This window comes from Leuciscus leuciscus (assembly GCF_965113295.1).
Source record: "Leuciscus leuciscus genome assembly, chromosome: 20".
NCBI lineage: Eukaryota > Metazoa > Chordata > Actinopteri > Cypriniformes > Leuciscidae > Leuciscus > Leuciscus leuciscus.
This window is the reverse complement of record NC_138744.1, coordinates 36,415,869-36,560,047: the sequence shown is the minus strand read 5'-3', so window position 1 is coordinate 36,560,047 and position 144,179 is coordinate 36,415,869. Positions and strand designations below refer to the sequence as shown.

General features: G+C 37.6%; 7 protein-coding genes and 1 long non-coding RNA gene across 14 annotated transcripts in view; 4 read left to right on the top strand and 4 right to left on the bottom strand.

The window, feature by feature from the left end:
- The window catches only part of nek10 (NIMA-related kinase 10), a 30,910-nt gene extending 16,424 nt beyond the window's left edge, over positions 1-14,486 (bottom strand). For 2 of the 3 annotated variants that reach the window (XM_082150063.1, XM_082150064.1), the window contains exons 1-13: positions 13,888-14,486; positions 10,894-10,983; positions 10,753-10,810; positions 10,500-10,609; positions 10,321-10,419; positions 10,141-10,225; positions 8,688-8,729; positions 8,534-8,612; positions 8,369-8,436; positions 7,927-8,006; positions 7,769-7,855; positions 1,901-2,125; positions 374-513 (exon numbers count right to left, since the gene is read on the bottom strand). In XM_082150063.1, the coding sequence (XP_082006189.1) occupies positions 374-513; positions 1,901-2,125; positions 7,769-7,855; positions 7,927-8,006; positions 8,369-8,436; positions 8,534-8,612; positions 8,688-8,729; positions 10,141-10,225; positions 10,321-10,419; positions 10,500-10,609; positions 10,753-10,810; positions 10,894-10,955 (1,135 nt within the window). In that variant the 5' untranslated portion in view covers positions 10,956-10,983; positions 13,888-14,486. Of the gene's footprint in view, positions 1-373; positions 514-1,900; positions 2,126-7,768; positions 7,856-7,926; positions 8,007-8,368; positions 8,437-8,514; positions 8,613-8,687; positions 8,730-10,140; positions 10,226-10,320; positions 10,420-10,499; positions 10,610-10,752; positions 10,811-10,893; positions 10,984-13,887 lie in introns of those variants that run through there. The other variant, XM_082150065.1, reaches the window with a different exon arrangement.
- An 11,001-nt stretch (positions 14,487-25,487) lies between these two features.
- On the top strand, positions 25,488-28,016 carry LOC309483994 (free fatty acid receptor 2). The gene is made up of 2 exons (XM_082150124.1): positions 25,488-25,614; positions 26,358-28,016. Exon 2 carries the CDS (start codon positions 26,376-26,378, stop codon positions 27,288-27,290), a length of 915 nt encoding a protein of 304 aa, XP_082006250.1. The 5' UTR covers positions 25,488-25,614; positions 26,358-26,375; the 3' UTR covers positions 27,291-28,016.
- A 130-nt stretch (positions 28,017-28,146) lies between these two features.
- lim2.5 (lens intrinsic membrane protein 2.5) lies at positions 28,147-35,616 on the bottom strand. The gene is made up of 6 exons (XM_082150152.1): positions 35,579-35,616; positions 35,160-35,508; positions 31,299-31,495; positions 29,115-29,264; positions 28,379-28,513; positions 28,147-28,299 (listed from the first exon to the last, which is right to left on the bottom strand). Exons 3-6 carry the CDS (start codon positions 31,471-31,473, stop codon positions 28,238-28,240), a joined length of 522 nt encoding a protein of 173 aa, XP_082006278.1. The 5' UTR covers positions 31,474-31,495; positions 35,160-35,508; positions 35,579-35,616; the 3' UTR covers positions 28,147-28,237.
- Positions 35,617-36,328: 712 nt separating this feature from the next.
- vsig10l (V-set and immunoglobulin domain containing 10 like) lies at positions 36,329-56,658 on the bottom strand. 4 transcript variants are annotated; one of them, XM_082150093.1, is made up of 13 exons: positions 56,431-56,658; positions 53,688-54,008; positions 50,453-50,728; positions 50,049-50,315; positions 47,166-47,408; positions 46,091-46,369; positions 45,197-45,289; positions 44,873-45,088; positions 43,250-43,354; positions 42,869-42,912; positions 40,622-40,705; positions 40,465-40,533; positions 36,329-36,965 (listed from the first exon to the last, which is right to left on the bottom strand). In XM_082150093.1, the coding sequence occupies exons 1-12, from the start codon at positions 56,477-56,479 to the stop codon at positions 40,471-40,473; spliced, it is 2,040 nt and encodes a 679-aa protein (XP_082006219.1). In that variant the 5' UTR covers positions 56,480-56,658; the 3' UTR covers positions 36,329-36,965; positions 40,465-40,470. The 4 variants fall into 4 exon arrangements, 2 of the variants coding, with proteins under 2 accessions (XP_082006219.1, XP_082006220.1); XM_082150094.1 differs by having other exon boundaries at positions 42,869-42,909; positions 56,431-56,657; XR_014200694.1 differs by lacking the exons at positions 36,329-36,965; positions 40,465-40,533 and having other exon boundaries at positions 43,166-43,354.
- Positions 56,659-58,227: 1,569 nt separating this feature from the next.
- Positions 58,228-70,487, bottom strand: etfb (electron transfer flavoprotein subunit beta). The gene is made up of 7 exons (XM_082150138.1): positions 70,332-70,487; positions 66,729-66,887; positions 63,981-64,139; positions 63,828-63,890; positions 61,443-61,601; positions 60,130-60,333; positions 58,228-58,741 (listed from the first exon to the last, which is right to left on the bottom strand). Exons 1-6 carry the CDS (start codon positions 70,383-70,385, stop codon positions 60,163-60,165), a joined length of 765 nt encoding a protein of 254 aa, XP_082006264.1. The 5' UTR covers positions 70,386-70,487; the 3' UTR covers positions 58,228-58,741; positions 60,130-60,162.
- A 179-nt stretch (positions 70,488-70,666) lies between these two features.
- On the top strand, positions 70,667-90,357 carry usf2l (upstream transcription factor 2, c-fos interacting-like). Of its 2 annotated transcripts, XM_082150125.1 has the most exons (12): positions 70,667-70,910; positions 71,815-71,962; positions 72,229-72,287; positions 72,604-72,692; positions 77,241-77,330; positions 77,491-77,611; positions 78,869-78,956; positions 81,937-81,975; positions 87,732-87,790; positions 88,012-88,106; positions 88,180-88,308; positions 89,312-90,357. In XM_082150125.1, the coding sequence occupies exons 2-12, from the start codon at positions 71,925-71,927 to the stop codon at positions 89,387-89,389; spliced, it is 885 nt and encodes a 294-aa protein (XP_082006251.1). In that variant the 5' UTR covers positions 70,667-70,910; positions 71,815-71,924; the 3' UTR covers positions 89,390-90,357. The 2 variants fall into 2 exon arrangements, with proteins under 2 accessions (XP_082006251.1, XP_082006252.1); XM_082150126.1 differs by lacking the exon at positions 81,937-81,975.
- A 13,456-nt stretch (positions 90,358-103,813) lies between these two features.
- Positions 103,814-105,274, top strand: LOC309483689. The gene is made up of 3 exons (XR_014200626.1): positions 103,814-104,157; positions 104,652-104,726; positions 104,817-105,274. It is a non-coding gene; the product is annotated as an uncharacterized lncRNA (long non-coding RNA).
- Positions 105,275-106,489: 1,215 nt separating this feature from the next.
- Positions 106,490-107,972, top strand: hamp (hepcidin antimicrobial peptide). The gene is made up of 3 exons (XM_082149946.1): positions 106,490-106,704; positions 106,955-107,041; positions 107,509-107,972. The coding sequence occupies exons 1-3, from the start codon at positions 106,516-106,518 to the stop codon at positions 107,611-107,613; spliced, it is 381 nt and encodes a 126-aa protein (XP_082006072.1). The 5' UTR covers positions 106,490-106,515; the 3' UTR covers positions 107,614-107,972.
- Positions 107,973-144,179: the final 36,207 nt, after the last annotated feature.

Below are 144,179 nucleotides of genomic sequence, written 5' to 3'. Positions count from 1 at the left end.
ATGAATGGAAGGTTGTTTCAGCCATGGAATAAACATTTTTAAAAAGGGTAATTGTGACTTTTTAATCTCACAATTCTGACCTTTTTTTCTGAGTTTACATTAAATTCTGGCATTTTCTGGCAAGAATTGTGAGATATAAACTCGCAATTGTGAGTTATAGAGTAATAGAGTTTAGAGTTTTTTTCTCACAATTCTGCCTTATGAAAAAATAATCAGAATTGTGAATTAAAGTGTCACAATCACCTTTTTCATTTTTTTATTCCGTGGCAGAAACAAGCTTCCATAAAGGCATGTATATTATTTAATTGTATCACATGACCAAAAGTAAGCACTACGAAACAATTGACTTGTGTGTTCTCCTGTGCATCCTCACCTGCCTGCAGATTGATGGTGTTCTCCGCGGTCTCTCGAGGGCTCACCTGCGCTGAAACATGATGCCTGTGAATCCGGCCTGACGCATTGGCGCTGGACAGCGTGTCAATGGTGGAGCGATCAGACACATACACTCGCTCTCTGGAAAAAAAAGTTTTGCATGACTTAAAGGATTAGTTCACTTCAGAATAAAAATCTCCTGATAATTTACTCTCCCCACGTCATCCAAGATGCTCATGTCTTTCTTTCTTCAGTCGAAAAGCAATTAAGGTTTTTGAGGAAAACATTCCAGGATTTTTCTCCATATAGTGGACTTCAATGGGGTCCAACTTGCAGTTTCAGTGCAGCTTCAAAGTCTCGACACGATTCCAGTCGAGGAATAAGGGTCTTATCTAGCCAAACCATCGGTCAAAAAAAAAAAAAAAAACGTTTATATACTTTTTAACCACAAATGCTCGTCTTGCACTGGCTGTGATGCACCACGCATGCGTGAAGTAGGTGGAAGTACCGACCCAGTGTTTACAAATCGAACGTGCAAAGACTACTGTAAGTCAAACGCCATTTTGGAATAAATAAATAAATAAATAAAAGGTAAAACAGCGATGTAGAACTATTTTGAAGTTGGAGGAGAAAATGCGATGGATTTTTTCGCCCTACTCTACATTTACCGCCTGACCTTTCCAACGTGATTACGTAATGCGTGAAGTCGTGGTCGTGCAAGACAAGCACTCGTGGTTAAAAGGTATATAAATGGCCGATGGTTTGTCTGGATAAGACCCTTATTCCTCGGCTGGGATCGCGTAGAGCCTTTGAAGCTGCACTGAAACTGCAATTTGGACCTTCAAACTGTTGGACCCCATTGAAGTCACTAAATGGAGAAAAATCCTGGAATGTTTTAATTTATTTTTGACTAAAGAAAGGAAGACATGAACATCTGTGTGAACTACTCCTTTAAAGTGCATTTAAAGCTCAACCATAGACTATAAAAAAAAATATTACATCATCCGTAGTGTTTCTGAAGAGCATTTTTGAAGCCCAAAGTGGGCGGAGCGGGCCGTCGCCATCTTGGCAGCGTCACTCCCGGATAAACGAAACTGGGCTGCAAGGCGGATTAGCTGAGGTGACGTGACGCTAACAGACAGCAGACAAGCGGCTAGTAGTGACATCAGCGGCAATCCACCCGTCACTCAAGTGGCCACGCCCTTAATTATGCAGAACTTTAAGGCTTATGATAATTTAAACGGATGAGTTATAAAAAAATTCACCCCCCTCACAGTCGTCATGAAGGGCTAAATTAGCTATATAGACCAAAACCACTTTTTGCACCAGGCTGTAAAAAAAAAATTCTGCTGTAAAGTTGGGCATATTAACATGCGGGTCTATGGGATTGACTCTCTTTTGCAGCCGGTCTCTAGTGGCCAGTCTATTAAACTGCAGTTTAAGTCACTTACGTGTGGGTTTCAAGAGAGAGACAGGGAGGTTGCCGCTTGAGCTCAACCAAACGTGACCCAACTGCATTGAGACCCACCCGTGTAAGATGCGCAGGAGCTGTTGCACGCCGCCCCACGCCCGGATCTCAGCTCTGGTGTCGGGATCCTGGCACAGCTGCACGAGCACCCAGACCGAGCTCCTCAACAGCTTCACGTGCTCCGAGTGCAGGAGACTGAGCAGCACTGGCACCCCGTCACACTGACGGACCTGCTCCCTGATGCACTGCACAGAGCAAAGCAACCTCAGAAGCTCCGCGCTCAACCTGAGAGGATCATACACACATGGAGAAATACAACTTAGGGGCCTGCTTACACGACACCTTTCTAACAGAAAACCCTTAATGCGCTCCGGCCCGCTCATTCGCACAACAACAGTGCCTGGTGGCTTGAGAACACAAAGTGCCTTGGAACGCGCATCTTTGGGTGCTTCTCAATTCTTATTTGTGCATCCTCGCTACCTTTCCTGAAGGAAAGCTTATTTGTATTGGAATATTCTTGATCACTCGAGCGCCACTTCACTGCGTCATCAGCTGTGCTCAGAGGATCTGCCCTTATGTTGTTAAAGTTTGGTTATTTAAAAAAATTCATAAATAATCAAATTAAAGCAAGATGCCCTGTTGATATATACAGTGGGGAGAAAAAGTATTTGATACACTGCCGATTTTGCAGGTTTTCCCACTTACAAAGCATGTAGAAGTCTGTAATTTTTATCATAGGTACACTTCAAATGTGAGTGACGGAATCTAAAACAAAACCCCAGAAAATCACATTGTATTTTTTTAAAGTAATTTTTAAGTAATTAATTTACATTTTATTGCATGACATAAGTATTTGATCACCTTCCAACCAGTAAGAATTCCGGCTCTCACAGACCTGTTAGTTTTTCTTTAAGAAGCCCTCCTGTTCTCCACTCATTACCTGTATTAACTGCGCCTTGTTGAACTCGTTAACTGTATAAAAGACACCTGTCCACACACTCAATCAAACAGACTCCAACCTCTCCACAATGGCCAAGACCAGAGAGCTGTGTAAGGACATCAGGGATAAAATTGTAGACCTGCACAAGGCTGGGATGGGCTACAGGACAATAGGCAAGCAGCTTGGTGAGAAGGCAACAACTGTTGGCACAATTATTAGAAAATGGAAGAAGTTCAAGATGACGGTCAATCTCCCTCGGTCTGGGGCACCATGCAAGATCTCACCTCGTGGGGCATCAATGATCATGAGGAAGGTGAGGGATCAGCCCAGAACTACATGGCAGGACCTGGTCAATGACCTGAAGAGAGCTGGGACCACAGTCTCATAGAAAACCATTAGTAACACACTATGCCGTCATGGATTAAAATCCTGCAGTGCACGCAAGGTCCCCCTGCTCAAGCCAGCGCATGTCCAGGCCCATCTGAAGTTTGACAATGACCATCTGGATGATCCAGAGGAGGAATGGGAGAAGGTCATGTGGTCTGATGAGACAAAAATAGAGTATTTTGGTCTAAACTCCACTCGCCGTGTTTGGAGGAAGAAGAAGGATGAGTACAACCCCAAGAACACCATCCCAACCGTGAAGCATGGAGGTGGAAACATCATTCTTTGGAGATGCTTTTCTGCAAAGGGGACAGGACGACTGCAGCGTATTGAGGGGAGGATGGATGGGGCCATGTGTCGTGAGATCTTGGCCAACAACCTCCTTCCCTCAGTAAGAGCATTGAAGATGGGTCGTGGCTGGGTCTTCCAGCATGACAACGACCCAAAACACACAGCCAGGGCAACTAAGGAGTGGCTCCATAAGAAGCATCTCAAGGCCCTGGAGTGGCCTAGCCAGTCTCCAGACCTGAACCCAATAGAAAATCTTTGGAGGGAGCTAAAAGTCTGTATTGCCCAGCGACAGCCCCGTAACCTGAAGGATCTGGAGAAGGTCTTTAAGGGTCTTATCCATCACTCACAGTTGAAGAGTACCTGTGATAAAAATGACAGACTTCTACATGCTTTGTAAGTGGGGAAAACCTGCAAAATCGGCAGTGTATCAAATACTTATTCTCCCCACTGTATGTGATATATGATTTATTTAAACTGTAAAGGTAAAGCATAAATTTTAATTATTGTGACAGATGTGAAGAATTTATACGTGCAGCAGGTTTCTCGACAATAAATACTTCCGCATATGATACACCTGTGCATCCACGCTCATGGCTCCACTGGAAGCTTCCTCACTCCTCATTCCTCAGTCCTCGCCTCCTCGCGTTGCAATTAGAGAATTGAGATGTCTGTCATAATTCCTGTCTTGTGTTCCCCTTGTCTTGTGTGGACTTTTTGTCATTTCCTGTCCTGTGCCATGTTTTGTAGTCCTTTGTAGTTATTCTTGTTTATTAGTCTCCCCAGGTGTTTCTAATTAGCCATGCCCCCTTGTTATCTTGTTTAGCTTGTTTGCCTTTGTATTTAAGCCCTGTGTCTAGTATCAGTCTTTGTGAGTTCTTAACGTTGTATGTTCCTGAGTCCTGTTCCTGAGTCCTGTTCCTGAGTCCTGTTCCTGAGTCCTGTTCCTGAGTCCTGTTCCTGAGTCCTGTTCCTGAGTCCTGTTCCTGAGTCCTGTTCCTGAGTCCTGTTCCTGAGTCCTGTTCCTGAGTCCTGTTCCTGAGTCCTGTTCCTGAGTCCTGTTCCTGAGTCCTGTTCCTGAGTCCTGTTCCTGAGTCCTGTTCCTGAGTTTGTTAAGTTTTGAGTTTATCTAATAAAGACTGCTGCACATGGATCCTGTTTCTGCATCTGCTTCAGCCGCATCATGCTTCAAGATGGCTGAGCTCGATCGGTTTCCGGTTCATAGGATGGAGGAGCGAGGAAACGAGGAGGGATATTGAGAAGCACCCTTTGTATGATGCCTTGACGCAATTTCCACTGAAACAGGAAGCTAAGGCGGGACATATTGAATGGCTTCTCCCACTTTTCAAATAGCCAATAGCGTTTAGTTTACCTCACAGACTGCAGTCGTACTTGACAGCACCATGGAAGCGAATCCGAGTGCTGATGATATTTGGATTCAATAGTAGAGGTGTGAATTAATTAATTCTAGACATTTCATTCTTAACCAACGTACAGTTGGAAAACGGAATAAAACTTGAGCGTTTGAGCAACCAAACTCACATCTCCAACCCATATTTCTCTGTGACGTGTCAACGGTCGCTGCGGCCAGGTGGTGTTTAAAGCATAGGGGGCGGAGCTTTAGATTCTAGAGATCATTTGATTGGACAGAAGATGTGATGAGAAGCTGAAGTTCGCGGTGATGTCGTAAAAATCCCTGATCCATTTTAGCGGAAGTGAGAGACTGTTAGTTTTGAATGCTTATATCTCCTAAATGTGAATTTTGTTTTCAGCTTATTCATAACCTTAAAGGTATAGCAGAGGATCTTTCCAAATTTTAGATAAGACCCGCCCTCTCCACTTTTTGAAAAGTTTGATTGATTCACCAGAATGATTGACAATTAGGAGGACCAATAGTTTAGACTACCCACCAGGAAGTAAAACATCCTCCGCTATACCTTTAAGGCTAACATATTCATACTAAAAGCTAAAAAACTTACATTTTGATTTCAGGGGGCTTTTAAGATTTAAAGGGGAAGTGTGTCGCACAGCTTCAAGTGTCGCACAGCTAAAGTAGTTCCAGGCAGGTTTTTACTGCATTATAGTTCCATATCACTTCGCAATAGGATTTCAGTTATTTTAAAGGTCCTTACATCCGACAACAGCAAAAGAACCAAAACCCACAATGACACTGAACAAGCAAATAAATATAGTAAACAGTAGGATAAAAAAGACAAATTATTTAAAGGATAATTCCGGTATTTAACACCTTGAGTCTATTTTGTAGTTTGTTTTGGATGAACTAGAGTGGTGGACACAGAAATTTTGATGATGGGTCCTGTCTCGACTTTTTGACTCTTTTAGAATCGCCTTTGACCGCTTCAGAGTGGCTGTCTATGGGCATGCACGAACATGTCCTTAAAACAACCTTTGTTTTCTTTTGAACAAGTCTCTTTTGAACCGTTTTCAAAACTGTGCAACTCACCGAGTGGTTAGTGGTGTTCGTTGATGATTAAAAACAAATATATCGGCGCAATGTATGATTTCAATCTGTGTTATTTGCTATAGTGGAACTATTTTATCAGATACCTCACAACCGCGTATAAACTTCCGTTCGATATTTGAGTCTGAAGCGTTAGCACACTCCCGACCACTTGATGGCGACAACTACTTTGCCGTACAAGGATGCTGTACGGAACTCTGTGTCTAGCGCATAGAGCACAGTTGCTCTGCTCACGCTAGCCTTCTGAGAGATGGAAAACTGAGCAAAAAGACTACAACCAAATGTAAACAGCCCCCTTTTCCGTTTCCGGTAGCGCAGTAATATCAATGAGTCCTCCAACAGAAATCAATGGGATTTTACAAAATGACAAATAAAACACGACAGAAACTGTATTTCGCTACGCTACTTGTTTTTAATCATCAACGAACACCACTAACCACTCTGTGAGTTGCACAGTTTTGAAAATGAACGTTAAGGGTTGTTTTAAGGACATGTTTGTGCATGCCCATAGACAGCCACTCTGAAGCGGTCAAAGGCGATTCTAAAAGAGTCAAAAAGTCGAGACAGGACCCATCATCAAAATTTCTGTGTCCACCACTCTAGTTCATCCAAAACAAACTACAAAATAGACTCAAGGTGTTAAATACCGGAATTATCCTTTAACTGTTTTTTGCCACAAAATTAAGTTTTTCAGTTTGCCACAAAATGTATTATGCAAGGAAAGCACATACTTTCTTTCTCCCACTCAAACACACAGACACAGAGCACAGACACTCACTCGCACAGAAACATGTTGTCAGTGCTGCTCTGATGATTTTATCATAGTTTAGCCACTTAAAAGCTACATGATATTTCTCTATAGCAAGGAAATAACAGCGCTGATCTTGAAGCAGATAAACGTACAGTTTCACTATTAGTGGCTGCCGCAGCCGGACACTGTTGAGGGACGCACAGAATCAAGTAATTCACATATGCTTAATCTCTCTCACTCCCTCTCTCTCTAATAACTGCATTAGTCTGCATATCAATATCTCAAGCCTCCTTTACTAGCTCTAAAATTACGTTTTGGAATTAGAGAATTGGAAAAAGCTGACAAATGTCTTGAAATAAAACATCTGAACAATGACTTAAGGTGTGGTAACCATAGTATAAGTGGATTAATTGACTCTGGTCCATTGAATTATTAGAAAATACTGCAGACAACGCACGCAGTACACAACAAAAATACTGACGCAAATCATCAATTATTATCAAATATTTTTGTGGAAACTGTTTTTTTATGTCTTATTCTTTGATGAATAGAAATTTAAAAAGCATTTATTTGAAATGTAAATCTTTTGTAAAATTCTAAATGTCTTTACAGTCACTTTTGATCAATATAATGCATTTTTTTTACTTACTGTAAACTTACTGACTTTTGAACAGTAGTACACGCAATTCTATTTGGATGGATTATGATTATACAAGGAACTAATATAAGATTTTATGGCATCTTGTGAATGCAACTTCTGAATTTAATCTACATTTTTATTCCTCATAAGTACGCCTGAAAAACAGCAGTTACTGCTTCATGTATTTCCAAAAACACTTTTTACAAATGTAACCAATCCAAAGGCTAGACTGTGGTTCAAAATCAAATCAATCAACTGCGAAAATTAATGTGCAAATAGCAATAATTACAAAAAGGTAAATAAAAGTATCAACAGTCACAAATTAAATGCAGGAATGCTCATGCAATCAAAACAGCGAACGACTTTCATCAGCACACAGAAAAACTGCAAAAGATAAATGAAGTTATAGAAAAACACAAGTTGTCAAACGAGCCTCAACTTACCTTTTCGATAACATGTCATATTCTTGTAATACAACTAGAATATGCTCCACAACAGACAGCTCTCCGATCTTCTCTTTGCATTCTTGACTAAATGAGAAGTGGGATTATTGATTAAACTCATTGTGCTAATGTAATTTTTACTCCTGATATACAAGTACCTTTCAGCGAGTGAGGTGAGAGCCAGGAGAGCTCCTAATACTACACTACTGTCCCGCGTAGAGAGCAGCTTCACGAGGGTCTGTGAAACAAAAATGGGAAAAAAAGGGACAATAACCTCAGTTTTACCATTATTACATTTCAGAAAGTTGTTATGCAGATTATGAACCATATTTTGATTTCAGCAATACAGGCATTTAATGAGTCAAGGGGAAGAGCAGAAGCGAAGGAAACAGGTTCAAACATGGATAATATGACTAATGGTTAACACATAAATATTGAAAAGAAGAGGTCCTAGAACAGAGCCTTGAGGGACACCTTGAGAGAGAGAACAAGTGGAAGATTTGAAGTTATGGAAAGCAATGAAGTATTGTCTATCAGTGAGTTAGGATGTAAACCGAGAAAGAGCACTACCCGTGATGCCTATATCTGAGAGACACATACCTTATGTGCACCACAATGAATAATCCACTGTCTTTGTTCCTCAACAGAAGACAACTTCTGAAACATATCTGCAGAGCAAATGATGTGGGAAACAAGCTTAGCAAACCGATCATTATTCTTGCGGCTCGTTTCCAAGCTTTACATACTGTAGCATGTCTGTCTCACATGTCATTGCAACCAGCTGCTCAATTTCCAACGTCTGTTCTCTGCACTCTAGATACACAGTGGCAACAGACTCCATGTGCTGAAAAACATCCAGTGAGAGACAATCAATTTCCACATTCTGCTGTGCATTTTTGCATTTGAACATAGCATTTACCTTAGCGAGCTGCCCAGCACCTTGCAGTTCAAAGAAGACTTTCTAGAAGAGGAAACAGAAATATATACAGCAAATTAAAGAACAACATGTTTTTATTTTGAAATCATTATTCGCACCCAGGTGTAAATAGCACGGGTTATATTATAAGTCTATATAATATAAATGTATAAAATAAAATAATAATAGGGTAATTCCGTGTCAAATCAACAAAATTTTAGAAACTTCCCCGACTCAAATTTTAGATTTTGTTAAAAAATCAAAGAAAGACAAACATAACTAGTGATGTAATCCAAAATATTAATTTTCATGGATGAATATTTACTAAGGAATACACTATTTTGTAGAGGTTTGAAGCCAAATTACCGGTGGGTGAAAATGACTTAAAGGGGTCCTATTATGCCCTTTTACAATGTCTTGATTTAGTTTTTTGGATGTACTAGAATCTGCTTTCATGCTTGATTGTCCAAAAAATACATTATTCTTTACATATTTTACATTATTATAGCACCTCTTTCCCCAGTCTGGCCCGAACGCGTCATTAGTTTTAATGAAGCCCCTCCTTCTGAAATATGAATTATGATTGGTTAGCTGGCCCAGTGTGTTGTGACTGGCAGCGCTTGGCGCATTCGGAAAATGTCACGCCCCCTTATAACCACAAGCTCTCTTACTCAGATGTAAATATTAAGGATGCCATCAATTTTAAACCAATTAAAACCTGATTCAGACTTAAGAATGTTAACAAACAAGAGGATCGTCCAGAACGGACTTCATGCACGGAACTTGCGAGCACGGATTTCACAGGACGTTTCAGAGAGGTATGTTTTTTATTTGTAATTTCCTTATACATTTTAGAAATTAATATATATAACATTTAATCATGATACTTGATACATGATACTAATTCTAGATCTCAATATTGCCCTAAGAGTAAATTGTTAAATTGCACACATTTTGAATGGTCAAAAACAAAAACATAGAACATACCTGTCTGGTATGCCATAGAGTATGTCATAGAGTGCCATAGATATTGTTTTTCCAATGTTTGCAATATAATATAATATAATATATAGTATTAGTATAATATTTTCCAATCAATTTTTTGATTCTGGTCATTAACCAAAATTTATTTTAATATATTTATTTTCAAGTCCCTATATGGTTCAATCCCATAGATATGGGTATCTCAAAGTGGGTCCATTTTGAAATTGTTGAATTTCAACATTTTCAATGCTCGAAAACCAAATGTGAGTCACTCTTATACAGCTGATGCTTATTGCATTTAAAGGGGAATGTCAAAAGAATATATAATGTTGAAACTAGAAATATATCTTGTTTCCCACCATCAAAACAATTGCATAGAAAAAATCAAAAAATGTAGCCAGGGACCTCTGGTTGAGTTGACACGTAATGACTTTAATACATTTTTATATTAAACAGAGATTTTAGATCTCACCTGGTGAAGAGGATCCCTGATCAACAATCTCAAGCAGTTCAGAACTCTTAAAACACAGTCTGAGGAGGACTCTTCCAGCCAGTCGCTGAAAACAAATAAGACTAGTCTACAGTAATCCATAACCACACATCAGCAGCATCATACACACTACTATACAGCATCATACTCATGAATACAGACCTACAACCGAGTCTGTTATTGATCAAGGCAGTGAAGATGTCCAGGAATAGTGTGTGATGTGGATGGTCACTAAAACATCTCTGGTTTCTGTAAATCACACTATCAACAACATGCAAATTGGTTACAAAATGCAACTGAATAAGAGCAAAATGACCAAATAACATGGGAAAACTGTGCACCTAAAGTTATCCAGCTCAGACGCGTCATTGTTTGTGCCGTTTTTCCGGTGGTCAGGAACATTTGAGGAGTTCTGAGACTTCCGTCCCTTGGATTGACTCAAAGATGAAACCTGAGATGGGGAGCAGAGATGATACTGAGAAACCAAACTCACATCAATTCAGAATTTAACTGAGAATCAAATTGCTGATTTTGAATTGAATTGGCAAAGAGTTTAACATTTTGTGATTCTTTATGTAAAAATTTAAATGTTACCTGTTTGGATATTGGAGCTCTGATCAGTGATAAAAGTCTCTTGAGATCAAGAAGCTCCCTAAAAATGATTTTAAAAAGACATTTATAAATATCAGCAGAAAAACTAAATTCTCATCAGTAAAAGTTTCGGTGATGGCTTACTTGTCTTTAGGTTTTGACTGTGATCTGTTTGGTCCTCTAGACTTTCTGTCTTGGAGAGGCATGTTGGCACAATCTTGATTACTGTCATGTCTGCAACCCAGTCAGACGAGAAAAGCATGATGAATACTTAGATTATGTTTAAAAGGCCATTTTAAAGGGATGGTTGATTATGATTTGACTTTTCTAACTTTAGTTAGTGTGTAATGTTGCTGTTTGATCATAAACAACATCTCCAAAGTTACGACGCTCAAAGTTCAAAGCAAAGGGAGATATTTGCTTTTAAAGAAATCACTTTTTAAGGACTACAACAAACGGCTGGACTACAGACATTCCTCCCGGGTTAGTGACATCACCAACCCTAAAATTTACATAAACCCCGCCCCCTGAACACGATCTATAGATTATCATGACAGAATATGCTAATCACTGACTAGAAGATAACTACACATCAGCTACATAAATTCATTAACTAACCATTCAGTTGCTTCTACATGTTGTCACTTCTTCTTGAGTCTCTCCATCATTGTCTGACTCCGGTTTGAACATAAAAGGCTAAAAGGTTTCGAAATGTTCAGTGCATGTGTGTGTGAGTGCAAGCTGTTGAAGCTCCGCCCACTGTGCCGGGAGCAGCAGCTCATTTGCATTTAAAGGAACAGACACAAAACGGTGCGTTTTTGCTCACCCTCAAAAAGTGACAATTTTAACATACTATATAAAAATATCTATGGGGTATTTTGAGCTAAAACTTCACACACACACTCTGGGGTCATCAGACACTTATTTTACATCTTGTGAAAGGGGCATTATACCACCCCTTTAAGTGTCCTCCTACAAACTTCAAATCAATAAAAAAAATAAAAAATACAACATCCAAGTTTGGAATGACATGAGGGTGAGTAAATATTTTTTGGGTGAGCTATTGTTTAAAATGTTTAATAACACAAACAAGTAAAAATATAGCAGCAATGATTGGGTCCTTTAGGGAAACATGCATTTAAACCGGGTAAATATAAAAAGGACTATGTCAAAGTTATTTGAAGATGCCACATTTACTGCAGCAGCTGGTGCCATTATGAAAGCGAACCACAATAGCCACATGCATGAGATCATTTAAATTTAGACAATTTTGATGTCATGTTGACTCAGTTTGGTGGCAATTGCATGAATTCCCAAGGAGGAGTATTAAAAAGTTCAGCGCATGCGCTTTTCACAAACCTCCGAATAGCTGACTTCCTGTTGGGTGTAACGTATGACTTGCAGTTTGAAAGTTGTTCAACTCAATAAGATCTATATGTGTACCGAGTTTCATATATACGTGCAAGTGTGTATGATATATGGACCAAGTTTTTAAACTATATTAAAGGGGGCTCTGTAGAGCCCCTCCACCACACCCGGGTCCCAGCTTTGGCCCCAGCCCTAATGACAGACGATTCTGATGTGAGTACAAAGTTTTGAGTGTTTCTGAGCATGTTAAGGGCCCCAAAACCTTAGGAAAACAATAATAACTGACACATACAGTGGCTTCAAAAAGAACATTTAAAAAAATTATTTCTCAATGTCTTTGAATCACCCATCAAACAAAAATATGTTCTCAGAACGTTTTACTAACGTTCCCATTAAGTTATCAAAACCTTATTTCTAAAGGTTTTAAAACTTGCTTATGCACGAAAAGTCCATTTGATCGTTTTGCAAACATTATGGGAATGTTACTTTTGAATTATCTATAAACATTCTGAAACTAGTAACTTTCAAAAATGTCAGATGAACGTCCAACTAAAACGTTTCAGGAAAAAATAAAATAAACTTTCCATGAACGATGTATAGGCTAATGTTTTGAGAACATTAATAAAGACCAGATAACTTTGATAAAATTCTGGAAGTCGTTTGTTCGTAAATTCTGAGAACGTTCCCAATGTTATGGTGCGTTCGGTCCTCGATCGTGGGAAGTTCGTATTTACGACGTTATGTCACTTCCGTCGAGGCATGGAAGAATGATTTGAAGCTAATTGTAAAATCTCTTCAGTGGATGTCGGACAGAAATGCCCTGAAACTTCTTTCCACTTTGGACTTATGTTATTAGACTAAGACCCTCACCCCCTACGATTTTTCTTTCTTCTATTTGGTTCTGTTTTGTTCGTTCTTCTAAGTACTGTATCAACACAAACAAACATTTGTATTATTGTTGAATTATGCCATAATTGTTAGTACTTGAATTCTGTATAATAATAAAAAAATCTTTCGTCGGAGCAATATGGTACCTTCTCTTAATTAACTACACACAAAAGCAATGTGCATCAGGTGTGTTTTGGTTTGTAATATTTTTAATTTATGAAGCCACTGTAAACGTGTTAATTATTACAACGCTTTCATATTTTGAAGAGGAAATTAGCTTATTTTGTTGTAAAAACAAAAACAAAAACTGACACTGTCACTACTACATACGAGTTTCTCAGAAGTCATAGTTGGGTAAACAGCTAGCGGTAATGAGAGACTACATTAAATATATATTTTTGAGTTCCCATTTGCTCAAATTGGCTAAAGTTATAAAGGCCGTCAGAAGAGAGAAAGATGTCACTTTTACCGTCACTCCCACAGCAGCGTTAACTATTTTTTTTTGTAATTTGATGCAAATGTAATATAATATTAACTATAGTGTAATTAATTTACTTTTTTTTTTTTTGCGATGCTGATGACCTTTAAAACGCGTCATCAGTCTGACACAGGTGTCCGACGTTTTCAAACACCATTTCTGTCGCTTTTATCATTTCAAAGACTTCTTAGCTATATATATATTTTAAAAAAAATATATTCTACTTGAAAAGTGTCCATATGCTATCTTTATTTAAAATAAATGCCAGCTGTGTTTGAATTTTATCAAAAGCATAAACATTCATACATTTCTTTAAAGTGTGACTCAGGTGTCCAAATACTTTATTAAGCCACTGACTGAACGAAATGTAACGGTTTTATATCATGCTGGATGTATTTCCTCACCTGTGTGGATCAGGAATATGAAGGGTAGTTTAATCGCATAGCTGAAGGTCGTCATATATTTCTCTAGGTATGTATTTCGAGAAGACAACACACTAGAAGCTCGAATCAGGAATGTGAAGACACACACAGCAACCAATGAGACGACGTGATGTTGAGGCGTTCTCGGTTACCAAGGTTACTACTCAAACACACGCGCAAGGATGATGAGCTCGAGTTTCGCTTTTTCCACTGATCTTTCTTGGGACATTATCACACACAAACAAAAGTCACAACAAGCGTTGCAATAAAATGACATTATTACATTAAAAAAACTAGAATAAAATGTAAAAATTGATTGAAAAAACAAAACAAATCTAATATAAAACCAAAGACGCTGTCTATGAAAATGACACACAGTAGTGGAGAGCGGGGCACAAAGTAACGCTTTTTGACTTTCTCAGTTTGTGTAAATCTACTCATGGTTCAGAGTATTTATTTTTCCCCACATTAATTTCCCACATGTCTAGTACAATTATGTGGTTTTGTTTTATTAATACAGTATATTCTTTTTTCTTGACATACCCCGAAAGAATGGAAGTGAATTGTGACAACATGCCCCATAGGTGGGGTACATTGTAACATGTGAGGGTTACATTGTAACACTGGTTTGTATGATCACAGTTGTAAGTTTTCTAGCGATGCTGGAATCTGTGGAAATTAGGAGAGTAGCTTTTTTAGTACCTAAAATGCCCTTTCACAATCTCTTTTCACTTAAAGCAATGTTCGCTGCTAGGTAACGTAGGGGAACTCCCACTGCCAACGGCCCAAGTTCAGTCAGGCAAATTAAGAAAGATCACGGCTTTAGTCAGCATGTAGGCCTATTTTATAGATATTTTATAGAAACAAACTACTATAGATTGTGTAGAATTTTTAAATGTTATGTTTTTATTATTTCCTTGTAGCCTACATGTTAGTTAAAATAAAACAAAATAATCTGTAATATGTACTGTAGCCACTAGATGTCTGTATAGCCCCTTAAATAAATATATATTCAGGGCTGTGTGTTCCCAAGTTGTGGAAATGAGATGATTGCTTAGTTTTAATGGGTTTTAAAACTAAACAACATGCTAAACATTAAAATTAAAGCAGAACACACATGAACATAAATGTTTGATCTGAGCTTGTTCAGTTTGGTTATGATCTGATGTCACTTTTATATTTTTATGCTGTAAGGATAACTACAACAACAATATTAATATTGCAATAGAGAATTTATCTGATTTTTTAAAACATTTTTATTGTTGAGAGCCATTCAAAATATTAAAACATTTAAAAAATAAAAATATTTATTAATTACTAAAATTTACTAAAAATATTTACTAAAATTGAAAAATGTAATTTATTTACATTTACCCCCCTCCCTTTTCTTTCTTTCTTTCTTTCTTTCTTTCTTTCTTTCTTTCTTTCTTTCTTTCCTTAAGCACAATTTTTGATTTTTTGTTGTTCATTTTTGACATTTTGTTTTTCAGAGGAAGCATCCACATCATTTGGCCAAAGAAGCTAGCTGGCCTGAGATGACTACACACCCTAGCACATCTGATCCTGGGCAAGGGTCCTTGAATCCTCCATGCAAACAGGCAAAGCTGGAATTTGGACACAGGACAGCTCAGAGTACAATTAACAAACTAATACTTGACTTTGTAATTGATGATGTTCAGCCATTTTCATTGGTTGAGCAGCCTTCGTTTAAACAACTTGTGGAGGGACTCTGTGGAGGAAAAACTGTGATGTGCAGAAAGACGCTTGTCCAGAACATTGAGAAGGAGTTTGCAGTAATGAAAAATAGCTTGACAGAAACACTTGTGAATGTATCTAATGTCTGCACAACAGCAGACTTGTGGACTGCACATAACAGGAGTTTCTTAGGCATGACATGCCACTGGATTGAAGAAAACACTCTGGAGAGAAGGTCTGCTGCATTGGCCTGTGCACGAATTAAAGGGCGACACACTTTTGATGTCCTTGCCGCAAAAATGAGTGAAATACATGCAGAGTACAAACTACAACACAAAGTGAGGGCTACTGTCACCGATAATGGCAGTAACTTTGTAAAAGCTTTTCGAGAATTTCAAACACCTGAGGACGTAGCTGCAGATGACCTGGATGATGGAATACGATTTCTAGATATGGATGCAGTTCTTGAAATGCAGGGAGATGAAGAGCATTTTTTTCTTCCTCCTCATCAAAGGTGTGCTGCACATACCTTAAATCTGATTGCCACTAATGAGGTGGATAAAGCAGCATCAAATGGCCCTTTTCGGAAAGTTTACAGAAGTGCAATGGGAAAATGTGCTTCTATATGGAACAAGGCACACCGGTCAACAGTAAGTGCAGAAGCTGTGCAAGAAATTGCAAACATGAGAGTTACTGTTCCATGCGTTACTAGATGGAATTCAGAGTATGATGCCATTTCCAAACTGACTGGTCTCAGAGAGGATCAGCTGACTGACATCTGTGGAAAGCTTGGAGTTACCAAACTGCACCCACATGAGGTGACTTTTCTGAAAGAGTATGTGGATGTGTTACAACCACTTTCCCATTCCATTGATCTACTACAGGGCGAGAAAAGATGTTACCTTGGATTTCTCATTCCAACAATCCTAAGCCTCAAATCAAAACTTTCTGACAAACTGCCACATGTGTCTTACACGGCTAATATCATCACTGCAGTCCTCGAAGCACTTGACAATCGCTTTGACGCCATGCTTTGTAGCCATGAAGCAAAAATGGCAACAACCACAATGCCGAAATTTCGCTTGTGTTGGCTTTCTCCAGAGAAGAGAGAAGATATGAAAAAAACACTGGTTGAGGAGGCAACATCTTTGGAATCCACTGCTCCTTCTGCAGCTGAGATGAGCATTAGCCCTGAGACTGATGAATCAGACGAGGAGTTTTTTGCGTTCGAAAAGACAAAAAGTGTGGGTAAAGGCAGAGAGGAAGAGATTCGGAGGTTCCTTGATGATCCTGAAAAAAACATGAAATCTCTAAATTCTTATCCCTTGGTCAAGCAGCTCTTCATGAAGTTCAATACCACATTGCCTTCTAGTGCTCCCGTTGAACGTTTATTTAGTTATGGGGGAAATGTCCTTACACCATCTCGAAGCAGAATGTCCGATGACCACATGGAGCAAGTCCTCCTCCTTCGTTACAACAGAAGATTTTGCCCAAACTGAATGAACAGTTTGAATGCACATTCTGTCTTCCATTACGTATGCCAAATGCTGCCAAAAGACTAACTGCAATATGTAACAGGATTAAACTTGCAGTAATTTTGAATCCTATACTTGTTTGATGTTGTGTAAAAAATTCTAGTTTTATATTTGCAAAGACAATTTTAAACATAAATGTAACTTACTGTTGTTTTCTTAGATTATATCTTGTGTATTATATTTGCTTGAGAAAAAAATGAATTTGTATTCTCTATTTTCCTGTTGAAGAAACATTTCCATTGTCTAAAAATTGTTTCTTATTATATTTGCTTGAAGAAAATTAATGTGTATTCTCTATTTTCTTGTTGAAGAAACATTTCCATTGTCTAAATATTCTGTTCTTATTATATTTGCTTGAAGAAAATGAATTTGTATTTTCTAGTATTTTCCTGTTGAAAAAACATTTCCATTGTCTAAAAATTGTTTCTTAATATACTTGCTTGAAGAAAAAAAGAATTTGTATTCTCTATTTTCCTGTTGAAGAAACATTTCCTTGAACATGTCAAGTTAAAAATAAAACAAAATAATCTGTAATACAATACTGTAGCCATAGATGTCTGTATAGTCCTTTACATAAATATTGATTCAGGGCTGTGAAATTCTTAATAAATAAAAGTTGTTGTTTTTTAAAATAATATCTGACCTTGAAGTAATCCAAAAGTAATCAGTTACATTACTTTCATATTGTGGTACTTGGATTACGTTACTGAGTACTTTTTTTATGAAGTAATTTGTAACTGTAACGGAATACATTTTTAAAGTAACCCTCCCAAGCCTGAACATGACCATATGACAGCTTAAAATATTATCTGATCTAATAAAAAAATATACAAGACAAACTAAAATATTTTCTAAATAAAATACAATTATTAACTTTTTCATATAAAATAATGGCATTTTTTAATAATTAAATATAAACTCATTTTTGAGTTTTGACTATATATGAACACAGGAAAACACAGCAATATAACATAGTTCAAAACAAATAAATAATTAGTAATTTCTGAACATTGACTGAAATAAAAGGTCTTTATTCACCTTTTTCTCATGTTTTCTCAATTGAATTAATAAAAGTATAGAATAGTGTCTTCTGCTAGTTAGCGAAGCATTAAAGAACTATCTCAACTGTTAAATAACATATTGGAGATTAAAATAATATCAGATTTGTCTAATTTAAAATAAACACAAAAAATAGAGATGAAAAATGAACTTAAGAAATTTTCTTTTGCTACTGCTCATCTACACACTGCTCATCTACACACTGCTCATCTACACACTGCTCATCTACACACTGCTCATCTAACACACTGCTCATCTAACACACTGCTCATCTAACACTGCTCATCTACACACTGCTCATCTACACACTGCTCATCTACACACTGCTCATCTAACACACTGCTCATCTAACACACTGCTCATCTACACACTGCTCATCTAACACACTGCTCATCTACACACTGCTCATCTACACACTGCTCATCTAACACACTGCTCATCTAACACACTGCTCATCTACACACTGCTCATCTACACACTGCTCATCTAACACACTGCTCATCTAACACACTGCTCATCTAACACACTGCTCATCTAACACACTGCTCATCTAACACTGCTCATCTAACACTGCTCATCTACACACTGCTCATCTACACACTGCTCATCTACACACTGCTCATCTAACACACTGCTCATCTAACACACTGCTCATCTACACACTGCTCATCTAACACACTGCTCATCTACACACTGCTCATCTACACACTGCTCATCTAACACACTGCTCATCTAACACACTGCTCATCTAACACACTGCTCATCTACATACTGCTCATCTAACACACTGCTCATCTACACACTGCTCATCTACACACTGCTCATCTAACACACTGCTCATCTACACACTGCTCATCTACACACTGCTCATCTACACACTGCTCATCTAACACACTGCTCATCTAACACACTGCTCATCTACACACTGCTCATCTACACACTGCTCATCTACACACTGCTAATCTACACACTGCTCATCTACACACTGCTCATCTACACACTGCTCATCTAACACACTGCTCATCTACACACTGCTCATCTACACACTGCTCATCTACACACTGCTCATCTACACACTGCTCATCTAACACACTGCTCATCTACACACTGCTCATCTAACACACTGCTCATCTACACACTGCTCATCTAACACACTGCTCATCTAACACACTGCTCATCTAACACACTGCTCATCTACACACTGCTCATCTAACACACTGCTCATCTACACACTGCTCATCTACACACTGCTCATCTAACACACTGCTCATCTAACACACTGCTCATCTACACACTGCTCATCTACACACTGCTCATCTAACACACTGCTCATCTAACACACTGCTCATCTACACACTGCTCATCTAACACACTGCTCATCTAACACACTGCTCATCTACACACTGCTCATCTACACACTGCTCATCTACACACTGCTCATCTAACACACTGCTCATCTACACACTGCTCATCTACACACTGCTCATCTACACACTGCTCATCTAACACACTGCTCATCTAACACACTGCTCATCTACACACTGCTCATCTACACACTGCTCATCTACACACTGCTCATCTACACACTGCTCATCTACACACTGCTCATCTAACACACTGCTCATCTAACACACTGCTCATCTACACACTGCTCATCTACACACTGCTCATCTACACACTGCTCATCTAACACACTGCTCATCTAACACACTGCTCATCTACACACTGCTCATCTACACACTGCTCATCTACACACTGCTCATCTACACACTGCTCATCTAACACACTGCTCATCTACACACTGCTCATCTAACACACTGCTCATCTAACACACTGCTCATCTACACACTGCTCATCTACACACTGCTCATCTACACACTGCTCATCTACACACTGCTCATCTAACACACTGCTCATCTACACACTGCTCATCTACACACTGCTCATCTACACACTGCTCATCTACACACTGCTCATCTACACACTGCTCATCTACACACTGCTCATCTAACACACTGCTCATCTAACACACTGCTCATCTACACACTGCTCATCTACACACTGCTCATCTAACACACTGCTCATCTAACACACTGCTCATCTACACACTGCTCATCTAACACACTGCTCATCTAACACACTGCTCATCTACACACTGCTCATCTACACACTGCTCATCTACACACTGCTCATCTACACACTCATCTACACACTGCTCATCTACACACTGCTCATCTACACACTGCTCATCTAACACACTGCTCATCTACACACTGCTCATCTACACACTGCTCATCTACACACTGCTCATCTAACACACTGCTCATCTAACACACTGCTCATCTACACACTGCTCATCTACACACTGCTCATCTACACACTGCTCATCTACACACTGCTCATCTACACACTGCTCATCTAACACACTGCTCATCTAACACACTGCTCATCTACACACTGCTCATCTACACACTGCTCATCTAACACACTGCTCATCTAACACACTGCTCATCTACACACTGCTCATCTAACACACTGCTCATCTAACACACTGCTCATCTACACACTGCTCATCTACACACTGCTCATCTAACACACTGCTCATCTAACACACTGCTCATCTAACACACTGCTCATCTACACACTGCTCATCTACACACTGCTCATCTACACACTGCTCATTTAACACACTGCTCATCTAACACACTGCTCATCTAACACACTGCTCATCTAACACACTGCTCATCTACACACTGCTCATTTAACACACTGCTCATCTACACACTGCTCATCTAACACACTGCTCATCTACACACTGCTCATCTACACACTGCTCATCTACACACTGCTCATCTAACACACTGCTCATCTACACACTGCTCATTTAACACACTGCTCATCTACACACTGCTCATCTACACACTGCTCATCTAACACACTGCTCATCTACACACTGCTCATCTAACACACTGCTCATCTACACACTGCTCATCTAACACACTGCTCATCTACACACTGCTCATCTAACACACTGCTCATCTACACACTGCTCATCTACACACTCATCTACACACTGCTCATCTACACACTGCTCATCTACACACTGCTCATCTAACACACTGCTCATCTACACACTGCTCATCTACACACTGCTCATCTAACACACTGCTCATCTACACACTGCTCATCTACACACTGCTCATCTAACACACTGCTCATCTACACACTGCTCATCTACACACTGCTCATCTAACACACTGCTCATCTACACACTGCTCATCTAACACACTGCTCATCTACACACTGCTCATCTACACACTGCTCATCTACACACTGCTCATCTACACACTGCTCATCTAACACACTGCTCATCTAACACACTGCTCATCTACACACTGCTCATCTACACACTGCTCATCTACACACTGCTCATCTAACACACTGCTCATCTACACACTGCTCATCTACACACTGCTCATCTAACACACTGCTCATCTACACACTGCTCATCTACACACTGCTCATCTACACACTGCTCATCTAACACACTGCTCATCTAACACACTGCTCATCTAACACACTGCTCATCTACACACTGCTCATCTAACACACTGCTCATCTAACACACTGCTCATCTACACACTGCTCATCTACACACTGCTCATCTAACACACTGCTCATCTACACACTGCTCATCTACACACTGCTCATCTACACACTGCTCATCTACACACTGCTCATCTACACACTGCTCATCTACACACTGCTCATCTACACACTGCTCATCTACACACTGCTCATCTAACACACTGCTCATCTAACACACTGCTCATCTAACACTGCTCATCTACACACTGCTCATCTACACACTGCTCATCTACACACTGCTCATCTAACACACTGCTCATCTAACACACTGCTCATCTACACACTGCTCATCTACACACTGCTCATCTACACACTGCTCATTTAACACACTGCTCATCTAACACACTGCTCATCTAACACACTGCTCATCTACACACTGCTCATCTACACACTGCTCATCTAACACACTGCTCATCTACACACTGCTCATCTACACACTGCTCATCTACACACTGCTCATCTAACACACTGCTCATCTACACACTGCTCATCTAACACACTGCTCATCTACACACTGCTCATCTACACACTGCTCATCTACACACTGCTCATCTACACACTGCTCATCTACACACTGCTCATCTACACACTGCTCATCTACACACTGCTCATCTACACACTGCTCATCTAACACACTGCTCATCTAACACACTGCTCATCTACACACTGCTCATCTAACACACTGCTCATCTAACACACTGCTCATCTACACACTGCTCATCTAACACACTGCTCATATACACACTGCTCATCTAACACACTGCTCATATACACACTGCTCATCTAACACACTGCTCATCTAACACACTGCTCATCTACACACTGCTCATCTAACACACTGCTCATCTACACACTGCTCATCTACACACTGCTCATCTAACACACTGCTCATCTAACACACTGCTCATCTACACACTGTTCATCTACACACTGCTCATCTACACACTGCTCATCTACACACTGCTCATCTACACACTGCTCATCTACACACTGCTCATCTAACACACTGCTCATCTAACACACTGCTCATCTACACACTGCTCATCTAACACACTGCTCATCTAACACACTGCTCATCTACACACTGCTCATCTACACACTGCTCATCTAACACACTGCTCATCTACACACTGCCCTCTAACACACTGCTCATCTACACACTGCTCATCTACACACTGCTCATCTACACACTGCTCATCTACACACTGCTCATCTAACACACTGCTCATCTACACACTGCCCTCTAACACACTGCTCATCTACACACTGCTCATCTAACACACTGCTCATCTAACACACTGCTCATCTAACACACTGTTCATCTACACACTGCTCATCTACACACTGCTCATCTACACACTGCTCATCTACACACTGCTCATCTACACACTGCTCATCTAACACACTGCTCATCTAACACACTGCTCATCTACACACTGCTCATCTAACACACTGCTCATCTAACACACTGCTCATCTACACACTGCTCATCTACACACTGCTCATCTACACACTGCTCATCTAACACACTGCTCATCTACACACTGCCCTCTAACACACTGCTCATCTACACACTGCTCATCTACACACTGCTCATCTACACACTGCTCATCTAACACACTGCTCATCTACACACAGCTCATCTAACACACTGCTCATCTACACACTGCTCATCTACACACTGCTCATCTACACACTGCTCATCTAACACACTGCTCATCTACACACTGCTCATCTACACACTGCTCATCTACACACTGCTCATCTACACACTGCTCATCTACACACTGCTCATCTACACACTGCTCATCTGCGCCTCTTTCACGATTACGAAACGGTTCATAAAAACAGTTTTGCATAAAGTGGTGCCACAATTTACAGATGTTCTTATATGAGCAACTTACAGTACACTGACATTCATTGCTTGCCTTTCATCAGTTTGAGCGGAAGTTTAGTGCCACATTTGAATAATATAGCAGAAAACAGTGAGAAAATAGACCTCAGATGTGAAAACTGTGCAGTTGAATAAGAATCTCATCTTGAGATTTTTGGACAAGCTTTGAAAATCATTCTAATATTCTGATTTATTATGAGTGTTGGACACAGTTCTGCTGCTTAATATATTTGAAGAATAAAAGGTTAAAAAGAACTGCATTTATTAAAAAAAAAAAAAAATTCTAATAATATTAATCTTTACTATCACTTTTTATCAATTTAACACATCCTTGCTGAATAAAAGTATTGATTTATTTCAAAAAAAAGAAATAAAAAAATTACTGACCCCAAATTACTGACCAGTAGTGTATATTGATGTTACAAAAGATTTCTTTTTTCAAAACATTTGCTTCTTTTTGTTATTTAATTTTAATTTTAATTTTAATTTTTTATTCATCAAAGTATCCTAAAAAAGTATCACAGGTTATGAAAAAATATTAAGCAGCAGAACTGTTTCCAACTTTGATAATGAATCATCATATTAGAATGATTTCTAAAGGATCATGTGATAGACTGGAGTAATGATCCTGAAAATTCAGCTTTGCATCACAGAAATAAATGATAATTTAAAGTATAATAAATTGAAAAGCAATTATTTTAAATTGTAATAATATATCACAATATTACATTTTTTTCTGTATTTTTGATCAAATAAATGCAGGCTTGATGAGCAGAAGAAACTTCTTTCAAAAACATTAAAAATAGTAATGTGTCCAAACTTTTGGCCTGTACTGTATATATAGTCAGATGTTCATATATATATATATTGCTTGATTGTCATATAGAAATGTCACGATTCCAAAAACTGAGGTTTAATATAAAGATGCATATCACACAAATACTGGATGAATAGCAGTTTAATGAAATATAGAGGGGGTTTTGTTAAAAGATACAAACTAAAGTGTCTGAAGAGGCACTACATTTATAGGCCTAGAAAAGAATATTATGTCAATACATATTTATGGTCTAAATGGGGGCTTTAGGTAAAAACATAATGTTAAAATAAAGCAAATTAATGTCCACGTATGTTCCCCACTGCCGTAGTAATATATGTGTGTCTGTACTAGTTGATTTTGTCCACCACTGTTCACTATATGGATCTTTTTGAATATGAAACATCCAGGGCCAAGCCCTGAAAAATGTCTGACCCTTAGAGTCTTTTTGACATCATTCAGCTAAAATGATTAAAAGGTTGCATGGAAATTCCTTTCTTCCTGATAGCAATCATTTAGATTCAGTAAGTCAAAAGTTCAGACTGAGTTCAGCCTATTTGTATCTCATTTCATAAACGGCTGCATGGTGATCCTGTCATGCATGATGTTGAGTCAATGGGGAGAATGTGAATTGTTTTAGTAAGACCAACCAATTCACAGTTTTACAAGCGTTGACAAAAAAGCGATGTTTCATGTCAAAATACTTCCGATGCAAAAACAAAATATCAACCAATACTGTAACTTTTTTTCATGTGTTTTTTGTAATCTTACCATGATGCGTGTTTGTGAGGTTTGCATGTTTGCACTCCTACGAGTTTAGATAGTGGACACTTCCTGAATTCAGATGCAATACATGTTTTGCATTTTAGTTAAACTTTAGCTGTGTCTGCTGTAATACACAGTCTACGTGACTGTAGGTGTATTACAGCAGATCTTACCATCTTAAAGACACAGATCTGTTCTTAAATCATCCTGCAGTGAACTGAGCTCAGTCTGATACTCTCACGGGACGGCTATTTGATCATATACTGAATCTGAGAAGACCAGGGAAGCAAACGTTTGTGGTAAGTACAGACAACTATAACTCAGTTTTCATATTAGTGACTTTTCCTTTGTGTTGAAACAACAATGTATTTCAAATAAACATACCTCTCAAAAATGTATTTGGACGAGTCTGAATGTGTGAATCTGAAAAATGTGTGATCCAGCATAGGAAGTTGAGTAAATATTAAAATGAAATAAAAATAAACCATGCCATTTGGTTTTGTTATCTAGTACAATGACTTTCTGACATTTTTTTAAGCGTGGCTTTCATGTCTGAATATATATTTTAGGGCATTATGGCTGTTCTTTAGTGTTACTTTTTAGAAAAATGTGCACTGAAGTTACGCAGGAAATTGAAAAAAGCTAAATAAATAAATAATAAATCCAAGTTATTTTATTAGATAACAAAACCAAGGGGCATTTTTTTTTTTTTTTTTTTTTTTGTAATGCAACTTCTGTGCATGATCATGCACAGGAAATGCATGATCATGCACAGAAGTTGCATTACAAAAAAAAAAAAAAAAAAAAAAAAAAAATGCCCCTTGGTTTTGTTATCTAATGGTAAAGTGTCCTAAAAATGTAGACATGATGGTCACATTTAAAAATGCCTCAAAGTCACTTTTTTTTTTTTTTTTTTTTTTTAAGCCACTGTATCAATAGTGTTGGCTAAATCATAATCTAAGTAAAACTACCTATAAATGTTGCATTTGAACTCTCATATAAGTTGTATGATCAATGTCAATCTCTTGCTGCTACTTTTCAGAGTCCTTTCACATGCAAAATGACAAACCACTGGGTAATTTTAGCCGTCTACATCGTGACGTTTCTCATCGGCTTGCCGGCCAATCTCCTGGCCATGTGCACGTTCATAAAGAAACTCGGTGACAAACCCAGTCCGAATGACATCCTTCTCTTCAACCTGACGGCGTCCGACTTGATCTTCCTTTTCTTTCTGCCCTTCAAGATGTATGAAGCTGCCTCAGGAATGCACTGGCACTTATCCCAGAGCCTGTGCTCGATCGCGTCCTTCTTCTTCTTCACCACGATTTACACCAGCTCCCTGTTGCTCATGGCTATAGCCGTGGATCGCTACTTAGGACTGGCCTTTCCGTTCAAATACAGACTCATGCGAAAGCCTCTCTACGCCTCGGTTGGCAGCGTCTTCATCTGGCTGTTCAGTGCCGGTCACTGCACCATCGTATTCATCATCGTCCACATGCCAGAGCCGAACCGCACTGAACCCAAAACCGTCTGCTATGAGAACTTCACCGAGAAGCAAAAGGAGATCTTGTTACCAGTTCGTTTCGAGTTTTTTGTGGTCATGTACATTCTACCGCTCTTAGTGTGCATCTTCTGCTATATTAGCTGCATCTATATCTTGTATAGCAGGCCTCACATAGCCAAAGTGAAAAAGCAAAGGGCCATTGGGATGGCGTTGTGCACGCTGACCATCTTTTTGCTCTGTTTTCTGCCCTATAACACGTCGCATCTGGTGGGTTTCAGCACCAACAACAGCCCGTCGTGGAGGTACTACACACTCCTGCCCAGCACGCTCAACACATGCCTCGACCCATTCGTCTTCTACTTCTCATCCTCCACTTTCCGTCAAAGCGCGACGATCGCTTTACTCAAGAAATGGTGTTTTAGGAATGAGAAAACTAAGTGCGAAACTGACCTGAAGATTATATCAAAATGAACAGCTTTTGCATTTTGAATGTCACTATTATGTCATGGCTTCTTGTAAATCGCAAGGTTTATTTTCCTTTTTCATCTTCCTAGTACTAGTAGACCAGTGATGAAGATTTGTAAGTCTCTTCTGCTCACTAATGCAACATTTATTTAATAAATATTTTTCTAAACCGTAATATTTTGTAAAATTTGGTATAACTGTTTTCCAAGTTCGTATATTGTAAAGTGTAATTTATTCCTGTGATCCAAGCTGAATTTTCAGCATCATTACTCCAGTCTTCAGTGTCACATGATCCTTCAGAAATCACTCTTAATATGATGAGTTGATGCTCAAGAAACATTTCTTATAGTTGTGCTGCTTCATATTTTTGTGGAAACTGTGATACGTTGTTTCTTCAGGATTCTTTAATGAATAGAAAGTACCAAATTCCAACAGAATTTATTTAAAAAAAAAATTTTTTTTGTAACATTATATACGTTTTTACAGACACTTTTGATAAATGTAACGCATAAAACAGTGTATGTTTATCCTCAAATCAACTAAGGTACAGTACTGTGCAAAAGTCTTAGGCATGTTAATATCATAAACTGTTCTCATTGGTTGCTATGTTGGGCTGTATAAACTTTATTTAAACATTCAAAGTCTGTCTTGATGAACTCTCCTTTTCAAGTTTAATTTGTCAAACAGTGAATAAACAGAATGAGTTCAAATGATGAAAGATTTTATTTGAAATTTTGTCTCTGCATGAACAATGATTCGGTTTTATTCTGGTTTGCATTAATTATTTTTAACCTCAAAATGTGCATGATTGGGATAAAGACTAAAGAAATCCTGCGGGAAAACCAGAAGGATCGTTCAGGCAACTTTTGTCGGTACCTTTTTTTTAAGTGGGATCAGATAACCAAACACCTGTATATACATGTTTAGACACAGTGTTTTGCTTCTCTTCTGTTTTAGCGAGAGCCGGCCACTCTCCGGCATTCGTGCATTCTGTAGGCACACATGTAAAATATTCCTGCAAAACAAAACACACGCGTTCCATGAGATCAACAGCACATGTTGGATATCAGATGTCAGAAAAAATCATTACTGACCTGCAAAAAAGGTCATGAGCAGAGCGACCCAGCCCAGAATGTAGGACCATGAGAAACGCCAGTCACCGAAGCGCTTCCCGAGGAAGTTCACCGTCACGCCGGTGTAGATTGCCATAGCGAGCAGAACAAAGAGCGCTGGAGGAGAAATAAAGGAGACCGAGCGGTTTAGATGACCAACAATTATTCAGAAACAAGATATCATTTGTGATACTAGTGTGTGCAGGACACTATCGTTCATTTATGTAAGTGAGGAGAGCAAAATAAAGTAAGCTGTGACATATTATACCCCAAAACTCTTCATACAGTGACTACCAGTAAAATTTATAAAAATTTGGGACCAAAATATTATTCAGACTCTTTGAGCTGATCATGTTTTGCTGAAGTGATTTTTCTTTAATTGCTAATGCTCTTTTTACACACAGACTGAACACAATGAAGCATTGCTTGGTGATTGGTTGAGCTAAACTGGTATTATCAAATTTGATTAGTTACATTTAACAGCTGACAGATATTCAACATAATTCATGTGTGAGACAGTCTAACAGAAGGACGGACAAAACCAGTCAAATATCAACTGATTTCACGAGTTCTTGTCATATTTTATTACCATTTTCAAAACTATAGCGAATAAACTGTGATAATGTGAGAAATGTAGAAGGTTTCTGAGTACATTTTGGTTCGACTGTATGTCAGCTCACACGAGTCGGCCAATAGACACTGGAAGGGAAAGACTTACTGGAAATAAAAAACATGATCCCTGCAGCGAAGGAACGGTTGAATCGCTCAAAGGCGGAGAAGTGAGCGAAGGAGAGGATGCCTGCGATGATTCCCGCGAAACACGACATCGCCGAGAGGATCATGAAGGCCCGGGTTGCGTTCCAGTAAGCTGAGAAGAGAGAGAGATGGACACACAAGCTTAGACTGATGGAGGAACATGGACTTTTCCCACAATGTTTTGCACCGAACTTCCTAAAGTTGGGGAAACTGCAAATGGAAGATGGAATAATAATCCTTTAGTTTGTTTAGTCCAACTTACTTTAATTTTTCTTTTAAAGTCCCCCTGCTATTAATAATTTCTTTGATCACCAAAATTGTATATTTAAAAGTTTTTTCCTTGGAAAAAAAATTCTTCATGCCTTAAAATATCTTGAATGTAACTCGACACCCTTGCCTCATTTAGTATACACTCTTCTATGAATATGCAAATGAGCCCCGCCTCCACTCACTCACAGCAGCTCAGAGATCCACTCGTTGACGATCACACATTGATCTGGAAAGCGTTTCCTGTATAACAACGTAACTCGCTTCTTCACTACTATAGGACGATGCATCGTTGAAGAAATCAACTAGCTAGTCACGACTGTTTCCCGAAACCGTATTGTTGCAAATTGGTCGTTCAACCACATTGGTTAATGATGTCACGCACGTGGTGTAGAAATAACTTTTTTTAATGAATCTGTTTGAGATCGAATTAATGCTGTATGTTTTGCTATAATTACGGACATGCACCTGAGGACTATTTCTCATTTTACTCAGTTATTTTGCTTTATTTCCAGATTCAATCATAGGCTCGATCTTACACACTAGAGCTCGTTTGCACATGTGCACTCTTCAAACACGACGCTTTAAATCTATTGACAAACTAAAAGGCGTAAATGACATTTGAATTTATTCTAAATAAAGACACAGATTGCACTGAATGTCCGCTTGCTTATTTAGCTCAAGATAAGGATTTATTGAGTCCACATGTCATGCAAACTAACTCTTCTTCTAACCACAGACCGAGATGTCGTTCCTACCACACAACTTTGCGATTCTGTTTGCGAATGTTCGTTAGAACGATGGTTTCGGGAAACACCGACTCATTGAACTGCTGATAACGGTTGAGAACATAGTTGGCTAATGATGCTTTTGGGAAACACACCTCTGATTGGATTAGTATTCTATGAATATGCAAATGAGCCCCACACACTGTTCAGCTCACAGCTGAGCTGTGGATCAGAGGATCAGACATCAGAGATCCACTGGGCTGCGTTCCAGTCCAAAATTGTAATGCCCTTCACTTGCTAACTTCCCTCCGTCTCGTTCACTCGGATGTACGTCATTGCGAGTGCTCACTACTGGCGGAAACTGCAATGGGCTGAATTGGAACGTCCTCAGCCCTTGATCTCTTGGAATCAGCTGTGGAGTTGATTTATTATTTACATTTTGTTTCCCTTTAAGAATTTGTTTAATGCAGCATCCAAATGTTTATAGGTGTGTTTGGGTTGTTTTAAATAAAAAAAAAATATTATTAATATATCATAGAGTTGTCTGTTGTGGCGGTGATTAGATGAGATATGTGGTGACGTCACAATCGTACTGCATTGAGGGACATATAGGTGCCTGAAGTGTACATTTGAAGCAGACTCGCTCCCTCGGTCAAAATCGAGGGAACGAGGGTCTGTCCATATAAACTTCCCTCGTCCACTTCACGAAGTGGAACGCACTTCAAAATGGCGGCAGGGATTCCCCCAAGGGGAAGTACTTAGGGAAGTTCGCAAGTGCGTGTCTAAAAGTGGACTGGAACGCAGCACTGGTTGACGATCACACGTTGATCTGATTGGTTACAAGGTAGTTTGTGACGTCAGAAACACCAGCGATTTCAAAGCGTGTTTTTGAGACTGTCTTTGGTTCACAGCAGTTTTAAGGAGAAAATACTCAACAATGGTGTCGACTTCTGAATTTACGCATGGTTTGTCTTAAAGCGTATTAAAAACACCATATAGACAACATTAAAAGCTGGATTTTCACCACAGGGGGATTTTAAGACTTTAAAAGGGCTACATGTAGAATTCAGAAACTCTTGTTATAATGGGAAACGTGTTTGAAAACAGTCAGTGACACTATGATCCTTAAATCAATACAGTCACACACTCACCGATACTGTCGGTCTGTGTGTAGCATTTGCCAGACATGCAGTATCTCCACAGGCCCTGGTGAGCGAAGCTGCCGGACAGTCTGTACTGCATCCAGTAGTCCGTCGCCGTCGAGATCACCAGCAAGATGTTGGCCATGACGGCACAGAACAAACCCCCTCCCATGAAGCTGTACATCCTGAGGAACACTGGAGCTGCGCTGAGACAATCACACACACACATGCAACATTTATACAGGACAAAACCATCAAGAACGTACACTTGCCATGTTTCATGCTTACACTTGACTCGGTTGCACAACTACGTCAACTAACTCTCATTAGAGTTTTAGTAGACTGTAGGTTACACTCTTAAAAAAATGCAGGGTTGTTTTAACCCAAATTTGGGTCAAATATGGACAAACCCGACATTGGATTAAAACTTTTAACCGAATGTTTGAGTTTGTCCATATTTGATTTTAACCCAAAATTGGGTTAAAACAACCCAGCATTTTTAGAGTGATAAAGTGCAGGTTAGTAGAATAAGTTATATGTAGTTGTAAAGTTACTGATAGTCAGAAGAATGTCTGTTGAGGAGCATCAAGATAAAGTGTTACACCTCAAAATCCAAAATAGATAATAAATTCTACTTTTAATAAAGAAAAAAACGGCAATTTTTTTATCATTAAGGTTGTTTTGTTTTTTATATGCTTAATTTTCATGAAAATAATGTCACAATACCAAAATAACATAAAAATAAATCATTCATAAAATAGTCTGCATAAACTTTATGCAGTTTACTGTATTCATAAACTTTTTTTATGCTTTTTTTTTTTTTAGAACAAAATTTGAAAATGTTCCTTTGACTTGCATTGATAGAATGTTCAGCAATCAAAATGTAACAGTGTTCTGACATCATCGCAATATTTGCACACTGAATTGTGACTGGTCTTGTCTTCCTTATATTTAAAGGTCCCATATTGTACACCTTTCTGAAGTTTTATTTTAGGTATTGATGTCCTTAAGAATATATATTTGCGGTATAAGTACCAAAAAAAATATCTCAATATATATTTTTACAGCTCCTTTCTCAGAAGCTCTGCCAAGAACAGGTCGATTTTGGCCTGTCTACTTGAGTTCACGACTTCACGTAGTATAATAGCGCAGCGCTTCTGTATTGTACGTCACACGCATGCCACACATGACCACCGTCGGCCAATAGTGAGCCTACGTGTGACGTACAACACAGACGCGCTGCGTTAGGGTTAGGGTTAGGTTAGGGTTAACTCACTCGAGGCCCAGAGAGAAGGAAATGAATAGTGGAATAAAGTCGTTTTTTTAATTTTTTTTACAAAAAGTATTCTCGTCGCTTTATAAACTTAAGATTGAGCCACTGTAGTCACTTGGACTATATTAACGATGTCTTTAATGCATTTTCTGGGCCAGCAAGTTATAGTGTCTTAGAAGCCTATGGAGGAGTGAGACAGCTCTCAGATTTCATAAAAAATATCTTAATTTGTGTTCCGAAGATGAACGAAGGTCTTACGGGGTTGGAACAACATGAGGGAGAGTAATTACTGACAGAATTTTCATTTTTGGGTGAACTAACCCTTTAAAGGTCCCATATTGTTCACCTTTCTGAAGTTTTAATTTAGGTTTTGATGTCCTTAAGAATATATATTTGCGGTATAAGTACCAAAAAACATCTCAATATATATTTTTACAGCTCCTCTCTCAGAAGCTCTGCCAAGAACAGGTTGAATTTGGCCTGTCTACTTAATATTCATGAGCCTCTCTTCTGATTGGCCTGAAGTCACAATGGCTCGTGAAAAGGCACAGCTACTTTATGCAGGCTGTGTGCATTTGTCTGTGGATCGACTGTTTTGAAACTTATATGGTAGTTTCATCGCCCCTAGACCTCTGTTATCATGAAAAAAGCCAGGAAATTTCAGTTTTGACAATATGGGACCTTTTAAGTATGACTTGTGCACATCCGACTGAAACCAGCCCTGCGTCCCAATGTGCATACTATCCGCCCTATCTGCCCTAAATAGTATTGACAATTACTAAAAGGGCCAAGACTCTCATGACAACAGCTCTGATTCATTTACACAGAACCTTAAAACCTGACAAATATTTTGCGGCTATTTCCAGTGCATTGGTCATTCTACGTTCAACTCCTCACACACCCAGATTTATCTCACAGGCTGTACGTGCGTTTCCACATCAGAGTTTGCACAAGCAAAACAGCATCAGCCATTCACGCGTCAGAGCTGATGATATGAATCACTTCTCAGAAAGACACCATTTGGCAAGTCGTTGGAAACACAGGGTCAAACTGCAAAGCCACAAAACAACATGTACAGGGACAACAAACAGTGTCAACTAAAGCTATATATCATTATGATCATCAGGGTTAGACCCAAAACATGCTCGACATAAGTAATAGAGTCAACATTAGTGCTTTGCAGAATATGTGCAGATCATCCCTCTGCATTTCCACAGAGGGCGCTAGATGCAACAGTGAAGAGTCTTATAAACATGTTAAAACCCTGTATTTAACCCTCTAGCTGCTCGTGGAGGGCAAAAATTAACTTTTTTCATTTCAATTAAATGTACTATTAGTTCGATAATGTTGTCAATATAATATTTTGTCATTTTAAGGGGTTTTATGGCACTAAATTACATTTATGCAGTAGATATAATCCATTTATTACCTGTTAACTGCACTTTTTGAGCACAGACCTGCAAATGAAACTTCCAACTTAAACTAAATCTTCAATGCTTTAGAGCACAGACTAAAGTTTGGTCTCTTTTTAAAGACGACACTTGGCAGATTATTGCTGAAGTGAAAAAAAAGAAAAAAAAAAGAAGAAAAGAAACAGTGAAACAAAGTTGTAGTTTATTATTATTAATAATAGAAGTTTAAGTTTATTGTTATGAAAAAAATTATATTCACAAAAATAATATTTTCAATTTGTATATTACATTTAAATGTTCCAAAACATGTTAAAAAACAAAAAAAAAAACAAAACATAAATCTAAACAAGTTGTGTTCCAAATTTGAGGTTGATTTCTCCAAAAATGAGCTTTCAGCAAGATTTTATTTGGATGCAGTATTACAGTTTTCACTAGATAAATTTGCAATGCACTCATTTCGACCGCGAGGAGCACAAGTGTTTTCAGGACCATTTAACCTTTCCGAATCATGTCCATGATCGTGTGTGTGTGTGTGTGTGTGTGTGTGTGTGTGTGTGTGTGTGTGTATAGCACATAGCAAGTGCCAAATGAAGTCCGATGAAGTAAAAAATTATAATAAAAAAAAACCCTAAATGTTAAATTTGTCAGAAGGTTGAAATGTTGAATAATAATACATCTCTAGATTAATATGGTGAATATATAATTTACAGTTTCTAGAAGTTTGGGATGCAAAACGGAAACATCACCTGTTAAAAAAAAAAAATATATATATATATTTTGCATTAAAGCGTAAGTTCTGCACACGCATGTGAAGCGACTGATGCCTATGATTATAAAACCACCTGGAGATTAAATCTGTGCAAACGTTCACACCCAGCATCAGCAGGCCTTGTCCAATGTGCAAAAGCCTTTACAGTAACATGGTATACAACTGTCACACATGCATTTCAACATGAAACTCGCATGCATTGTAAAACTCTGCCCTTGACATTGTCTTCAAACAGAGGTAAAAACATATTTCACAGCTGAAAATAAATAAATAAATAAATAATGTAAAAGGCCACATTAATTTGACCTGCAAAAAATGATATTTGTGCAAATATTTGATGGTCAGAAGACGTTCGCATTAATCCTGCAAACCATCACAAACGTGACTCTCGTCTCAGGAGTCGGAGGGATTCTTACCTGAGATCTTCAGGATAAATGAACCTTCCCAGAGGGAAAGAGAGAGAGAGAGTGGGATCCCGCAGCGAGCGTAACGCCAGAAAGGAGCCGCCCGGCCAAATTCCAAAAAGTTATCCTCTCTGCTTTTCTGTTGATGGTGGCAAAATCCTTTAACACAAGCCACACAGAACAAATGCACTTGAGCTTGATGGAGTGGAGGCACGTGAGCGCTGGGTTTGGAGGGGGAAGGCTCTTTTTGACGCTCTTTTTGTTGTTGTATTGGCCGTTCTGGAACTGTGATGTGCAGAGGCTTGCAGTACTGATGTGGTCAATGCAACATGCTGAAGCGCACACTTTCATTCAGCTGCTGCTGGTCACACACACACACACACACACACACACACACACACACACACACACACACACACACACACACACACACACACACACACACACACACACACACACACACACGAGCGGACGCAGGAGCATTTTCATTCGCATCACAAATTAAGTTTGGTGTACTTAAGAAAGATTGTTCAGGTTAATAACCTTTCTGAACTTGCTAAATACTTCATTCATAAATGCAGATTTTTGAAAACCCCTTTCCTCATTTTACTAAAGCTTTTGCTGCTTCTCTTTGAACCCTTTCAGATGATAAAGCTACTACAGTATAGGCTATGTGCCCTATTGCTACCCCTTGCAATAACTCACTTTGCTATAAATGTTGTTCTTTCAATTATTTAAGTTTTATTAAGATTATTGAGTTTTTATTTTATTTTTTTACCCCATTAGCAGATATTTGTTCTTATTTTAAGCACAAACTCCCTTCATTTTGATCAATTGTTCAGAAAACGAAACTTAATATCTTCAGTCATTTTCCTTCTAGTAAATGTATCTTGATTTAAGAGTTTTTAGATATTCGTACAGGAAAACGTTTTTTTTTTTTTTTGAGTGCAGCATATTATTTTTGTCTCATCGTTCAGAAGAAAATAAGTTTGTACGGAGGAAAGTTTGGAAATAGGAAAGAAATTTGAATAGAAGGAAAGAGAAGTCTTTCCTAAAAAATACCCAAGGAGAAATAAAAATAGATACAATTAAGTCCATATGCAAACAGCAACTCCAGTCATTTGATGAGAAATGTTTGAGTTTATATTGAGATCTCAGAGTTTTCATCGCAGACTTTGGCATCTTGACAAATTTGAGCAAAGTTTGAGACAATTTTGAGATTCTGAGTCTTTTTCAGGAGAAACAGGAGACTTTCGCAAAAGTCTCAAAATAAAATAAAAATGTTCTTATTGGCTGTGATTGTGTCACATCACGTATTACAATTTTTTTCTGTTATTTGAAAAAAGTCATTTATTCGATGAAAAATACAGAAAAAACTGTAATATTGTGAAATATTATTACAATTTCAAATAGCTGTTTTCTATGTGAATATTAGTGTTAAATGTAATTTATTCCTGTGTTCAAAGCTGAATTTTCAGCATCATTACTCCAGTCTTCAGTGTCACATGATCCTTCACAAATCATTCTAATATGAGGATTTGATGCTCGAGAAACAAAGTTCAAAAGAACAGTATTTATTTAAAATTAACATTATAAATGTCTTTACAGTGATTTTTGGTCAATTTAATGCATCCTTGCTAAATACAAGTTTTTTTTAATACTTCTTATTTCAGAATAAATTACTGAAACATTGTAATTTTGATATATTGCTCACATACTAATGAGGTGCAATTAAAATACAGTTAGAATTAAAGAGCAAATCCATTTTTGCAGCAGCAGCTGAGATGCTCATGTGGGGGATGCTTGTTCAAATCTGGCCTGCAACACATTAATAAATGTATTACATAAGATGACACTTTACGTATAATACATTATAAAGATATTCATAACGACATTATAATGCATTATGTCTTTTCATAAATAATTGTAACCAAATTTAAAATGCATCACAATGTTCGCAGATTCCTTGTTACATCTGAAATTGGTTGTTTGTCATGCATTGTTGTAATAAATTATACTTTCTAAAGGAGTAACAGTGAAGAGATAATATAATGTATTATAACGGTGTGGTTACAATTATTAATATAGATCATACAATGCATTATACGGTGCATTACAAGGCATAATTAATGAATTAAAAATACATTCATAATGCATCATATATATATAGGCTTTAAAAGGGTCATGACATGAAAAATCCAATTTGCTTTGATCTTTTGACATATAATAGGTCTTTGTACCAATAAAACATCCTGCAAGTTTCATAGTTTAAAATGTCCTCCTAATTATAAACAAAGCATTTATTCAATCAAGCTCCAAAAACAACTCATTTGGATATTGTGGGATTTGTGACGTCACATGGGCGAAAACATTTGCATACGCCCGCCTCCAGAGCAAGAAATTGACCAATAGTTATACATCATCACATCATAGGCCCCGCCCACTGGCATTCAGTCGCTTAACGGAAAGTGGAAGGTTTATTTTAATGCCATGATGGATGGCATCAGAGGATTATATGTTTGTTCTGAGCATTTTATTTTGTCAGAGAGGCACAGTGTAATGGAGAGTTCGCAAAGAAACTTTTATGTTTCAGATGACAGATGGTGAAGCAACTGTATTGGATAATGTTTTCAAAACACGTGCAATAGCGAGTGGGCGTTGATACTATTTCCTATGCGATGACGTTAGCCAATCGCAACAGTGTGCGTTTACTGACGAACCTTAAAGGAGCGGATCATTTCAGAGAGAGGGTTGAAAATAAGCGTTTTTCACATATAATTATTTTTTTGTGCAAAAAAACTTTAACATTATAAGTGAACCTCAAGGAACATGTTAAAATAATAAAAGAGAATCCATGTCATGACTCCTTTAAGTAAAGTGTTACCGATAAGACTTCAGAAACTGATTTCACCAAATGCAACATGTTCCTGGATCAACATTCCAATCAACCAATCAGATTTGAGGGAAAAGTTTACAGTTTAAAGTTTAGGCTTACACTGTGTCCTAACTACATGTGACGCGGCGCCGCAACACGCGATAAAAACATATTCTCCATGTTTATCAGAGTGTTTGTCCTAACCAGCCGCGACGGCGACACGCGACAATTCTATTTTAGAAACGGTTTCTATTTTTCTGCGACGTCGCGCTGGAACAACAAACACAAAGTGTGGCAGTGATAATCTCAGGTACTGTTTATGTGCTTTATTTAATGTTTAAAGCGTGTAATGTGACTTTGAATATGATTTAGTGCTCCAGCTTTGTAGCTGTAAAAGCAACAATGGATAATTCACCTCAGATCTTGAAATTAAACAAATGGAAACACGAACGTTCAAACTGTGAACAAACAAGTGTATTCTTTAACAAAGATTGTTTTACTCAGTAGCCTATGTATTTTTAATAATGTTTAAATGGTGTAATATTTGTGAATTTGATTATGTTGCTACTTATCCATTTTCTTGCGAGTGCCGTCGCGATTACTCTCTGGTGCCGCGAGACTCCGCCCACATGCTGTTCTGATTGGCTGACTCCGCCCACACGCTGTTCTGATTGGCTGGGGGTTTTGATTGATTTTGACGCATCTCGAAGTCGCGTCTAGTGTGGACAGTCAAATTATTTATCGCTGGAATCTTATCGCGTCTGGTTAGGACACAGTGTTACAATCAGGGTTAGGTGCTTCTACATCAGTGTTATTAACCTATCATTTCCCTCTGATTTGAATCAGCGGTAGCGGTTACACTATTTTAAAGTGTCATTGTTACAGTATAATTATACACTCACCTAAAGGATTATTAGGAACACCTGTTCAATTTCTCAATGCAATTATCTAATCAACCAATCACATGGCAGTCGCTTTAATGCATTTAGGGGTGTGGTCCTGGTCAAGACAATCTCCTGAACTCCAAACTGAATGTCAGAATGGGAAAGAAAGGTGATTTAAGCAATTTTGAGCGTGGCATGGTTGTTGGTGCCAGACGGGCCGGTCTGAGTATTTCACAATCTGCTCAGTTACTGGGATTTTCACGCACAACCATTTCTAGGGTTTACAGAGAATGGAGTGAAAAGGGAAAAACATCCAGTATGTGGCAGTCCTGTGGGCGAAAATGCCTTGTTGATGCTAGAGGTCAGAGGAGAATGGGCCGACTGATTCAAGCTGATAGAAGAGCAACTTTGACTGAAATAACCACTCGTTACAACCGAGGTATGCAGCAAAGCATTTGTGAAGCCACAACACGCACAACCTTGAGGCGGATGGGCTACAACAGCAGAAGACCCCACCGGGTACCACTCATCTCCACTACAAATAGGAAAAAGAGGCTACAATTTGCACGAGCTCACCAAAATTGGACAGTTGAAGACTGGAAAAATGTTGCCTGGTCTGATGAGTCTCGATTTCTGTTGAGACATTCAGATGGTAGAGTCAGAATTTGGCGTAAACAGAATGAGAACATGGATCCATCATGCCTTGTTACCACTGTGCAGGCTGGTGGTGGTGGTGTAATGGTGTGGGGGATGTTTTCTTGGCACACTTTAGGCCCCTTAGTGCCAATTGGGCATCGTTTAAATGCCACGGCCTACCTGAGCATTGTTTCTGACCATGTCCATCCCTTTATGACCACCATTTACCCATCCTCTGATGGCTACTTCCAGCAGGATAATGCACCATGTCACAAAGCTCGAATCATTTCAAATTGGTTTCTTGAACATGACAATGAGTTCACTGTACTAAAATGGCCCCCACATTCACCAGATCTCAACCCAATAGAGCATCTTTGGGATTTGGTGGAACGGGAGCTTCGTGCCCTGGATGTGCATCCCACAAATCTCCATCAACTGCAAGATGCTATCCTATCAATATGGGCCAACATTTCTAAAGAATGCTTTCAGCACCTTGTTGAATCAATGCCACGTAGAATTAAGGCAGTTCTGAAGGCGAAAGGGGGTCAAACACAGTATTAGTATGGTGTTCCTAATAATCCTTTAGGTGAGTGTATTATGTATCAGTAATATTAAGCAACGACGTATACTTACAATAGGGTTAGGGCAGGATAAGGATTTGGTTGAGGGTTAGTTGCATCTAATTATGCATAATTTACTGTTATTGTAACAGTATGTAACATATGTAACAAGGACACTGTAAAAAAAAGTGTTACCGGGATAGCTCACGGGTAGGGTTAGGTTTAGGGGTAGGGATATGGTCAGGATACAATTTTCAGACCGGAATGTTGTTCCAGTACCAACAGAATATGTTGACCCAGGAACATGTTTACTCGGCAAAATCCGGATGTGCGATAAGACTATAGGTTATGGGTGAACTCACTCAGATTCACACTGTGGTGGCCATTCTCATGCATGGGTTCACCGAAGGCAAAGGACCCGATCGCTCAGGCTGAACCATGTGGAAAAACACAGGACAAACAGTCAGTGAACACTAAAGAGGCGTCAGGTTCAGTGATTGTGATGGACAGGTACTGTACCTGCTGGAGTGTGTACTCAGGAGGAGGCTTCAGTCGTCCTCGCAGCAGATTCTCAGGCTTCAGAGTAGATCGACAGACCACAACCTGAAGAGAGGAGGAAGACACTCAAAGGGGTCATCGGATGCAAAATTCACTTTTCCATGGTTTTTGCATATAAATGTGTCTTTGCAGTGTGTGGACACAACCACCGTACAATGAAAAAATCCATTCACACTTTAATCCTCAAAAAGTGTAAACACTGTCAATAATCCAGCCATTTGGATTTTCTGAGCAATGTGATGTTAAATTGCTCATGCTGCGCCCACGACCGCTGATGGACTGTCCTGTGTTAGCATATTTCCAGTATTAGCATATTTCCCGTATTAGCATATTTCCATATATCCAAAGTAATGCCGATATATTTCAAATACTTTCAACTATCTCTCTGTTAAAGGGATGGTTGATTATGATTTCACTTTTCTAACTTTAGTTAGTGTGTGATGTTGCTGTTTGAGCATAAACAACATCTGCAAAGTTACAACGCTCAAAGTTCAAAGCAAAGGGAGATATTTTCTTTTAAAGAAATTGTTTTTTAAGGACTACAACAAACGGCTGGTAGAAACTACACCACATTCCTCCCGTGTTAGTGACATCACTAACCCTAAAATGTACACAACCCCCACCCCTAAAATTGACATAAACCCCGCCCCCTGAACACGATTTATAGATTATCATGACAGAATATGCTAATCAATGACTAGAAGATAACTACACATAAGCTACATAAATTCATCAAATAACCATTCAGAAATGTCCTGTTGTTTCTACATGTTGTCACTTCTTCTTGAGTCTCTCCATCATTGTCTGACTCCAGTTTGAACATAAAAGGCAAAAAATTTTAGAAATTTTCAGTGCATTTCTGTGTGAGTGCAAGCCTGTGCCGGGAGCAGCAGCTCATTTGCATTTAAAGGCACAGACAGACACAAAAACGGTTTTGCTTACCCTCAAAAAGTGACAACTTTAACAAGCTATACAAAAACATCTGTGGGGTATTTTTAGCTAAAACTTCACAAACACACTCTGGGGACATCAGAGATTTATTTTACATCTTATGAAAAGGGCATTATACAACCCCTTTAATGGTAATGCAACAGTAGAAGCATGGATCTGTGTTTTGGGGGAGCTAAAAACCAGGGGCCGTATTCACAAAGCATTTTATCTTACCACTAGGAGTACTCCTAAATCGCACTAAAAGATTTTAGCTAGGAGTTTTCTCTTAAAAGTTATTTCACAACGCCTTTCAGACCTACTCTTAGTAAAGAAAAATTACAACTCCTAAACTAAGAGTGAGTCTTCGTTGCTATGGATGACGTCATTACTCATGCACGAGCTTGACTGAAGTGACCACCTTGATTGGCTGATGATTGTAACGCGGGAATGATTCCAAACACCTCCCCTACGATGATGAGTGACAGGTGACAGGTCTGAGAATGCGTGCGCTACACAAGTAGTGCGAAGGACGGAAGATGATGAATAACTGAATAAATAGCCTAAATGAATAAAGAGTAAGGCAAAACAAATAGCCTAGTAGCCTAATGAAACATATGGATTGATGCAATATCTTTGCAACATTATTGAATTAATCTGTCACTATATGCCTCTGCCTACGTTTGCAAAGAGAAGAACATTTTAATTTGATTCACAATGAAACGTTACAATTAGTTTACATGCAATGAGTAGCCTAGTTTTGGTTGTTGTTGGTGGCATTATTGCATCCCTAGTTATGCCTACAATGCAAAATTGTTACCTCGCGATGGGAAGCTCCTGTAGCCGCCGCATACGCATTTCAAAACATTGCAACGTGAAATGCCACAAAAATCGGTTTGTGAATAGGTCTTAGTGAGTTAGGAGTCCTCTCGACTTCTTTTAAGCTGTCCCAGGCTTAGGTGCTACTTTTAGGGCTAAAATGCTTCGTGAATTACTCTTAGTCAAAAAAATTAGGAGTCCTAAAGTTACGAGTGACACGCCCATTATTTTTAGGAGTTGCTCCTAAATTCGCCAGTTAGGAGCTACTTTTAGCCTTAAAATTCTTTGTGAATATGCCCCCAGTTCCTTAGTCTTTGAAATATTGAGGTATGCTAGTGCGTGGTGTGAGGATAACTTTCTGCAAACTTTATCATTTAGTTTTAATCATACCATACTTGTGGAAACCCCTATAAGAGAAGGTGAAGAACAGTCTCACTATCACATAAGAATGGTCTCTCTTACCTTCTCCACTGCTCTTGATACAGGATACCTGGGGCTTCGCTCTGCTGGGGAAAAGAGTCAGTGAACAGATTCATGTATTAGTTCAGATCCTATGAGATGCATTTGAAGCCACTGTAAAAATGCAACACACACTTATTAAACATTAACTTAAATGGTAACACTCGATATTTACAAAAAATATATATAATTCAAATAGAAATGTTTCATTATTATTATTATTATTAGTATTGGCTGATTTGTTATATTTATGCATTTGGGAGGCGCATTCAAGGCATGCATTTTGCCAGTATGTGTTACCTGGGAATTAAACCCATGACCTTGATGTTGCAGGCACCATGTACTATCAGTTGAGCAACAGAGAGTTGAGGAAGCATCGCTCACCACGAGTCCCACAGTAGATGAAGCCCAGCAGAATGAGGAGGAGGAGAACAGCACAGGGGATTCCAGCAGCAAAACCAGCGATGGAGGCTCCACTGAGTCCAGCAGCTGACAACACAACAACATCATCAACAACAACACAACAACATCAACATCAACAACACAATGACAACAACACAACAACATAATCAACAACAACACAACAACAACCAACAACATCATCAACAACAACAACAACACAACAACACAACAACAACCAACAACATCATCAACAACACATCAACAACCATCAACATCAACAACAACTCAATTCAACATCAACACCACAACAACAACAACAACAACAACACAACAACACCATCAACAACAACAACAACAACAACAACAACACCACAACAACAACAACACCACAACAACATCAACAACATCATCAACAACAACACATCAATAACCATCAACATCAACAACAACTCAATTCAACATCAACACCACAACAACAACACCATCATCAACAACAACAACAACAACAACAACAACAACAACAACAACAACAACAACAACAACAACAACACAACAACAACAACAACAACAACAACATCAACAATAACAACAACAACAACACAACAACAACAACACAACAACATCAATAAAACAACAACAACAAATGTAAATTTGAGTATCAATTTGAGTATCATCAGCATAAAAGTGATACCCAAAACCATATTTCCTAATTATTTGCCCCAAAGGACGCAAATAAACACTAAACAATGTGGGACCCAGGACAGATCCCTGAGGAACACCATGGCGGAGTTGTCCAATTTCAGATTTGTTGTTTCCCAAGACAACAAACTGGAAATGATCAGTGAGGTAAGACTCTCCAGCCTATTTAGCAGGATAGAACGGCACACTGTGTCAAAGGGTGCACTGAGATCTAACAAGACCAAGATGGTAGAGGCTCCAGAGTCAGCTGACACAAGCTGGTCATTCATAACACGACCCAAAGCCGTCTCTGTACTGTGTCCCATTCTAAACCCAAACTGAAAAGGTTCGAAAAGCTTGTTGGATGACAAGTGTGATCACAGGAATAAATTACATTTCACTATATTCACATAGAAAACATCTATTTAAAATTGTAACAATATTTCACAGTTTATACTGTATTTATGATCAAATAAATGCAGCCTTGCTGAGCATAAGACTTCTTTCAAAAACATAAAAAAATCCAACCGACTAGTATAAGTTCTACTTATAAATGTGTTTCTGTGTCCAAATAGTTATAATTGATTTTTCATGGCCTTTTTATTTCACTCTCTCTCTGATGCTTAAATTAAACAGCTGTTTTTTCTGTATTATCGCCTCCGACTTAATGGCCTCAATGCAAAAAGGTTTAGCTGGGCAAAAACACACAAGTTTGCTTTAGGACCTATATATATTTTTAACGGCTCTATTTTTCAATAACAGCCTTTTCAAAAAGCTGCATCCAACAGTGACAGATAAAACAATCAGTGCCGAAATATGCCTTTTCCATAGTATATAAAGCTCTTTTATCTCTAAAGCTCAATGAAAATGTAATTCATTCCTGCTTATAGGCTCTTTAAAGCGTATTCAGTTTGTGATTCATGTCACCTGGTCCAATCCGATGCAGCTCTGACGGTTCTCCTGCGGTTCTGCCTGCTTTAGGGATGATCCTGAAGTAGTAAGGGGATTTTGGGTCGATTCCAGAGACGGTTGTGTTTCTAGCCGAGGCCGGCATCGGTCGGATGGTGTGGAAGTCTGTCATGATGTTGCGTTTGGGTTGAGACGGGCTTGAGAGCTCTGGGCCCTTCATCTGGATATCAAAGCCTTTAAAAGTACAATGAACCTTTTAATACGCACTGAAATGCAAACGACATGTTAATTAATATTAAAACAAAGCTAGAATGGATGCAACCTGTGAATATTTGCATGTACCTGTAATAACAGAGGTGAGAGGAACATGCCATGTTAGAGTTACTTCTGTTTGATCATCACTCAGGAAAACACTTGAATTCGAGATTTGAGGGCCTTAAAAAAGATTGAAATTGCATGTTTTGAGAAGAATCAAATCTATCAATATTTACTGTGGATGAACAGAATAAAATGAATAGAATTCAAAGACATGCACTAGTGTTCAAAAGTTTGGGAAGCTCCGAAGTCTCTTTTATTCTCCAAGGCTACATTTATTTGATTGAAAATACAGTAATTAAATACACTTAATATTAGTGTCCTTGTTACGTTACATTAACTTTCTGTAGTATTAACAGTAAATTATGCACAATTACATGCAACTAACCTAAACCAAACCCTAACCCTATAGTAAGTACGTTGTTAATTACTATTACTCAGACTTAATAATATAATTACACTGTAACAAGGGCACCTTCAAATCAAGTGTAATATTGTGAAATATTATTGCAATTTAAAATAGCTGATTGATGTTTATTTTAAAATGTAATTTATTCCTGTGATCAAAGCTGAATTTTCAGCATCATTACTCCAGTCTTCAGTGTCACATGATCCTTCACAAATCACTCTAATATGATGATTTGCTGCTCGATATCAGTGTTGAAAACAGTTCTTAATATTTTTGTGGAAACTGTGATTTTTGATCAATTTAATGCATCCCTGCTGAAAAAAGTTTTCATTTCTTAAAAAATAATTAAAAACGTACTGGCCTCAAACTTCTAAATTGCACGGTCAATATATTTTGTTTCTGACTGATTCTATATTGGCCTAAAGTTCACAATGCATTTGATCAAGTTTTTAAGTGGTATAGACATATCTGAAAGCTCAAACAACCCATTATTGCTAATGATAAATCCATACCGAGCAGCGTCGTGTCCACGGTTGTGTTTCCGAGAGGGTTGATGGCAGTGCATGTGTAGGTGTCCAGGTCTGAAGAAGTGGCATTGAAGTCGTGAATAAACAGCTGAGTTGTGTTTGCACTGATCTGGTATTTGGAGCCAGTTTGCAAGCGGTCTCCATTCTTGATCCAGAGCACAAGGGCTTGAGGTGTGGCTTCAGCTGAGCAGTGGATCACAACCCTCGTCCGCTCATCTTCACTCACACTGGTTATAATTACAGGCAGAAAATCCACAGGAGCCCCTGCAACATCATTTCATGACTTACAGGCTTCGTTCCAATGCCTTACAGTTTTATAAAGCTTCCTAATTTAAATGAAACAAACAAACAATTTGGAGCACTCTATATAGATGGTGGATTAATAAACAAATGCGCATATACATATATATATATATATATATATAAAGTAATATATCATATTTATTTATTTATAATTTCTGCAGGTTTGGGCCTCCAAAGTGGATGAAGCAAGAGAAATGTTAATTATACATTTAATTAATTCAAAATAAAAATGCATTGAAATTTTTTTGTTAAATTTTCACAATTGTAACCCAATAAGTGTGTGCAATGTATTTTTTTTCTTATTAGGGTATTGCGTAGCTTAGTAACACACTTCAACAAAACTTTTTTTTTTTTTTTTTTTTGCCATTTTTGTTTGTCATTATTAAAACTGAATAAATTTTTCTGTGCACTATTTTAATGAAATATGGAAAATCGATCACTTATTAGGTTACATTTCAGTTCAGATGCTGCCTATATAGGCAGAACACAATGTTTAATAGCAAGAGTAAAAGAGTGATTTCTACAACTCAATTCATCACATCTAAATCTGCAATATTAATTATTTTGTAACAAATGAATTCTGCTTCATATCTCTAGAATTTCCTTAAAATATTAGAAGTTATGATGGCTATTAGTTATTTATTTATAAATAATATTCACCATAAAATAACTTCTAAAAATACAAGAAAATTCCCAGTAGAGTTGATTTGCACCACTAGATATTTGATATGTAAGTGAGAAACAGAGCATGACTTACGGGGAATGACACTGCACTGTGTCTGATTCAGAGGATGGTCAGCTTTACAGATGATTTCTTGTCCATGTAATCTCCGAGTGTCATTTATAGTGATGCTGTAATTGCCGTATCCACTGGCATTGTGGCTCAGGCCGGGAAAAGACACCTGTGCTTCTGGAGCGCCTCCTGGCCACAGACAGAGGAACTGCAGCAATGCTCCATCCACTGTCTGAACCGAACACGACGGCCCGCCACTGGGAGCCTCTGCCGGGATGAAAAGCAGAGTTGATAAGAGCATATCTGTATTGACTAACATATCAACAGACTGGTTTAACTTTAAATTACTTGCCTAAAAGACTTTAGCCAAGGTAACGCCAAATTTAATTTTTGACAGGAATGGAAACGAGGCTGTAAGTCTATCCCTTTCACACAGGTCTTACTTTTTTGTCAAGTTTTATTGGATGACAATTAATTTTTTTTTTTTACAATCTTACAGTTGTCTCTTTACCAATAATAATACTAAAAATATATATAAAAAAGAATATAAACAAACCATCCCATACCCGACCTGTATGCATTGACTTGAAAAGGTATGATGAAGGAATGTTAAAACATTACATTAACAAAAAGATGCATTAATACACATGGTTTCCATCTAGATAACAGCTAAAAGGGTGCCAGATTTTGTCAAACTGCTCAAATTTTCCCTTCAAACAGTATCTGATTTGTTCCAAATGTAAAGTAGAAGGCATCTCTCCAAGCCATAACTTGACCAGGTCTTACTTATTGTCACACCAGCCATATTTTTTTTTTTTTTACCAGCCATGAAACATAGATTAATCCTTATTAAAGTTACAAAAGTTATTCAGTCAAGAGCAATAAGTAGTTATTTGTCTTTTGTTGTTTGATTAAAATTAAAATCCCATTGAAGTGCCTTAAAACTTGCATCATTATTCATTGTTGACGTAATTTCCACTGACACAGGAAGAGAGGACGGGGCATATCGAGTAGCTCTTCCCCTTTTTAAAAACAGCCAATAGCCTTTAGTTTATATCACGGCCAGAGCTGTTGAACTCCGCAAAGCTGCATTTGACAGCCACAGTCTAATACTGTTACATATGCGTTTTATTTCTCAACTTTTTACGTTCAGTTAAGACATAACTGACTATGTTTACAAGGATACTTGCCAAGACAGGCATTTTTACATAATTTTGTTTGAATATGTCTGTTCAAGCGCAAGAAAAAGAGAGCTTAGTATTTTCTCGCCGTCAGAGACGCAAGTCCCCTATGGAAGCTTGTTTCCGCCACTGAATAATAAATAAATAATAATAATTGCGACTTTTTATCTCACAATTCTGACTTTTTTTCTCACAATTGCAATATATCAATTCAGAATTGTGACTTTTTTTCTCCGAATTGCGAGATATGAAGTCAGAATTGTGAGAAATAAAGTCGCAATTCTGAGAAATAAAGTCAGAATTGTGAGAAATAAAGTCACAATTGCAAGATATAAAGTCGTAATTCTGAGAAATAAAGTCGCAATTGCGAGACGTAAAGTCGCAATTCTGAGAAATCAAGTCGCAATTGCGAGACGTAAAGTCGCAATTCTGAGAAATCAAGTCGCAATTGCGAGATGTAAAGTCGTAATTCTGAGAAATAAAGTCGTAATTGAGAGATATAAAGTCAGAATTGCATGATATAAAGTCACAATTGCGTGTTATAAAGTCAGAATTGCGAGATATAAACTATTCTGAGGTAAAAAAATAAAATAAAAAAGTCCGTCTTTTTTTTCCTTAGAATTGGACTTTAGGCCTTTATCTCACAATTCTGAGAAAAGATGTCAGAATTACGAGATATAAACTCGCAATTATGTGTTATAAAGTCAGAATTGCGTTATATAAAGACGCAATTGCGACTTTATTTCACGCAATTCTGACTTTATCTCGCAATTCGGACTTTATAACACACAATTGCGACTTTATTTCACGCAATTCTGACTTTATATCTCGCAATTCTGACTTTATAACACACAATTGCGACTTTATTTCATGCAATTCTGACTTTATATCTCGCAATTCTGACTTTATATCTCGTAATTCTGACTTTATAACACACAATTGCAACTTTATTTCACGCAATTCTGACTTTATATCTCGTAATTCTGACTTTATAACACAAAATTGCAACTTTATTTCACGCAATTCTGACTTTATATCTCGCAATTCTGAGAAATAAAGTCAGAATTGCGAGATGTAAACTCGCAATTGTGAGATAAAAAGTCGCAATTATCTTTTAAAATGTTTTATTTTGTGGCGGAAACAAGCTTCCATACTTTCGCATCTTTTTGAGCTTGCATATTTAAATTGGCAAGACTTGAAATTGGCGTCGTTCACGTCCATGTTCTCACAATTTTGCATTGGTGATTGACACCGTTTTATATACTCGCCAACACTGATTTTTACAGGCATTTTGTTGATAAAAAAGGTTTTTAGAGAGAGGATTTTGGATCTCTTTTCATCACCCAATAAATAGCCTAAAAAAGTACCTGTCAACAGCCAGAAAAAAAAAAAAAAACACTTTCACAATGTTTTTATTATTGAAATTGTATATAAAAGACGAATGATATATGAACAAACTGTACCTTCAGAATATAGATATGAATAAAACTGTAAAGTCTTGTGTATGTAAGTGCAGCTGACGTGGAGATGAAAAAAAAACTCACAGCCTTTAAAGATAAAGTTGTAAAATGTAATAAAATAAAATAAAATAAACACTTAAATGTGTCTTTTGGATGTTTTCTTGCCTGAAACACCGTCAGCAGAAAAAATATCAAGCCATCCGAATATAATATTTAATAGTATTCCCATATTTTGCCCATATTAAATCTGAACTGCAAACTCGTACCATAGATGATTACAGTGAGGTTTCTCTGAAGTGTGGCCGTAGTTCTGGCGTTGACCATCACGCAAGAGTAAACGCCACTTTGACTCGTCTTAAGATTGGCGAGATGGACTGTTCCGGTTCCAGACGCTGCAATAGACTCGCCATTGAAAAACCACGATGTGGAGGGGGCCGGTTCACCCTCGGCCTGACAGGAGAGGAACACAGACTCTCCTGAAACAAAGACTGCTTTTGTGGGACTGACCTTGAGAACTGGCTTATCTGGTCCATCTAAGGGCAGCAAAAGAGGGAACATAAGATGTAGGAAATGAAACGGGCTACTGTTGGGAAAGTAGAAGCATCTTAATGACATTCTGCCTAAGGTAACAAGATCCTAGAGAGTCATACACATTCCCATATATACTCACACAGCACCGTGATGTTCCTGTGAAGCGTCTCATTGCTGAACGGGTTGGTCAGTAATACAGAGTAGCGACCCGCGTCACTCCTACTGGGCTGGTTAATTGTGAGTTTCTTTCCAGCGATGGAATAACGGGATGCATTTTTTACCTGGATCCCATTAAAACACCACCTCGCCTCTTTGGCCTCCCCTCGCAATGTGCTGTAATACAAGGTGAACTTCGCTTCACCCTCAACGGCGTCATCATCTGAATCGGTGTGCAGGGATGCATTCATGAGGAGATCTATTGAGAAAGAGACTCATGGAAATGAATCACACTTACAAACTCCAACACTGTTTTTGCTGCTGAAGGTGCAAAGACACTTATTAAATTCTCTTATACACATGCGTCATGAGACGAGGAACAATAGCTAAACTAGTAAATAATGACAGTCTTTAGGAAAAGCAATGGCTCAACGATTAATCGCAATTTCCATGTAATCGCACTTAAATCGAGATGGCTTATCGCGATTTTAAAATCGCAAAGGCTGCGATTATTTGTTTTGCGCAAACATTTATTTGTTTTGAGTCACTTATAACGTGCATTTGAAAAAACAACACGCGTCAAACATCTTTCCAAAACACGAGGAGCATTTATGAACCTCTTGTCCAACAACAGACAACATTTAAAGGGATAGTTCACCCAAAAATGAAAATTCTGTCATCATTTACTCATCCTCAAGTTGTTTCAAACCTGTATGAATTTCTTTTTTCTGCTGAACACAAAAGAAGATATTTTGAAAAATGTCGGTAACCAAACAGTTGATGGACCCCATTGACTTCCATAGTAGGAAAAAAAAAATACTATGGAAGTCAATGGGGTCCATCAACTGTTTGGTTACAGACATTTTTCAAAATATCTTCTTTTGTGTTCAGCAGAAAAAAGAAATTCATACAGGTTTGAAACAACTTGAGGGTGAGTAAATGATGACAGAATTTTCATTTTTGGGTGAACTATCCCTTTAATAACATGCATTTACTCCAAACTCACTTCATAACGACAGTTGAGCTCCTCCTTCTGTGAGATGATGTGCCTTCTTACACAGAATAAGGCAGTCGTGTATTTATAAGTCATGTTTAATCAAAGCGTTTCACTCTTCTGTTTATTCAGCCACAGCGATAGGGATTTCCTGGAATGATGCCATTGTACTTCTAGGCGGGGCATATTTATCGTGTTTGCGTGAGAGCGCCCTCTGGTGTTCAGATGGGGCAGTATTTACTACCAATCAGCCGCACTGCACTGACAAACTGCGCATAAGATAATCGCAAATCGCGTGCGGTTTTGTTGCGATTAATCGTTCAGCCCTACTCAATATAAGTGCTTTAAAATAATTATTGCTTAAAGCTGCAGTTCGTAGCTTTTTTGGGTTAAAATTATCCAAAATAAAATTGAGCATGTACATAACCAGCCAATGTTCAAAACTATCCGCTTGCCTTAGCTCGATTCAAAACGGTAAGCTTGTAATAATGTTTTTAAATCCAGTGGTACTGGTGGATTTCCGCGGGAAATTCAAGCATGTCTTTGCGTCATTACGTCACATCTGTCCACATAAAGAAGAGTCTCGGCTAGTCGGCTATGAGTGTGAGGATGCTGGAGGTGGAGATTTATAGCCTTTTCTCACAGCACTTGATATAATTAAACTTATCAATATGATGGCAGATCCAGAAAGTGACAAATGGAGATTCACCCGAACAAACGCGAAAGACTTCGGAGAAAAAAAGAGACTGCAACCGGGCCATGCGAAAACAAGGATAAATACCGGAAGGGCATTAAATGTCGTCACGCAATGTTGATATTGTTAACATTAACAATTTGAGGTCAAAGTATAATTTGCACGGTTTGACGTGATATGATAAGCGATTGTTAGATTTAATCGGCGTGATTTACTGCAATGCTTTCTTCCCCTTAGTTGCTCAGAACAAAAGTGGATGTTACTTGTTCAGACGACATTTTCCGGTGAAAATTCTTATGTTGGTCATACTTCCAAAAAGTAGAATCTGTGATTGTGAATGCCAGGATCCACACCGGCGGCGACTGACAGCCACATATTCTCCTCAAAACATTAATTCATCCGCGCTGTGCCGTGCCGAGGCACAACCTACGTACAGTTGATAATTCCGCGAATAACTGCAATTGCAGATTTCGAAAAGAGATGGCGACAAAGAGGAAAAACTACGGACTGCAGCTTTAATTTTATTCATGAATATATTAAGGATGCAAGATATATCGCCCAACATATCGGTATCGGCCGATATATGTTCATTTTTAAATGTCATTATAATCGGCTCGATAAGAAAATTTAGGCTGATGTATTAAAGCCGATAAATAATGGATTATTTCCTTCAGCCGAGACACTTCAGATGAGCACTGTTCGCCATGATGCTTTGAATCGCTTGAAATATGATTCGATTTTATTTTTTGTTTTTTTAAGGAAAGTTCGCCATAGGAGTGTCAAATTTATTTTAAAACTCACACTGGTTCAAACTAGGCTACTGTACTTTTTTTTGTTTGATTTATGTGGAAGTGCTTGAGACATGGCTTTTAATGGTGAGACTTCAATTAAAAAATTATCTAAAAATTTGGTTTTAGATTTATCGGCCAATGTTACATTTTAGATGTAACAAGGAATCTGCACATATTATTATGCATTTTAACTTTCGTTACAATTATTTATGAAAATATATACAATGCATTACAACGTACATTATGAATATTTGTTTTTTTTTAAATGGCATCTAAAGAACAAAGTGTATATGAAAAATATAATTTAATGGTTGAAATTTAAATTTTTAACACTCGCTTTACAAAATACGGTTACACTTTATTTTAAGGTGTTATTGTTACAGTTTAGTTATGTATTTAAGTACTGAGTAATATTAAGCAACTACATGTAAATACCATAGGGTTAGGGTAGGATTTGGTTGAGGGTTAGTTGCATGTAATTATGCATTATTTACTGTTATTACTATGGTAATTACATGTAACACATGTAATAAAGTGTTACCCAAAATACTTATCCCAAAAAATAAAAAGCTAAATCTATTTGACAAGGCTGCTAGTAGCTACACGTTCAAACCAGCAGGTTTTGTTAATCAGTTATTGATCAATGCAGCCAAATATAAACAATCAATAACTGTCTATCGCTAAAAATAATGTTTCCACACACACATACTGTATTCTCAGCCATATTCTCCATACTCACCGTAAACAAAGAGGTCAAATGTAGCGCTGACCTTTGCCTCCCCGATTTTAGTCATTTCCACAGTGTATGTCCCGTTATAACTAAGGGACACATTTGTAAAGGTGAGGGATCCGTCCTGTTCTGGTTTTAAAATGTCTAAAGCAACACCTGAAAGTGAGCCGTCACCAACGGTCCATCTGGCGATCAGACGGTCTCCCATAAACCACATGACCTCAGGCCGAGAGACACCAGTGTGAGACACGCCGAGCGTCACACTGGTGCCCACAAGAGCTTCAACCGATACGGGTCCCGTGGGTGAGATAGTCAGATAACATACGTTACCTATAGTATTAGGGGACAAAAAAAGAGCAATAATTCTTCTTGCAAAACTCTGCCATGTTGTGGGTGTTTGCAAGTGTACAAGTAAAAACATCTAAGATTTTGCTTCTTCAATGTACAGATTAGCCCTGGAATCTACAACATTAAATTACCTTAACCATTACATCCCAATGTGATTATTTATGTGATTCAAAAAGTGGGTAAATTTGACAACAACGTTGAATTGGTACTTTTAAACAAAACCCAGATGTTAGATATTACCTAAATGACTATATTAAGATTTGATTATAGAGAAAAATATGAGAGTGGCATTCATGAACTTTGTCAAAAATGAAGTAAACTGAAACATGAATTAAACAAAAATGTAAAATAACTTGCATGTAATTGATCATTGGCTGACCCTGCAGTTAATGTAGCCTATAGTAATACTACTGACCAAGTTCACTAAGTTAGTGACTGGCAACAGTTTTTTTAGGTCAAAAACGATTGAAAAACTGCTAATATTATAATACCACACCACAAGGATTTCATAAGGCTTTATATGTAATTGTAGATGAAAATGCACATAACAGTTTTTTTGTGTTGCAATCACTGAGATTATATCCCAGCAAACACAGAACTTTGGTACAACCTTCTAACAACGTTTTAACAACATGACCAAAAGGTTGCTATGACTACGTTGTGTTGTGAAGGTTGTTACAGCGTTGTCACAATGTTGACATCGAACCACCGTTCAGGGCCATTGCTTAAAGACACACTATGCAAGATTTGTACCTTAATATAACAGCTTTGAAATCATTTCGATGGTAAACGAACTTGTAATAGGGCGAATCATCCCGATAGCAAAGCAGGGGGGGACGCCACTAGCAAAACCAGCAATGCAGGTTTGAGAGGTAGCGCCCCTGACAAATCTCGCGAGAATCACGACTTGCTTCACGGCACGATGTCACATACATCAACAACCTCTCTGGAAGACACTAGCACACATTTCAGACGTGAATCATGGCAGAGTTGACGAAGAAAACGAAGAAAGCGCGGTCAGACGAGTGCAGAGACGGCTCTGCGGGAGTGCCATTTACGACAGTAATGTTAAACACAAGTACTCCACTGCGACTCTAGGGGGCGCTGTTTGAGAAAAACAGAAACTTCATAGTGTGCCTTTAACAGGTTAGTTCACCCAAAAATGAAAATTAGCCCATGACTTACTCACCCTGAAGCCATCCTAGGTGTATATGACATTCTTCTTTCAGACGAATACAATCGGAGTTATATTAAAAAATGTCCTTGCTCTTCCAAGCTTTATAATGGCAGTGAATGGCTGTATGTCTTTGGAAGTCCATCAAAGCGCATCCATTAATGATTAAAGTGCTCCACGCGTCGCCGGGGTTAATAAGGGCCTTCTGAAGTGAAGCGATGCGTTTGTGTAAGAAAAATATCCATATTTAAAGGGTTAGTTCACCCAAAAATGAAAATTCTGTCAGTAATTACTCACCCTCATGTTGCTCCAACCCCATAAGACCTTCGTTCATCTTCGGAACACAAATTAAGATATTTTTGATTAAATCTGAAAGCTGTCTCACTCCTCCATAGGCTTCTAAGACACTATAACTTGCTGGCCCAGAAAATGTATTAAAGACATCGTTAATATAGTCCAAGTGACTACAGTGGCTCAATCTTAAGTTTATAAAGCGACGAGAATACTTTTTGTGCGCAAAAAAAACTAAAATAACGACTTTATTCCACTATTTATTTCCTTCTCTCTGGGCCTCGAGTTTTTTCACGTAGTGTTTAAGCGTAGCGCGTCTGTGTTGCACGTCACACACATGACCAGCGTCGGCCAATAGTGAGCCTACGTGGTGACGTGCAACACAGACGCGCTGCGCTAAAACACTACGTGAAAATACTCGAGGCCCAGAGAGAAGGAAATAAATAGTGGAATAAAGTCGTTATTTTTGCGCACAAAAAGTATTCTCGTCGCTTTATAAAGAATTTTCATTTTTGGGTGAACTAACCCTTTAATGAGTAAATAAAAGTCTTCCGGAAGCTAGTTATTTTAGTCGATAAAGTTTTAAATATGGATATTTTTCTTACACGAATGCATCACTTCAGAAGGCCTTTATTAACATACATTTTGCTTTATGTAGGCTATATGATATTTTCCAAATAAATTTTAAATTTCCGTTATATTATCACAATCCATAAACAAGACCATTATCTTACAATTCTACGTTGTTATATGACGTTGCCATAGTAGAAATGCAATGTGTCACAACGTAAATGTGTTTGCTGCGTATTGATATCGTGATAATAATACACGAATTAAGCTTTTTACTCAGTCTGAGTTATGTTAAAGACTGTCACTTACAATAAAATGAATAATATATTCATTTATTGGTATAAATGATGAGATTTGATTTTGACTTACCTGCAATGAAGAACAAAAGAACACAAATCAAACTAAACCGCGTCTGCATGTCGACAAACTCAAACTAAAGCTGTAGGTCAGAGTTTTAATTTTGATGATGAAGTCATATTCCTTCGAAAACTGACGAACAGCTGTGAAGTCACTCCACATCCCTGAGAAATTCCCAAAACTCCTCCGTCCAGGTGAGTTACCTGGAGAAATCATTCCATCAGTCACACAAGTGTATGAGTGGGCGGGGCTTAGCGTCCTGCGTTTAAAGCTTTAAAGCGATAGTTCAAACCAAATTGTCCTTTCAAACCTGTACGACGTGCTTTCTTCCGTGGAAAACAAAAGAGACGTAAAGCAGATTGTTAGTGACTGACAGCCTCCATCTTCACGTTCATTGCATAATTCTCCCCCAAATACAAAAAATTACTAAAATGGCTTATTCTGCATAATAATAATAATATAATAAAATAATAAAAGCACCTTGTGTTCCACAGAAGAAAGAAAGAAACATACATTACAGGTTTAGAACAACATCATGAGGTCGAGAAAATTATGACAGAATTGTTGATGAACTCTCCCAAAAAAAAAATACCTGCACTAATTTGTAATGATTACTAGTACTTACAAACAACATTTTTTTTTAAATAAAATAAAATAATATATATATATATATATATATATATATATATATATATATATATATATATATATATATATATATATATATATGTGTGTGTATATATATATATATATATATATATATATATATATATATATATATATATATATAGTTGCTTGTTTACATATAGGCTAGGCCTATATTTTACATACAGAGAAATGTTGATACATATTTGACATACAGGACTATACATACACACATATATCACTATAAACATTGGCTTATATGTACTATTATATAGTAATAGTACCAGTATATATAAGCCAAAATAAACATAAAATAAAATCTAATTCTTTATTATTATTATTATTGTTCACTCCCTTTACAACTGGTTTAAGAAACTGGTGTGATTCCTAGACCTAAAAATCACGGAAATGAAATGAAATCAAAATTAACATGATAAATAATTATGAATATATATATATATATATACACGCTTAGCTTAGCACTATCGCTTAGCACGTCCTAAGCTGTGCTTAGCTGTAAAATATTTTATAGAATCTTTGACTGCATTTGTTTTTAAAACCCATTTTCCAGTAAAACACAAACAACTGAAAAAGTTATGGAGTCTTTGAATATGTTGAGGACAATGGGGGACCTTGAAACCAAAAAGATTGAGAACCACTGACTATGGATATACAAAATTATCCTTTCAGTGGACAAAAGTCTCCAGACAAAAATTTTTGGTTTTGGATTGGTTAAGGGGCAAGAAACTCCTAGAGTATAAGACCGTCCTTAATTTTAAAATATTTTTTTTAGTTAAATTTTTGAAGAGCAACACTACTGTTGAGATGCCAAGTTCTCTCCACGGAGCATGCAGATTATTAATCGTACACCACAGGATAAACAAGAGAACTGTGAGAGATTACCTGATGTCTTCATTCAGCAGAACCCACATGCGTCCACAGCTCCTCTTTGTTTACCAGTAAACCTCTGTGTTTCCTAATCATTTCCCCACACAACAGGTTAGACAACAAGCTCAAATCTTGACATAAATGGACATATAAACCACAACAGCATGTCTTCTCTGTACAGTTGTCTCAGCACTGGGATAGGAAAAAGTGTTTTACCATCACAAATATTACACTGCAGCTTTAAGAGTAGAAGGATTGAGACTCACAATAATGATATGCATATGAAAAAGACAACTTTTTATTGTCATCAAATGATACTGTACAATCAGGACTCATTTAGAGGCGCTTGTGGTAACGTGATTTACTCTTTCTTCATGCTGAGAGACACTGTCTGGTTAAAAATGATGCTTAACTTTAAACAATATTAATAAACTCTAAGCCTCATTTAAAATACACTAGTTTTTCATTACACATTAAATGTCAGGAAACACAGACGGTTCTGATTTTGACTGAACATATCAATAAAACAAATATAATGGCTTAAAGTGTTCCCTATATATTGATGTCCTGTTTCTTATAATGCACAGAAGAACTGGTGAGCCCTCGCTGGGACGGGTGGGCGTTGATGGATCAGTGTCTCTCAGCATTCACAAGAACATAAGAGTCAAAAACACAGATACTATATAAACAACATGGGTCTGGTCTGGATTTGTGACGGCCCGATGCAGACTTTACTGGCCTCAAAGTTTGATTAACAGTAGTTTGCTCCATCACCAGTTACAAAAAAGACCTACAGAAAAAAAAAAAAGGACAAAATATAGCATGAATTACCTATTCATGAGCATTCAAACTACATGACATTTTTATTTTTGTTACTATGTGGCAGCCAAAAAGGAGGCACCCTGCTTCCATGTTGAATAAAACAGCTTTTAGTTTTTCTAGACCTCATGTTTTATTTGTTTAATCAGTAAATAAGGTTTAATTTGTTAGCATTAGTAGAACTAACAATGAAAAAAAACTTTTAAAGCATATATTAACCTTAGTTCATGTTCATTTCAACATTAGCCAACACATTAATAAAATCAAAAGTTGTATCAGTTAATAGACCTGAGCTAACATGAACTAACAATGGGTAGTTGTATTTGTATTAACACAGTAAATCTCATATAACAAAGGTATTGCTCAGTTGTCGCATTAAGTAAGGAATAATTCACCCTGAGCTGTTGAATTATTAGAAAAATAATGCACGCTCGAGGTGGTTAATTCAACCACGGTGCGAAGTGTCACGTTACACCTCGGGTGTGCGTTATCAATGACCTGGAATCAATTATTCTGCTAATACTAAGATTTATTTTAATTTTATTTCTGACATTTGTCCGATTTTTCTTCTTAAAACGCTCTTGTATCAAACTAATTTCTTATGCATCTCATCCCAAGCCTCCATTGCTAATAAATGTAATTTTAGAGCTAGTAACGAAGGCTTGAGACATTGATATGCAGACTAATGCAGTTATTAAAGAGAGAGAGAGAGAGAGAGAGAGAGAGAGAGAGAGAGAGAGAGAGAGAGAGAGAGAGAGAGAGAGATTAAGCGTGTGTAAATTACCTGAGTCAGTGAAACTGTAAGTTTAAGTGCTTCAAAAACAGCTGCCTCAATATTGAGAAATGTTGTTTAGTTTTGCAGATGCGAATCAATTTTATTGATAAAGTCACAGGGCAGTGCTGACAGTTTTCTATGTGCGTGAATGTTTCGTTTTTGTGCCTGTAGCAGGAGAAAGAGAGAGTGCTTTCCATGGATAATGAAATGTAATTACATGGAAATAGTTTATAAGTTTTATCCTATATTTTACTACATTTATTTTCTTGGTCAGTGTCGTTGTGGGTTTTGGATCTTTTGCTTTTATCGGCTGTAATGACCTTTGAAATAACTGAAATCATTTGGCGAAGTGATATGGAGCTGTAATGCGGTCAAAACCTGCCTGGAACTACTTTAGCTGTGTGTTTCCCTGAAAATAATCCCACACCTTAGAACGTTTGTCAACCAATCAGAGCCATGTTGTATAACTGAAGCTAACAGATGAGACCTTATTGTAAATTGTTAACGCTTAATTTATTTGTTTCATTTCTTTGTGCAAAACATTTTTGAGAAGCAAGTTAGTGAGTGTGATATTACATCCTTACCTTCATTGTAAGTCTACACTGCATCTAGTTCCTCTATATTCTTCCAGCCTCTTTCAGTTTTCCCACCAGATCCTCGACGGTCTCCACTTTCACTCCAGCGAGTCTCTGTGCAGGCTCTTCCACATTGAGCACCTCCAGCCGTGAGCTCACATCCACTCCCAGGTCTGCAGGCTTCACATTCGCAATCTTCTTTTTCTTCGCTTTCTACGGAGGCACAAAAAATAAAACTAATACATGCCATATGGTACAAGTTTTGCAGGATGTTTTCTTCCCTGCTTTCCACTTATGTTGGTCATTTGAAAAATTACGTCTCGTCAATTTAAAGTTAACCACAGAATTTCATTCAAAAGTGCTTTTCCCATCTAAAAATCCTGAGGGAACCATTTGAAAATGCTAATTCTCATTAGAAAATTAGATTATGCTTGCATTAAATAGTATGGGGAAAAAATCCAGTAAAACCAATGAGATGGATCACTAAAACATCTTAGCCTTACATCAGAATAAAATTTATATTTTTTTATGTTTGTTGACAAGGCTGCATTTATACGATCAAAAATAAAGTAAAAACAACAATATTGTGAAATATTAAAATATTAGCATATTAGAATGATTTCTGAAGGATCATGTGACTGAAAACTGGAGTAACGATGCAGAAAATTCAGCTTTGATCACAGAAATAAATAGATTTTTAAAATATATTCACATAGAAAACAGTAACTTTAAATTGTAGTAATATTTCAGAATCTTACTGTATTTTTGATCAAGTAAATGCAGCCTTGTGAGCATAAGAGACTTCTTTCAAACACATTACAAATTTTAATTCCAAACTTTTGACCGGAAGTGTATACATTTACATATATGCATTTAGCAGACAGTTTTTTCCAAAGCAACTTAAATTGCATTCAAAGTATGCATTTGATCAGTTCATGCATTCCCTGGGAATCAAACCCATGTAACACTTTACAATAAGGTTAATTGGTTAACATTAGTTAACTAAATTAGGTAGCATGAACTAATAATGACCTGCACTTATGCAGCATTTATTAATCTTTGTAAATGTTAATTTCAACATTTACTAATACTTAATTAAAATCTTGTAAACATTAGTTAATGCACTGAACTAACATGAACAAACAATGAACAGCAGTATTTTTATTAACTATCATTAACAAAGATTAACAAATACAGTAACAAATGTATTGCTCATGGTTAGTTCATGTTAGTGTATACATTAACTAATGTTAACTAATGAATCTTAAGTGTTACCAAATCCGTATGGTTGCACAGAGCTGTACAGTGTTGCATTACTGTACCATGATGTTGGGCAGCGTGGCGTATCTGGGAGTGTTGAGACGGAGGTCAGCGGTCACAACGGCTGGCATATTGATCATAATGGTCTCCAATCCACCATCAATTTCTCTCACCACCTTCAGCTTGCCTCCTTCTAAGGTCAACTCAGATGCAAACGTTCCCTAGAAAATGATCAAATAATTCGGGGGAATTCAGGAGAGGGGTCACTCTCAGTGCAGAAAGATAAGTGACATAACAGGCAGAGCAAATATCAATTTAGACTCATTTTGCACTGTAACTCCGTGTCCTAACCAGACGCGATGCGATAAGATTCCAGCGACAAATCATTTGTGTCCACACTAGATGCGACTCGACTGCGAGATGCGTCAAAATCAATCAAAACCCACAGCCAATCAGAACAGTGTGTGGGCGGAGTCAGCCAATCAGAACAGTGTGTGGGCAGAGTCAGCCAATCAGAACAGTGTGTGGGCAGAGTCAGCCAATCAGAACAGTGTGTGGGTGGAGTCAGCCAATCAGAACAGTGTGTGGGCGGAGTCAGCCAATCAGAACAGCGTGTGGGCGGAGTCAGCAATCAGAACAGCGTGTGGGCGGAGTCTAGCGGCGAGTGCACAGCACCAGAGAGTAATCTCGACGGCACTCGCAAGAAAATGGATAAGTAGCCACATAATCAAATTCACAAATATTACACAATTTAAACATTATTCAAATACATAGGCTGAGTTACTAAAACAATCTTTGTCACAGAATACACTTGTTTATTCACAGTTTGAACGTTCTTGTTTCCATTTGTTTAATTTCAAGATCTGAGGTGAATTATCAATTGTTGCTTTTACAGCTTCAAAGCTGGAGCACTAAATGATATTCAAAGTCACATTACACACTTTTAACATTAAATAAAGCACAGGACCAGCAGACTAAAGAACAGTTTTTTCCCCAGAGCTGTCTCTTTATTAAACTCTAACCCTCATTGATCCCACTCCCCTCATATACTGATTGACTCTCCTCTCCCTCCTCACACCTGCCTCCATTTTGTTATTTGCAATACTATAATGTTCATTTGCACTGCTGACTGTTATTATAGAAACAACTGTTTACATATGCATCTTGCACTACTACCTTGACTGGAATATGCTCAATTTGCACTGCCGACTGTTTATTTACAGTACCGACTGTTTACATATACATTTGCAATACCGTACTTTAACTGTAATATGCAATTACTTCCACTGCACTTTCACTCGGATAGCTTCTGTCCAAACTTTATTTGCACTACTTTAAATCCATTGTTATACTGCTCATTTTAGCCTAACTTATACATATATCTATTTGTAAAATTCTGTTTATAGTAATAGCCATCTGTATATTATGCTCACATTCTGTTTATAGTAACACCCATCTGTATATATATTCATAGTACATATCTATCTGTAAAATTCTGTTTAGAGTAACAGTCATCTGTATATTATATTCAGTACATATCTATCTGTAAAAATTCTGTTTATAGTAATAGCCATCTGTATATTATATTCAGTACATATCTAGCTGTAAATTCTGTTCACAGTAATAGTTATCTGTATATTATATTCATAGGACAAATCTATCTGTAAATTTTTGTTTATAATAGTATTCAACTCTATATTTATTCAGTACATATCCATGTTCTGCACTTATGGAACCACTGTATATCCTGCACTTGCTGCTATTGCACTTCTGGTTAGACCTAAACTGCATTTCGTTGCCTTGTACCTGTACTTGTGTAATGACAATAAAGTTGAATCTAATCTAATCTAATCTAAACAGTACCTGAGATTATCATCGCCACACTTTGTGTTTGTTGTTCCAGTGCGACGTCACAGAAAAATAGAAACCGTTTCCAAAATAGAGTCGTCGCTCTGATTAACATGGAGAATAACCTTTTATCGCGCGTCGCATGTAGTTAGGAGTAGGACAAGGTGTTATGCTCTATTTATAATATGTTGTAGTTCCACTTTTGGACACTGGGTGAAATGTGGGTTTAATAAGTATATATGTAGCCAGAGAGCAAGTGCAGTCAGGTGTAACTAATGAGGGAAACAAACAATTTGTTGACGTGTCAGGATCGTATGTGGACACGCACACGTGTGGATTACAATGTGTTTTGGCATCGAAACTGTGACAAATAAAGGGATATTTGCAGTATTGGACTGGAAGCGTCTTGTTTGGATCTCACACGTCAGAAATAATCCTACAACACCTCTAAGTGACAAGAAGGTTATTGTCGCTACATGTACATTGAAAAAGACAAATGCTCATGCAAAAATTACTACCATGATGCAAGGGTCTTCAAATCCATAATAATAGTGATGCTTTCTTTATAAACATTACTAAATACACAGATGGGAACAAACCTGCGGCCAGTCCAGTAGAGCTGCCGTCATCTGTCCAGTTTGATTGCAGTCATCATCTATCGCCTAACAGAGGAAGATTACACAATATCATCAAATCAACTGATGAATATTCAGTAATTTGTTAATACTGTACAATAATGAACCGTCAGCTACCTGTTTACCCAGAATAATCAGATCGGCTTCCTCTTTCTTAGCGAGAGCAGCCATGATCTTGGAGACCTGCAGGGGACCAAGCGTCTCGTAGTCTTTTCCAGACACTTCCACGTGTATCCCGCGGTCCGCACCCATGGCCAGAGCAGTCCGGATTGTCTCCTTCAACACAGATATTAACGTAACGCACCAGGAAATGAATAATATTTTATATTTTCTCTGCATGTAGTAAAAGGACATAAAGACACGAAACTCTTAAAGTCCCCCTGTAGCCAATAATTTTATCCATTGATCACCAAAATGACGATTAAATGTTTTTTCCTGTGAGAAATAAGTCTTCATGCCTTAAAATAGCTTGAATGTAACTCGACACCCTCATTTAGTATACGCGGTTCTATGAATATGCAAATGAGCCCCGCCTCCACTCACTCACTCAGCTCAGAGATCCACTCGCTCAACTTACTGAGGCAAACGCTGCACCATATTGTTAGGAGTGTAACAATATATTGTTTGTCACAATATATCGCAATACAAAAATGCATCAATATGTATCGCGGATAGTTCACCCAAAATAAAAAATTACTGTGTGAGAAAAAATTCAAGTTTACAGAGTTTTAGTGTCAGTACTACATTAAACTACTCTATATAATGTTGAATACAATGTATAATGATGCAAGTTGGCATAATGATAATGCCACATGTATAATGTTACCAGAAAAAAGTGGCCTACATTATTTTAAATATAAAAAAATTGGAATATCGTGCAAAAGTTCGTGTATTTCAGTAATTCAAATTAAAAGGTGAAACTAATATATTTAGTATATATCACTATATACATATGCATGATTATACTTTTCAGAGGGCCAACATTTCTGTATTTAAAATCCTTTTTTTTTATTGATTTCATGTAATATTCTAATTTTCTGAGATTTTGAGTTTGGGGTTTTCATAAGCTGTAAGCCATAATCATCACAATTATAACTTTTGCACGATATTGTCATTTTTCAAGTTTCACCTGTATCTAGTCAGTGACAGAGTGCAAGCATATTCGTCTACAATAATTCTGTTTTCAGCTTCAGAATCATGAATATTGTTATTCTGGTGCCTCTATTGTCCAGTGCGTTGGGTTTCAGCACCAAGTCCAAGACTATTCATTTAAGCCTGGCTCACACTACAGGAGTTTTAAAATCCTAACCGATTTTGAAATCTGGTTGCAGCACACACTTAAGGAGAATCTTTGCAGATTTTCGTCCCTCAAATCTTAAACATGCTCACACTACAAGGTTTGAAAATCGCGGTGCACCACACACTACAAAATGTTATTAAGATTATCGTGCCAGAGGAAGCGCCTCACGTGATCTCACGCAGAGGATCTGAAGTGGAAAAGCATGGAAACATATGGGACACGCATTGCCACGAGAGACACACACACACACACACACACACACACACACACACACACACACACACACACACACACACACACACACACACACACACACACACACACACACACACACACACACACACACACACACACACACACACACACACACACACACACACACACACACACACACACACACACGCACAGAGACTTTGAACCTGTACCGGTACTTTGAGTTAAGAGCTTAGATCGGGCCCAAAAAAATCAAGCCCGACCCTACCCGAGCCCACACTATTACAAAAATTGGCCACTTAATATTTAATATTCAATTATTTTAATTGTCACAATTAACGTATTAATTTTATTAAATTGACCAAGCACAACATTCAGCATTCAATCAAATATTGATTAAAGATTTATTATTATTAGGCTAATAATGTTATTTCAACATAATATCTCGTTATTTCGACAACAAGCGTGCAACAAGCTAGATGTGCATTTGTAAATCCGGTGACGCGTGCATTGATTTCGTGCAGAAAGCCTCTCGTAAAGTGAGATTCAAGGTCTAACAAGCTCATTGTCATGTTTATGTTGTGTTTATTATATTATGTGGACCCCCGACCCTTATTTTGACGTGTTGTATCTTCATTTTAATCCACTTCGTTTTAACGCGCTTTTTAGTTTCGGTTTCATTACTGAACATGTTCTCGTCTTTGTGCCTGCTGACCACAGCGTAACACTCATTTATTTAGTAATAAATAAATGGAGATAAAAACGCATATCGAGTTGAGTCACTCAAAATTATCTCAAGGGAAATTCCTTCAGCACGACAGCCCTACTTGTTTCCTGGCTATTTTGACAGCACTGACGTAATCACAGACTTGCTCATCCCGATTTAAAATCTTAAATATCAAACATGTTTGATATGATCGGGGCGAGCCCGATTTGTGTGAGAGCAGATCGGGAGGTGCAAGATTCGATCTGTGAACGCCTCACATTACCAGATAATCTGCGCCGAACATCGGAACCGATCAAGGTCCTCGACAAGATTTTTTCTCTGATTCTCGGGAGGGGGAAATCGGGCATAAATCGGCCTAAAACTCCTGTAGTGTGAGCCGGGCATTACACACTCAATCAATGTGATATCAAAATTAGCATTTTAATCAAAAGTTAATTTTTTTTAACCTTTTACCATATGTCTTGGAGTATCGCAATAATATCGTATCGTGAGTTCAGTATCGTGACATTTATTGAATCGTAACATGAGGGTATCGTTACACCCCTAATATACATACACACACACACACACACACACACACACATATATATACAGTATATATATATAAAACTTGTGTATTTCTTACCTGAACCTGCTGAGGACCACAGCTGACGGCCACGATCTCCTTCACAAGCTTCTTCTCCTTGAGTCTGACGGCCTCCTCCACCGCGATCTCACAGAAGGGGTTCATCGAATGCTTGACGCCGTCTGTAACCACTCCTGTGTGGTCCGGCTTGACCCGGATCTGAGGTGGACAGAGACACAGACACAGAGGAGTAATCTTACAGAACGTGAACACATTCAGTTTATTTAGTGCCATGTCAGCATTCAAAGCAAAAATAAAATTACAAAAATACAAATATCATATAAATACAATAAAAACCAAACAAACAAAAACAGCAAGTCATATTATACAAGATTTTTAAAATTAACATTATGATAAAAAAAAAAAAATCCAAAACCTTTTCAGGCATAATCTCACTAAATAAGTCCTTAAGCGAGATAATTTCATAAAAGAGCATTCTACTTGTATTAAAGGGATGGTTCAGAGTAATTTCAACCTAGGGTCCTTTGCACCATGACCTCGAGCCAAACACCCCCCAGAAGCCTTTTCCCCTCGGTCGAACATTATTAAAGTTAGAGCTTATTTAGAGAGATCAGCCGGATGGTTTAGTGCAGGCGCTAATGGATCCTAGGCTGTATCTGGTAAATTACTCCACTAATAATGCCCAGAATGGCACCAAACTTCAACAGTTGTACAAATGGGTTCTGTACTCATAAAACGAGGCATTGGAAAGTTTGTAAGTACATTAGGAGTTTATTTAAAAAACACTTGTCTGATGGCTAATGCTACCGCTAACCCGGACGCCGACGTCACTTAAAAGCCCGTAAAAGTCCTGTGCAAAACTCACAAGTGTAAGGGAAAAGCTAGTGAACTGGATGATATTCGAAATACTTTTTAAGTGTTGATCTGAAAATACAAGCATTTATAAAACTTTCAAAATCCCTGGAACTGGGCGTCGTTACACTACATCCGTACGCATCGCTTTCTGCCAGGACTTTCACGGGTGTTTGGCTCGAGGTCACGGTGCAAAGGACCCTATGTTGAAATCACTCTGAACCATCCCTTTAAGTCCAGGACAATCTGATCAAACATGTTTAACAGAGAGGGGAATCTTACAAAACATGCATTAAGTTGGGTCTTCACCTTTAAGCAAAAAAAGCACGAGTCAAACTTTACAGAACAAGAACAAAAACACAAAGCTTTTCATAGTTTTTTTAATTTAGTTTTTTTTTTCATGTCATCACACTGTTTAAAGCATAAGAAACAAATTAAAAAATAAAAAACATTTTTGAAAAATGATATTTTATTCATATGTTATGCTGTGTCCTCTGTATAGTGGACACCAGGACTCAGTTGTTAAAAAAATTAAATGACATGAAATTATATGTATAGGCAAAAACAATGGGATTTTTTTTTTTTTCAATCACCAATACATTTTGGTGTTTCAGGAGTTTTTTTAACCAAAATTTGTATAAAGATGATTCTCAACTATGTTATGAAAGATATAACGGAATTAATTGATACACCATTTTACTTTATGCAATATGTGGGTAAAATGGCCATAAATTAATATTCCCATTCAATGCAATGTATCTATACACTGTATCTAATGTGCACATTAATGCGTTCTTGAAGCAACATTTAATGAACAAAGAAGTGTAATAATTGGAGTAATAATTAGCAACATTTTAATAATAATATCTAATATTATTGTCTGATTTAAATTATAATTACAATATATTATCATATTTCCTACATTTGATCACTAAATTCATGTCAGACATTTTTAAAGAATAAATGAACTAAATTAATAACTTCTTTACAAAAAAAATGAAACATCATCACTGAACGAACTTAAGCTGGACTGTGACGATATTTTCTTCTAGAAACAAACTTTGTTGCGTTATTTTCCTGTTATCTCGGTAAAGCTGCTTTGAAACAATATGTATTGTAAAAAGTGCTATATATATAAATGTGACTTGACTTTTACAAGGTTTAACTAGAGGTTGTCCAAAACATTCACACTCAGAGGCGACATGTTTGACCTCAGATGACCTGTGCACATACTATTCCAAGAGTGGCATGAAGGACACAGACACTCTGATACAACAGAGGCCGTTTCATAACACACACACAGCACGCAGACAACACACACTGATCGGTCTGACACTCAAGCAGTATTGAGGACACATACTGTCAGATCAATATCCCTATATAAGGCGTATCAGATCATAACCGACCGAGTCAGATCAGAGGTTTCAAGATCACAAATTACACATTTTCATCGAACATCCAGCTCTAGCTCATTGGAATCTGATTTGAAATGATCACAACGACACAGATTTGGGACATTTGACGATGTATTGGTAACAAGCCTGATCAATATGATCTGACAGATCAATAAATCACAGCATAACAACTCATTTGTAATCTGATTTCTTGATAAAGGCCAGAATAGAAGGTCAAAAGAACAAAGATTACAGACTAAATCAGAAAATTAGTATTCAGAGATCGATCAAATATGGTTCTGCACGGTGGGTGTATAACACATGAAAGCAAATGTTGTAGATCTGCATACTATGTTAAACAAAATGTTGCTAATTGAGTGATCAATAAAATAAGTTTATGTAATACATTTCTTTTGTATCTTGAAAATCAAGTCATCTCAACCATGATACTTTTTTTTTTTTTTTGTCAGTGATCTTTTGATATTTTTAATACATTTTCTTATCAATTCTGTTTCATATTTTTAATACATTTTCTTTTCAATTCTGTTTCATATTTTTTATTTAAAAAAATGATCAATTCAAAATCAAAAAGACGATGCATAAAGTCTATTTAATAAAATGTCCCTTCTTCCCCTACATTTTAAACAAAAGTATAATTATACAAATAACTTTGGATAGAAGTACTTGATAAATTATGCCATTTTCTTACATATTAAATATAAATCTCAGCATTGCCTAAATGCAATTACATAGACAACAGATGGAAAATAAAATATCTCCATTAATGGTGACCCACATGTTTTGACAATACATATTAATAATATAAACTTTAACATTAACCCTAATTAAACGTGAAAACCTTTCTTTTTAGGAATTCCTGCAGTCATATTAAAAGATCACATGCATTTCATTTTTTGACACTTTCATATGTATTATTAGTGCTGTCAAATCGATTAATTGCAATTAATCACAAAAGTTTGTGTTTGTATAATATGTGTGTGTGTGAAATATATATATGTAAATGTACACATATATATATTAAATAAAGACAAACTTTTATGTTAGATGCGATTAATCGATTTAACAAGACTAATTATTATGTTATGCAACGAGCATGTTTATGAAATTACAGCTGGACAGTTGTTTACAGTAGAATATAGTTCATTATTATGATCCCAAGGCCATGATTGTAAGTAGTTTCGTCAGATATTAATTAAAACAACAATATTAATAACGCTGACCTTCATCAAACAACCCAGTTTATAGAGCTATCCTCATTCAACAGAGCAGCTGGCCTACACTCAGCTCTTTCCCATGCCATAGCCTGTCCAAAGCAGGACAACACCGTGATTATTCATAATTACAAGCATTAGCGTGTGTTTCATCTGATGTGTACCTTAACAGCATAATCAATGACCCGTTTAACTCCGACCAGAACTCGGGCGCTCATCGTGGACCTTCCTCTGTTCGACGCCGGGCATCGGTGAACTTCAGCAGAAGGATCTATCCGGAGCGCTAGTGGTGTGACACCATTCGGGGCGGGGTTTAGCGTACGCCCGTTCTGTGAGCCAATAGAACTGCTCAGATCTGGGAGCTGTCAATCAAAAGCTGAGATGTGGCCAATCAGTAACTTTGGGTGTTCTTGCACTCGAGCTGAAACGGCCTTAAAATTGGTTCCTTTGTAAGTAGGTTAAAGGTCGTGTGACTGACTGTTGTTACTAAACGCAGCGCTGGCAGCATATCTAGACCCCACTCAATATTAAACGAAATTATTACAATAAGTGGTGAGAAAAACGCAACTTTCTAAGACTTAGAAACTGAATATATTGGCAAAATGATTCACTGAAGCGCTCGAAAGGAGGACATCTGGTGGTCATAATGAAAAGACTTCAGTCAAAATTAACCAGTGCCCTTATTTATTTTTTTATGTAAAACTAAGGGCTTGAATTTGTGTGTAATAATATTTAGATTATAGGTAAGTTTAATTTAACACAAATATAGATTTCTTAAAGTTGCTCCGAGTTTTGTTCATATATGTGTGTATACATTGGAAACATGGAACATTTGGAAACATGACTATTTTAATGTTTTTGAAAGAAGTCTCTTCAGCTCAACAAACCTGCATTTATTTGATCAGAAATATAGAAAAATTTAAATATATAGTAAATTTCCAGCATCATTATTCCAGTCTTCAGTGTCACACGATCCTTCAGAAATCATTCTAATATGATGATTTATTATCAATGTTGGAAACAGTTGTGCTGCTTAATATTTTTTTAATAATCTGTGATACTTTTTTTTTTAGGATTCTTTGATGAATAAAAAGCAAAAACAAAATAAAACAAAATAGCATTTATTTAGAACATACTATTCCAAAGTTTGGGGTCAGTCATTTTTTCCTTTCTTTTTTTGAAATAAATTAATACTTTTATTAAAGGATGTGTTAAATTGATAAAAAGGATAGTAAAAAATTATATTGTTAGAAAAGATTTCTGTTTTGAATAAATCCTGTTTTAACTTTTTTATTGATGAATCCTGAAAATTATTACAGGTTCCAAACAAATATTAAGCAGCACAATTGTTTCCAACATTGATAATAAATCAGAATATGATAATGATTTATGAAGGATCATGTGACACTGAAGACTGGCGTAAAGATGCTGAAAATTCAGCTTTGATCACAGGAATTAATTTATAATATATTCAGTTATTTTAAATTGTAATAATATTTTGCATTATTACAGTTTTTTCTGTATTTTTGATCAAATAAATATAAAATAAAACACAAAATAATAAAAAAAAACATATAGATATATGTATATTAAATGTTTACATTTCTATATGTATTTAAATATAATAATGTTATTTCCTCACTCCAGTTGGTGGCAGTACTGCTGCCATTAAGCCTCAGAAGAAGAAGCAGAATCTCACATGACTGGAGTGTTTGTTCCCGTGATCATGATCTGTGTGTGTGAGAGTCAGAGCACTGATGGATCAGCTGCAGCTCAACACACACTCTTCACACAGGTAATGCATCACACTGTCTGTACACAGCTCAGATTCTCACAGAGAGCTATCAGAGATACAGGAAGTCTGTGAAGACAATGACTGAAGAAAATATATTTTAATAATGCAATTTGACTGGAGATTGGAGATTCAACACTGTTCTGCTGGTCCTCAGAACTGTTTTGTATACATAGAGACCAACAACTTCTGAGAAGGGATTGTGATTGTAAAAAAAAAAAAAAAAAAAAAAGTTGATGAACTTGATATTGTACTTTCATGCGTCACAGGAACAAGTTTATCTGCAGTCACAATAATCAAGAAAAGAAGGTTGTACAAATAGCTGAAGGTATGTCTGTTATTAAGTTGTGTTGGTCACATGATGATGCTTTATTTGTTAGGGTTCTCTCTTTTCCTGATGTTCTTCTTAATTCCCAAGATATTTGCTTTAGTTCTGTGTAGTTGGCGAGTTTAGCACTATTTCAACAGTATGATGTGCTATCATTTATCTTGAACACTTTGTTTTATTTATTCTTTATTATACATGTTATATGCATTATATTTCATGTTAATCGAGAGACTTTTAGATTACTTATAAGTACTATTTATTATAAAATATAAACTCTAATTATTTTGATGCCGATGAACTTTATTAAATTCTGCAGGTGTGGCAGTCGCCGGTGATCCTCGTCCTTTAGCTCGTGTGGACGGAAACGTTCACTATCAGTTTCACACAGAAAATCCTGGAGGACAGGTGAGTGTGCTTTCAGTGCCAGCATAGATTACTCCTTTATTACAGTCAAGCTTTTTCAGAGGAGGATTAAACCAATGTCGATGCCATAGTTCATTTCTCTGCATGTTTTTTGTCATTTTTGTCTCTCTTAATGGGAACCTTATAAACTCGGCCAAGTATCTGTGTGGTTTTACCTCAAAATGCCTGAAAATTATATTTCAGAAATTAAGGATGAGTTTTTTGTTAAATTATTTGTTGCATTATTTTTAATGCAAAAAGAAAAAGGAAAAAAAGGGGGGGGGGGGGGTTATAAAATTTTATTATACATTATGGTAGTATTTAATTAATGCTTATTAAACAATATTAAAATTACTGAATAAAATACTGATCCCCCCCAACCACCACTGAGAATAATGAGAATTTAGGGTAAAAAATGTACATAAATGGCCATTGAAAATAGCTTTATTTTATATATTTTATTTTTCATTGCCAAGTACTGTCTGGTTTTACATCAAAATGCCCATAACGTATATATTTCAGAGAATGAAGGATGAATTATTTTTTCATTACTTTAATGCAAAAAAAGGAGGGATTTTATTAAAATGGTATAGTTATACATTATGGTAGTATTTAATTTATGCTGATTAAACAATATAAAAAATACTGAATAAAAAACATTAGTATTTTTTCCCCCTCTAATATAATGAGAACAACCACTGAGAATAATAGGAATAACAAAATTACAGTAATGAGAATTTAGGGGGAAAATGGACATAAATGGACATTGAAAATAGCTTTATTTTCTTTATGCATATCGTTTTCTTGAGTTTCACCTATTTGCACCGGCAGTCATGTGATTCTAATCTCTCACTGGGATTGGCACTGGGCCTGTGTCACATGTCAGTCAGAAGGCAGGTCACATGACAGATGATTGGAGGGGGGGCTGTTAAGGGGCATTTACAAATGTGTATTCTTTCAGTGAACAACTGTGTCGTTTTAGACCTTTAAATTAGATCATGCACAGTTCTCTGCATGGACTGGAGGGATGATTATTAAATGGATGAATGGAGAATTCAGCCAGGAGACGCTGGAAACTTTTCCATGAACACTTTATAGTTAATCATGACATTTTCCCTGCAATTTAGGTCGACAAAAAGCAGCAAACGTTTTGGATGTTGAGATGTTGCGATGCCTTAATCACATCATATCTGGCTGTACAATAAGCTAAAGTATCATTTAAAGCCCCCCTGTGATGTAAATCCAGCTTTTAATGTTGTTTATATGTCTAGGCTATATGGTGTTTTTAATACGCTTTAAGACACTTCATAAGTTGACACCATTGCTGAGCATTTTCTCCTTAAAACTGCAGTGAACCAAAGACAATCAGATCAACGTGTGATCGTCAACGAGTGGATCTCTGAGCTGAGTGAGTGAGTGGAGGCGGGGCTCATTTGCATATTCATAGAACCGTGTATACTAAATGAGGCAAGGGTGTACAAGGGAGTTACATTCAAGCTATCTTAAGGCATGAATAAAAAAATTTTCAAGGAAAAAACATTTAAAAATGTCATTTTGGTGATCAAAGGTGAGCTTTAAGGAATACAATTTTTGACTACAGGGGGACTTTTTTAAAGGGGTGGTATAATGCCCTTTTAATAAGATGTAAAATAAATCTATGATATCCCCAGAGTGTGTGTGTGTGAAGTTTTAACTCAAAATACCCTACAGATATTTTTATATAGCATGTTAAAAGTTGTAAAACTTTTTGAGGGTGAGTAAAAATGCACCGTTTTGTGTCTGTTCCTTTAAATGCAAATGAGCTGCTGCTCCCGGCACATGGGGCGGAGCTTCAAGAGCTTGCACTCACACACACATGCACTGAAAATTTAAAAAACTTTTAGCCTTTTATGTTCAAACCGGAGTCAGACAATGATGGAGAGACTCAAGAAGAAGTGACAACATGTAGAAGCAACAGGACATTTCTGAATGGTTAGTTGATGGATATATGTAACTTATGTGTAGTTATCTTCTAGTCATTGATTAGCATATTCTGTCATGATAATCTATAAATCGTGTTCCCGGGGGCGGGGTTTATGTAAATTTTAGGGTTGGTGATGTCACTAACCCGGGAGGAATGTGGTGTAGTCTCTACCAGCCGTTTGTTGTAGTCCTTAAAAAGCGATTTCTTTAAAAGCAAATATCTCCCTTTGCTTTGAACTTTGAGCGTTGTAACTTTGCAGATGTTGTTTATGATCAAACAGCAACATTACACACTAACTAAAGTTAGAAAAGTCAAATCATAATCAACCACCCCTTTAAACAACATTTGTCGTTTAAACGCTTGTTCCTTGTATTAGGGGCTGAATGTGATGGGTATTTCTTTACATTTCCTAAACGTAAAAAAAATATTAAACAAAAATAAGAGTGTTACCATTGCAACTAATTGAAAGTAATAAAAATAAAATGACTGAAACGCAAAAACTAATAATTAAAAAATTGAATAATTAAATAATTAACAATTAAAAGAAATTTGTTGCAAAAACTAATAAAAATGGCAAAATCACATAGCAAAATGATGGTACTGAAACTTTTGGATGTAGGGATGTTGTGACAACTTAATCTCATCACATCTTGCGGTACAATATCAGCGTAAGTATCATGGCCATCATTAAATGCTTGTTCGTATTTCTAAATCACACGAGGTCCCCGGATTGTACTAATCCAGTGTGAATAGGGCTATTGAAAACCTAAAAACATCTGGAAAATAAAACAAACGTCATGGAAACGGTGCTAAAAATACTCTATACATCCACAGAAAAAAGGCATATTAAGATCAATATTAGATAATACTCTAAAAAAATCTATATTATAATCAACCCTAGTAATGAAAGTCTCTGGCTGTGTCCGAAATCGTACATTTTCTACTTTCTGAGTGCTAAAAAAAGTACATTCTATATAGTATGAGTGTGTTTAGTATGAATGTAATCTTAACGTACTACATCCGCCATGTTGTCATTATCATGTGATCTACCAGCGTCAGTGTCACTTCACTGTCGTTCATAAATCCTCTCCTGTGGCCTCATGGGATAGTAAAGTGTCCATCGGATGCGCACTTCAGAATCTGCCGGAAGTAGTAGTTCATCCAGAGACTTTTTGCCTTCTCTCTTATGAGTTCAGACATACTTTTTTGTCACATACTGGGGTTTTTTTTGTCTACTATATATTAGGTAAGTATATGTGATTTCAGATGCAGCCTTGGTTTTTTGTCTTTAAATGCTATATTGTTTTTTGTCTTTAAATGCTATATTGTTTTTTGTCTTTAAATGCTATATTGTTTTTTGTCTTTAAATGCTATATTGTTAGCCTGGGAAAACCCAGACAACTTCCGGCAAATTTAGATTTGCTCTGCAAGTAGTCCGGCAAAGAGCTCATTCAAGCCCATTTCTAATCCCTCGAAATCGCGACACCAATCAGAAACGTTGGGGCGGGCTTTACACGATGACGATCGCTCTGATTGGTTTTAGGTCCATCCAGTTGTGCCCAGAGGCATTTGAGCGACATCCGTTGGTGACGCCCCTTTGGAAATGAGTTATTAATGAAGCTTTGCCAGACCATAACTCAGTTACTACTGAGAATGGTCTGGTTTTAACCAGGCTACTATATTGTTGTTTTTTGTCTTTAAATACTATATTGTTTTTTGTCTTTAAATACTATATTGTTTTTTTTATCATTTGAAACCAGGGTTATTATCATTAAAGCGGCAGTCCATAACTTTCGGCGCTCTAGCGAATAATAAACAGAACTTGCGTAAGAACATTGTAGCCGGAACTACTTCTCCTTGTTTATGTCTATGACGAGTCACGCACAAACCAGTCCGAATAGAAATAGTCTGAATATAAACACTTATTATAGGTGTTTTTCACCTACTATATACAGGGCTCGTACAATATGCTTAAAGTGCTTGAAGTTTAAATTGAAGTCCTGGAAAACCCTTGAAATCAGCCATATTTAAGAAAAGCTACTTGAAAAGCGCTTGAATTATTGAAAGACGATATATGTAAATTTAGAGTTTAATTTTATTGATAAAACAATCTTTTAACACAAAATTACTGCTGCAGCCCGTCTAATACAGATATAGAGCCATTTCACATGGCTATGAGCGTGATATTGCTCATATAAATATCAGAGCGTCATCTCACATTCCCTTTAAGAGCAGGCGCGCTTGTTCCATGGCGGATTGCTATTATAACGGCGGATTTGCCAGGAGCGGTTCACAGCCGAGGAGACCGACGTTCTCGTCAGGGCCGTAAAACACAGAGAAGTGACATTGGGGATGGAGAAACACACCCAAATTAATGCAATTAGGATGCAAAATAGGAATGATACATGCGTCACTGTACAAAGTCAATTGCGCTGGGTGCAAGATAGGGCCCATTGTTTGATAAGTGAGAAAACCAAGAAAGTAGTGCGTGAAAAGTCCGTGACAGTCCTGGAATTGAATTTTACAGTCTCTGTATGAACCCTGTATAGTAGGGAGGTGTTTGATTTGGGATTCTCTGTTGTTCTCAGGTGACATACCGAGTGATTCCTGTCTCAGATCAAATACTGGAGGGTAGAAGTGAAGTCGGAGAGCCGGCTAATACCACTGGATCCCTGCCGGTATGAAATCAACATGTTCGTACTTCATTACGGTTCAACATGAGTTTCATTCAACACACAGCAGAACATGACAACGTGTCAGAGCAGATAACGCATATTACACAAACTCAGCCATAACCAAATCACCAGATGTTAAAGTTTATGCATTGTTTTCTCACAGACAGTAATTCAAAACTCTTTCGGTAATGAAGGTGACAGAGAGGAGGCGCGATGTGTGTATTTCCCAGCATCGTCTGTGAGCGAGGGAACAGCAGCCGAACACACATTCACACAAACGACAGGTTTGAGATCTGCCGCCTCACACACGCACACAATCACAACACACTTCTATAGATTGAGCAGCTGATCGTTATACAGTCATTTCACTGCAGTTAGAGGATGTCTCAGAAAACATGGAAAGTGGATAATAATTATCAGGATGAAGAATTCTTCTACCAAGTAATGTAGTTGTTTAGTTTACTTTCAGAGTAAGGTGTGTGTGCTATTATCTGCATTTCACAACGACTTCGATCCTCAAGAGTCTAAAATATCCATGTGATGATGCCAGACTTATTTTTGTATACATTTGTATTCAGTTATGAATGAAAGATCCTTAATCTCATTATTTTATCTTTTTATCTGGAAAATATTTAATTTATCAATTTGATTTATTATCTTAAAGCAGCTGAATATTATTTATTTCATTTAGCCTACAGTACAACCAATTCCAAAGTTGTTGTTTTTTTCAGGATTATTTGAAAGTTCAACAAACAGCATTTATTTGAAATATAATATTTTATTGTAACATTATAAATGTTTTATAAAAGTGTCCTTGCTGAGTAAAAATAATGATTTTTTTTTATCGTTGTCTTACCTAACTCACACATTGTAATAGTAATGTATCACAGTTTACACAAAAATATTAAATATTTCAACATTGATAATAATCATAAATGTTTCTTGAGCATCAAATTCTCATATTAGAATGATTTGTGAAGGATCATGTGACACCGAAGACTGGAGTAATGATGCTGAAAATTCAGCTTTGATCACAGGAATAAATTACATTTTACGTTATATTCACATAGAAACTATGTAATGTAATAATATTTCACAATATTACTGTTTTGCTTGCACTGTTTTGATCAAACAAATGCAGCCTTGGTGAGCATAAGATCGTTATTTCACAAACATTAAAACAAATATTATTCCAATTATTTTTTGACTGCTAGTGTATATAAAAATAAATATTATTATTATCATCATCATCATCATTATTATATATGTGCATATATATATATATATATATATATATATATATATATATATATATATATATATATATAATTTTATAACATTTATAATACAATTATTTATTATGTATATATGTACAGTATATAAATAATATTGTAGTGATTCTGTCCATCCCTTTGGTTGTGAACTTACAGACTCTACATAATCATACAATAAATCTCTAATCAGAATAAACACGAGTTCTCTCGGTGGCAGTAAATGTGATGTGATTGTAGTGTTTACAACATCTGTCGTCTCTGGTTTAGGTCAGTTCTACGTGATGATGACTCCTTCAGATGCTCTGCTCTCTGCCTCTCAGCGGACTCTAGCTCCACGCACACACACTTACACTGTGTAAGTACAATAAAAATGGCACAAAACAGGTGTTATGTTTTTAGTAGGGCTGGGCAAAGATTAATCGTGATTAATCGCATCCAAAATAAAAGTTTGTGTTTACATAATATATGTGTGTGTGCTGTGTATAATTATTTTGTATATAAATACACACATATTCATGTATATAGTTAAGAAATATTTGCATGTGTATATATGTTTATACATAATTTATATTATATATATTATATATATATATATATATATATTATATATATATATATTTTATATATAAATAACACATTTTTCTTAAATATATACATGCATGTGTGTGTATTTATATATACAAAATAATTATGCACAGTACACACACATATATTATGTAAAAAAATAAAATAATTGTATGCGATTAATCGTTGCACAGTCCTGGTTTTTAAGCCTATTTTTAAGATCTGTATCTTAGTGTCACTTTACCACTGAAGATCATCCTTCAGTCTTGCATTTACAGCCTACTGACAGCAAGCCACAGGTGTTGTCCATTAAAGCATAACCCTTAAATTAGTATTGAATGACACACATTTTATAGGTCAAATAATACCCTGTCAGTAGGGGTTCGGTTCGATTACGATTATCATGTCATCGATTCAGTTCAATTCGATATCACGATGCACTGCATCCTCAATTTTCAGTTTTACTTCACATGTATACTAAATTCAGCTAAATTAATAAATGTAAATGTAAATGTATACAATTTTGTCAATACATACAAGCAGTCAGACTCTGCCAGGCGCTAACAGCTCGGGGTGAAAACGGCTGACGTGGTTTCTCAAGTTAGTGGTATTACCCCCTGAATATTTTATTTGTGCGTGACATGATTTACACACAGCGTGTGTCTTCTCCAGGTCGTGCTTACCAGGTTGTTCATAAAAGCCGAAATGTGCCTAGATGTGGGCTTTTAAAGTAGTTGGAGCCTTTTTAATTAATTCTCGACAAAGCACGTACGCAAAAAATTACGCCAGAAAAGCGGCAGTACGTTATAATGGGTTATGGTCCATTACTGTACCGATACCGAATCGTCCTCGTCTGCATCGCGATGCATCGTAGAAACGATTCATTTCGACACCACTACGTGTCAGGGGTCTGTCTTTTGAATTTGGGATGGGATTTACCCAGTGAGTGATTGTCTGCAGGCTCTGTGTCATACCTGTCAACCCTCCCGTTTTTCCCGGGATTCTCCCGTATTTTTCCTTGCTATCCCGCTATCATCCTGTTTAAATGTTTTCCCGTATTTCTCCCGTATTTTTTATCTTTCTATAATAAAAAATTAAAAATCCCACTGGGCGCAAACCAGTTAAGCAGAAATCCCGCCCAGCAGCTAATTTCATTGGTTAAAGCTACACTGTGTAGGATTTTCTCCCATCCAGCGGTGAAATTGTTTATGACTTCCAACTAAATATTACTTTCCAGCCCCTCCCATTCCGAGGGCGTTTTAACTCCTACGGTGGCCGTATTATTTCAAATCTGCCGGCAGTCGCGAGTAATCTCCCCCTCGCATTCGTCACGGTGCCACTGAGTTTAAAAACGCGAAGGGCGAAGCTTGAATTTCCAGGCATGTCCCTCTTAGGCCAATGTATTTTCAAGATGGAGGCGCAATATGGCTTCCGCCATTCGAGTGACTCGCTCGTATGTATTCTAAATGGCAGATTCTACGCTTACGAGAATACTTGATTAGTTGGTAGAAGTAATTACACATTAATGAGCATATATCATTTTGAAAGAACAAAGTGTTTTTTTGCTAAGAATCAACTTAAAAAAGTACACAGTGTAGCTTTAAGGTTACTTAACCCCGGTTACTTAAATGTCCGCTGAAGTAGTTTGGGGGGGAAAAATATCGGGCGAAGAAGAACAGCACACGAACATGAGAGAGATGGCATTGGAGACTATGTATGTAATGTATTATGTATGTAATACAGAGATTATGTATTTATTTATGTGAATATCTGCGCAGTTAATGTGTATTTAGCCTGCCCCCGTTCAGATCTCCCATATTTTGGTATCCAAATGTTGACAGGTATGCTCTGTGTTGCACGATTGCATGTTCCTTGCTCTCCATTTAACCTTGGGATCCCGCTCCATATGAAAACAGGGCTGTTTGTCACGATTCTGGTTTTTGACAGGATCATTGTGGTTTGTTGTGCTTCCTTCTGAAGGTGCTGTTTTTACTCTGCAGAAGCAGAAGTGTTGTGAAAACTGGCGATATGCTCACGCGTTTGTGCGGTTGCAACATTCTCATCCTCCAAAATAGGCTCAGTAGAAATATCCTGCTGAAGAATCACGCGTTTGTTTCAGTCATTCTTGTTTGATTATTTCCTTCTTTTGGACACGCACAGCTTTTGCAGCTCATGCGAAATCTGCAGCGTAATGAATTCCACAAGAGTCCTAATCTCTCTTTCTTCCATTAGAATTACAAATCCCTCGGGTTTATTTCCTGGGATAAAAGCCACTGTAGTTTGAGAGTGTGGGTTGCATGCAAAATTAAATGCTGATCACACAGATACACTGTTTATTTTTATTTTTATTATTTATATACTATTATAATATTTACTAATAAATTAGTTTTAGCTGTGTGCTTTTTCCCCCATTTTTATTAGTTTTCATCATAAAATTTCATGCAAAATGTCTCATGTATTTGAAGTGTGGTCAAATATTGTCAAAAATGATGGTTTGCTCTGTTGCACATCCCAGATTTAAGCAAATGTAGTATATTATTTAGATCTTCCAACAATTTTCCTATAGTATGCACAGTATAAATACTACATAAATTGTAGGTTGTATGCAATTCCAGTATACTTCTTGTAATATTTGTCTGTTTATGTGAATATTAGTCAGCAAAAGATCCATTCAAGCTGTTTCTGTAATGCTCCATCTTCCTTTAAGCTGAAATTACGCAATCAAAGTGTTTTTTTGAACTGTCTGAAATAAATTTGCCCCTTTTCTGCAGAGATGAACTCAACACACAACAGCATGAAGGTTTTGACTGGTGAGAAAAACCTTTACATCCCCTTAAGCCACAATAAACCCAAAACTGTCTCTTAAAGGTATAGCGTATAATTTCTATGCCACAAAATTAACACCTAATGTGAGTAAAAATTTAGTAAAATGCACTATATGGCCAAAAGTATTGTGACACACCTCTTGATTATTGAATTCAGGTGTTTCAATCACACCCATTGCCACAGGTGTATACATTATGAGTATTCTCTAGGCGTTGAGCGTACATTGTTTGTACAATCGTTATTGCAGTGCATTGTGGGATTGAATGAGTGCGCTCGGTAACGTCCACTATGGTTTTGATACCACTACAAATGTCTGTCTCCTGAAATAGTGCCCTATTTACGGGAACAGAGGGTGATTTCGGACACACACATGGTTGGATGAGTTTGGTCTGGAAGATTTCGTTCACATGATCATTTGATCAGAGATCTAAACCCCATCCAATACTTTTGGGATGAACTGGAACGGAGATTGCGAGCCTGGCGTTCTCGTCCAACATCAGTGTCTGTCCTCACACATGCTCTACTGGATGAATGGGCAAAAATTCCCACAGAAACACTCCAAAATCTTGTGGAAAGCCTTTTGAGAAGAGTGGAAGCTGTTATAGCTGCAAAAGGGGAAACAAATCCATATTAAAATCAATGTATACAATATTAACGTCTATGTATTTATAATGCGATGTCATTGCAGTCCCAGTTGGTGAAATGATCAGATGTACCAATACTTTTGTCCATATAGTGTATATAGAAATAAATAAGCATGCAAAAATAATTGCAAAAATAATAATGAAGTTTCAGACACTCAAGCATGCTTGTCTTCCAATGTTTTGCAGATAGTCCCATCTCAAATTGGTTGAGCCAATATGATTATGTCCAAAATACGTTGCAATTCCATTTGGTGCCACTGGTGGTGCAGAATTTACACACTTCACCTTTAAGTTGACCAGTGTCATGTTTCTTTAGTTTAACGTGTACATTCGTATACTGAGGTCACTTCTTCTGTATATAGTGCTAGATATAAAGAGATGCCCTGAAGAGTAAATAAAGCATCTTCACTTTTTGTTAGTTTGCATTCGAAAGCGCCTCACTTCCTCCATGGCGTTTTGCGAGTCGTGACTTCATTAAAGCGTATACCTGAGGGAAGATTACACTCGGAGAACAGTTGTGTCATTAGGCTAAAGTCGGGCTTCGGCAGCTGTTTCAGCACTGCAATTTATAACGTAATGAACACAGCCGATGCCGAGACTCCCTCGAGATCACACACTCACACACACACACACACACACACACACACACACACACACACACACACACACACACGAAGGGCAGAGAGACCTTACGGAGGGATCTGCCAATCCACACTAATACTAGCTGTAACCTTACAAAGCTGAGACTAAGCTTGTCATACTCAGGGCCGTCGTTAGGGTGATGAAACTGTGCTTTAGGGGTCCAGGAGAACAGGCCCCGCCTCCTCTAACTCACACTAGAGCTGCGTCCGAAATCGCATACTTCCCTACTATATAGGCTAGTAGACAAAAAACAGTATAGCCCCTTTCACATAGAGATTCTGGAAAATACATGTATTTGAATGTGTCCCGGGATTTGTCCCGGGATCGTTTGATTTTGGTTCATTGACACTGCCAGTGATTTTCTGGAATCAGTAGGCGCATTTCCATAACAAATTTTTCTAAATGTCGACAAAAAACTATCGCGAAATTATTTTTATAATTTTAATAGAAGTACTTCGATAAGTTTCAATAAGTTAAATCATTCCAAAAACCATGGCAACGGACGTTGGTAGGTTTATGGACTATATCCCAGCCACTGCACTGGCCATTATTATTAATCGAAGGAGATGTATGTGTGTGTTATCCAAGCATTAATGGTAAGGAACGACCCTTATTATACTTGTGAGCGGCACATATGAGGTGTTTCTCCCTCAGATCTGCTTCGAGGTCTTGATTGTGGCATTTATTTGAGGTTTAGAATCCATTATTCCTGTAATTCATTTGTCTTTTATGAATTTAATAAAGAGCTCTGTCTCGTATTCTGTCCAAACACACCGTCAGCTGACCTGTAAATGCGCAAAAACTGTTTCCATTGCAGTTTTGCGAAATATTTCTTTTTCGAATTGCCTGAAAAACCTCCTCATGCGAGCGTAAAAACTTTTTTGCGATAAATGGGAGTTTTTACGAAATTGACGTGTTGCCATTGGCCGTATTTTAAATTCGCAATTTCAATTTGCACAATTTGAAGGGTAATGGAAACGCGGCTAGTGAGTGCGTTCACACACATCCCATAAAGTTCCCGTAAAGACACGTGATGTCAGGATGTGTTGTAGAAAGGCCAGTCTAATCTTCCACTACGGCTCTTTCCATTAAGTTTACTAATGATCTGCGCTTTCGATCTCGAGAAACCACGCTCGAGCATTTTATTCCGGATTCGGTCGTACACTAACCATTATATGTGAATATGTGACAAAAGCAGCATGTCCAAATTCACAGTACTGATAAAAAGAGCAAAAAAGTACCTGGATGACCTTCTACTTCCAGCGAGATTCTGGTGTGCGTATGATACTATATAGAACATACTTTTTTAGCAGCCCTGAAGTAATTACTCAAATTCAAAGTACCTACTCAAGAGAGTATGCGATTTCGGACCATAGACTGTAAAAAAAGATGGACGACGCCCCTTCGCTCTCTTCCATTGGTGAGAACTGAAGCCGCCAGTGTCCCGATCAGGGGGGCAGGGTTTCATATTATTTTGAAGCTTCCCCGGGCGCCGCCATTGATTAGCGGACCATCACCTGCTGTTAGCATTCCATTGACTCCCATTCATTTTGGCGTCACTTTGACAGCGAATAACTTTACATCTGAGGCGTTTTAAGACTCCATTTGTCCATTGTTTATTTCTAAAGAAACACGAAAATGTATAAAAGGCTCCATTACCTTGTATCTTACGTTATGGCCCCGTAGAAGCAGTTTTTGTAAAAATAGGCTAACGATTGCGTCATAACCACGTGACTCTCTGTCGCACAGTAGAGAGATTACCGTATGGACAGGAGGAGAAGCTCGCGGGCAGTCGGGGGGACGTGGAGGCAAAATGACAAAGTAATTAATCAGAATACTTAGCAAAAGTTGCTCCTGCTCCTTGCTCATGGACACCTCCTACTCACACTCTCCGTCTCTGCAAGTTTCGGAAGGGAATGATTCAGATTTCTCTTGGCACAGCTACTAGAAGACAGACGGGTTGCTCACGTCACATCTACGTCGTCAAGCTCAGTTTGAGTCTGCGCAGTACGCTCGACCATCAGGAAGTGAGTGCTTCTAATTGACTTCACTTGTCTCCGTTGAATCCAATGGGGTCGCTGTGTCCAGTTTATATACGGTCTATGGTCCCGATATGGCACTGACATCTTGGGACTTGAGTCTGCGCAGTAGTGAGCAGGAAGTAAAGCCGCGAAATCAACGCTCCGCCCTCACTCTCGCAGAATGCACTCTCCCTGCACTTTTTTAAAGTGGCCTATGTCTGCTCTGTTCTGCTCCAATTTTGATGTCTGTTGATTGCAGTACGACAGTGGCTTGTTCAAATAAAGTAAATACAATCTCCTCAGTCCTCCGAAGATCCCGGAAAAAAGTCAGTTGGTGCTTCAGTGACTACTTCGCTCAGAGAACCTGTCAATCACAGCTGTCAATCATGACGTCACACCACCGTTTTTATAGCATCACGTAACTAACTAAAAACAAACTTATTTTAAAAACAGACACTTGAACTTAGCGTGATAAAGCGTAATAAAAACGACAGCAAATGAAAGAAACCACCTTTGGAAAAAAGATATTTGAAGTGTAAGTTGGTCTCACGTCCCGTTGAATAACACGGGGAGGCGGGGCTTATGACCTATACTAGGACCAGTCACCAGGGGGCGATCGAGACGCTTTGGCTTCACTTTTCAGGGCTTGTGCAGCACGCTTGTTTCGGACACAGCCTGGGACCCGTCCGGTGTGGTGAAGAGTCCCAGCTTAGGACCCAAGCAATCCGATTGGTTCAAAGCACGTTTTATGGGTAATCGCTTTAGTGCCTGGTTACAAATCAGATATTACTTTATTATATAAGTCGTTTGAACTACGTTATAACAACCATTAATGTCTTTTAACTTATATGTTTCATATACTTGTATATAAATGAAGCTATAGATTGTGAAATTAAACATTTCTCGGTCTTAGTGTTTTTTTGTTTTTTTTATAGCTTAGATAGTAGCTTAGCATACAGCTATCCGAAATGATTAGAGATAACGTTTTTTTCACCATCTACGATATTTTTCGATAAAAAACTTCGATAACAAATATGATACATGAATAATTCTGTTTAAGAATTAATTATGACATGACATGCTTGTAATAAAAAAATTAAAAAAACTTTAACAATTAACAGTGTCGCAAAACAGACCAAAACAGATGCAATTTCTTTCACTTTAACTATATAAATAATCAGGATGAAAATAAAAGATTATTACATGAATTAAAGTTTGATTGATTACATTAAGAATCGCGAGAACAGCTTTAGATCAGGCATGTTACTGGGGTCCTAAGCTGGGACTCGTCTCTTCACCACACCGGCCCGGGACACACTCACTAGTGGTTGACTACGGTATTTTTGCCAATATCAATATAATGAGTGTAGGGTGGCTGATGGGTTAATGTGAATACATACAGTCAAACCAAAAATTATTCAGACACCAGATATCATTTCTGATATTGTTTTACTAGTGTGTGCAGGACACTACAGTTCATTTATGTAAGTGGGGATAGAAAAATAAAATAAACTGTGACATATTATACCCAAAAATTCTTCATACAGTGACTGTATACCAGTAACATTTATAAACATTTGGGACCAACATTTATTCAGACTCTTTGACCTGAACATGTTTTGCTGAAGTGTTTTTTCTTTAATTGCAAATGCGACCTTTTTACACACAGACTGAACAAAATTAATCATTGCTTGGTGATTGTTTGAGCTAAACTGGTATTATCTAATTGTGTTGTAAAAAGCTGACGGATATTCAACATAATTCATTTGTGAGACAGTCTAACAGAAGGACGGACAAAACCAGTGACATATCAACTGAATTGATAACTCTGACTGAAATGAACTGAACTGAAATGAACACTTACTTTAAACAATACTAATTAAAATTTTGTGCAATTATTGCAAGGAAAAAAAACATGCATTGACCAGACTATCTGGCGCTTTTATTCATTTAAAGATTATACTTTTGTTAAATTAATTTTATTTATTATTATTATTATTATTATGTCCCAAAGCATATTTTAATAAAAGATTAACTAAATTTCAAATTACAGAAATGTGCATATTTTATTTATTTATTTATTTATTTATTGTGTGTTTCATTTCATTTACTTTTTATTTAATACATTTTTTTGTCTTTGTTTAGTGTTTGTTCTTAAATTATTTATGTATGTATTCATTTACTTATTTGCTTGCACACACACACACACACACACACACACACACACACACACACTTTATATATATACAGTATATGTATACATGTATGTATAAATAAATACAAATGATTATATATATATATACAGTACACATTATATATGTAATTTTCTTTAAGATAAGGTTGCAGATGTTAAGCCTTTTAAAACGCCTACATTGAGATACTAAAGTGAAGAAATATTTGAAATAATGCATATTGACCCCATTATTACTGTAGGAAAATGGACAGTCCGCGCACCCCTAGAGATGAGAGGAGAAGAGCACAACATAACGAAGGTCAGTGAATTCAGAGTCTTTACTCTGAATCAAAGCAACAGACCCTAGCTAACTAATACTGTTCCCATCCCAGAGATACTGGAAACGAGTCTCGTCAGGCATTGATGTACAGTAGATCTGCCTGCAGATGTCAGTAGAGCGTTGATAGACTGAACACATATTGCAATTTTAGACAGTATGGCCTAGATTTTGCCTCTGATCTTCTTGTTGTTGATTTGCAGTTGAAAGGCGGCGGCGAGACAAAATCAACAACTGGATTGTGACGCTCTCGAAAATGATCCCAGACTGTGGTATAGATGGTGCCAAGACTGCAGCGGTGAGTTGCATGATGACCTATTGACCTGTGATTTACAATAGATGCCTTGAAACTGTATCCTCATGTTCCTCAGAGTAAAGGTGGGATCCTGTCGAAGGCGTGTGATTACATTAGTGAGCTGAAGCAACATCAGCAGAGGCTTCAGGAGAGTTTGAGAAGAGCAGAGAGAGTACAGGTGGACAATGAGCTGCTCAGACAGCAGGTACGCCTTTAACATCATGCGTAGGGATCTTAGACTGTAATCACGTTACCTATTCTATAGTCTATACCCGTAAGCTTCCTCATGGGGACCAAAAAATGTCCCCACAAGGATTTGGGATATTGCAATGTTTGTTGGGACATTTTGTCCCCGTAACGTAGGCTATACCTGAATCACACACTCACAATTCTATTCTTAGTCTCTCCTTCATTGGAAAAACACATAGGTCACTAATTAGCCCAATCACATTCATTAACACATTACTGGGCTGAACATGTTAAACAGCACCAGAAGAGCGTGCTAAAACACATCTGTCCAATTAAACAGAGATGTAATATGTTATTCTATATTTTCTTTTCTTTTCTTTTTTGTACTTTATACTATTATATTTTATTTTATTTATTCTATTCTATTTTATCTTTTATTTTATCTTTTATTTTATTCAGTTTTACTGTATTATTATATTATCTTTTCCTTTATTCTGTTATATTCTATATTTTATTTTATTCTATTCTATTCTTTTTTCTTGTCTTTTATATTTATATTATATTCCATTTTAAAATATTTTTTCTTTTTTTTCTTTACTTTTCTTTTCTGTACTTTTATGCTATTCTATTTTATTTCATTTATTCTATTCTATTTTTTTATTTTTATTTTTTATTCTATTCTATTCTATTCTATTCTATTCCCTTCTCTATTATGTTATTGTATTCCATTTTATTTTTATTCTATTCTATTCTATTCTATTCTATTCTATTCTATTCTATTTTATTCTATTCTATTCTATTCTATTCTATTCTATTCTATTCTATTCTATTCTGGCACTAGCAATGCAAAGGTCACGGGTTTCAGTGAATGCATGAATTTGAAAAATAAAAGTACAGCTTACAATGTAAGTCGCTTTGGATAAAATTGCCTTGCAAATAAAATAAAAAGTATTACACAAAACATTTGCCTCTACATCTTCAGATTTAATAATCAACTTCTACGTTGTTGTTGGTTTCAGATAGAGGAGCTCAAGAGCGAGAACGGCCTTCTCCGAGCACAACTGGAGCATCACGGCATTGACATGTTCACACAATGAGCTTCAGGCATTCTGGGAAAGAGATCAGATGACAGAAGGCCTTCAGAGAATGACAGAGGACTGAAGTGGGCCGAATGAAACGTGTTGACTCAAGAGTCTCTCTCAGTGCTGTATGTCTGACACAGTGAAGCCAGGCTTGAGGTCAGAGGTCAAGAAGTTTTCAATAGCACCGACACCAGGACCCTATGATCCTGAAAGCATCTATTTATTCATCCTGACTAACTCCGGACTAAACAGTGGAATACAGTTTTTTTTTTTTTCAGAATTTTTCCTTTTGCTCATTTTCCAGCTTTGTTGCTTTAAATTTTGTCTTCATGCTTTTTCTTGAAGTATTAGTTGTTTGTTCAGTGCCTCATTTAATTTAAAATTCTCCCGGAGAAAAATCCTCCTCTTTGTGGGTTTCTGGAAGGTCGTTACGGGATGAATGAAGCCGTGAAGAAATGTCATTAGCGGTTCCCGTGAAATTTAGTGTTAAAATCGGAAACAAAAGCACCTGCACGTCCTTCTAAAAAAAAAGCAAGAAAATGAGCTCCGTCTGGGATTATTAGCTTCTTATCTCGGATCGCCTTTGGAAGACGGTTCGGAAAGCATCAACTAATCTAAGCAGCAAATGAGAAAATATTCAAAAAGCTATTAAGTTTGCTAAATGCTGGACATCTCAGGACTGAAAACATGTTTGTTCCTGAGTTTAATTCTATAACTTAATCTCCAAAAGACCTGATTAACATGATGGACGGCTACAAATAGCCACTTTGTTCTTAGTTTACAGATTTTTTGTGTGTCATATTTATATAAACTAGTCATTATTCACCCTTTAACCGTAGCTCAGATACGTGCAAATCTATGAACATTGATGTGATGCATTTAAAGGTTTCTTATTTGATTTAAAAAGCGACATTGAGGATTTTTAGAGAGTAAAGACTTTGGTTCTCCTGTAAATATGCTGTACAATAAATATTTTTACAGTGTTTTTATGGTTTTTGTCCTTTTTGGAGCTTGACAGACTGTGGTCATGAAGATTCTTCAGTTCCCCTTCTGTGTTTCATTAAAGGGGTGGTTGATTATGATTTGTCTTTTCTAGCTTTAGTTAGTGTGTAATGTTGCTGTTTGAGCATAAACAACATCTGCAAAGTTACAACGCTCAAAGTTCAAAGCAAAGGGAGATATTTGCTTTTAAAGAAATCGCTTTTTAAGGACTACAACAAACGGCTGGTAGAGACTACACCACATTCCTCCCGGGTTAGTGACATCACCAACCCTAAAATTTACATAAGCCCCGCCCCCTGAACACGATTTATAGATTATCAAGACAGAATATGCTAATCAATGACTAGAAGATAACTACACATAAGCTACATAAATTCATCAACTAACCATTCAGAAATGTCCTGTTGCTTCTACATGTTGTCACTTCTTCTTGAGTCTCTCCATCATTGTCTGACTTCAGTTTGTACATAAACATTGACATTTCCAGTGCATGTGTGTGTGAGGTAAAAGGACACGAGCTCTTGAAGCTCCGCCCCCTGTGCCGGGAGCAGCAGCTCATTTGCATTTAAAGGGACACACACAAAAACGGTGCATTTTTGCTCACTCTCAAAAAGTGACAATTTTAACATGCTATATAAGAATATCTGTAGGGAATTTTGACCTAAAACTTCACATACACACTCTGGGGACATCAGAGATTTATTTTACATCTTGTGAAAAGGGCATTATACCACCCCTTTAAAGAAATCACAACATTCGGGTTTGGAACGACAAGGGTGAGTAAAGATTCTATTCTGCTATTTTAAAGTCTCCTACAATAGATTTACATGCATCCGTGTTGAAAGGAGATGTATATCTTGTTAATATATTGAGTGTAGCATGTAAGAAGAGCATTACAAGGCATTGGTATAAGCCAGACACCTCCTTGCTTGGAGAATGGATTAAAGAAATATTTAATATGGAAGAAATGACTTTTATTTGGAGACTTAAAAAGGACTTATTTCTAAAATACCGGAAGAAATGGATTGAGTTCTGCAATGTAAACAATCAATGATTATATGTAAGACTTTGCTTGCCCCTGAACAGAATGCATACCCCCTGTTCTATTGTTTGCTTCTTTTTTCTTTTCTTTCATTCTTTCTTTTCCTCCCCCCTTAATGCTGAAAGCTTGAAAAATCTTCAATAAAAATACAGTAAAAAAAAAAAAAAAAAAAAAAGATTTACATGCATCCAAGGTCAAAAAACACTTGAATTTTCTCACAATAATCATTGCAGCATCAGCTCTTTCCTCCGTCTCTTAGGAGACTAACTTTATTTGTCATGCACTTTGATCTTTAAAACTTTGCAGAGCGTTTACATTCCCAAACAGCTGTATTACATGAAAGACAACATTTGCAAAAGCATTATAGGGGCACTTAACAGCGAATGGAGCAAAGATAAACAATATAACTAAAAATAACTCTTCTTTCCACCATATGACTGTGCATGTAATATTAGACTTCCAGTTCATTTTTGCAAGATAAATATCATAGGACGGTTACCAGATTGCTGCTTTATGATGATTATTTAGCAATAAATGTTGCTTTAAAAGGCACTTAACTGCAGTGATTACCCTAGTGGCCTTACAGTTGACCAAAAAATAAACAGTGAAAAGTAATTGCCGGAATTTTAATATTCTCGTATCTCGTAATCTGTCCTCAGAGAGGCAGAGAAACTATTCTGCGTCACTTTCACAGTCCCTTAATAAACTTTGTTTCAAAGTAATGGTCTGTGAAGGTCTCATAATTGACACTGGTATTAAGCATGTTTCACTGCAGCTAAGGTTATTTAAACATCTCCTTGAACTTTTTATGTGCATTATAGTTTGAAGCATCAGCATCCTAACGATTTGCTCCTGTAAAGATTGTCTACAGAGATTAAAATTCTGCATAACTGACTGTCTGACTCTGAACTACTGAATTTACTTCTGTGGTTTATGAACAGACATTATGAAGAGCAGCCATTGTGGGCTAATCAAATGAACAATAAGAGAATCTATTTATATCAGTTTCTACTCTGTCAAATGATTTTTTTGAATTGTAAATAAAACAAAGATCATTGGAGCACATTGTAGAAGAAAAAATGGCACATTTAAGTGTTTCTTGCCATTTCTTTGCAATTGTTTGTGAAATTTACAGTGACAATTGTTTCCGTTCCAATTTTATTTCAGTGTATATTTTTTATGTATAAAAAGTTTTTTTTATCGATTCAATATTTGTATGTTTCAACCAAACAAACGTTGTGAATTACTAATCAGGCCGTGTTTTCAAGTGATTCGTTTGTACGCAACCGAATCAATGAATCAAGAGTTTTGAACTGATTCTTTGAACTCACAGAAATTAAACGAACTCGCTCCTAAAAGCTATTAGCCTAAAACACCTTATGTGTGTTTGCTTGACGAAAACTAGACAAATAAAAACGCAATTATTCACAATGTCGCTTAATTTTACATAACCAGCTAAATCATTGTGTAAGTACTGCGAATACGCGATATCTCTAAAGGTTTTTCCAGAGTGCTGGATTGGCAAATCATTCCTGTATGCCTTCCTGTGATTGATGTATTGTCTCCAATATTTTAAACGTAGGCCGGTCTAATACAAATGACCTCAGAGATAATAGTTTCTAAGAGAAACCTCAGCTCACTCAATCTCTCTCCATTCATAACTGTCTCTATTGTGTCTTTAAATGAGGTTTGAGTCACAGCTGGGACGATTTTATCAGATTGTTCATGAAAACAGAGTGAACACTTCGCTAATATCTTTTCTTGTTTCAGACATCATTTATTCTAAACCATCTCGGCGTCTCCAGAGATTCGTTATTCATTATAATTCTCCTCATCATTCATCATTGTTCACATCTTGGTTTTGGAAATGACCCGGCCTCGACTATCGGAGAACGGCACGTGACATGAGAGACAGGCAGGTATTCTGAATCCTATCAGGATGAGAAACATAAAGCTGCTTTCCACTGATCAAACGCCAGATGCTTCAACTATACAGAATTTTTTATTTTTGCATGCCATGTCTTGGATCTTCAACAGAGTGCTATCGTTTTTTTCTCTGAGCCATAAGCATTGCAAATAAAGTCTCGTTACACTCCCATGCTTTGCAATACATGTTAAATACATTGCCTTTTATACTCATCAATGCTTTATAGTCAATAGTTTTATGTTGCACCTTTAACTTCCCCCCCCCCCCTGTGCTGCGTCTCGCCATGTTTACCTCTACTTCTTGTTTACTTCCGGTATACTGCACGCGGGTTTCTGTATGCGCCGTCCCTACTCAAAAGACCAAGATTCCTTGCGAATAGAACATGCGCAGAACACAAATCAATGTCCCTTTTGATGGGGATATGCCGATACGCGTTTACATGACCAAATATTCGGGTTAGAAAGGGGGTACCCCAGGTATAATATCCGGGTTTTTAAAAACCGGGATATGAGCATATCCGGGTTTTTGCCGGTGTTTACATGGCCGTGCGCGACCGGGTTATTGCTAATATCCCGGTTTTGAACGGGTTATTGGCTGCATGTAAACGTAAACGTAGTCAGTGTTTCTGAACTCCCTGAAACGCCTCCATTGTAGTCTTGAGTTTCATCCGGGAACAAACGTCACATTATTTCTCATTTAAATAATTAATACGCAGAATAAAGGGGCGGGGCCTGGTTGAGTTCGTTAGTAGTGTGTTAAACTGGCGGTTATGGTAAGGGGCGGGACATTTCCCAAACACACTCAAAGCGCTCGACCAATCACAACACACTGTTCCAGACGACCAATCAGAGCACAGTGTGCTTTTCAGATGGAGGGGCTTCATAGAGACAGGAACTAAACAGAGCGTTACTGACAGACTGGGAAGAGAGGAGCCGCAACAATGGAGAATATGAGAATATGGCTAGTAGAGCTCAAAAAGAAAATAAAGACTTGTAATGGTATAACAGGTCCTCTTTAATAGAATAAAGTGTGATCTTCATGTCGTTTATTGGTCCCTTTCTCGTTTTTGTGAGGTCATGACCTTGACTTCCCTGTCTTGTGTTTTGGCACGTCTGCCAGTCGCCGGTCAGACGGGCGTCTGTGTGTCCCTGCTCTGTTTGACGTGAATGATCTATGGACCCGTGTCGCATTAGGACATCACTGTCTCTGCCGTCCCTCTGTTTACGGCTGCTAATACTTATAAACAAAAGAAGTGTCTTCTGCTCACCAATGCTGCATTTATTTGATCAAAAACAGGAAAAACATTAAAAACAACAATATTGTCAAACATTATTACCATTTGAAATAATTGTTTTCTTGTAATTGTAATTGTAATTTCTTCCTGTAATAGTTAGCTTCATTTTTCATCACACGCTTCACATAAATTGAAATCTTTTAGAACATTATAAATGATCAATATAATGCGTCATTATCTATCTATCTATCTATCTATCTATCTATCTATCTATCTATCTATCTATCTATCTATCTATCTATCTATCTATCTATCTATCTGTCTGTCTGTCTCTCTGTCTATATCTATCTGTCTGTCTGTCTGTCTATATCTATCCTTTTGTCTATCTATCTATCTATCTATCTATCTATCTATCTATCTATCTATCTATCTATCTATCTATCTATCTATCTATCTATCTATCTGTCTGTCTGTCTGTCTGTCTATCTATCCTTTTGTCTATCTATCTATCTATCTATCTATCTATCTATCTATCTATCTATCTATCTATCTATCTATCTATCTATCTATCTATCTATCTGTCTGTCTGTCTGTCTGTCTGTCTGTCTGTCTGTCTATCTATCTATCTATCTATCTATCTCCTTCTATCTATTTATCTATCTTTTTGTCTGTCTATCTGTCTGGCTATCTATCCTGTCTGTCTATCTATCCTTCTGTCTGTCTGTCTATCTATCTATCTATCTATCTATCTATCTATCTATCTATCTATCTATCTATCTATCTATCTATCTATCTATCTATCTATCTATCTATCTATCTATCTATCTATCTATCTATCTATCTGTCTGTCTGTCTGTCTGTCTGTCTATCTATCTATCTGTCTGTCTGTCTATATCTATCTGTCTGTCTGTCTGTCTATATCTATCCTTTTGTCTATCTATCTATCTATCTATCTATCTATCTATCTATCTGTCTGTCTGTCTGTCTGTCTGTCTGTCTGTCTGTCTGTCTGTCTATCTATCCTTTTGTCTATCTATCTATTTATCTATCTATCATCTATCTATCATCTATCTATCTATCTATCTATCTATCTATCTATCTGTCTATCTGTCTGTCTGTCTGTCTGTCTGTCTGTCTGTCTGTCTGTCTGTCTGTCTATCTATCTATCTATCTATCTCCTTCTATCTATTTATCTATCTATCTGTCTATCTGTCTGTCTGTCTGTCTATCTATCCTGTCTGTCTATCTATCCTTCTGTCTGTCTGTCTGTCTGTCTATCGATCTATCTATCTATCTATCTATCTATCTATCTATCTATCTATCTATCTATCTATCTATCTATCTATCTATCTATCTATCTATCTATCTATCTATCTATCTATCTATCTGTCTGTCTGTCTGTCTGTCTGTCTATCTATCCTGTCTGTCTATCTATCCTTCTGTCTGTCTGTCTGTCTATCTATCGATTGATCTATCTATCTATCTATCTATCTATCTATCTATCTATCTATCTATCTATCTATCTATCTATCTATCTATCTATCTATCTATCTCTCTGTCCGTCCGTCCGTCCGTCCGTCCGTCCGTCTATCTGTCTGTCTAGTCAGATGTAAGTCTCTATGTAAGGCTTTATGTAACGCACAGGGAAATGATGTGGGATTTGAGCCTATATAAGTACCTGCAGCGCTTGGGATTATGGGTAACTCTCAAAAGCACACTAGAGCGATCTATTTCACGCTCAACAGAGACATGTGAGCGTTCAGTGCCTTACACCTCAATGTATCTCGCTGTGCTCTCGCTGAAGGACTTCATTGTTGCATCTCATCGCTTCAGCATCCCTGATGTCAGAGCGCCAGTGAACCCGACTGCTCGCTGCCCATCTCTTTTGTGTTGGCGATGGGCCTTACAGTGCTGCAGTACTGCTTCAGCAGAAACCATTGTCTCCGCGGCTCTTTCCAGCGGTTTGTGGGTTTTGTGTGGGTGATTACAGGCAGGGAGCTTGTCGGTCTTATTTATTCATACAGGTTCATGCCTCTATTCCCCACTGCCTCTCATCTAGTCTTAGTGTTGAACACTCTTCTATTTTCTACAAAAGAGGTTGTGGCGTCTCACTTTACTGAGCAGCCGAGTGATTTGCAACGGGAGGCGATGAGCTCAAGGGAACCGTAGGGCTTCGAGCATCGAGTTCCTCTTCACTTTTCTGTGAATTGTCATTATTGCAACAGCCGTTTCTTTGTCTTTTGCAAGAATAAATGAGTAAAGGTCAAAGGCAAACGAATCTGGATGAGTGCATTCGTCTATAAAATCTTTGTACCTTTTAGTTATTTAGGAGATGGAAATGAATTTTGATGCCTGTTGATAAAAGAAGTGGAAACGCAGAAATATAAGGTCAGACGGTGGGATGAAGGCTAGAAAAACAGAATGTCGGGGTGAAATATAAAATGGGAGGAAATCAGACTATACAAGGAGTGACGAGGAAAGGATGAAATACCGTCATTTGGAGTCAAAGTGAATTTGCACCAAAATACTGTAGAGACATGCAGAATTTGACATTAGCAACTAAAGATACTGAAGGGTTTTTCTCCTTTCTTTAATTATGCTGTCCTAAAATGCATTTTTGTTTATTTTTACTTACTTATTAATTTATATTTATTTAATTATCTATTTTATAATGTTTTTTTTTACTTAATTATTTATTTACATTTTTTATTTTATTATTTATTTATTGTATTTATGTATTATATTTATATATTATTTATGTTATTATTTATCTATTTTATTATTTATTTTATTTTTACCTATTTTATTGTTTATTTTATTATCTATTTAAATTTCTATTTTATTATTTTATTTATTTATTTTTATTGTGTCTTTTACTATGTATTTTATTATTTATCTTGTCATTATTTATTTTATTATTTATCATTTACATATTACTTTATTAATTATTTAAATGATTTTATTTATTTATTTATTTATTTAGATTTGTCTATTTATTTATTTTTTATTTTTTTGTATTTATTTTACTTTATTTACCATCAATAATTTGTTCCACAATAATGAGTCAATGTAATTCTTTTTCCTTTCTTTCCTTTCTTTGAAGGTCCCTGTGTTTCACAACAGATGTGAAGCAACTACATTTTCAGCGATATATAATCTGATTGTCTGACACATTTCATTTCCTATCAGCTTCTTTAACAGTAAATCTGTGCAGAAGCAAACCGTGAACACATGGCGTATGTCTGACAGAGGTCTTTAACTGCTGTCTTCTAGGATTATTTAGTCTGCTTGCTAGCAGTGATTCTACAGGTATTGGTCAGTAAAACGTTAAGGCAGGGTTTACAGCCACTGTTCTGGACTGTCCATTCAGTATTACTTTCTGTCATGTCAAAATACAATATACGTGTCTGAGAACACCCTTCACACGTGGAAAAATCCCTGTAACAACTGGCATCCTTTGGCTTATGGCTTTATTTTGGAGTTTGATCATCAACGCTATTGAAGGATTACTGGACTCTCCATTTCCCCATTAGCTGAAGATGCTTTATTAAATGAAACCCACTGTTCTGCAGTGCGAACACCATCTGCTGTTCTCCAACTGAGTCAGAGCTGAAGGTCGAGAGCTTCACTCACCTCAACACAATAGACTCCTCATGTACCAAAAGAAAGAAGAAGAAGAAGCTATGAACAGAACAGAAATGGTGTGGTCGTTCTGCATGACTTCATGTGGCCACCATCTCTCTCTCTTTTTTTTTATTTTTTTTTTTTATATATTGAGACATAAATTGAAAAAGCAAGCAAACAAGCATCAGCCACTGACAACAACTGCAGTGTAGTAAAACTGACAGGAGAATGAATGTGACTCACAGCAACTAGCACCCTAGTGAGATGCCTATCAAGGCAGCCTTTCAAGGCATTCATTGATACATTTATTCAATATTTTATTCTTTTATTTTGTTCTGTTCTATTCTATTTTATTCTACTCTACTCAGTTCTAGTCTATTGTTCTATTCTGTTCTATTCTATTTTATTTGGTTCTACTCTATTCTTTTGTTCTGTTTTGTTCTGTTTTATTCTGTTCTATTTTATTCTATTCTGTTCTGTTGTTCTATTCTGTTCTATTTTGTTTTCTATCCTATTGTTCTGTTCTATTCTGTTGTTCTATTCTATATATTCTAATGTTCTGTTCTATTGTTTTATTCTATTGTTCTGTTCTATTCTATTCTATTGCTCTATTCTATTGTTCTGTTCTGTTCTATTCTATTTTTATTTTGTTCTACTCCATTCTTTTGTTCTGTTTTATAATGTTCTATTTTATTCTTCTCTGTTATATTCTATTGTTCTGTTCTATTGTTCTATTCTGTTCTATTCTATTCTATTGCTCTACTCTATTGTTTAATTATGTTCTATTCTATTCTATATTATTTTTTTAATTCTACTCTATTGCTTTGTTCTATTCTGTTCTATTCTATTGTTCTGTTCTATTCTTTATTTCCAATTCTATTCTATTCTATTTTCCTGTTCTATTCTATTGTTCTGTTCTATTATATTCCATTCTATTCTATCATATTCCATTTTTCTATTCTATTCTATTCTATTCTATTCTATTCTATTCTATTCTATTCTATTCTATTCTATTCTATTTTCACAGTATTTCATCCTGTTCTAACTTGTTAAGAATGATCCTCCCCCATCCAGACCAGACGCACTGCCGACAAAGACGATTTTAAAAGGTAAGCAACATATTTATGTGGCAAATTTTACTGCAGCATCAAATCGTTGATTGAGGAGAAGACAATCCCAGAATGCACTGTTGCACGCTCATAAAACAAAAACAAAAAAACATCCAAGATGGTGGATAGTATGAATACTTTAAAAAAAAAATGTTTTACCTAATATATGAGTGTTCTGTGTATTTTTATGTTTATCAAAGTCACATTGTTGGCTAAACAACAAAACCAATTATTTGCTGCATTTCAAATCACTCGCTTTTATTGCACGCTTCAGTTTTATAGTATGCAAAGTATCATACTTGCATATTAATAAAAAAATCCAATGATCATAAAAGCAGCCTGTGCTAAATCTGTGCCAAAACTTCAGTTATGATGTTGCTAATATAATCGATCTGCTTCCATTATTAAACAAAACCGTTAAAGTTGGATTGTTTAGATGGTTTTAAAGGGGTCTGGATTGGGGTTCGCATCGCAGCTGCTGAGTCTGAGATATCAGGGGCTTCAAACCAGCCAAACACCGTCTAGAAGACCAGACAAAACCAGCAGATCACCGCTCAAACTCTTCTTGATTTGAGCAGTTCAGTCTGAAACAGAGATATCATGTTGAGTGTGTGTTTTCACCTGGTTTCCTTTCAATAGGCTTTTTTTTTTTTTGAAGGCTGGATATCGATCGTGTTTTGGTCATAAATCGTGTTTTTGGGAAAGCGTGTGTGAGTGAATTCCTGCCAGTGTCGGAGTGAGGATGAGCAGAGGGTCATTGTCCCGGGACAGAGACGGGCCGTGGCGCTCTGGAGCCTGTGTGTGTTTGAGCAGAAGATCCCGCTGATAACACTGGCGTCGCTCCCCAACAAACGCCCAGATGTGTCCCTGTTGCCTTGAGAAAGAATACACTTCCAGTAAATACAGCAAACACAGTCACAGCCTGCACTACACGCACCTATTCATGATGAGGCAAACTTTTCAAGTTTTGAAATAGACACTTTCATGGACGGATTCACGTAAATTAATCAAACTTACCAACTTAAAGTATGGAAGTTTTTAGATTTTCCAGCAGGACATTTGTAGTTTATTCTTGGAATGTAATATAAATATATATATATATATATATATATATATATATATATATATATATATATATATATATATATATATATATATATATATGACTTCTTTGATGAATCACTATTTACATTTAAGAAAGAAAGTTTGAAAGGATTCAACTAAATACAATAGCCTGAATAGACAGAGAAAAATGATTTATAATACATAATAGCTTAAATATAACACTATAACATTAAATATATGCTAAGCAGTTCATTGGTACACACACATTTTAAATACATTTTTTATATATATGTAAGATGTTGAACTGAACTATAGAAGAAAGGTTAAACTGACAATTATATCTGAAAAATATTTACTTTGTATTCAGTTTTTTTTGTCTCCCCCAATATTGGAGTGTTAAACATATTCAGTTCAAATTTATCTGTATAGAAGTTTTCATAATACATATAATCTTTACAAAAATAGTGGCTTAGAAGCAGCCAGCATGTAAATCCCCACACATACAAACTATATGGCTGATATACTGTATAACATGCACATTGCAAGGAAGGAGAATTTGTTCATGTTGAAATATATTACTTAAAATCTTTTTTTTTTTTTTTTTTTAGATTCCCCATCAACCCTTGATATACTGAACAATATTATCCAGGTATTTCATGCATACTGGAAGTTTTCATACTGTGCACAATATTCATACTGCATAAACACTGCGGAGCTGCAGTTTTGATTAAACAATACAGAATTCACATAGCAATGTATTTCACAATGCCTATGTTCATAGAAAGAGCATTTACTGTGACACCAGTTTACTTATACCAGAAAGAAGAAACAGAGGAAAAATGTATCATCCACAAAGTGAAAAAAAAAAGAAAAAAAAAAGATTATTCCTTAAAAATGTGGCCTAGACTTGTCCTTTATTTAATGGAATTTTTGTCATTACCAAAATAATAAATTGCAAGACATAATTCAGTCCGCATTTAAATTCTTCTGATGAGAAAAGAAGAGCAATAATTGAAATGATCATTGATGGTTTATCTCTATTGAGATTATTGACGGACTGTGGCAGAAGGTTATCATACACTCACACACCTCACGAGTCGTCCCTGAGAACGAGTGTGTTTGCTCTGATGGGACTGATATTAGTTTATCAACATTATGCACAGATGAATTCAGATCATTCCAGCTCATTCGTCACAGACATTCCTGATGATCCTGATTCATTACTGTATGCCACACTTTAACGTGGAAGTTCTGTCTTTTTTTTTTGTCCAATATGAAAAAAAAGTTACGTTTTAGTTTTTTTTTTTACATAATAATGGACTTTATAACCGTGCATGCTGAACATATTGTCTATGTTTCATATTTTCAGATCTATCTATCTATCTATCTATCTATCTATCTATCTATCTATCTATCTATCTATCTATCTATCTATCTATCTATCTATCTATCTATCTATCTATCTATCTATCTATCTGTTCGTTCCGTCCATCCGTCCGTCCATGTTCATGTCATTTCTGTTTGAATGAACTTTAACCAATGAGCAAGTAAATATTTAATATTATATTTAAGTTATGTATGATCAATAAAAAAAAATATTTTCAGATCTTTGTCTATCTGATGTTACAAAGAAAGAAAAACTGAATTGATCAAAGATAGATAGATAGATAGATAGATAGATGGATCTTCGTACAAAGATCTAAACTGATCACACTTGTAACACAGCAAGTCATTGTTTCAAACCCTGATCTCATTCTTTCATTAGTTATACACATCTCAGTCCACATAATCATTGTTTCAAACACAAGATTATTGTAACATGTAATGAGAACATTTGGTTTAATCACAGAAACACAACAGTATGATCTTCTTTCAGTTTAGAACTTTTAACAATCAGCTCGTTCAACAGCAAACAATGCAAGATACATGTTTCAAATCACAGTTGTTGCTGAAATAATTACAGTAATACAGGCTACAGTTGCCACATTAGAACAAACACTTACATTACCTAACTTATGTCATTTAATCCATAATGTTATATATCTAGTGTGTTATCAAAAGGTGATGAAGTTACGAATCTGTCATGAGGATTTGATGCCATCTGTCTCCCTTCTATTGATGCGTATCTGATCAATCTGATGTTACTCTCACTCTATGTTCACAAATAGCAAATTTCTCTCTCTCTCTCTCTCGACACACACACACACACACACACACACACACACACACACACACACACACACACACACACACACACACACACACACACACACACACACACACACACACACACACACACACACACACACACACACACACACACACACACACTTTGAACATGTTGGTTATCAGGATATATCACTTGTGTAAAATATAATTCATTTGTAACTACACTGTAAAAACTAAAGGAGCCTCAAATATCCTGTCGGATACTCAAGGAACTTCAAAATGTAATTTAAGTGCCTCAAAGCTCTTTCTCCTATAATAGGGTTACTGGAGGAGCATTGACAATCTTTGAGGTTCTTGCTGGAACTTATGGGATCCTTTAAGCAATTTGTATTTAGTTCAGAGGTTCTGGAGTCACCTTTTCATTACCATGAGACCTCGAAGTGCTTTGGGGGAAAATAGAGGAACTTGAATGCGATAAAAGGGTTACTGGAAGATCTTTTAACATTTAAGTGGTTCCTGGAAGATCTCTTATGTTAAAGCCAGCATCTGGAGGAACCCAATGGTTCAGTGAGGCCAGAATACGGTTATTAATATCCTATTATTATTATTATTATTATAGGCTACTGAAGTTTGATTCAGTATACCAGGTGAAAAAGACGTAGGCTACTATTAAATGAATTAAAAATGTACTTAAGTGTGTTTTTAGTATAGGCCTACAATACAAATATACTTTAATGCATTTGTAATACATTTAACAGTAGCCTACGTCTTTTCACCTGGGTAGCTTACATTTATTTAGTAGCCTATCTAGGCCTATTTTATTGATTAATTTAAACCTTAAACTACAACACTAAATAATAATAATATTAATAATATGAAGAAGAAGAACCAGGAGGAGAAAAGTTTTAAGTTAAAAGTTTTATTCTGTCACGAAACTGCTGCTCTCTCCTCTGCTGTCGTCACTTCAGTGATGCTCGCGCTGCTCGCGCGCATCAAAGCTCAGCTGATCGTCATCGGGTTTGAATTGAAAGTAACGGCTCCTCTCATCAAAGCTTCCGCCGTTTGATCGGCTCTCCGTTACAAGGTTTGTAAACTCACCAAATAAATATAAACACAGAGTCTACTCACTATATATTCAATCACACATATATATAAACTAAATGTATTATACAATACTACGTTTTTACAGTGTTTACCACTCGTTTATTGCACAGTATGAAGGTTTTAGCCGCGATGCTAGATACGTTGATCTAATGAACAGATGGAAATTATTGATTTATTGTCTTAGATTGATTTAGTCATTCAATTCAACATATTCTGTACAACTGTGTCTTAAAATTGCTGATATATAGCCTAACTAATTTAGCTGATTCCTGCTGTCGTCATTGGCGTTTGTTATGAATAACAAAAGCAGGTTAATATAGTTTGGTCTGTTTTTGTTTAGCCTAACTTTACTTACTACATGTGCCCTCATTCTCTCAAATACCATTTTAAAGCCATTTACTGGTCAATAAATATTTGTGAATAATCAGCTTTGTTCTTTTGTTTCCCCAGAACAACCAGTACATTTCTAAAATAATCTGAACATTTCAGTGGCAACATTGAATTACAGTAAGTTACCTATACACCACATGCACGTACTTTATTACTATGAACTTTCTCTGTGTGAAATTGTATTGTTTGACTGTGTACTTGTGTTTTTTTAATCAGTTATTCTCTGAAAATCTTCCCTCATGCTCTCAAATCTCATTCATGTTACTCAGAAAAATAATATCACAGGTTTGGCGCCAATAATGCTATGCATTTTTTCTGATATCTTTATCATTTGCATTTGAAAATAAGACATTTTAACTCTGAATTAACTTCAAGTTTAGTCTTTTTCGACATAAAAAGAGGAAAAAGCTATTATATGGCTTCAGAAGACTTACAACACAACCCATAACACATGAGTTGTGAACTCATTGATTATTTTTAGGATCTTTTCTGGGACATTTTTGGAGCTTAACCATTTTTACATAAATTGTTGCATTGAATTGAACTACACAAGTGTACATAAGAATGGTTTCATGAATGATTTACACAATTTTTTTCTGCTTGTGTTGCAGTGAAAGCGAACGGGGACTGGGGTTGCATTATGCCTGAGATCTGCTTTTGGGTTCCACAGACAGAAAGTCAAACAGGTTTGGAACGTCACAAGGCTGAGGAAATTATTTAAATTTCACAACTATCACTTTAATAACCTTATTAACAGTAAATGTTGTACTTTGCAGGGATCTCGGTAAGCTGAAATACAAGTTTGAACAAGAATAAAAATCCTCCTGTAGACCTGGAAATCACTGAAGTGTCTGGACCATCCACCAAAAAAGAGGAAAAACAAACGGAAAACGAATCTGCTGTACCTTTTCACTTTTCTAACTATTTAAGTACCTCACATGTCCCTTGTGAAGATTTTATTATTGATTGCATTTTATGTTGCAGCGAGTAAAGGTGCAGTCACATTTTTGAATTTCGTGAAATTACACGGGCAAAAAAGTCCATTGATCATTGTCAGCAATGTAGCGACGTAATGTATGAAGCACAGCTCACTCAGGAGTCACTTTCAACCAGCTTTCTGTTGGTCAAATCTAGCGAATTCCAGTGACCAACTTGGTCCCATAGTGACATTTTTGACCACAAATGAAACTGCTGATCGTGTGGATTCTTATTGAAATGACTGGAATTCTACCTCTACTTCCTCTATCTTGTTTCATGAGAATACTCAACAACCATTTATGAACACTGTTGATTCAAGTCACACATTTAAGCTTTTCAAAAGGCATCCCAGACTTCAACACTTTATGATTCAAAATAGCTGAATAACTAATCATCAGAGATTTCTGTATAGAGATAAAGGTTAGGATCCATGTTTCCATGCATTTTGTTGAAATGTCTTTTCTTGTATAGCCTATTGCATTGGTTGATTATTCATGTTGCTTATGTATTATACTATTTTTTTTTTGTGTATTCATTGATATTAATCTATAGTTAGCTTTTTTTCCCATGTGTATGGAAGTGTATGTATAAAAATGAATATAAAATATGTAATAAACATTTATTTTGTATTTGGTTCAATTTGTTTATTATAATAGAAGTCAAAGGTAACCATAGTTACAACATGAAATTAAATATTTAAAAAAATGAAATTTGGTTCCTGGAGGCACCCAAAGTGGTTCCACACAGTGCCCATAAGAGTTCCTCAGGAAACTTGTGTGGTTCTTCAGAGAACCACCCCTTTTTAAAGGGTGCCTAGAGGATCTACAGACGGTTCCGCCGGTGTGGCAAAGTGAAGAACCCCAAAAGGTTCCTCCAGGCACCTTTTATTTTTACAGTGGTATAATTTGTACAACAAAAAGTTCTAAAGAAATTGTCTAAAGAATCAATATCTATAGAAATCTATGGGTGCACCAAATGATTCCTTGATTAACCATTAAGATCAGCTGGATCAACAGACAAATGGGTTAAACTGAACGAGAAGAGATGCACGGTTACTATCAAACCTACAAACTTGGATAGTAAGAGCTTTATGAGAGGAATTCAACACTTATAAAGATGAAACACTTATTTTGTGTTGTGAAAAGGATACTTTGTGATCTTCAACACAATTGAAAATATGCTGAAATGTTTGAAAGAAGTGATGATCTGTTGTGATATTAGTACTAAGAGTTTGGAAAATGTATATTACTTTGTGAAAATAGTTTAAATATATATGGTTATTCTGTATATATATATATGTCAAGCGGGATGTCAAGTGTATATACTGTATGTAAAGTACGTACAGATTTCCCCAGAGTTAATCAGAGTTTCCAGAGTTGGGCAAGAGCTGACGGAAAGAGTCAAGCAGGTCAAAGGTTCAGACCCGACGCTCTCTGAGCTCAATAAATACCAGAGCCGTGCCTGTCATTGGCAGAGAGCAGGAGAGAGACTAAACCCATGAGAAGAACTTATCCTCTGGTTCAGAGAGCCTCAAGTCTTCAACAGAATCATCCTCTGGTTCAGAGCCTCAAGTCTTCAACCTCCAGCGTTCCAGACGAGAAGATGAAGTGTGCGCTCGTGGCTCTCGCTGCAGTCGTCATCGCATGTGTGTGTGTCCATCAGACCGGGGCCGTTCCATTCACACAGGTGAGTCTCCGCCACTGGCCAAATAACTATATGCATTCACATTTTCAATGCATTATGCAGTTTATGCATGTGTTACCAGTATTAAACATTATTTTGTTTAGCATATCTTTCGGAACATTTGAAATAAAATGTCATGGAACTTTGATTCATATAGTTTCACATGCGATTTGATTAACGTTATATAAGGTCACTGATGTCTTCATGAGAAATACTGCCTGATTTAAAGTGTTCACGTCTATATGATCAGCAGGTGCAGGACGAGCATCATGTGGAGAGAGAAACACCACAGGAGAACCAGCTCTGGACAGAAGCTTCACAGGAACAGACTAACCCACTGGTATGTAGTCAGCTGATTTATGTACATTTACATGCATTTGTCAGACGCTTTTATCCAAAGCGACTTGCATTGCATTTCAAGGTACATTTAAGGTACAATATTTACATTCTTATCAGTTGGGAATCAAACCTTGGTGTTGCAACACTCCACTGTTTGAGCTACAGGAAAGTTCATATATAATGCAATGTATATATGATGTAATGTGTGTCTAAATAATGTAATGTGTTGGTCGTTCCCAAAAATTTTTTTTAGTTGGGCCTAAATATATATATATATATATATTCCCCAAGTGAAAACAAATAAAATAATGAATAGACTTAATATTATTACAATTAATTGACTTAATATTAGTTACATTTTATTATACTGTTTTCTCTTTTTTTATATATTGCTTAAACTGTTTTTATTTTAAGATATTGCTTGTTTTAGTTGGCCCTGAATAAAATGTATTTCTTTCCCCCCCATAGGCATTTTTCAGGACAAAACGTCACGTCACAAGTAACATTTCGCTGTGCAGATACTGCTGTAACTGCTGTCGCAACAAAGGCTGTGGATACTGCTGTAGATTCTGATCACGTGGGCATCTGACGGAGGCCCGTGCGCTTGGGAAAAGAGTTTCTTTGAAACAATAACTTATTTGGAATTTTGTCTTCAAAATCCCTCGTGAAATGATTTCCCCTGTCGCGCCGTGTTGTTTAAAACGGGTATAAACGCAGGCTGTCTCCACGCATTCTGCTTTGTAAAAGTTGCAGCTACTGAAATCTAACAGAAAGAGGGGGTTTTTTTTAACACTTTTGAACGCTGTTATGATTTTATATATTTTATACATGTATATATATATATTGTATTCCTGTGTACATAGACATGTTACACCAATGATTGTTTAGTATAATGAAAAAACATTTTTAATAAAAGGATTTTTAAACATTGATTTGTTTTGTTGCTTCGAGCTCAATCAGTGCTGAAGCTCTAGGGGGCGCTAAACACTGAAACACACACACACACACACACACACACACACACTGATCTATCATTGTTGTATTAATGCACTTCAGAGACAGTCCGAGCCAGACTGCAACTCATGCATCATACAAGTATTGATTCTATACTGACTCTCCTCACTATTGATTGAGTTTGGCATTAACTTGCTTCTATAAGCAAACAACAAGATACTTCAGTGAGTATAGAAAAAACATAACACACACACACATTTGTTTCACAGGCTATATTAGTGAGGACATTGCATAGACTTCCATTGATTTTATATCAGGTTAATGATATTTTCTATGGCCTAACCCAACCCCTAAACCAAACCTTGGTTGTAAATAAGAATATTTGGCCAATACAAGTAGCCAAACCTATACACACACACACACACACACACACAAACACACACACACACACACACACACACACACACACACACACACACACACACACAGACACAGACACACACACACACACACACACACACACACACACACACACACACACACACACACACACAGAAAGAGAGAGAGATAGAGAGATATTTGGTAAAATCGATATTTTGACATTCGAGGGATACTCCACTTTTTTTGGAAATAGGCTCATTTTACAGCTCCCCCAGAGTTAAACAGTTGAGTCTTACCGTTTTCGAATCCATTCAGCTGATCTCCGGGTCTGGCGGTACCACTTTTAGCATAGCTTAGCATAGATCATTGAATCGGACAGGACCATTAGCATCTCTCTCAAAAAAATGACCAAAGAGTTTCGATATTTTTCCTATTTAAAACTTGACTCTTCTGTAGTTACATCGTGTACTAAGACCGACGGAAAATGTAAAGTTGTGATTTTCTATGCTGATATGGCTAGGAACTATACTCTCATTCCTGCGTAATAATCAAGAAACTTTGCTGCCATATGGTTGCAGCAGGCGTAATGATAATGGTCCAGTCCGATTCAATGATCTATGCTAAGCTATGCTAAAAGTGGTACCGCCAGACCCGGAGATCGGCTGAATGGATTCGAAAACGGTAAGACTCCACTGTTTAACTCTGGGGGAGTTGTAAAATGAGCCTATTTCCAAAAAAAGTGGAGTATCCCTTTAAATGAATGAATAGTATTATTATTGTTCCTCTCACTTACAGTCGAGCTTCTCACGAAGCATTTAGTTTGGACATTATTGTCTTTTCAAATTTTGGGCTCGAAGTTTGAGTATCTCTTGGAACGTCGTTTGCATCACGAGAACCTTTAAAACACTGGCTGCATCCAAACTCAGTAATTACTTTGCAATCACTAAAAAAGTATAAAGAACTGATATAGTATGAACGTCATCTGGACGTACTACATCCGCCACTGTTGCCTTGGCTTTTGGCTTGCTTAGTTGGGGACATTTAATATTCAACAATAGTATTGCTCTGCCTTACTTAAGGTGGACGACGACGCAATTTTCTTCTAGAAACATGTTATCACTGTGAAGCTTTGATACAATCTGTATTGTAAAAAGCGCTATATAAATAAAGGTGACTTGACGTACTACATCTGTCATTATCATGTGATCTACCAGTGTCAGTTGTGTCGCATCTCTGTCATTCATAAATCCTCTCCTGTGGCCTCATGGGATAGTAAAGTGTCCATCGTATGCACACTTCAGAATCATCCTGGTACTTTTTGCCTTCTCTTTTATGAGTAGGCTACAGTGAATTCAGACATACTTCTCTCGTCACATACTGTTTTTAGCCTATAGCTGCTATAAAGTAGGTAAGTATGCGATTAACACTCCTTACATGGGCGTCTCACTATTCTATAACTGAGACCATGTGCGTGTAAAGCTGCTGTTATGTTTCTTAAGTGGCCTCTCAACACTCAATAGCTTTTTCATCACGCATTTTATATAATTTATACTGAACTGAACAGTGTTGTTCAATATTATTGAGATTCCTAAGCAGAATGGATGAAGATTTTAATCAAGGCAAACCACCAACGCAAACATGCGCCTGACTCGTCGTTGTGTCGATCGCAGCCAGCACCTGGAGTCGTTCGTTTTAATTAGTCTCTCTGTCTCTCTCTCCCTCCCTCTCTCTCTCTGTCCAACTGTTGAGGACTCTGTGGCACTTTTGGGTTTGGAGAGATTTATTTTATTGTTGTTATGATTCATTGAGGAATATAAGACTACACGCAAGACTGATATCACATGAAAACTCACATGCACAGTGATGAAAACAACATACATGTTGTCTTGTGTTTTGAGCCTGCGTATTCAGATATAGTATGAAGCAGCACAACTGTTTTCAACATTGATAATAATCAGAAAATGTTTCATGAGCATCAAATCATCATATTAGAATGATTTCTGAAGGATCATGTGACACTGAAGACTGGAGTAATGATGCTGAAAATTCGGCTTTGATCACAGGAGTAAATTACACTTTGCAATACAGTAGCCTATAGTTTGGTAGACATGATCACTATGTAATCATTTTTTATGTAATAAACGTTAAAGTGTACACATATAAGTATAAACAGTAATCATTATAATCACAACGTGTAATAATTGCTTGAATGAGCTTATTGTTTTCTGTCTGAAAATGAATAGCCTACATGATGTCAGCAAAACTGCACATTTGTATTATCTAAGAACTGTTAATTCTGATATGTTGACATTACATTGACAGTCACCTGTAATTCACCCAGATTACTCTAAATTGTAATAAAGAACCATGGATTTTCTGTAACACCGTGTCCTAACTACACGCGACACGCGATAAAAGACATATTCTCCATGTTAATCAGAGTGTTTGTCCTAACCAGCCGCGACGGCGACACGCGACGATTCTAATTTAGAAACGGTTTCTATTTTTCTGCGACGTCGCGCTGGAACAACAAACACAAAGTGTGGCAGTGATAATCTCAGGTACTGTTTATGTGCTTTATTTAATGTTTAAAGCGTGTAATGTGACTTTGAATGTCAGGTAGTGCTCCAGCTTTGAAGCTGTAAAAGCAACAATGGATAATTCACCTCAGATCTTGAAATTAAACAAATGGAAACACGAACGTTCAAACTATGAACAAAGTGTATTCTTTAACAAAGATTGTTTTAGTAACTCAGTAGCCTATGTATTTTTAATAATACAAATTTTTAAGTATGTTTAAATGGTGTAATATTTGTGAATTTGATTATGTTGCTACTTATCCATTTTCTTGCGATTGCCGTCGAGTCGATTACTTTCTGGTGCTGTGCACTCGCCACGAGACTCCGCCCACACGTTGTTGTGATTGGTTGTCTCCACCCACACGCTGTTCTGATTGGCTGTGGGTTTTGAATGATTTTTACGCATCTCGCAGTCGCGTCCAGGGGGGCAGGGTTTCATATTATTTTGAAGTTTCCCGGGCGCCGCCATTGGCTAGCGGACCATCACCTGGGCTGCGTTCAGCCCAAGCGGGAAGGAAGTCGACCGGAAGTTGAAGCCGGCCGCGTGCCACCATCTTGTAGCAGAACTTCACCTGCTTTTAGCATCCCATTGACTCCCATTCATTTTGGCGTCACTTTGACAGCGAATAACTTTACATCTGAGGCGTTTGAAGACTCCATTTGTCCATTATTTATTTCTAAAGAAACACGACAATGTATAAAATGCTCCATTACCTTGTAGCTTACGTTATGGCCCCGTAAAAACAGTTTTTGTAAAAGTAGGCTAACGATTGCGTCATAATCACACGACTCTCTGTCGCACAGTAGAGAGATTACCGTATTGACGGGAGGAGAAGCTTGCGGGCAATCGGGGAGACGTGGAGGCAAAATGACAAAATAATGAATCAGAATACCTAGCAAAAGTTTCTCCTGCTCCTAGCTCGTGGATACCTCCTACTCACGATCTCCGTCTCTGCAAGATTCGGAAGGGAATGATTCAGATTTCTCATGCCACAGCCACTAGAAGACGGACGGGTTGCTCACGTCACATCTACGTCGTCAAGCTCAGTTTGAGTCTGCGCGTCAGGAACGGAAGTCCTAAAAAATCGCTGAAAATGGGCTTCACTTGCCTCAATTGAGTTCCAATGAGATGACTCTGTCCATTTCTTATACTGTCTATGGTTCAGCCCCGGCAAAACGTTGCACAACGTTTTTTAAACAGAAACAGTGATGCGTTGAACACACTGTTCTGATGACGCAAGAGTTGCAACTATGGCAGCTGAGAAGGCTCATTCTTTGTGTTCTTTGTGAAGAATTTTCTGAGCCTGATGAAGTCGGTATAAATATGTTTAATACTACAAAATATGCTCGATGTTACAGTTACTGCACTTGCCGCCCAGAACAAAAGAGAACATCCCAATCGAGTGAAGGGATTGCTGAAACTGAAATGGAAGCACACATCTTACCTAATTCAGACTAAAATACATCTATTTAGCCTCACATACTGACTTTATTTGTAGGTCATACTGTTTTAATACCCTGTATTTTCTTTCTCATTTTTAGGAAAAGCACTTAATTACCATTGTTTATTTCTATACCAAATGTCATACACTTGCAATGAAGCTAAAAATATAAACAACTACATCATTATGTTGATATCCTATATTTTTACAATAAAACTTACGACAAACATGTCTTCTAATATCCTCAGTTGTTGCGTATACCGAGCTGCATCGAACACATTTGTAAATTACTTTCCTTGAACCCATTGTGCAAGTTCACTTTAATACCCCGTGTTTTATATACATGTTGCTGCTGATTGGACTGCAGTTCTGACACACCCACCAAACAAGAGAAAACGTATCTCAAACCCCGTTGCACACCGGTGCACGCCGTTTCCAGGAAACATGACGTTCAACCCGGAAACCGTAGCAAAACGTTGCGCACCGTTTTGAACTTGAACATGCCCCTGCTGTTAGCATCCCATTGACTCCCATTCATTTTGGCGTCACTTTGACAGCGAATAACTTTACATCTGAGGCGTTTAAAGACTCCATTTGTCCATTATTTATTTCTAAAGAAACACGAAAATGTATAAAAGGCTCCATTACCTTGTATCTTACGTTATGGCTGCGTAGAAGCAGTTTTTGTAAAAATAGGCTAACGATTGCATCATAACCACGCGACTCTCTGTCGCACAGTAGAGAGATTACCGTATGGACAGGAGGAGAAGCTCGCGGGCAATCGGGGGGACGTGGAGGCAAAACGACAAAGTAATTAATCAGAATACTTGGCAAAAGTTTCTCTTGCTTCTAGCTCATGGACACCTCCTACTCACACTCTCCGTCTCTGCAAGTTTCGGAAGGGAATGATTCAGATTTCTCTCGGCACAGCTACTAGAAGACAGACGGGTTGCTCACGTCACATCTACGTCGTCGAGCTCAGTTTGAGTCTGCGCAGTACGCTCGACCATCAGGAAGTTAGTGCTTCTAATTAACTTCACTTGTCTCCGTTGAATCCAATGGGGTCGCTGTGTCCAGTTTATATACTGTCTATGGTCGCGTCTGTGGACAGACAAATTATTTTATCTGGTTAGGACATGGTGTAAAGCATGGGCGTCGGAAGCAAATACAAAGTGGGTGGGTCCTCCCCCAGAAAAATGTTACTAATGCCATTTCGTGTATTCTGATGCCTTTTAATTAAACAAGTAAACTAAACTCTCCTCCACGTCATGCATTAAATGCACAGCTTTCAGTGGATTAACCTGCTGATACCATGGTCATTTGCCAGCATTGACAACTTAAAGCTGTTATTGATGTTTGCAACCCAATATTTGACTGGAAGGGTACAACGGGCGTTTTTTTCGTCAGTTGCGGCTCGTTGAGAAATATAATGTTGCTATTTCAGCGGAAATGGAGTTTAATTCATTAGGGCATTCCTCAAGTGCAATGGATTTGACTGACGACGCTCTGAAAAGCAAACAGACATATGCACTGAATGTAAAAGTGAGTGGGTCCAATATCATTGGTCTTAAAAAGTGGGTGGGTCTTGTCCCACCCATATACAATGGTTCCGACGCCCATGGTGTAAAGCTTCTTTGAAACGATATGCATTGTGAAATGCGCTATACAAATAAATGTGAATTGAATTTAATCGAGCTATGAACTCTCATTGGATGCAACATAGCTGTGTGAATCATTGTGTTCCACAGCAAAAATAACAGCATACGAGTTCTGAATGAATGAGGGTGAGTAAAAAATGACAGACTTTTTATTTAGAGGTGAACTGTCCCTTTAATACCAGGGTTTAACTCTCCAGTAGTTTCATTGGTATGTAAAGTCTTATCTTGACTCCAACAACTGGAACTTCTGCCTGAATCCAGAGCAAACTTGTGTTATCGACTGTGTGATTTGTCTTTCTATTGCTCCTCGTACAGGACACTGTATCAAGATGTATTCAGCATCCTATATTCTCAGAGATTTCTTTACACAGAGCTCAGAGACGATGATAATAGCGGTTAAATTTCACATAAACACATAACAGCGCAGAGAATAATATATAAAGGATGGTCTCTCATGAATAATTTAGCATACGCCATAAATCGAGGGCAGTATATAAAGGGTTTTTATTTGCCTGTGATAGGCTATTCCACCAGGCCCTCCTCGAGCGAACCACATTCCCGCTGTTCTAATGCTGCGTTTCTTTAATCTCAGAAAGTCGGACGTTAAATGGAAAAGAATCTACAATTCCGTATTTATGATGTCATGCTTTCACTTGTAAGCACATCGAATATGATGCACCATAAAAATATGCACCAGTCAGTCAAAGCCTGTGACAATACACACAGTTTAGCAAACGTTTGCAGAGCTAGGAGTGTTAAACACTGTAAATGATCCTCACCTGCAGAATAAATGCTTGCCTTAAACAGCATCGTTTATTCATCATAAATGTGTTTGTTGACAATTGAACACCTGCAAAACTAACGCTTATGTATTTATTTCTGAGCAGCAAGTGGAAATCTTTTATGCTCGGAAGTTTGGAGATATCAAGCAGAAATATCCTTCATTTACTTCGAATGGAACATTTAACTAAAAACATTTCCAATTATGCGTGCAGTGTTTTGCAGCAAACACAATTATGAATATTTCTTCTTCGTAGTTTATGTAGTTGGCATATTTCAAATGCTATATAAATTTAATCCTTCAGTGCATTCACTTCAAGTGTTTTTCATGCATTATTCAGCTGGAACTTACACTGGAGATCAATGCCAAATGCAAATGTTCATGCAGTTATGTTACGTAATTGGTCACACACTTTTTCTCCCTTTGAACTGCAAGGAGTTCTAACATCAGATTGGTCACATGGGATTTACAGCTCACGTGATTGGCTCAGACATTCCAAGCAAAGATGGCAGCATCCAGGTTACAAACTTCACATGTGCCAATCAAACAGCTGCCATGATGATGAATATGAATGCTGGAGGACAGGTTTCATGACCTATTGGGATCAACACAAGTGTCAAGATGTGCTTTTTAACAGTCTGTGATCACTGACTGCTTGCATTACATGGAGAAGAGCAACTGGGACATTCTGCTTTTGTGTTGCAAGGAAGAAAGAAAATCCTAGAGATGTAGAACGACAGTGGTGAGTAGACTTTTTTTTTTTCAGGCGACGTTCCATATGCTCACATTAATTTAAAGTGACACAGAATGGTCTAATATTAGTGAGTCACAGTGTTTCTTTGTTCTTGCTGCAAACGTGTGCAGCAGCTCCTGCACAAATAACTCAAAGAGAAGCAAAAAAAACTAAAACAACAGCTCGTATATTCCTCCTCCTCCTCCTCTCTCTCTCGTCCAGCTGTCTATCGGTGCATGGCCTCTTTCATTCCAGTACAAGAGAGCAACAAAATTGTCTATTCATTTGTCTCGAGCAAAATGCTGTTCTGAATGTGCAGAAGATGGAAAAACAGGACTAGATGATTGTAGACGTGCTCCTGAGGGACAGGAGAGATTGAATTCAGGACAAAGTCCATTGAATATATAATCAAAAGTGAAGCAGTTCTTCAATTACGGGAATTTTTCTGTCCCCGGGGAGATTTTTAAGGAAAAACTATTGAAAAAGTTTATAATTTTAAATGATTCATTATAATAGCTTTAAACTTTGTATTACTTTTTTTTATGTTACATTTTGTGTTTGTTCCTTGACTATATGTTGTAATTTTGCAGCTTCATGAGAACCTTATTGTAGTTTGTGAGAACAATGTGCATTTTGTTTTAAAACAAAGGATCATTGTCCCCAAAACTGCCTCCACAACCCAGCGTTTTAAAGAACAACAAAAATGCAAACAAATGCATCCATCCTTGTATTTTTATATGTATTTTATAATGTATTCATTGTATTCTTGTACTCAAATGTATTCAAAATATTTTAATAAATATAAAATATCTTTTTTATATTATAATCTGAGAGTAAGAGCCCAAACGGCACTGATAAAACATTTAATTTAATATCATCAAATATTTGTGATTTATATGTTGCTGGCAGATCAAGATACCCAGCTATTTAATGAACGGCTGTCAATCGACAAACAAGCATTTTAACTGCAGTTACAGCATCTACCAGCAGGGGCGAACTAACCAGTCAAATTTTGACCTCTTGCTTTAGGGTGCATATAAACTGTACATCTGGAATCTGCAGACACACTGCATTTCATTCAAATCAACCAAAATCTGTGCACAGTAAATGTGATTGTGATGTGCAGTGTGAAATGAAACGGAGTAACACTCATGCACCTCTATACTAACAGGGGAGCTGTCCTAATTACAGTTTCTGTCTGCGCTTTTGTATTCGCTCCTTCCTGCGTGATCATTTGTAAACTGCGGCTTACGCAACACTCATCTGATCACTCGAGGTTTAGCGCATCTGCACACATCTTCAAAGCAGCAGCTTAATGACAGAAACACAACACATTAACCAATCCAGTCCTGCGCTCCGAGGGACTCGTGCAAGGTGATCTGGGCCTTCTTCCCCGTGACAAACATGATGACTCCACACGCCACTGGCCTTCTGAGGATTTGCATTAATGCCAAAGGTGTGTGTGTGTGTGTGTGTGTGTGTGTGTGTGTGTGTGTGTGTGTGTGTGTGTGTGTGTGTGTGTGTGTGTGTGTGTGTGTGTGTGTGTGTGTGTGTGTGTGTGTGTGTGTGTGTGTGTGTGTGTGTGTGTGTGTGTGTGTGTGTGTGTGTGTGTTTGCGTTTGCTGCAGGGCAGGGCGAAATCCACAATTTAAGAATTGTCTACCTTTTCCATTTGGTGAGTTGAATTGGTCACGTCCCATAGGATGTTGAATTGGAATCTGAAGTGGAGTGGCAGGAAGAGGAATTTATTCAATTGCACTGCAATGAAATTCATGTCACACAGCTGAGAAATTTCATTACATGTTTGGTGACAAATCATAAATAATAGCTGCCTAATTCCATTTTTAAGATTTTGCAGAGCATTGTTCTTCCACAACGGTCCATAAAAGGAGTTTTGAGTTATTTATTTGAGATAAATTATTACATATAATAAAATAAACGCTAATTTTTAAAAATAAAATGCTAAATAACTACACTTTTCATTTATATATTTCTAAAATTGTTTGAAAATATTATTAGTGTATACATATACTTTTTTTAGAAGTCTCTTCTGCTCTCCAAGGCTGCATTTATTTGGTCAAATATGCAGTAAAAACTGAATAATTGTGTAATATTATAACATTTTAAAATAACTGTTTTCTATGTGAATATATTGTAAAATGTTAAATTATTCCTGTGATCAAAGCTGACATTTCAGCATCATTACTCCAGTCTTCAGTGTCACATGATCCTTCAGAAATTATTTTAATTTGACAATTTGCTGCTCAAGAAACTGTAAGCCCGTTTATCGGTCCAAACGGGGATTTCCGCCATAACGGGCGAAGGTCTCTGCGTGTTACTGTCTTTCCGCGTGGCAGAGTTATTTAATTCCATTTAAGCTTTTATCTGACTCCATTTTATATCTGACTCCATTTTATCACGACCTTGAGTTCAAGTTATATTGCCAATTGGTTATTGGCCAATTATATAATAGTTTAGCAATACATTTGATTGTTCTATTTAACTCTTTACTTATATTTTACCCGTTCATATTAGGAAGCGATGTCGCTTTGAGGTCCTCACGCCTTGTTTAACGTGGGTCTCACGATCACAATCTCGCCAGCTTCAGTCACTAAACAGAGGTAATTAATATATACCTGAGATCGGTCGCATTCACACTTACAATCAAAGATACTTTGGTATAGTCCCTGTGACTTGAAATTAAAGTAACGTTTACTTCAGTAGAGGTATGGCCACTAGATATAAGTCAACTTTACTCGTGTAATAGCTTTGGATTGGCCATGCCGTGGTATCCCACGTACACTTATCTAAAGTAACATTAAATTAAAACAGAGGTAAAACACACCCAGATTTAGGTTGGTAAAGCAGCACTTTTGCTGCCCTAAACGGAAATTCACTTCTTGTCTTTGCAAAACACGTACACTTGAATTAGTGCCAAATATTAGTCGTCACTAATCTGACGCAAAACTTGCGGTAAAATACGAATCCGTTTAATCTACTTGGGAAAACTATTTCAGAGTCAGTCGGAATAAAATCAAATGTAACAATTTATTATGTCAGGTAAATGTATTATGCCAATTTCATAATCAGTTCAAAGATAATAAATACAAAACATCAAATGCTCTGGAATAAAGAGAGAAGATGCGAACCTGACATTATAAAGTACATGATGCGGAGTGCCTGCATACACTCCACATCACAGGCTAATTTGAGTTACAAATCGCGCTGAGCCTCTTGTTGCAATTCATTATAAACCCAGACTGAGACAGAAACTTCTTTCACATGGAAATATTTGCTAACAATGGGAATTTGCATTCAGAGTTTACACCTTTTGGGAGCAGAATGCCATTTGCCTGGAAGACCTGCCCTCCTCTGTGTGTGAGTTATCTCTAAACTCTTAAATGCCTTATTACCTTTTGGTTTACTTCTGTGTGAATGAGACCTTTGTACCAGTCGCACTGAGACATTTCAAATGATACCAAACATGTATAATACTGTATGATAATTATTCACACTAAACCATATAGATTTTTTGGGTGAATATCTGGTTGTCTCAGCGTGAGAGAGAGACAACATGGGGGAGGTGATTGATTTGGGGATGCTAGTTTCTCAAGAGAGAGTCAAATGTTAATTTCCAGGAAGGTCCTTTATCTTCTCGGGAGTCGTCGTTCCTCCATATATATTTACATATAATTTTTTTAGAAGTCTCTTCTGCTCTCCAAGGCTGCATTTATTTGGTAAAAAATGCAGTAAAAATAGAACAATTGTGAAATATTATTACATTTGAAAATAACTATGTGAATTTATTGTAAAATGTAATATTATCCTGTGATCAAATATGACATTTCAGCATCATTACTCCAGTCTTCAAGGGATACTTCACCTCTGGAAAGATGAATGTGTATTTAAAATAGGTCATTTATGTAGAAGAAATGTGAAATTATTTTTGAATTTGGAGCTTTCTAGACTGAGAAAAGCCAGAAAAAGTATTTCTGCCTTATGTGGATGAAAGACAACAACTCCCAGAATGCACTTGCTTCGCTGCCCTAGGAGGCCACTCCCAAGCCACGCCTACCGGTAAGAGAGTGCAGTTGAAAACAACAAGGCTAGGCTACTAGTGAGTCTCCGTGACGAGTTTGCCCGGGATTTAGCCCAAAATGTCCGGGATTCGGCTTTTGCGTTCTACAGTCGCCATTCATTATGTTTACTGTGGCGAGCAGGACGAGGCTGAGGGCCGCGGGAGAACGGCGCGAGGCCGGTGGCGTGATTACTGATGAGCTCTGATTGAACTCATAATAAGTGAACTGATTACTCTTATCTCTCACGGAGGAGCGGGAATTTTCTTAGCAATGTTAAAACGCACATCGACCGATGACTTGTTTAGCGTTCATGTAAACACTACATTCAGATTCACCAATCGGAATGAATTCAGTTAGATTGAAACAAAAGGTGTGCATGTAAACAATGAATGGCGACTGCAGAAAGCAAAAGCCGAATCCCGGACATTTTGGACGATCTCGACGGCCGGACATGTCCGGGAAAAAGAGGATGGTAACCCCTACTACTCAGCTTTCTCCACAGAACAAGAGCCTGCTAGCTTAGCTTCCAAAAAAAGACGGCTGACACTATGTGTACATTCTGTGAGTGAGATCCACCCCCTATGGGCGGGTTGAACACATGCAGCCCCTCCTACTGGCTGTAGTCTTTAGTCTCTGGCCAAAAAATCGTCATTTTGCGTCATCGGAGGATTTTTTTCCAGACAAAAAATACATAAATCTCTCATCTCAGGGGGATATGAGGGTGGAAAGCACGGTAATTCGAAAATACTACAGGTTTTCTAATAATACGAAGCTTAATGCTAAATCCTGAAGTATCCCTTTCAGTGTCACATGATCCTTCAGAAATCATTCTAATATGATGATTTGATGCTCAAGAAACATTTCTGATTATTATCAATTTTAAACACTTCTGCTGTTTAATATTTTTGTGGAAGACTTCTTTCAAAAACATTAAGAACCTAATTACCCGTTGTGTATTCAATATACACGCTATATTATAATGTTGTTCCCATATGCTGAACATAATAATAGGCAATTCATACTTTAAAATTCTATAGGCCTATTTTTAAAACAGCACAGCATTTTGAATGAAATGCAATTGCGTGCATACATTTGAATCCCAATTCTGCATCTGTTGGCCACTTCAAATCAAATTCGGGGATTGAACTGGAATGTTTTAGGCATTCTCACTCCAGTTTCCAACTCTGGTTTGCTGAGTGTGCCTGGAATGAGAGCAAGCCGTCCGTTCCAATGTGTTTTTTTTTAACATCCACGCCCCACTGGAGCTTCTTTGAGTTATTTCCACACAGGGGTGCAGAGACACCTAAACAAATGGGTCTTTGGTGGAATTACGCATGCGGCTCTGCTGAACACACGCTGACTCAGCTCCCGCGAGGACTGCGTTTTTTTATAGGTGAGCAAGCACCCCCCCCCCCCCACCTGCCCTGCTCACTTCATCATCCACTGCAGATCATCTCCACGTCTTCACCATCTGCAGTCGTGGACGTGTCGCAGATGTGGGGTGTCTCTGATCCCACGGAAGTCTTTCCCCTTGAAGAGCTCGCGGCGTCTGTGTTCAGTCCAGCAGAGCCAAACGCAGATGGAGTCTGGAATCAGACTTGGATGCATCATGACCATGTTGCTGTAATCTTCAAGGCAGCGAGTCGGCAACATTTTCAGCCTCGAAAGTGATTAGCAAGATGTGAGGCATTAAGCAATAACTCAACAAAAATGAAAACTTGTGTCATTCCAAAACCATATGAGGTTAGCTTTTTCTGTGGACCAAAAAAAAGATGCATTAAAGTATATGAATAACTATTGTGCACAATATTTGATATACTATATTTTATTCTTCTTCTTATATCCTCTGGTTTCGCAGACGAGGCTTAAGCTAGTCCCAGACTATGAGCTGTTTTAACTGAAAGCATATCTTAAAATGTCATTTTGTCTCAAGATTCACACCAGTCATATATATATATTTTAAGGCATGTTTATAAAAGCTACTTAAATGTCCTAATTAAACTAAGGCCTAATCCTGAAATCAGACCCGGATGCATCATGACCATGTTGCTGTGTGTGTGTGTGTGTGTGTGTTAGCAGTTAGCAGCCATCATCGTATAAAGCCCGCCCTGGGGGCATTTTAGTGCATGTCACCTCACACAGACATGCACTAAAATGTCAGAAACTGTTCTGCCTTTTATGTTCAATCCAGAGTCAGACAATGATGGAGAGACTCAAGAAGAAGTTAACTGTGGAGTTAACTATCTTATAGTCATTGATTAGCATATTCTGTCATGATAATCGTATAAATCGCTCGTGAGGGAACTGTTGTAAGATGCCTACAGAGTGACATTGCATTTGTGTTACGTACTGTATTGCATGCGACCGCTTGAGCAGAGAGTGACAAATGTTCTCTACTACAACAACTCTTCCTCTTCTCAACATGGACTTTCTGTTCCCAGGGGGCGGGGTTTATGCAAATTTAGGGTTGGTGATGTCCCTAACCCGGGAGGAATGTGGTGTAGTCTCTACCAGCCGTTTGTTGTAGTCCTTAAAAGACGATTTCTTTAAAAGCAAATATCTCCCTTTGCTTTGAACTTTGAGCGTTGTAACTTTGCAGATGTTGTTTATGATCAAACTGCAACATTAGGTAACGCTTTAGATTACAGCCCCGGAAAGTACTATGTAATTAAATTGAAAGTACAGTGTAACTTTCGGTAATTACAGTGTACCTATAAAGTACTTGCGTGTAAGTATAGGGGAACAATACGTAAAGTCTTGGGAATAAAGGTGTAACAACCAGGAAAATACTGCGTAATTAAAACGAGATTACAGTGTGACTTTTGGTAATTACAGTGTACCTATAAAGTACATAAGTGTAAGTATAGGGGAATAATATGTAAAGTTTTGGGAATAAAGGGGTAACAACCAGGAAAATAACAAATTATTTAGGCAAATTATTTAGACTGTAAGTATCCCATGTAGTTACAGGGTAAGTATGACATTGCGGGTTGTAAATTAAAGTGGTGCTTCTTACCCTCTTGTTTCATGTAGTTACAGGGTAAGTACAATAAAAACACATGTAGGCCTACACACACAATCTGACATCACTTGGAAAACCTTTATTTGAAAAACAACTTATTTCAAAACAGATTTACAACATATTACACTTCTTATTCTTTATTTTTTTTTAAAATTAACTTTTCATTTCAAATACTAAAGTCCTGATAGAAAGTAGCATGTTTTGTTTCTCTTGCATGGCTTCCTCCTCCTCTTGGTCCTCCTCTTCTTTTTCTATCGTTCCACTGATTTGCCTAATCATAAGGAGTATTTTTCTATTCTGTATTATGTATTAAAAGAAAATACAGTACACCCAGAAATGTTCTCATAATTTACTCATCTTTTCGCTACCGATCAACTGTCACCAGCGAGTGCATGAGAGTCGGCTTGAATGGCTTCGCGTTTGCTGAAGCTTTAAGCGTCCATTGCATCCTCGCGGGAGTTTGATGTGAAACTCGCGCGAGAACTGGTGTCTCTGTTCTTCTGCATGGTTTGTTTTTCATTAGTATTATCTGTTATTGTTTGTATTTTGTTGTGAGCAATAATAAAAACATAAAAAAAAATAATAATAATTCGACATTCGGTTTTTCGGTGCGCTTACGTCAAGCTTTAAATTTTCAAGCGTAAACTTACTCAACCCTCTCTTGAACGCGCAGGTGACAGTTGGTCAGAAGCGATAGTCTACAGTTTAAAATTTTTAAATATTTGGTATTTTTCTTAAAAACGTTTATCGTTTCACTTCAGAAGACATTGATTCATCCATTGGGGTCGTATGGATTACTGTAGTTATTGTTGTATGTGCTGTTGTCAACTTTTAGGAACACATGAGCTTGCATTATATGCATTTACAGAGATTATTTATTTTTCTAAAAACTTTTGTTTGTGTTAATCTGAAGAAGGAAATTTGTATACATCTCGGATGACATCAGGGTAAAAGATGAGTAAATGGTGAGGACATTTCTGTAGCCTACTGTAGGCTATTTTCTTTTAACACATAATACAGAATAGCAAGAGACATGTCATGGGATTCCTTCTTAAGATTCATCAGTGGAAAGAAAGAAAAAGAAGAGGAACAAGAGGAGGAGGAAACCAAGCAAGCGAAAGTGCTGTAAATCCGTTTTTAAATGTTTTTTTTTTTTTAAATAAAGTTTTCCGAGTGATATCAGATTGTGTGTGTGTACATGTGTTTTTATTGTACTTACCCTGTAACTACATGAAACAAGAGGGTAAGAAACACCACTTTAATTTACAGCCCGCAATGTCATACTTACCCTGTAACTACATGAAACAAGAGGGTAAGAAACACCACTTTAATTTACAGCCCGCAATGTCATACTTACCCTGTAACTACATGAAACAAGAGGGTAAGAAACACCACTTTAATTTACAGCCCGCAATGTCATACTTACCCTGTAACTACATGAAACAAGGGGGTAAGAAGCATCACTTTAATTTACAGCCCGCAATGTCATACTTACCCTGTAACTACATGGAATACTTACAGTCTAAATAATTTGCCTAAATAATTTGTTATTTTCCTGGTTGTTACCCCTTTATTCCCAAAACTTTACATATTATTCCCCTATACTTACACGTACATACTTTATAGGTACACTGTAATTACCGAAAGTTACACTGTAATTTCGTTTTAATTACGCAGTATTTTCTTGGTTGTTACACCTTTATTCCCAAGACTTTACGTATTGTTCCCCTATACTTACACGTAAGTACTTTATAGGTACACTGTAATTACCGAACGTTACACTGTACTTTCATTTTAATTACGCAGTACTTTCCGGGCTGTAATCTAAAGCGTTACCCAACATTACACTAGCCTGGATGCCAGCCGAACTTAGCCCCGCCCACAACATTTGAGGTCGGGAAGTTCGGTCTGGACTTGATCCGTTGTGGGGCAACTATGCTCGAACCAGAGCTGTTCGGACCAATCAAACTGTCAGGGTGGGCTTTATACGATGATGGACAGATGATCAACAGTAACGTAATCATCCACATCACCAAACAGCGCTTGGGTTGAATTCGTTTGATGACTGCCGCTGGAGAATTGAGATGTGTAGATTCCACCATCGCGTCTGTTATAGACCAATTTCGAGCCGACGTCACAGTTACGTCACGGCGTTAGCTGGTGGCAGAACAAAGGGAAAACTGGAGGCGGCCAATACAAACCAGCACAGATTCGGCTACATAATAAGGAGCTTAAATTATTATTATTGTTATTAAATGTCATCTTGTTGTGTTGTTGGGTGCAAGAATCGACGGAGTACAGGCTCCAATTTGAAATTTTATCGCATAATGTTTTCTAAATGATTGTGATTATTTGTCAATCATCTACGATTGTATATATTGTTTTGATTGATTGTGACTAGACTTTTTGAAGAACCTGGTAAGAAAGTGTAATCAAATACATAGTTAAAAAATGAATATGCTGTATCTGGAATTTCATTTTAATAAAGTGATAAAGACCTTAAGAAAGCGGCAGTATTTTTAATGGCATATTAAAAAGAATCTTAACATTGACAATGCATAGGTAACACATAGGCTACTCATAAATACACATGGTAAAATAAAAAAGATATAAACTAGGAAAACAATGTCTATAATAATATGAAAGAAATGTTTAAAAGGTTGTGACATATTTTTGTGATGTTGTGTTGTATTTGCCAAGATGGTCAGTTAAGCAGCAATATCGCAGCACATCTCAATTCTCATAAAGATGCGTTCTGTGTTCTCGCGTCCTTCCGAGTTCATTCTTTCAAGGTCGCCTGGCAAGACCAGTCTCAAAGAGAACGCAAGTCTGTTCTTTGCGTTCTTGGAATTGAGAAACAGCCCTAGTCTTCTTCTGGCTGGCCGTGGCGCTGGCTAGGCAGAACTGCGGATCGTAGGCTACCACACAAGTCTTGTGACCATTTAGTACAGTTATAGATCGTCCATCCATTGAATGGGCGTGTATGCCGGGTCAGCCAATCTGGGATGTCCGTTAAAATGAACTTTTGCAAATAACAATCGCGGTCCTGGACAGTGAGTGACCTTGCACATTAAGATAAAATCTGATTTTCTCCAGTCATTGTTAAAAAAAACAAGCTAACAAAACTTGCAAACTAACGTTAGTGAAGTGGCCAGAGGGATCGTTCTGCCTCCACCTAAGCTCCGCCCACAAAAAACTTCATGTTTACTAACTGGAAAGGGGTCTATAGAACATATCGACAGCGCATTAATTTTAAAAGAGGAACAGAGATCCGCGATCAAGGCATTTGTCGATCGGAAAGATGAATGAAGAACATGTGTCACTTACTCCGTTGCTCTGATTGGTTGTAGGTCTATCCAATAGAGTGCAGAGGCATTTTCTTTCCTGGTTCGGTTGAAACACGCCTCATAATCACAGCCCATATTCTGACTACAATCTGAGTATGACGACGTCAGGCTAACATTACACACTAACTAAAGTTAGAAAAGTGAAATCAAAATCAACCAGCCCTCAACTAAGCAAGCCAAATATGCTTATAAAATCTTTTAAACAAATTTTTTATAATATTTAAATAAAGAGTGTCAGTATTCCTTAGCCTCGATTATATTATATATATATATATAATCACGCGATTAAACAAAACGTCTGCTGGCTCTCAAATAGAAAAAGCAGTCTTAGCCTATAGCTATAAAGCCAACAATTGTCCAAAAGCTTGTTCTCCGTGTTCGCCCGGCTCTTCCCGGCGTCTGATCCTCTGTATTGTCAGTCACATCCGAACACTATACTCTCTTCTTCAACACAATGCAGGGCACAACACTGGAGTCGCCATAAAGAGAGTGTTTTGTGTTCTGTCATCATTCAGGCTCAGGAAGGTTTTATGAGGTGCTTCATTTTCAAAGAAACATGTCTTTCTCTCTCTATGGCTTTTAGAGCAGCCCGGATCCACTCTTTACGGCCCAAAGCGCTCCAGACGTCTCTTAGATTAAAGCAGAGTGATCCAAACAGCTTGCTAGCACTTTCCTCTCACACTGCAATGATTTGCAAACTGTTCACCACATACTTTTAGGACCAAACAGCCTCAGAGAGAAACGTCTTATCATTGCATTTCTTTTTTTCCGCCTCAGAGAGGTGTATAATGAAGATGGAGGAAGAAGAGACAAGTGCCCGGGAGTAAAAAAGATGAGGAAATTAAGGGAACACGCAGAAGGGGAGATTCAATAGGCCACAGATGAGGGCTTCAGACAGGAGAGAGTAGGCCGAAGAAATGGATCATATCCAGAAATTGATAACAGCGTGCCGAGCGCATAACAGCCGAGTGAATAAAAAGCACTGAGGGAATGAAGTAAATAAAAGCACTGAGGTCTCGTAATGCGGATAATGTGTAAATTCACGAGGTGACTGGGCCTGCGTGCACGGATAGGGATAGGGATAGGGAGAGGGATAGAGAACTGGTTTTATTTAGTAAAAATACGGGATTGATTTGCATGATGGACAGTTGTGCTAACATCTGCATTTTGTCACTAACGTGGACTGAACTGTCGTGGAAATCCTCAATAAGGAAATAAATACAACCTACTAAATCTGACTTCTTCACCACGGACAATTCAAACAACTTCCAATTGTTAATATTTGTTTGTTACAAATTCATTAATTAGGATTGACCCCTTGATGAATCATCTAGTTTTCGAGGGGGTCCCACAACACAACACAGCGTATAACAGTCTCTACATTTCAAAAACACAACAAAAACTAAACAATAGAAATTAACAATACATCAACAAACAACAAAACACAAACATTAGTTAAAAAATAACATCACAAAGTTGAAATATAATAAATGTACAACAAAGTATATTCATCTATGAATCTATTAATAAACTATAAACTAAACTAAAATTTTATAAAATAATATACTACAGTATCTCAAGGTAATTCACTGAATACTTACAATACAATCCAATACTTCCCTGAAGTGAGGTGACACTGTCCCGTCAAGAAGCTTCTCGATCACACGGGGCTTTATCTACAGTCAAACCAAAATTTATTCAGAAACCTTCAACATTTCTCACATTATCAGAGTTTATTCACTATAGTTTAGAAAATAAGTCAAGTCAAGTCAAGTCATTAACAATGTAGATCAAAGCGGCTTTACAGAGATACAAGGATAGTTTAAAGTAACAGAGATTGTTTTGGCTTTATAGCAGTTCTTGAATAAAGTTATTTTCCAGCTAAAGTTAATTTGATTGATTCACTTCGGTCGCAGCGATCATTAGTTATTAACTTAGTGGCCGCTAACACGACACCGTTTTAACAGGAAACTCTACACAGACTTTAAACGCGAGATCTGTGAGAACGCTGCTGTCTATTGGTCTGCGCGTTTGAATATATGTGCGCAGGTTTGTAATTCCCTACAAACCAAGCCTTAAAAAATGACTTGTCTGGCCTTAACATTTTGATACAGAATTGTGTCACTTCAGGGTCGATACGCGAACCGAATGTTCCCGACAACGCTTTATCTGTAGAGTGGTAAAGGGATCCTCCATAAGGAGAAACTAGTTGGCACTTTAGCATCCCGCTATGACATCATGTTCAGGCGCAGGTCCTTCATCAGATCTGGATACGGCCTGGATCCGGCAGGCTGCGGGAAAAACCTCGGGATAAACAAAAACACTAAAATTAGAGTTATCAAATCAGTTGATATGTCATTGGTTTTGTCCATCCTTCTGTTAGACCGTCTCACACATGAATTATGTTGAATATCTGTCAGCTGTTAAATTTAACTACACAATTAGATAATACCAGTTTAGCTCAACTAATTACCAAGCAATGCTTCATTGTGTTCAGTCTGTGTGTAAGAAGATCACATTAGCAATTAAAGACAAAACACTTCAATAACATGCTCAGCTCAAAGAGTCTGAAGAATTTGGTCCCAAATTTTTATAATTTTTACTGGTAGTCACTGTATGAAGAATTTTTGGGTATAATATGTCAAAGTTTGCTTTATTTTGCTATCCTCACTTACATAAATGAACTATAGTGTCCTGCACACACTAGTAAAATTATATCAAAAATGATATCTAGGTGTCTGAATAATTTTTGGTTTGCCTGTACTCTCAGGTGTCCGCTGGTCCGACACAGGATCATTAATACTAACTCAGAGTATTACAGCCTCACCCGAGGACGGATCTATAGTCTTCAACATCACTGTCTCTGCGCCGGTCTTTGGAGTGTAGAATATTTAGTACTTCTATTCCTCAGCTTATGTCAGCATATACCTGACACGACTCCCAAGTTGCTCTTTGCAGAAATGTTTTATTCACAGCCGGGAGATCACGGGTCACAACAACCAAGTGAGTCTCCTGAACAAAACATACATGTGCATTTACATCTTACAGTTGAGTAAAAATCAATATCCCTCAAGTCGTCTTCACTGTGATTAGTTTAAAAATGATCTAAGCTAATCATATGACTGTTAGTTCTTCTGTGTTAAGCTTCCTTCTTGTAAGTCTACATGGTCTGTGACCTGATCATACTTATTCTGCATTTTTCTGTATATTTCATGCTGAAAATTCCCTTTTTACCATTTCTGAGGCCATTACATAAAATATTTATATCACAGAACACGGCGGTAAAATTCAAAACGACATCGGAACTGTTGCCATGACGATCAGAACAAGTGTTTCCTAACAACCTAAACTTAAATTTGAATTACAATTCATAAAGTTCCATTTAGATTCATTTTAACTTTAAAAAGCATTCTCTATAATTGCACAGTAAGATTTTTTTTAAATGTCTTGTGCTGCATTTATTTGATCAAAAATACAGTAAAAACACAAATTATTGTGAAATATTATTACAATTTCAAACTGTTTCCTATTCCTATGTATTCTAATATTTAATAATATAATATTAATAAGTATGTTGTTTATTTACCACACACACACACACACACACACACATATATATATATATATATATATATATATATATATAATTTTAATTTTTTTTGAAGGAGTCTCCTCACCAAGGTTGCATTTATTTAATAAAAAAAAAAAATGCAGTAAAAACAGAAATATTGTTACAATTTCAAATAGCTGTTTGAATATATTTTATAATGTCATTTATTCTTGTGATCAAAGCTGAATTTTCAGCATCATTACTCCAGTCACATGATCTTTCAGAAATCAGTCTAATATGATGATTTGCTGCTCAAGAAACGCTTCTGATCGTCAATGTTAAAAATATATATTTTTCAGGATTCTTTAATGAATAAAAATGTCAAAAGAACAGCATTTATTCGATATAGAAATCTTTTGTAACATTACAAATGTCTTTTCTCTCACTTTTGATTAATGTGTCCTTGCTGAATAAAAGTGTTAATTTTCATTCTTAAAAAAAATGTCTCATTATGTTTAACAAGCGAGTCATTTTCAGGGCCATGATGAAAGAATTGAACACAATTTCAGATTTAACGTTTTAACGTTTTAACGTCAGACCTAGAGGTGCGTGAAAGCAGTTTATCATGTAAACGCTCTTCCTCAAAATGACTAAAACTCAGTGAATCACAATTGAGCTCCTTTAGATTCCTATAGGCACAGGAGTGTTTACCCGCGGGTTGCTCTCGCTATAAGGTCCAGCCATGGTCCAGAGATCTCAGGTAATTTGAGCGATTACGGGCGCTCTGGGAAGCTCCCTGGTGAGGGATCGTTTCCTCGGCCTGTTTAGAAAAGCTGGCAGCTGTTTGAAAGATGGATGAAGCCTCGACACACACTGTCTGTCTCTGATCCAGTGCCACACAAGGTCAGCCAGCCGAGAGGCCCGGATCTGGAGGAGATCTGGACTCTTCTGTGTAAAGAAGACACTTCATTTAATCTTGGATGGCTAATTTTGTCAGAGTTTGACCTGATTGTCCTTGATGCTGCATAAACACCCTGCAGAAAGTCATTTTTTAAGAGAAATACTTGAACCAAACGGACACTAAAATACAGTGACTGGAACAACAGTGTTTCCTGCACCGAATCTGGAGCAACGAGGCGAAATGAAATGGTTTGACGTGAGCTGTGAGCTTGCTGTGTGAACTGAACATGATGAGAGAGAAAGATGGCCACCTCAACGTAATATAATAGATGACACTTATGTATCATCCTTGCTTGAATGCCACAACAAACACAGAACATCCAGTATAGTCCAATTAATACATTTAACGATGAAGGTCAAGGTCAACTAATAAGACATTTTAATTGAATTAGTTGAAAATGAATCGCATACGTCAATATTTGTCCCAAACGAATATGTATGTGTATGTATATATATATATATATATATATATATATATATATATATATATATATATACATACATATACATGAATGAATGAATGAATGAATGAATGAATGAATGAATGAATATATTCATTCGTTCGTTCGTTCATTCGTTCAAATGTTTGGGGTCACTGTCAAAGTGACAGTAAAGACATTTATAATGATACAAAAGATTTTATATTTCAAATTGATAGTGTTCTTTCTGTTCATTTTCATTCATCAAAGGATCCCGTTAATTTTTTTATTTTTTTATCACAGTTTCCTCAATAATATGGAGAACCACAACTGTTTTCAACATTAATAATAATCATAAATGTTTCTTGAGCATCAAATCATCATATTCGAATGATTTGTGAAGGATCATGTGACACTGAAGACTGGAGTAATGATGCTGAAAATTCAGCTTTGATCACAGGAATAAATTACATTTTACTATATATTCACATAGAAAACAGCTGTTTTAAACTGTAATAATATTTCACAATTATTCTGTTTTTACTGCAATTTGACCAAATAAATGCAGCCTTGATGAACTGTTTTTTTAGAGGCCTCTTTCTAGAACATAATTGTATTTTTTTTAACTATGTATAATTGGTAATGAAACACTTAGTGCTTTAGTGTATCTGCCAGAGGGTGTCGTTCCAGTATCGGCCAGCAGGGGCTTACAGGGCAATGCTAACCAACCAATCCTTGACCTCTTGTTCTCCATCCCTCCTCCTTCTGCTCTATTCATGTTCAAGTCTCGCGTGTGTGAGCCAGTTCTCTCACTGATGTGGTGTGTGTCTCTGCGGGGAGGAAGCGGATCAAACGCTTTAATTACTGAAAACGTGTAGGAGACACTACAGGTGAGGCATGCCGCATGTATGAAGGTATCGCTGCCTTAACAAGACAGATACGCTCACAAGCCAATGCCAATGATGACACCGGATCATTTGCATGGAGATGTAATCATATGCATTGCACACTACAAACAAACCAGAGAACATTAGCTAAACACGAGCGTTCACAAATGAGCAACCGACACACAGTTACATGCTCGCACTGCTACGCCAATGTAAATGAGCTCTTTCGTGCACATACGCACGTACACAAACATCTATTTTCGCCAAGCATTTCCCCCTCATAAATTGCAGGCCTGTCACATCGAAACATTTTAAGTTCTGTCTTAAAGTGGGAAAAGATTATTTACTTCCAGAAATTACACAAGTGCCTGGTGGTCCGTGCCTCCATTTGCATAATCAGCATTATGTCACGTTGTGCGTGGAAAACATCAGGCAGGGAGAGTTGGCAAACGCTCGCTTGTTTGGATTTTGCATTGAGTCTCGAGGCCGTGCTGAACTCTTTTGGGAACTGCTGCAACCAGGGAAAAGCTCTGTCAAACACCACCGTAGACTATCGTTTTCTATAGTTTTAGGCCTGATAATATTCTAAATGGGGGAAGGAAACTTTTTGCCCCTGTAGGGAAAGAATAAAACATGTGTTTGATGCATGTACAAAACTGCTACACCAGCAACGACAAAATGAAGAGGAGAGAGAGGAAAATTGGCTGTTTAGTGCAAATCAGAAAATGTGCAATGGTAAATCTGCATACATCTAGCTATAATGTATATATGTAGTATAAATATAAAGTTTGTCAAATATGACGCGTGCTTACAGTAAGTGAAAAGAATGATCGTTTACACATAATTTGACATTGAATTGTGAATGAATACAGACTCCAGATCAGTGTCTTGAAGATGCATATAGGACATTTTTACAGATAAATTCATGTATAAACAAAAGGTTTCTGCCAAAAAAATTTAAAAATCTATAAAATTTTTGTATATCATATTATTTTATATAATTCTTATAAAATAATAATTATATATTTTTGAATATATATATATATACACATACTTTTTAAAATCTATAAAATTTGTGTTTTATATTAATTATAAAATTCTTATAAAATAATCAATTGTATTTTTTTTAATATACAATAATATTATAATTATATTATGCACTGTTGGCAAAGCAAGTATTATCTGAAATATACATACTGAAATATAATCTGAATTAAAGTCCTGATTTGCAACTGTGACAAATTATATGATCAATAAGTTGACAACATATATGTTTTTACGTTGCTTTAACTCAAGTTCAGCAATTTTCATCTTTTTGTTAATTATATGAGATTCAACTTTTTTTAAACTCAGTTTAATGTAATTAAGTTTATTGTACCTAAAAAGTTAAGGCAGCAATATTTTTTATAGCAAAAGTGTGGCTAATGAATATTAATTAGGTTACATGAATGGAGGGTCTATCAAGGTTTCTCTGGCAAAGTTAATATGAATTAATATTCACTGCTGAATTCCATCTATGTTTTCCAAAGTTTGCTGTTTGTCTTAGTTTAGTTCACACGCTGCATGTCATGTCCGCTGGTATTGCGATGACTGCAGATGAAAATGCAATAACTGTTTCCCAGAGAGCAAATAATGAAACACCATCTCGCAAGAACAGGATTATCATCAATCAGGCATAAAGACCCAAAGAAGCCGTCGAAGAAAGTGTGACGACAAGAACATCCAGGCATGGGTTTTTGTTTGAAGCATGTTTATATCTCGCTCATTATTATGTCTTATTTATTTCTCTTTTCTGTTCTATCTCTATTCTAAATATGCAGTCTATAGCAGCTAAAAATATGCTGCTTTTTATCTGCAGTTGTCCAGCAGGCTGTAAAGTGATTTTATTTTTCATTGGAGGTGATTTTGCTCTTTGATTTTCATGGATCAATCGCTCAGAAGTGTTTTTTCTGTCCTTTTTCTCCAGTGGCAACTCAGCCCAGATGGGTGGGAGAGATAGATAGCCAGAGAAGATGTAAAATATGAGTTCAGAAAAATAAAAGCTAACACAAAAAAATCAAATAAGGCGAGAGCGAGATGAGGAGGAGAGGATCTGGGAGGAATAAGAAAGTGTGTGGAACAGATGGAGTTTCAGGCAGCAGTGATGTGGGGCAGAAGAATAAATATTTATGTCCTGTAATGTTTCTGCATGACAGATTCTATATAAAATTGAATGCAGTGCCACGTCTGAACCATGAGAAATGTGTTGGCGATACAACGAACGCTGCACCAATAAAGCACATTTGGGATTTGAGCGAGAGTGAGGGAGAAATGGAGAGGAATGCAGAGAGTAAGAGGAAATAAAGAAGGGATGATGGTAATGGGATAAATAATGGAGGATGTGGAATATGAGTGAGAGAGGGGGAAAAGAGCAAATGCTTGTGATTGTGAAAACATATACGGTGGGACATTGTTGAATTTTTTATAGATGACATGAGACATTTGACATTAAAAAATTAAGACAGAAATAAGGAATCTCTCTCACACACACACACACACACACACACACACACACACACACACACACACACACACACACACACACACACACACACACACACACACACACACACACACACACACACACACACACACACACACACACTAACTATTGCTTGCACAAAAATTGGGTAACACTTTATTTTACAGTGTCTTTGTTACATAGTTACTATAGTAATAATGATAAATTATGCATAATTACATGCAACTAACCCTCAACCCTATAGTAAGTACATGTAGTTAATATTACTCAGTACTTAAATGTATAATTACACTAACAAGGACCTTAAAAAAAAGTCTAACCAAAATTGTTTATACATAGTCATAAATACAAACATAGAATAGAACAAGCCATTCATTCATTGTGATGATCTTATACTGCTTGAAATTCTTCTATTTCATTCTAATAAAAATGTACCCAATATTTGGGTTTGCTGTATTTTTCTGCTTATACATCAGAATCAACTGTCGAGCGTTTCAGATCAATCACTTGAGGATGCGTTTCACTTAAAAGGCAGCTGTCTATGTAGGCAGCTCACATCCAGGCAGCTCGTATAGGCTTTGAAACAGAAGAGCTTTTCAACGCTTTAATAAAGCTTTTTCAATCAGAATCTGAAGGAGAGAGACAGATATGTGTGTGTCAGAGGTCATGTGATCACAGGAGGGAGGGATGGCGACAGGAGAGGAGGACAAGGACCATTTAACCCTGAGAACATACCTGACCACTGGACCTTCAGAGCGTGACCGCGTACATCTCAACTGTAGGAGTGTGTGTGTGTGTGTGTGTGTGTGTGTGTGTGTGTGTGTGTGGAGGAGCCGAGATAGGTGGCAGATACTGATCAGCCTGCAGTGTGTGTGCTGCAATGGATTCAAAGGGGTCCTTTTATGCTCATTTACGTCATAATTTTGTTTATGGCATAATTTAAAGGGGTGATGACATGGATTTTTATTATTATTTTAATGTGTTTCTTGAGGTTCACTTTTAATGTTATAACGTCATTGCATAGGAAATAGTATCAGTCCCCACTCACTATTGTATGTGTTTTTACATTCATTTATGGGTTCATAATTTAGTTTATGGCATAATTTACAGGGGTCATTTTTTATTTTTAATGTGTTCCTTGATGTTCACTTTTAATGTAATAACGTCATAGATAGTATCAATGCACTATTGCATTTAAGTGTTTTGAAAACTTTATCCAGTTAGATCTAATACATTCGGCAGCTTCATTTGTCAACAACAGTTTCTTTGCAAACTCTCCTTTTCTGACTAAATGAAATGCTCAGAACAAACATTTAATCCTCCGAAATTAAAATAAACCATCCACTTGTTTCTGAAGATGAGACACTTCAGAAACACAAACAAACTGGACTCGTCAAAGCGAACGTTCTCGTTCTTTCACTCTTCTGTTAAGGCAGTGGGCGGGGCCTATGATGTGATGATGTATAACTATTGGTCGATGTCTTGCTGTGGAGGCGGGCATATGCAAATGTCTTTGCCCATGTGACATTACAAATCCCACAATATCCAAATGGAGATATCCATTTTTGGAGCTTGAATAAATGCTTTGTTTATAATTAGGAGGACGTTTTAAACTATGAAACAGGATGTTTTCATGGTACAAAGACATCTTAAAAGATCAAGGCAAATTTGATTTCTCATGTCATGACCCCTTTAACTTGAACGCTCTGTTTTAGCTTCGGTTTCTTTAAAACCCGCCTTCCGTAAAGCACAGTCTGCTCTGATTGGTCAGCCGGCCCCAGTCTGTTGTGATTGGTCTACCGCTTAGAGCTTGTGTCGGCCAACTGCATTTAAACAGAGATTGAAGGCTTATTTCTCTCTGCCAAAAAGATCATGAGTTTTAATGCTGGAACTGGTTTTTGCTGGTTGAGCTGGTTAACTAGCACGGCCCTTCTGGTTGACAAGCGCTTTCCTATAGGAAGGAATTGCAAATGAGATCTCATTAGTCTTAATTGTTTCTCCTAGACAGCAATGTGATTTAAATAGATTTTTCTCCTGAGCGAGAGATTCAGGTAATCTCACATGTTTGCTTATAGTTTCAGACAATATCTCAAACGGTGCTTGGTCAACTCTGATTTCAGTACATACTCAGACATTTACATTTGTGCATTTGGCAGATGCTTTTATTTAAAGCAACTTGCAATGCTTTGAATATATGCATTTGATCAGTCTTTGAGCAAAACGCTTTTATCATGAAATCCTACCAAATTTTCTTAGTTATATCTCGGCTGAATTCTCCTTTGTGTGTCTATTTTTATTTCTTCAAAGGAATTTGAAGAGAATAATCTATAAAAAAAATATATTAAAAAAGGTTGATACAGTACATCTTAGCAATTGAGAAAGAGCTGAGCCTTTGTTTTATTGTTGAGGAGATTCAGTCTGCTCCTCATATAACGCTATACGGCTCATATAGTCTACTTTTAAGGTACTTTTTGTCTCATTTGGAGCTTGACGATGCAAATCACCATCCATTAACTTGGACATTCTGCCTAACATCTGCTGCTTTTCACAGAAAACAGAATAATATGGGGTCGGAATGACATGGCGGCATGAAAATACAAATGTTCTTTGAGTAAACAATGGCACTTTTAAGCATAAAAATCCTTGAATGTCTGTGAGTGTTGCAGTGTCCTGTGTGTGTTGTGCTTTGATGCTATAGGGGCGATCACTGATCCGTGGACGCCTGTCTTTGCTGCTCGACTCTGTGGAATCACTGCAAGACACTGGCACACATATCCTAAATGAAGGAGGACAGAGGAGATGAAAGATAGAAGCTCTGTTCCAACACCCAGTGAGCTGGGCAGTATTTTAAGGCTTAATTGATGCACTCTTTTCCAACAGATATTCAGGGATAGTTTTATTCAGCAAGGGCACATTAAATTGATCAACAGCGACAATAAAGACATTTAAATGTTACAATGTCTCTGTTTCAAAGAAATACTTTTCTGTCATGACAACTCTCGCAGTGTTTGGCATGGAAATGGCTATGACAATGTTTATATGTTTGGTCTCGGAGGATTAGACCTGCTTTGCTGCTGTTGGTTATTGCTTCTGCAGAGCAAGTATGAGACTTACACACATGACACACTGCTGTAGAAGTATGAGACTTACACACACGACACACTGCTGTGATCAAGTATGAGACTTACACACACGACACGCTGCTGTGATCAAGTATGAGACTTAGACACACGACACGCTGCTGTGATCAAGTATAAGACTTACACACACGACACGCTGCTGCAGAGCAAGTATGAGACTTACACACACGACACGCTGCTGTGATCAAGAATGAGACTTAGACACACGACACGCTGCTGTGATCAAGTATGAGACTTACACACATGACACGCTGCTGTAGAAGTATGAGACTTACACACACGACACACTGCTGTAGAAGTATGAGACTTACACAACACGCTGCTGTGAGGAAGTATGAGACTTACACACACGACACACTGCTGTAGAAGTATGAGACTTACACACACGACACGCTGCTGTAGAAGTATGAGACTTACACACACGACACGCTGCTGTAGAAGTATGAGACTTACACACACGACACGCTGCTGTAGAAGTATGAGACTTACACACACGACACGCTGCTGTGAGCAAGTATGAGACTTACACACACGACACGCTGATGCAGAAGTATGAGACTTACACACGCGACACGCTGCTGTGAGGAAGTATGAGACTTACACACACGACACGCTGCTGTAGAAGTATGAGACTTACACACACGACACGCTGCTGTAGAAGTATGAGACTTACACACACGACACGCAGATGCAGAAGTATGAGACTTACACACACGACACGCTGCTGTAGAAGTATGAGACTTACAAACACGACACGCTGTTGTAGAAGTATGAGACTTACACACACGACACGCTGCTGTGAGCAAGTATGAGACTTACACACACGACACGCTGCTGTAGAGCAAGTATGAGACTTACACACGACACGCTGCTGTAGAAGTATGAGACTTACACACGACACGCTGCTGCAGAGCAAGTATGAGACTTACACACGACACGCTGATGCAGAAGTATGAGACTTACACACACGACACGCTGCTGTAGAAGTATGAGACTTACACACACGACACGCTGCTGTAGAAGTATGAGACTTACACACACGACACGCAGATGCAGAAGTATGAGACTTACACACACGACACGCTGCTGTAGAAGTATGAGACTTACAAACACGACACGCTGTTGTAGAAGTATGAGACTTACACACACGACACGCTGCTGTGAGCAAGTATGAGACTTACACACACGACACGCTGCTGTAGAGCAAGTATGAGACTTACACACGACACGCTGCTGTGAGCAAGTATGAGACTTACACACACGACACGCTGCTGTGAGCAAGTATGAGACTTACACACACGACACGCTGCTGTGATCAAGTATGAGACTTAGACACACGACACGCTGCTGTGAGCAAGTATGAGACTTACACACACGACACGCTGCTGCAGAGCAAGTATGAGACTTACACACACGACACGCTGCTGTAAGCAAGTATGAGACTTACACACATGACACGCAGATGCAGAAGTATGAGACTTACACACGACATGCTGCTGTGAGCAAGTATGAGACTTACACACACGACACGCTGCTGTAGAAGTATGAGACTTAAGCCCCTTTCACACAGCGCTTTGAACCCGGGAAATTGCCGGCAAATTGCCAGAGCGCCTTCTGTGTGAACGCAAACTCGACCCGGGATTTATGCCGGGATCGATGCCGGGTCGGGACCTAGTAACATTGCCGTGTTCAGTCCCGGAACGCGCGCTGTGTGAACAAAAGCCGTAATAATGCCGTGTCGTAGTGATGACGCTGAAGCCGGGATCGTTCGCCAGCTGTGAAACGGTACGTAATGCGCAAGTTTATGATCGAATCAGAGAAAAAAATGCACAAGCGTGGTTTCTCAAGAGAGAGATCGCAGCTCATAAGCAAACGTAAGACGCTGCTGAGATTACAAGTCACATCGATGTCACGTGTCTTTACGGCATTTTTACGGGTTGTGTGTGAACGCACTCTCTGATTCCGGAAAATCACTGGCAGTGTGAATGAACCAAAATCAAACGAACCCGGGTCAAATCCCGGGTCACTTTATCCGTGTATTTTCCGGAATCTCTGTGTGAAAGGGGCTTTACACACACGACACGCTGCTGTAGAAGTATGAGACTTACACACACGACATGCTGCTGTAGAAGTATGAGACTTACACACACAACATGCTGCTGTAGAAGTATGAGACTTACACACACGACACGCTGCTGTAGAAGTATGAGACTTACACACACGACACACTGCTGTAGAAGTATGAGACTTACACACACGACACGCTGATGCAGAAGTATGAGACTTACACGACACGCTGCTGCAGAGCAAGTATGAGACTTACACACACGACACGCTGATGCAGAAGTATGAGACTTACACACACGACACGCTGATGCAGAAGTATGAGACTTACACGACACGCTGCTGCAGAGCAAGTATGAGACTTACACACACGACACGCTGATGCAGAAGTATGAGGCTTACACGACACGCTGCTGTAGAGCAAGTATGAGACTTACACACACAACACACTGCTGTGAGCAAGTATGAGACTTACACACACGACACGCTGATGTAGAAGTATGAGACTTACACACACGACACGCTGATGCAGAAGTATGAGACTTACACGACACGCTGCTGCAGAGCAAGTATGAGACTTACACACACGACACGCTGATGCAGAAGTATGAGACTTACACGACACGCTGCTGTAGAGCAAGTATGAGACTTACACACACAACACACTGCTGTGAGCAAGTATGAGACTTACACACACGACACGCTGATGCAGAAGTATGAGACTTACACACACGACACGCTGATGCAGAAGTATGAGACTTACACGACACGCTGCTGTAGAGCAAGTATGAGACTTACAACACACTGCTGTGAGCAAGTATGAGACTTACACACACACGACACGCTGATGCAGAAGTATGAGACTTACACACACGACACGCTGATGCAGAAGTATGAGACTTACACACACGACACGCTGATGCAGAAGTATGAGACTTACACACACGACACGCTGCTGTAGAAGTATGAGACTTACACACACGACACGCTGCTGTAGAAGTATGAGACTTACACACACAACACACTGCTGTGAGCAAGTATGAGACTTACACACACGACACGCTGATGCAGAAGTATGAGACTTACACGACACGCTGCTGTAGAGCAAGTATGAGATTTACACACACGACACGCTGATGCAGAAGTATGAGACTTACACACACGACACGCTGATGCAGAAGTATGAGACTTACACGACACGCTGCTGTAGAGCAAGTATGAGACTTACACACACAACACACTGCTGTGAGCAAGTATGAGACTTACACACACGACACGCTGATGCAGAAGTATGAGACTTACACACACGACACGCTGATGCAGAAGTATGAGACTTACACGACACGCTGCTGTAGAGCAAGTATGAGACTTACAACACACTGCTGTGAGCAAGTATGAGACTTACACACACGACACGCTGATGCAGAAGTATGAGACTTACACACACGACACGCTGATGCAGAAGTATGAGACTTACACACACGACACGCTGATGCAGAAGTATGAGACTTACACACACGACACGCTGATGCAGAAGTAGGAGACTTACACACACGACACGCTGCTGTAGAAGTATGAGACTTACACACACGACACGCTGCTGTAGAAGTATGAGACTTACACACACAACACACTGCTGTGAGCAAGTATGAGACTTACACACACGACACGCTGATGCAGAAGTATGAGACTTACACGACACGCTGCTGTAGAGCAAGTATGAGATTTACACACACGACACGCTGATGCAGAAGTATGAGACTTACACACACGACACGCTGATGCAGAAGTATGAGACTTACACACACGACACGCTGCTGTAGAAGTATGAGACTTACACACACGACACGCTGCTGTAGAAGTATGAGACTTACACACACAACACACTGCTTTGAGCAAGTATGAGACTTACACACACGACACGCTGATGCAGAAGTATGAGACTTACACGACACGCTGATGCAGAAGTATGAAACTTACACACATGACACGCTGATGCAGAAGTATGAGACTTACACACACGACACGCTGATGTAGAAGTATGAGACTTACACGACACACTGCTGTAGAGCAAGTATGAGACTTACACACAACACACTGCTGTGAGCAAGTATGAGACTTACACACACGACACGCTGATGCAGAAGTATGAGACTTACACACACGACACGCTGATGCAGAAGTATGAGACTTACACGACGCTGCTGCAGAGCAAGTATGAGACTTACACACACGACACGCTGATGCAGAAGTATGAGACTTACACACACGACATGCTGATGCAGAAGTATGAGACTTACACGACACGCTGCTGCAGAGCAAGTATGAGACTTACACACACGACACGCTGATGCAGAAGTATGAGACTTACACGACACGTTGCTGTAGAGCAAGTATGAGACTTACACACACAACACACTGCTGTGAGCAAGTATGAGACTTACACACACGACACGCTGATGCAGAAGTATGAGACTTACACGACACGCTGCTGTAGAGCAAGTATGAGACTTACACACACGACACGCTGATGCAGAAGTATGAGACTTACACACACGACACGCTGATGCAGAAGTATGAGACTTACACGACACGCTGCTGTAGAGCAAGTATGAGACTTACAACACACTGCTGTGAGCAAGTATGAGACTTACACACACGACACGCTGATGCAGAAGTATGAGACTTACACACACGACACGCTGATGCAGAAGTATGAGACTTACACACACGACACGCTGCTGTAGAAGTATGAGACTTACACACACGACACGCTGCTGTAGAAGTATGGGACTTACACACACAACACACTGCTGTGAGCAAGTATGAGACTTACACACACGACACGCTGATGCAGAAGTATGACACTTACACGACACGCTGCTGTAGAGCAAGTATGAGATTTACACACACGACACGCTGATGCAGAAGTATGAGACTTACACACACGACACGCTGCTGTAGAAGTATGAGACTTACACACACGACACGCTGCTGTAGAAGTATGAGACTTACACACACGACACGCTGATGCAGAAGTATGAGACTTACACACACGACACGCTGATGCAGAAGTATGAGACTTACACACACGACACGCTGATGCAGAAGTATGAGACTTACACACACGACACGCTGATGTAGAAGTATGAGACTTACACGACACACTGCTGTAGAGCAAGTATGAGACTTACACACAACACACTGCTGTGAGCAAGTATGAGACTTACACACACGACACGCTGATGCAGAAGTATGAGACTTACACACACGACACGCTGATGCAGAAGTATGAGACTTACACGACGCTGCTGCAGAGCAAGTATGAGACTTACACACACGACACGCTGATGCAGAAGTATGAGACTTACACACACGACACGCTGCTGAAGTATGAGACTTACACACACGACACGCTGCTGTAGAGCAAGTAACTCATGCTGGATGACTTATGGACATCCATGCATCAGCTGATGATGGGTTTTCTATTCTATTCCATTGTATTCTAACTTTTTTCTTTTTTTTCTACTTTTTTCTTATTCTGCTTTTATTCGTTTTTATCTAATATATATTTTTTTCTGTTTGCTATTTATTCGTTGTTGTTGTTTTCACCATGTATTTGCTATATTTGAATTGTGATATTTAATATTTGTAGTTGCTATTTATTTATTTATTTTCCTTTCCTTTGCTCTGTTTGTTGTATTCTAACCTTTGTTTTTTACATTCTACTGTCTATTCTTTAGATTTTCTAATTCTATTCTATTGTTTTCTAATCAATTTAAATTTTTTATTTTTTTATTTTTTTTATTTGATCTAATCTAATTTTCTCTGATTTCTAATGTATTCTTTTCTCTTTTTGTTCTCTTTTCGAATGTGCTCTATTCTATTGTGTTCTATTAATAATTTTTCTTGTTCATTCTGTTCAGTTCTCTTCTTTTTTTTTTTTGTATTTGAAGGTTGAGCAGCAAGCTCATTGGATACTGATACGGCAGGAACCAATCAGCTGCGCCCTATAGAGAATGACGTGATTGCAAGCAGATTGAGGACCAATCAGCCTGTGCCATTTAATGACAGAACTTTGCATTTCTTTTACACTTGACACATTTCTAGCACAACTGACTTCAACTTTGATAATAATGAGAAATGTTTCTGGAGCAGCAAATCAGCATCCCAGCTGCTAACAAAAAATGTTTTAAGAACGTTTTGTTAACGTTCTCATTAAGTTAAGAAAACATTGTACTTGAATGTTTTCTGAACGTTCAAAACGTAAAAAAAGTTCTCTTACGAGAGGTCTCTCGTACTGCGTAAGATATCTTACGCTAGGGGAAAATCCTTTTTCCGCGAGATATTGAAGCCAAAAATTATCCTTAATTTTGTAATAATGCAAAACGCGTTGCAGCAGCAATGCAGACATAGGCGAGACAGCTCGCGCGCCTATTGGCTGCTCTGCGGCAACTGCAGCAGCCTATCGAGCGAGGCCTGGCGTGACGTCAGACCCAATCAGGGCACTTCGCGCCCGCTGCGTCACGTCCCGCCGAAATGGGCGTGGTCTAGGCCTATAAATATCGCTCGCAGGCAGCTATTATCTGATTTTTCATCCTTCAAGCGAAGCACACGCATCGC

Coding starts and splice junctions, on each gene's coding strand:
- etfb (XM_082150138.1), bottom strand. CDS start 70,385: ATGAGCGCCCGAGTTCTGGTCGGAGTTAAACGGGTCATTGATTATGCT. Junction 64,140..66,728: donor GTGGTCCTCAGCAGGTTCAG/GTAAGAAATACA, acceptor TCTGTGTTGAAG/GAGACAATCCGGACTGCTCT. Junction 61,602..63,827: donor CTCTACTGGACTGGCCGCAG/GTTTGTTCCCAT, acceptor ATCATTTTCTAG/GGAACGTTTGCATCTGAGTT.
- lim2.5 (XM_082150152.1), bottom strand. CDS start 31,473: ATGTACAGCTTCATGGGAGGGGGTTTGTTCTGTGCCGTCATGGCCAAC. Junction 29,265..31,298: donor CACACAGACCGACAGTATCG/GTGAGTGTGTGA, acceptor CTCTCTTCTCAG/CTTACTGGAACGCAACCCGG. Junction 28,514..29,114: donor GATCATGTTTTTTATTTCCA/GTAAGTCTTTCC, acceptor TTTCTCCTCCAG/CGCTCTTTGTTCTGCTCGCT.
- LOC309483994 (XM_082150124.1), top strand. CDS start 26,376: ATGACAAACCACTGGGTAATTTTAGCCGTCTACATCGTGACGTTTCTC.
- hamp (XM_082149946.1), top strand. CDS start 106,516: ATGAGAAGAACTTATCCTCTGGTTCAGAGAGCCTCAAGTCTTCAACAG. Junction 106,705..106,954: donor GGGCCGTTCCATTCACACAG/GTGAGTCTCCGC, acceptor TATGATCAGCAG/GTGCAGGACGAGCATCATGT. Junction 107,042..107,508: donor AGGAACAGACTAACCCACTG/GTATGTAGTCAG, acceptor TCCCCCCCATAG/GCATTTTTCAGGACAAAACG.
- vsig10l (XM_082150093.1), bottom strand. CDS start 56,479: ATGCAGACGCGGTTTAGTTTGATTTGTGTTCTTTTGTTCTTCATTGCA. Junction 50,316..50,452: donor CAGGAACATCACGGTGCTGT/GTGAGTATATAT, acceptor TGCTGCCCTTAG/ATGGACCAGATAAGCCAGTT. Junction 40,534..40,621: donor CTGAGTACACACTCCAGCAG/GTACAGTACCTG, acceptor CACATGGTTCAG/CCTGAGCGATCGGGTCCTTT.
- usf2l (XM_082150125.1), top strand. CDS start 71,925: ATGGATCAGCTGCAGCTCAACACACACTCTTCACACAG. Junction 72,288..72,603: donor GGTTGTACAAATAGCTGAAG/GTATGTCTGTTA, acceptor TAAATTCTGCAG/GTGTGGCAGTCGCCGGTGAT. Junction 88,107..88,179: donor ATGGTGCCAAGACTGCAGCG/GTGAGTTGCATG, acceptor CATGTTCCTCAG/AGTAAAGGTGGGATCCTGTC.